At 43.6% G+C, this 144179-nt stretch overlaps 1 protein-coding gene across 1 annotated transcript; it reads right to left on the bottom strand.

The window, feature by feature from the left end:
- Positions 1 to 48033: 48033 nt before the first annotated feature.
- Positions 48034 to 115689, bottom strand: TWIST2 (twist family bHLH transcription factor 2). The gene is made up of 2 exons (XM_067549795.1): positions 115168 to 115689; positions 48034 to 48184 (listed from the first exon to the last, which is right to left on the bottom strand). Exon 1 carries the CDS (start codon positions 115687 to 115689, stop codon positions 115207 to 115209), a length of 483 nt encoding a protein of 160 aa, XP_067405896.1. The 3' UTR covers positions 48034 to 48184; positions 115168 to 115206.
- Between the last annotated feature and the right edge of the window lie 28490 nt (positions 115690 to 144179).

The following is a 144179-nucleotide window of genomic DNA, read 5'->3' as shown; positions in this document are numbered from 1 at the left end:
CAAACTTATACAAGCCCCAGTCCTGCAAAACCTGCTACACTTGCTAACTTGCTGCAGAAGAAGTCATTGGAATTAATTGTGTGTGCAAAGGGGAGTAGAAGTCTTTGCAGAATCAGGACGGAAGACACATCAAGAAACATACTTGTGTAATCTTATAGAATGGAGATAACAGATCCATTTTGAAAGGAAATTAGTAAACAAGATACTAGTGTAAACTGACCTGCTTCACCTCTGTCTACTATAGAAAGCCTATTGAAAGCCTCATTTCCCTCACTCATAACCCTAAGCCTGTCAACATGTAAAAAAAAATATATATATAATGGATCCTTATATTTACTTTGATATATTTAATTTTCCTTATTCCAGATGATTACAGTTTAAAATAGATGCCCTTAGTCCAAGGCAGCCAGCAGGATCCCAAAGTCTGTATACATTAGTAACTTCAGCTTTGAAAGTACAGCCTTTGAAATTGATTTAGGGGCTTGAGTAAAAAGAAATGGAGATCTTTTGGAGCAACAGATGATTTTTTAAAGGGAATTGAATTCTGATTAAAGCTGCCAGATTCAGAGCACCGGAGCCTGAATTTTTTCATCCATGGGGCAGCTGTAGCATGGACTGTGTGTTTTCAAACTCCATCCAGTTACCTCCAAATCATCTACATCATGTGGGACATTGTTATTTTATAAATCAAAGGAAATACATATGGTATGTGTGTATGTGCAAAATGCTCTCATCGCATTAGGTCCGGAACTGGTTTAAAAATCTGCAGCTAGGCAGTCAGCTGCAGTAAAAACACATTCAGTTTACACCTGTTATAATGAAATAAAACCTGTGCACTCCTGCTGACATAACATTAGGTTTAAACATTGCACTTTTGGAATACAATAAAGGAACTCGTATTTCCCTGGGAGATATTTACTGATTCATTCTCTTTTGAGGAAGCTAGATGCTCAAAGATATACGTATTTAAACTTTCACCCAAGGCTACAAGCCGTTGTGAAAACATAGGGCTCTGTCTCTTTCCCTGTCCTGTAGCGTGGCAGGGAAGAGAGCCTTCACATCTTGGGTGATGAATTCAGTTGTCAGTATTCTTCTAATAGACGATATCAGGAGATCCAGGCCTCTTGCAGGATTCTGCTTTTCCTTTGCAGAAATTCATCATATTCTAGCCTGATTTTCAGAAAGTTCTGGGCACTCACCTTTCTTTTCATCAGATCCCCTTAAAGTGCTCAAGCTGAGAATCCAGAGACACGACACTTTTGAAAATCCTGACCTCAGTGACTTGCCCAAGGTCACACAGGAAGCCTGTGGCACAGCAGAGCTATGAACCTTATGTATTGGGGTATTATCCTAACCACTGAGCCATCCTTCCTCTCGCTCACCGGCCAACAGCATCTTAGGGCTTGTCTACACTTAAAATGCTGCAGCTGCGCCACAGCAGCGCTTCAGCAAAGATGCTATTTGAGTGATGAAGTCCAGTTTTGGGCCCCCTGTTACAAAAAGGATGTGGAGAAGTTGGAGAGGGCAACAAAAATGATTAGGGGCTAGGTCAACAGAAGACCTAGTGCTCTCTATATGGGGACTTAAGATGACTTACCTACATCACTCAGGGGTGAGGATTTAAGTCAATCTAATTTTCTAGCCCAGTGTAAATATTTGTTTCATGCTTCTTTGTTTCATGTTTCTAGCCCAGTGTAAATATTTGTTTCATGCTGTTCTTTCCTATTCTGCTCTTAACTAAGACATTGTGTTAAAAAATTATCCTGTGAGCATTGTAAATGATTTTTTTGTTTGCAGGATTCTTGGGAAGGGGATGTCAAACTATGTGAGCCATATCAGTATTAATTAAACATTACTTCCCCTTGTGTCTGATGATGATATAAATATCCATTACACATAAAAACTAGAGCTGTTTAAAAAAGAATTGTGAGAAATTTCCAGACATTTCAAAGTTAGTTTTGTTTTGTTTTCAACATTTTCCAAAAGAAGAAATCTTTGGAGGCAGCTGAGACATATTAAAATGTTTCAAAAACCATTTTTGAACATGCCTTATTTTGGAAATGCAAAATGAAGATGTAACAAAGAAATTGAAAACAAAAAATTCCATGAAAATGTGCAAAAAATGCCTAGAAAATGTGAAGAAATATTTTTTTAATGAGAAATGTCAATGTCTGTAAAAGGGCATTTTGAAGCAAAAGCATTTTTCAGTTTAAAAATTCCACCTGGTTCTAATAATTTTGGCAAATTGAACCTCCTGCCTTTTTGGGCATCACTAATGACTGATGCAAACACCATTCCTCTGGGACACACAAATAGTTGCTGGCGCCATGAGCGAAGTGGCAGGTCTGCGCCATGTTTTGTACCATTTCTACACCACTTCTTTAGGTAGGCCCCAGTCTGGCAAAACATTTTTTTTTTATTGTGGTAACTACGGTATTGGCAGGCTGCGCTTGCCAGACCAGAACTGGACACACAGAGACTAAGCAGAGCTCTTGCAAGCACCTTAAACAGTGAGTGAATACTGATCACCACGGTAGTACCAAGATGCCCTGGCTAAGCTTGGGCCCCGTTGTACTAGACGTGCTTACTTTGAAAGCTCTTTGGGGCAGAGAATGTCTTATGTTTGTACAGCACCTAGCACAATACACATTCATTTCTTATCAGAGCAGTATGGTCTAGTCAACAGACAGCACTGGGCTTGGACTCAGGAGAACGGAGTTCCATTCCCAGCTCTGCCATTAGTCTGCAGGGTGGCCTTGGATAACAAATCACTTCACCTCCCTGTACCTCAGTTTCACCATCTGTTATATGGGGCTAATGACACTAACATCCTGCGTAAAGCACTTTGAGAGCCACTGATGAAAAGTGCTAGATAAGAGTTAGGGATTGTTAAATAGTAATAATGCATACACACAGTGAGAGACTGTGACTGCCCCAACCAGGTTAAAATCCAATTGGTCAAAGAGGATTAGGGAAACAGAAGTAAAGTCAGCTTTCTAAGGTCACACAGTAGGTCAGTGGCAGAGCCAAGTCTAGCCCTCTAGCTGTTCAAGTTGCAGTCCAGTGCTCTATTGACTAGACTTGCTACTTTCCATGTACTTAAATATAAGCACTTGCTTACATGCTTCTCTGGAACCAGGCCTTACTTTACAGACCTTTCGAGCGTACACAGAGCTCTGAAGTAACCTGAGGAGCTCCTCTCTTTCTCCAACAGAAGTAGGTCCCATGAAAGACATCACCTTCCCCACCGTGTCTCTTTACAGCAGGAAGAATTTGATCCGAAAGAATTTGATCCGGCCCGCGGGCGGGCGGGAAGTGCGCGCCGCCGAAACCCTGCCGCTGTCTGCCCATTTTCGGCGGCGGGTGGAGTCCGGAGGCGGTTACTGCCCCACAGAACCCTGCGGACACTGCAAAACCACACCGCCGAAAAGGCGGAAACGGCGGCGGCATTTCGGCGGCGGGCACCGCCCCACACGTAACTGTGCCGCCGCCGAATCCCCCCCCTGCCACCGAATCCCCGCCCGCCGCCAGGGCCACCATCAGGCCCTTGGCAACAAAAAGGTTCACCATCAGGCCCTTGGCAACAAAAAGGTTCCCCACCCCTGCTTTATAGATATTGTAGATCACTAGTGGACCAAGTGTCCAACTCAGCAAAGCTGAGTCCTAATGAGCATACTCTCAATGCCACAGATCTGATACTGCTCAAGGATTTCAGTGTTGGAGATCCTGCCCTGCCATTTGAAGTTGCAGATGGATCTTAGTTAGCGAAGGTGAAAGCCCTCCGTCTGTCTGATGTGGTGTTGGTAAAGGTCCATTTCTCAGCACCGTAGAGGTGTAGTTGAGTACAACAGCATAGTAGATTTTTATCAGACTCCACGCTCCCCCTCCAGAGGCTATAGGTCTGCCTGACAAATGCCAAACTGGCCTTTGCCAAGCGCTGAATGATCTTATCCCACGTGGCATTGCTGGAAAGTGTGTTACCCAGACAACAGAATTTCCCAACCGAGTTGAGGGGCATGTTGTCAGTTGTGACTATAGGATCCTGGTGCTCATAACACTGGTGGTCCGGTGCTGACTTGGACAAGATTCCATCTTTTTTCAGCCTGGTTGCAAAACTGAAGCATTTTGAGGCATAGACAAAGCAGTCCACAATAAACTGAACGTCCTCAAGCATGTGTGCAATGAAAGCACAGTCGTCAGCAAACAGGAGCTCTCTTAACAGCTGTTCAATTACTTTGATGTGGGCCCTGAGTTGCTGTAGATTAAATAGACCCCCATCCTGGTTTCCTGTATACCAAAAGCTGTGCTCTGCAGCCAACTGAACATGGGAACCTGCTCTAAGGGTCAACCCTTCCTTAGATATAAAGACTCCTTGAAAGTCAACTTCAAAGCGTGCAAGAGAGAATTAAAACCTGGGGACTCATTGCACTGGACAGATTCACGTGGAGTGATCTGCGCCATGAGACTGTGCCCACTTGTGAGGAGTGGCATGTGAGGTCTCTGCAGGAGAGGAGCATGTCATAGGGCCAATGCTGCAAACCCTCCCCCATTTGCAAACATCCAACTGTATTTGCAAATCCAGGATCAGATTCGCTTCCCATGTGAGAAGCCATAAAAACAAACCCAGAACTTAAGTCAACATCAGCTGAACACTTGTCTGTCAAAGCGACAGGAGATTCCAAAAACAACATGGTTGATAGTGAAGGTTTTTTCCACAGTCTAAATGCTGATTTCAGTTTTATAGTTTGAAAGGTGCTCTTTTCAGGAATAATTATGATCTTGCTATCAGTTTGTTTTAAGAACTTTTGTGATGTGTGATATAGCAAGGGCAGAGGGCAATAGGAGAGTGGTGGAAGGGAGGTATGTGAGCCCCAGAATGCTCAGGGCTCTGTTCCCTGCTGGCTAGATAAGAGCCATTGGGGGCAATTAAGAGCAGCTGGGGCCAATTAAGGACCAGCCAGGTGCTTCATAAAAACCCTTTGCTCCAAACAGACAGGGCACGAGCTGGAGGAGTAGGAGTGCTGTGCTGTGGATAGCAGTGCAGAGTTCTGTGGAGGAGCAGACCGGAGTGCAGAGTTCTGTGGAGGAGCAGACAGGAGGGGAAGGTACTAGGCTCAAGAATCCAGAAGGACTGAAAGAGGGGGAAAATTAGCCCAGGGGAAGAGATTGCAGTTGGGAACTCGGTGCCAGCAGCACATAGCTGCTTCTCATAGGGCCCCTGGGCTGGGACCCAGAGGAGAGGGTGGGCCTGGGTCCCTACCCCCTCCTTGGGAAGATGGGGTGACCAGAGATGCCCTGGCCCACTACAAGCAGCAGGAGCATGAGACCTACTGGGGTGGAGCTGGCTGTTTACCACACATGGTGTCAACAGTGGGATTTATCACGCAGTGGAATTAAACCAGGGAGGTCTTAACCCACCCTACCCCCAAGATGGGGGATGTCGTCAAAGCCCTGGTGCAGGCCACAGCTGCCCAGCAGGAAGCTACCCGGGTCAGGCAGCTGCCCAGCAGGAGGCCGAATGGATACAGCAGGAGACCAACCACCTGCTGATGAGCCAGGCTGCCCAGGACTGAGCCCTACTTTAGGAGGTGGTAGGCCAGTTGAAAGTCCTGGTGGGGCAAGGTGGCAGCCAAGATGGGGTGCGGACCGTACGGGCCAGCCACTACCTACAAAAAATGACATGGGAGGACGACGTAGAGGCATACCTCCTGGCATTTGAAAGAACAGCCCTACGGGAGGCCTGGCCCCGAGATCAATGGGCCAGTATCCTTGCCCCTTTCCTGGGAGGAGAGGCCCAGAAGGCCTATTATGATATGGCGGCAGAAGCTGCTGTGGACTACCCCCAGCTGAAGGTCGAAATCCTGGCCAGGTCTGGAGTGATGGTAGCAGTACGAGCCTGGAGGTTTCATGAATGGAGGTACAGGGAGGACAGAGCCCCACGGTCGCAGCTGTTCGACCTAATCCACCTGACCCGGAAATGGCTGTGCCCTGAGGCCTTCAGCACCGAGAGGATGTTGGAGCTCCTGGTGATGGACCGATATACGTGGGAGTTACCCTTGGACTTCCAAGCCTGGGTTGGACAGAATGATCCCTCTACCTACGATGAGTTGGTTGCCTTGGTGGAGAGGCAGCTGGCAGCCTGTGAGTTGTCCCCGACCCACCGGGAGAAGACACGGAGGACTATCGGGAGACCCAGGGGAACAGAGACCGGGTACCAGGACTCTGAGGAACAGACCGAGGACAGGAAGGGACCTGGGAGCTCGGGGGTGAGGGTTGGGGGACCCGACCAAATAGCCCAAGGCAGAGGGGGCCGCCAGCCTAAAGTACTGGTGCTATGAATGCGGGGAACTGGGTCACATAGCAGCCCAGTGCCCCAACCGGGAGGAGCCCATGTAGTGCAACCTGGGAGGTCACGGGGAGTGCTGTGGTCTCATCGGCTCAGTAGGGGTTGTTATGTCCCCGCCATGGATATTTGAGGCCAGTAAAGATGAATGGCATTGTAACCATGGCCCTGGTAGATTCTGAGAGTGCGGTCACACTGGTCTCTGGAAAATTGGTGGGGGCGAGACCACCTGACCCGGGCCAAACACATGGGGGTAACCTGCGTGCATGGGACAGTAAATTTCTACCCCTCAATCCCGGTACAGATCAAGATCCAGGGGAAGGCCACCCGGGTGACAGCAGGAGTTGTCCCTTGGCTTCCCTACCCGGTCTTGGTTGGCAGGGATTTTCCTGGGTTCGAGAACCTACTCCCCGCTGTAGAGGCCGCGGCCATCAGCAAACCCCGGGCTGAGACTGAGACAAAGGTAACCAGCGCTGCCTCTGTTTTTTCTGAATTTGCCCGGGAGCTATATTCACCCCCCCCAGAAGACACCGGAAGTCCAAGAGGGAAAGGATGGCAGACAAAAGATTAGGAAACCGAATACTGGCTGGGAACCAGAAAGTTGCCCTGGTTGGTAGGCGAACCCATTTGGGAAGCCAGAAGGCCACTCAAACTAGTGAGGACCCAGGGTCAGTCCCCAGCACTAGGACAGGCAACCCCAGGGATGAAAATGAGGTTGGGCCCCTAGACGTAGGTCAGTTAGGACCCCTATGGGGAAATTTTGGACAGGACCAGGCCCAGGACCCGTTATACATGAATGTGAGAGAGAAGGTAGAGGAGATTTTACTAACCAGGGATACGGGCAGAGGTCCAATGCTACTGCACCTCCTGCCCAGAGTGCCAGCTGCACAGCCCCCGGCCCCACTTGAGGGCCCCATTAGTGCCCCTACCCATTATCGAAGTTCCATTTGAAAGGATAGCAATGGACCTGGTAGGGCCACTAGAACGATCAGCACAGGGCCACTGAAGTGTGCTCGTCATTTTGGATTATGCCACCCGATACCCCGAAGCCATTCCACTAAGAAACCCCACATACAAGGGCATCGCGAAGGAACTGCTCCAGGTCTTCGCCAGGATGGGCATCCTAAGGATATCCTAACAGACCAAGGGACCCCTTTCATGTCCAAATTAATGAGAAAGTTATGTACCTTGCTCCGCAAACAAGCCTTGCGGACATCAGTGTATCATCCGCAAACGGACGGCCTGGTTGAGAGGTTTAATCGTACCCTCAAGAGTATGATACGGAAAGTGATGGCCCAGGATGGGAAGGATTGGGATGCCCTGCTACCCTACCTGATGTTCGCGATATGGGAAGTTCCCCAGGCGTCCACTGGGTTTTCTCCCTTCGAGTTATTGTATGGTCACCATCCACGGGGAATCTTAGATATTGCCAAAGAGGACTGGGAGGAACAGCGCAACGCAGGAAAGAACATCATTGAGCACATGGCCAGATGCGGGAGCAGATAGCCCGGGTGACCCCCATAGTACGAGAACACTTGAAGAAAGGCCAGGAGGCCCAGCGGACCTACTACAACCAATGGGCAAAGGCACGGAGGTTTCAGCCAGGAGAGTGGGTGATGGTGCTGGTACCAACTGCAGAGAGCAAGCTCCTGGCCAGTTGGCAAGGCCCGTACGAGGTGGTGGAAGCTGTTGGAGAAGTAAACTACAAGGTGAGGCAACCGGACAGCCGAAAGCTGGTGCAACTGTACCATGTCAACCTGCTGAAACCCTGGCGAGACTGAGAGGTGTACCTGGTCACCCAAGAGACACCCCCCCCCAGACAGACATCCCCCAGGGGGAGGTGGGGATATCTCCCGAGCTAACCCCAGAGCAATGGACGGAAGTCGTCGACATGATCCAACGGAACCAAGACGTATTCTCTAAACAGCCCGGACATACGACGGCAGTCGAACATCACATAGTCACCAATCCTGGGGTGCGGGTGATGATAAAGCTGTACTGCATACCCAAGGCCAAAAGAGAAGAAATTCAGACAGAAGTGAGGAGGATGTTGGAACTTGGGGTTATGGAAGAGTCCTACAGCCAGTGGTCCAGCCTGATCGTCCTAGTTCCCAAACCTGATGGCACCCTGAGGTTCTGCAATAATTTCAGGAAGTTAAAAGAGATTTCTAAATTCGATGTGTACCCAATCCTGCACATCAATGAGCTAGTGGACCAGTTGGGCAAGGCTTGATACCTGACCACCCTGGACCTGACCAAGGGCTATTGGCAAATCCCCCTCGCTAAGGATGCCAAAGAGAAGACTGCCTTCTCTATGCCCAGTGGTGGAAGGGAGGTATGTGAGCCCCAGAATGCTCAGGGCTCTGTTCCCTGCTGACTAGATAAGAGCCATTAGGAGGCAATTAAGAGCAGCTGGGGCCAATTAAGGACCAGCCAGGTGCTTCATAAAAACCCTCTACTCCAAACAAACAGGGCACGAGCTGGAGGAGTAGGGGTGTTGTGATGTGCTGTGGATAGGAGTGCAGAGTTCTGTGGAGGAGCAGACAGGAGGGGAAGGTACTAGGCTCAAGAATCCAGAAGGACTGAAGGAGGGGGAAAATTAGCCCAGGGAAGAGATTGCAGTTGGGAACACGGTGCCAGCAGCACATAGCTGCTTCTCATAGGGTCCCTGGGCTGGGACCCGGAGGAGAGGGTGGGCCTGGGTCCCTACCCCCTCCTTGGGAAGACGGGTTGATTGGAGACGCCCTGGCCCACTACAAGCAGCAGGAGCGTGAGACCCACTGGGGTGGAGCCGGCTGTTTACCACAGATGGTAAAGATGAAAACAAAAGAAGGAATCTCTTAAGTGATGGAAGAGTGGGGACAGAAAGAAAACTAATGAAACCTCTTTTGTAGCTACAAGTTGACCTCTCTCTGAGTGCTTCTGTTTAAGATCAGCTTAGACAAAATGGCCCTGAGTCATCTTGCCAGTGTAAATCAGGAGTAGCAACTTTGAAGATAATGGAATTTTATCCTAGTGTGTGTGGGAGGAGAATCAGATCCCAAATTTCAAGCTGCATTTGGGCTGATACAAGCTATATTGCCTGCCTGTTACATCCCTCAAGCAGAAAAGTGTTTTCCATCCACCCCATTTACTTACTGCTTTCATGCTTGACTATGTTTACACTTGCTGCCAAATTTGGCTTGTGTATCTCCCGTCAACTTCCTAATTTCTACTTACCGCAGTGTCTTCAGTTCACTGCACCGACGGGAAATGCCCTTCCATCAAAGCAGCGTTACTCTTTTTGCCGGGGTGGATTAGTAGCGTTGATTTCTGGGTCGATTGAGCGGAAGTGGAGATCTGCTCAATCGATCCAGATAAATCGATCTGACGGCGAATTTGCTGCTGTCAGAGTAGACATGGCCTATGTCTATCAAGAGACCACAAAAACCTTACGTTTTTACAGAAATTAGACTGTACCATATGATCTCTGGGGCAGTCTGATCAACAGTGGCTTACATCATATTTTAACAATGAGTAGAATGTGTTATACTTTTTTGAAGTTTTCAAATATTTAAAAAGATTTAAGTGAAGAAAGATGATCTTAGCAGTGTTATTGTGACGGGAAGTCTGGAATGTGAACATCTTACTGCACAATGAACTGCGCCCTGACAGATGTACAAAGGGAGTGGGAGATCTGAATTCACAGGGCCTGATTCTCATTTATGTTGAGACCCCTTTTATCCCACTCTGGCACAAAGGGGCCTTAGTGTCATGGCAAAACAGGGCCAGATTGTGACCGCCGTACACTGATGAGCAGTAGGGGTACTCCTATTGATTTCAGTGAGACTCCATATATGAGTATAAGTAAAGGGCTCACAATCTGGCCTATGGGCATTTATAATGTCAACGGGATGAACTCACATTTCTTGCAGCAGATGCTGGAGATCTGTTATATTAAGCAGCACACCATATTCCAGTACAGGGCCGTGGTTTCTCCTATCTACACACAAGTCAATACATCAAACATATCACAGTCACCCTCCTCCTCTAGAATACTTGTGGCTGATGGTATAACCTGACTCAGCAATAAACGCAAGAAAACATTGGTGTCAGTTCTCTGTTAGCCCAAACTAATTATTGGGAAATGACTGTTTGCGCTTGGACTCAATACTGTCTCATCAGTGTTCAGTCTCACAGCTGCAATAGCAAGAAGAAAAAACAGGAAAGAAGATTAAAAAGGAGGGCAGTGCAGGAGAAAATCATGTTTCTTAAAAGTGCTGAAGACTTCTCCTTTAATGGCTGGCTCCCTGAACTCACAGGTTACCGGCTGAAAGGAAAGAATCTGGCAATGCTAGATAAGTTGTTACTGGCCTTATCTACAGGCCCCATTGGGCTAGGTGCTGTACAAATATACTGTAAGAGTCCCTTCCTGAGGACCTCATAGCGTAAAGTCACCTACTTCTCCCAGTGTGTTCCAGGTGATAGGCCAATGACCTGGAACTCAGAAGACATGAGTACTAATCCCAGTTTTGCCACTGCCCACAGGAAAGTCACTTCTTTGTTTCTCTCTCACCATGTCTTGTCTGTAAAGTGCATCTGCTGTGAACATAAATTTACCAGGCGTGTAGGTCACCAGCAAATTATACTTCTGCAACTTTATCATCATAATTTGAATCCTTACGGTACAGTCATTTAGTGGTTTGCTAAATAATGCAATCAGGGGCTTGTTGTCCGTTTCAACTTCCACTGTCTATCCATAAATATACAGATTGACTCTCTCACAGCCAAACAAGATTCCTAAAAGCTCCTTCTCAATCTGTGCATATCTAGTTTCTGCATCAATCAGTGATTTGGATGAATATGCCACTTGTTGCCAGCAATCCTCATGTTTCTGTAAAATCACTGTACCCAACCTAGACTGTGATGCATTCGCTGAAATCTTAATAGGCCTTCCTGGTGCATAGAACTTCAACGCTGGTTCTTGTATCCGGTGTTGTTTTAAACCTTCCCATGATTCCTCCTGTGCAGGACCCCAACACCATTCATTTTTGTCCTCTAGGAGTTGTCTCAATGACGCTGCTTTGGCAGAAAGACTGGGTATGAATTTTCCAAGATAGTTAACCAGTCCCAGGAACCACTGGACAGCTTTCTTTGACTGGGCACGTGGCATCATTTCAATAACTGAAATCTTCCTCTTATCAGGTTTTACACCTTCATGGGAAATAGTATCCCCTACAAAAGTCAATTATCTAATTCCTAAGACACATTCGTCTCTAGTTTGAGGTTTGCAGCTCTAGTTGCATCCAGCACTTGCAGAAGTCGATGATCATGCTCTTTTTTTCATTGAGCCCCAGATGATGATGTCATCCATGGAGGTGTCCACACCGCTAATATGTTCATAGATCATGTGTATGGTTTTGTGGTACATCTCTGTGCTGAAGCTATACCAAAGGGTAAGCGTAAAAATTTATATCTTCCGAATGGAGTATTAAATGTGCATAATTTTGAGCTTTCCTCCATTAATTTTAGCTGCCAAAACCCTGAGGATGCATCCAATTTACTGAAATATTGAGCATTTGCAAACTGAGCCATAATCTCTTCTTTGGATGGTAGTTTGAAATGTTCTCTTTGTATAGCTCTGTTGATCTGGGATCTAAACATATGCATAGCTGGCCAGTGCTTTTTTCCACGATGACTAGGGAGCTCACCCATTCCGTTGGCTCCTCTACTTTTTGTATTACATGGATTGCTTCCATCCTTACAAGCTCAGCCTTGAGTTTATCACGGACTGCAAATAGCACCTTTCTATGTGGATGAATAACTGGAGGGACCTGCTCGTTTATCCAGATTGTATGTTCACCTGCAAGCAACCCAATCCCTGGACCAGGTCCAGATATTCTTGAGAGAGTGCCTCATAGCCAGGTGCAGTATTATCTTGTGAGAGCACCCTTTTTACCAGGTTGAGTTTCTCACATGGAGCTAGGCCCAAAATTGGTGTCACCTCCTGTGGCACTATAATGAAAGGGAGCCTGTACATGGTGTTTTTATGGTTAATGCTAGCGAAGGTATATACCTGCACTGGTATATTTGTTCCAGAATATCCTGTTACTTTTATGTTTGTTGGTCCCAGTTTAAGTCTTAATTTTCAGTCTCTCCTAATCTCGTGCAGATAGAATATTAACCTAAGCTCCTGTGTCCAGTTTCAGTGGAATGATTGTTCCATTCAATGTCAGAGGCAGTATCCAGTCTCTCTCATCAGGCTTGCTTGATCCTAATACGTCTACAAAACGCTCCTCAGTCACATTGTGAGGAACTAAATGCACTTGACTTTTCTGTCTTTTGGATCTGCAGCAGTTTGCAAAATGATTAAGTTGCCCACAGTTATGACAGAGTTTCCCATAGGCAAGACACTGTTTGGGGCCATGCTGTGATCTACACTTGCCACATTGACTGTCTAGACTCAGTCTTCCCTTTAGCAGGGGTTGGTTCCACATTGTGATTTGAGCCACTCTGGCTATATGCTGCTTTCCTCAGTGCATGAGTAACCCCTCCTGGTGAATTCAGCTGTTTTTGGTGGCCCAACATACCTGGAGAGCTTCATTCAAAGATAACTCCCCCTTTGTGAGTAGTCCCTCTCTTAACACATTGTCTGTAATGCCACAAATAAGTCTGTCTGTGATCAGAGACTCTGTCAAGCCACCAAAGTTATAAGTTTTACTGAGTTCCCTTAATTCTGTGACATATTGCTCTATGGTGTCATCTGGTTTTTGCATGCATGTAAAAAAATCTATGCTTCTCAAAAGTCACATTCCTTTTTGGCATGCAATATTCCTCAAATTTAGTCAGTATTGTATTTAAATTCATGCTTTCACCTTCCTGAAACTCAGTATTATAAACATCCAGTGCCTCCTCCCCAGCAACATGTAAAAATATAGATTATTTTAGGTTGTCATCTTTGTTCTGTGCTCCAATGAGAGACAAGTACAACAGAAATCACTGCTTAAACTTTATCCAATTCTCTGCAACATTGCCTGACATTTGCAGAGTGGAAAGAGGTTGTAAAACATCCATTCTTAGAGCTTTCACTTATTTGCTGAAGGCTTCCTTTGTCTTTTGTTTTCAGAGCTCCCCTGTGTTTTCACTGGCAATCGCAGGGAGTTTTCCTCCAAATCCTTGTAGTTTCCGAACTCGTTCACCACTGCTGACACCATGTAACGATCTTGAGGGTTCATTAACGACTACATTATTGAACGAGTAAGGAATAGAACTTTAACACAGACAGGAGTGATTCTCGGGTGTGCAGCTGGGAGCAGCCATGTTAGATCTGATGTAGGGCACATCTCCCAATTCACACAACGCTGTCCCATGCTAGGGAGCATCTCTAAATCACAATCTTCTACAAGCATATCTCTCTACAAAACCTCTTTCCTCCGGGCCGCCTACATATCCCCAGTAACCAACCCAAAGTTTGTAATGACAGCCACTAGAGTTAGTGGATACTGACCTCTGTCAGGTGACAGGGTATTAACCATTTGTAACCCTCACCCCTGGCTGGGGCCAGGAAATAGTGTTCAGTCCCTTACTGGTACTGCCATGTGTCAGACTCTTATTAACATTCTCACATTCACTGCCCCTACACATCCCTGGTCACCCCCAGTAGCCTATCCTGCACCCCATCTTTCTCTCAGGTTCTCTCCACTCATACTAACTCTAGATCCCTGAGGAGGCAGACTGGAAACTAGGAGATGGAGCCCAATACATCCACTGGTTGTTCTTGGAGCAGATCTTTATGTTACACTGAATAATACTGGGCCACATTGTGATACCTTCACACGTAGGCCTATGTCCTGAAAATATTTTGGCACTGAATCCCCACTGAAACCCTGATTTGTCAAAACTGAAACTCTTTGTAGTGAAGGATTGGTTTTGGCAGAATCTCCCGATTAACCAAATGTTTAAATATAGTTTTTAAAGTGTCAAACCAGGATTTTTTTTCATTTGAAATGAAAAGTCGCTTCCAACCAAACTTTTAGTTAGTGTAGACTAACAAAAGGTTATTGTTTTTATAAGGTCAAAACCAAATCCAATCATTCCAAAATTACTGAAATGAAACATTTCAACTGGCCCAATCTGAAACTTTTTTCAGATGATTGATTGATTCATGAAAAATTCGGAGATTTCAAATTTTTGTCCCAATTTGGGATGGGAAAAATGTTCAAAATCTCTAAAATTCTCCTGGGATAGGAAAACCCACCAATTTCCCATCCATCTCTACTGCTAAATGAACATGTTAGGGTAAAGTCCTGGCCCAATGACAAAAGTCTCAATGACTTCACTGAGGCCAGGATTTCACACTTAGTGACCAATATATACAATGATGGATATTAACCAAAGAAATTTTATATCAAATCTTATATGTTTATATATTCTTTTTGCAGTGCACTATATGCTGTGTAGTATAAATGCTCCCTGCCATGAGGTCCTTTTAGATGTAACATGCCAACTGGGTATAACAAACTGTTCAGGGCAATGGGTTGAAAAAGACAATTTTTACAAAAATAAAAGAGCACAGTTCCTGAGACTAAATCTTTGTGCAGGTACCAGGTTGCGATTTTATATTATGTCCTTTGCTTTTTCTTTTAAAAATGATGTAATAACTGAAATGGTATGAGTATATAGTTAACATTTGGTAGTGTTGAAATGATTCCTTTTGGGTCAGGTTGACATGAATTTCTGCATCTGCCTATCCCCTTCATGCCTCATGGGTGCTAAATTTCCAGGTTCTTCATACCCCCATTCTTCCCTATGCCCCTGCTTTCAAACCAGACTACATCTACCATGAGGCAAGGCAACAGATAAACCACAGGGAGGGACTGCAGTGCATCATGAGATATGCAGTCTGGCCAGGCAGCATTGCCAGCTCTGGTTGGATGTATTCTGGGAGGTTTCACCACATGCCGTAATGGCTTTAGGGACTGAGCTACTCTGAAACTCATTTACAGGGGTGCAAGCAATTTGTCCCCAGTGCGTGTCTCAGATTTTTCACGTGCACCCAAAGTTCAAGCACATCGCTTGAATAAACAATAATGAATAAACAATACTGAAAAATCACCAGTTGTAATAATATGGACCTTATTTTTACAAGAGTGATGGGGTCTAGGCTCCCAGGATCAGTACACCAATAAGATGACTGTGGGGAGGACAAGTGCATGTTGCCTTGATATTTCAAACACTGGCAGGATTAGAAGCATCTCCAGGAATGTATGAAACTAATAAGAAGCTGATAACAAGGTAAAGCTGTGGAAATTATGGGGGGAACACCATGGAAGGGGTGTCAGACAATAATGCTTTAATGACAATAGATGGTGAGATTCCAAAACTTAAAGCTTTCTAGCTGTTAAAACACAAATTGTCAACATCTTGTCAAAATATACAAAGTAAATAGCCTTAAATCAAACTCTATTATGTTCTCAAGCAGAATTTTTCTTTCTTTGCCTATCTGAAAATTTTGATTTTTATCACTGGAAATATTTTTGTTGGTTTGCGTGTGCATTCTGTGAAATTGATGTTCACCGACATTTACCAATTAAAAAGAAATCCTTCCCAGCCTACTTTTACAATAGTAATCAGTTTGGCAACAAGTTACCCTCTAGCTCCCCCTAGTGGGTATGTAGGAGTAGCTGATATTTGTACTTGTGTCAATGATCACAGAGGGTGGAGTGAAAATAATATCCTATTGTATAATGGCTCATTGCAATGTTAATGGTGTGAGATTGGAGTCTATTTAGTTTTGAGGTGGACACACACAGAGCGTTTTCACTGCTGCCAAGTTTGAATTTGACCTGTGACATGGTGTGGGGGAGAAGGGAAGTCACACCCCGCAGCTTCCTTTCTTACATGGTAAAGAAAACATGCCGAGAATTAGATTTGTTTAAAGAGGGAACCCAAAGAAATTAAATTGGAATTGGCCACTAGATCCTACACACACACACGCACATTAGCCGAGTCTGCATGTTTGTTGTTCTGAGAGTGACTCAATAGTTCTGACATTTAGAAGAAAGAATGGAGGAGAACAATATTGTTAATCTAATGCTGTGGCTCAGGTTTCTAATGCTCTCAGTTCCCCACGGGGTTAAAAATGACTGAGACAATACAGCCTCCTGCACTGGTGAATGAATAATACAGGATCATAGAGGTAGCTCCCTTTGTTTTCCTCCTGGAGCCCCAAGAAAAGTTTCAGAATTGGCTGTAATCTGTGTTTAACAAACCAACCGACCATTTTTGTGTGTCTCCTTCTTACTAATCTTTTGGGAGAACTGGGTAGGTGCCTGGTGGTGACGAAACTGAGAATGCTGGTTGGTGCCAGGCTTAACACAGGGTCCATGAGTGTCAATAGACAAGAGTGCCAGACCATTTCAGATGTGACTTTCATGTAACACCGTACTAGTCCAGTCTGAAGCAAGAGTCTGTAAACCATGTCCTGCAGCAACCTCTCCCGTGGTTTAATGTTTAAATTTCCATTTAGGCTTAGGTTAGGACCTACCACGCTCATTTCACTTCTGAACTGAAGAGAAGGAAGTGAGAAATGGGATTGAAAAACTCCCAGTCTCTCCCTCCCACCCAAACAATCAGCACCTCCTTGTCCCTGGGAATTAAATGCCTTCCTTGGGAATCCACTGTGCTGCATTAAGTTGCTGTAGGATCAAATCTAGGCAGTTCCATTTCTATGCAATGCAGATGTGTGGGCATTCCAGACTCAGAATTTCAAAGTCCCAATAATTTTTTCCTTTATGCACAGGGTCTGTTTAGCAGGAGGTCTGAGGCAAGCAATTGACAGTGACACCACTTATGAGCTGTTGAACTCTCCATGGCTTTCAGGCGAGTCTTTTTCAATTTGTTGTTCAGAGACCCTCCTCCTACGGGCCGCAACACTTCAATTAGTGTTGGCTTCTAAAGCTAAGCAGACCCTGTCCCATTGATAGGGCAGTGGTATGAACTGAAAATTAATCTGGTGCTGAATTAGTGGGCTGTTGCGAAGGGGTCACTCCAGACAATTCTGTACTGATGAGTTAGAGCTGGGTGAATAAGAGATTTTTTTCAGTTCACTGGCAATGCCAAAAAGGGGGGAAAAGTATCATTTTGGGTCAAACCAAAAAAGAAATTTTTCAAAACTGTCCATGAACCAAAAAGTTGAAAAGAAATTCATTTTGGATTGAGTGAAACAATAAAACAAAACCTTTCGACTTGATTTTGATCATTTTAAACTGTTTTTAAGGCCATTTAGAAATGAAAAGTCATTTAAAAAAAATCAAAACAGTTCGTTTGCAAAACACTTAAACAAACCAGTTTGTTTTTTATTCAGATTTTTGTTTTGTTTTAAACAAAATGATTCTGTGAAATCAAGATGAACTCGCAAAAACTTTCGGTCTTGCCAAATCTGCACTTTATTGGAAAAAAAAGTTTGCGTGAAAAATTTTGCCCTGCTCTATGGATGAAGACTCAGTTAGCAGAATTTTTTAAATGTAAAGTTAAACCGCATCCCCTTATTGGACGGCTAGAAACTAATCTCCATTGCAGTCTGAGTTTTCCATTGATCCTTTATCTCCTTGCCTAACAAAGCATTAAGAGACGGCAGTGGCATATGGTAACAGCACCTTCCTCTTAGCGGCATCAAATCTTGGTCAATTCACTGAGCACCTGGGTCAATTGGCTTGGGTTGGTGGGGTTGAAAATAAAAGTGTAGACATTCCTGCTCAGACTGCACCCTCACCGGGTTTCAGGGCCTAAGCCCCTGAGCCAGAGTCAACTGCCCCAGGCTCCGAGACCCCAGGCTGATGATTTTCCTTTGCATTGCTGACATCTCTAGAGGCTGAATCTAGCTGAGACGTGCTGGCTCTGCTCCAGCTAGCACAGTAAAAATAGCCACCTGGCTAGAGCCAGCTGCCCAATAATGTGCACCGGGGGTCTGGGTAGGCTTGTATTCTGCCTTCCATGCTATCCCTGGCTACACTGCTATTTTTAGCATGCTAGAGTGAACAGACCTTGCAGGTGTCTGCCTCCCTTCTCTAAGAAGCATGCTCCCAACTGTGGTGTAGATGTACGGAAAATTGCAGGTGATCAGTTGGTGGATCCCAGCCCTGTTTCACTCCCTCCCCATGCAGCATAATGGAGCAGCTGCCCCTGCAGTCTTTTCTCCCCTACACTTCCTTCAGATTTCACGGATCCCTACTTCTTCCTGTGAGCACAGGGAAGAAGACTCCTGCTGTTAGTACTGAGCCCATATCCTCGCCATAGATTCAGGGAAGAGAAATTTCCTGCTGTGCCATCTCCCCAGGCTCTCATCCAAACCTTACTGAAAACTCCCCATTGCATTCTCTGGGCTCCCTCCAGAAGGGCTCGACCATGCTCTCAAAGTCAGAGGTAAATCTCCCATCTGGCTTCAAGGGGGGATAAGGAAAAGAAGAATTTGCTGCTCCATCTGTGGCAGGGAGTGGAAGTCAGAAGGAGCCAAGCCACCCGAACATCTCTGGGGCAGGTATGGCTGTCTGTATGGCAGAAACAGTTGGCTGGTGATGCTTGGGTCCCATCCACATGCCCAATCTTTGTGTATAATCAGCTTAATTAGCTGTTCATAAGAGAAAGAAACCTACAAAGAATAAATTAAAAAACCCAGCTGACTCGATGAAAATTCTAGCCTCCTGGCCAACCCTGTGCTCTGTTTTGCCCCTGTGTGGGCCGTGCCAAGCTCCTGTTCCAGCCTTCCTTGGGAACATTTCTTTATCAAAGAGCCTCCCTTCCCCCAGCTGTGCTGATCCGGGGACATTCTCAGTTGTATGACTACTGAGATTCCTCTTTTTACGGTCGTGCTTCTTCCAGCATGAGTCACTGTCCGCCTCTTCTCATTAATTAGTGCACTGGGAGTTGTAAGGATGGCTGGTGTAGTCTACCAGAATTAATCAAAATATATCTTACACATTTAAATGCAGTAAAAGCCATCTTCCGGCCAAGTCACTCTCCACTGGCACAAGGACAATTCTAACCTCTGTCCTCTCTCTCTCTCCCTCTGCTCTCTCCCCCCCGTCTCCCCCCCCCCCAGCTCCATTTCCCACATATGTTAATAACTTCTTTTCCTCTGACTTTGGCAGATTCCTCTTCAGGCTGTGGGGGTGTGTGTGAGTGTGTGCTACACTAACTTGTACATTAATTTCTCAGTAGAATTGGGTAGAGGCTGGATTTTTCATTTTGTAGGAGAATCTGTGACTTTGAAAATGTTCCCATTCCAAAAGGGAACAAAATCAAAACAAAGCAAAAATTTAAATGTCCTCCAACGCCCCCCAAATTTTTTTTGTTATGGGTTGATCAAAATGATTAATTTCGATAACAATGAAATATTTTATTCTGCTTTTGACTTTTCTTTATTTTAGCTATTTTATACAATTTTAAAAACATTGAAATGAAAAGTTGTTTCAAAACAGAAAATCAAAACATTCAATTCCAACAGGTTGCTTTTTTTAGCTTTTCTTTCAAAATGAACTTTTGTCAAAATCAATGCATTTTCAAGAAACAGTTTGAGAAATCAGCATTTTCAGAACAATTTTCAAAACTATTCTGTTGGAAAGGTGCCTCTGCCTCTCAGTGTTCCCAGTTGTCATCAGGACTTGATAGTTGATTAGTAAACTGGTGCTGGGAGGTGAGGTGGCTGGGAAATTTACGCTGATCAGGGACAATCAAATGTCAGGAGCTCAGGAGGCAGAAAGCTGTGAAGACTCGTACTAAGAACAAATCATACCAAACCAGCTTGATTTCCTTCTTCGACAGGGTAACTGGTTTGGTGAATAGGGGAATAAAGTGGGCATAATATACCTGGACTTTAGCAAGGTTTTTGACATTCTCACATGATATTCTGATCACTAAACTAGAGAAATGTGGGCTTAGTAAAAATACCATTATGTGGATACATAACTGGTTAAACAATCATATACAAAGAGTAACTATTAATGAAATGATGTCAGATTGGAGGGAGGTCTCATGTAGAGTTTCACAAGGATTTGTTCTTGGTTCGGTGTTCTTTAACTTCTTTGTCAATGACCTGGATGTAGGAATAGAGAGCAAACCGATCAAATTTGCAGCTGACACAGGAAGGGGGAAGAGGTGTCTGCAACACTTCAGAGCTAAAATTCAAAGGGATCTTGATAAATTGGACAAATGGGCTATAGACAACAAAATGAAGTTCAACCAAGACAAATGTAAGGTGCTACACTTAGGGAAGAAAAATCAAATACACAAATACAGAATGGGGGATAACTGGCTTAGCAGCAGCCTGGGTGAGAAGGATCTGGGAGTTGTGGTGGATCACAACCTCAACATATCAACAATACGATGCAGTTGCAAAAAAATAAATAAATGCAATTTTGGGTTGTATTAACAGAGGCATAGAATAGTCATAAGAGATAATAATACGGCTCTACTCAGTGCTGGTTAAACCTCAGCTGAAATGCTGTGTCCAATTTTGGTCACCACTGTATAGAAAGGATGTCGAGAAACTGGAAAGGATCCAGAGGCGAGCGAGAAAGATGATCAAAGGAATGGAACACAAGCCATATGAGCAAAGGCTGAAGGAACTGGGTATGTTTAGTTTGGAAAAGAGGAGATTAAGGGGGGACATGATAGCGGTCTTCAAATACTTGAAAGGCTGCCATAAAAAAGATGAAGAAACGTTGTTCTTTCTTGCCATGAAGGACAGGACAAGGGGCAATGGGCTCAAACTACAGCATAGCAGATTTTTATTAAATCTCAGGAAAAACTTCCTAACTGTAAGAAGAGTAGGACAATGAAACAGACTGCCTAAGGAAGTGGTGGAAGCTCCTTCACTGGAGGTTTTCAAAAGGAGGCTGGATAGCCATCTGTCTTGGATGTTTTAGACACAACAAATCCCTGCATCTTGGCAGGGGTGAGACTAGGTGACCCTTGCGATCCCTTCTAACCCAGTGGTTCTATGACCCCATTGTGGGAGTCTGGGAGCTGGGGAGGAACCAGCAGAGAAGAGAGGGAGGTTAAGTATCTAAAGAAAGATACACAAGAAAGTGCATGACATTGTATTTCTTTCCACAGTTTCTGCCAGCTCTCCATTTGTGCTAGTTAGCTTGGACGTGGTATTCAAACTGCAGGCATTGCTTTCAGTGGCAAGATAAAGCAGTGTTCTTAATAGCTACTCTAGGTACTGTGATTTGGGGTCTGATCCAAAGTCAGGTCCTAGATTTGCTGTTGCTTTTTGTTACGTAGACAATGTAAGATAATGCTTCTAATTTCCAGCGAGCCCAAACTCTGCTTCAGCACTTCTCTAATCCGGGCACTCATAAGTGATGATGAATTCTTGTACACTCACATGGAATTGGCTCAATGTACGTATTGATACTTTCCCTTATGCTACACCCCTGACAGCCTGTTGCTGGATACTAGCCTAGACTAGGCTAACTGCTGGAGGTGCGGGGTGTAGTGTACAGGTGTACACCTTCACCAAGTTGTGCTATTATTGTTGTTGATGTGTATTAGAGTAGTGCGTAGAGTCCAACTGAAATCAGGGCCCCATTGTGCTCGGCGCTGTACAAATGCAAAGGGATGCATTGACACATTGCAATCAGGAAGCTGTGCTGCACCAGGAACAGAGCCTTGGGCAGCCACAGGCCGAGGAGGGCTCTTGCGGGCTCGGTGATATGCCCCAGCATGTGGCTTTTAAATAAAAACATGCTTCTCTTGCTTGGTCCTGGCAGGGGTCTGCTTGCAGCCACTCCAGCCAGGTTCGGCTCTCACTAGCCCTCTTGCACTGGGGCCTGGCTGTGGAGTGGGGACTCCTAGACAGTGTCCTGTGCTTTCACTGCAATCTCTGTCTTCAACCCTCGGAGGTGACTCTTAGGCCGAAGGAACCTGAGCAAAGGGGAGATGCAGATAGGGTGTCTCGGCTCTACGTGAAAAGCCGGAAAACATGCACTTTGCCTCCTTCTTAGGACATGGGCATAACTCGTGTGTTCGGTCCAGCTGCAATCACTGCCTTGTACTGAACATGTCCCTCAGGTTGCGTTTTGCTGAGTGCCTAGCGGCTATAAACAATTGCTACTTACATCTGACTCTCCATGTGGCCTAAAGGTCTAATCCAGGACCTAGCTACAACATAGCCCAGGCACAGGTCACAGAGCCCAGTGTTTTTACCTCCCTACTCTCCATAATTGTATAGGGCAGCTACTCCCCATTAAAGACCATCGGGCAGCTGGAATCCAGGCCCCATCACTGTACAGAGCAGCCAGAATCTAATGTCCTTTGCAATGTACATGCAGCTGTTCAGGTGTTCTTTGAATGGATGGCACTGACATGGCCCTGCTGTCACGAGGACAGGGTGCTTGCGTGAGGCGTGTTCTCACACTGTTACCTATTCAGGCTCCTCAGCTGCATTTACCCACAGACGGTTTCTAGGCTGCAGTGAAAAATGTGAGCCATTGACACCTGCCATCCAACGAGAGGCTGGGTGGTTTTAGTGTCAGGCCCATGGAGCTTTTTTTTAATGAAAGCCCAAGAGAAACTGACAGAACACTGCAGCCTCACCCAAAATAGCCTGGTTTCAGTCAAGGACATGAAAGAAAGCGTGGTCTGTAAATACATAGAATCCCCTCGTGGGCAACATGCTTCCCACCCACCCATTCCTGACACTTCCACAGTTACAACTGCCCTGTGTAAAGTAATGTGAGGGCAGTGTAAAAAAGGAAAGCAAGCTGTCTTTCATGAAAGGGGGGGCGAGCTGGTTTTAAAAAAAAACAGTGAAGAACTGGAAACGTTCATGTACATTGTAGGGTGGAAGGTTTTGAAAAATTGTGACCAGTTCTAGTGCTGGGTGCTGCATGGCTGCCACAGTCCATGCTGTGCCTGTGTTTATTTCCCTGAAATCTAGGATTTCATGCCAGTTCTGGGTCACCTTTTCTTTTTTATACCTGGAGCCACTACTGTTCGTCACTTCCAAATTGCTACGAGAGTCTTTTCAGACACACAGGGAATGGTCTCTACCCTCCCTGCTAAGTGAACTGGTATATTGCACATCTCATCCATTTATATATGCCTCTGCTCAGGTCCACAGCATGTGGGGAGTGAAAAATAAATGTTTTACAAAGAGATCAGAGCTGTATTTTCAGCCCATCCTTAAGGAGGCATCTCTTTTTCAAGACACAACTTTGATTCAGTTAGGCTGTGATCCAAAGCCCATTAAGGTCAATGAAAGACTTGTATGGAAAATAACAGTGAATAATATCTATCTCTTACCTAGCTCTTATCAGTAGATCCCAAAGTGCTTTATAAAGGAAGTCAGTATCATTATTCACATTTTACAGATGGGGAAACTGAGGCATGGGGCAAGGAAGGAATCTCCTGAGTCCCAGTCCAGTGCTCTATCTATCTACCTAGTGCTTAGCTAGTGATCAGACTTTCAGTTATTGAAGTACCTCATTCATGGCTGCAATCAGGTCACTCAACATCTTCCTAGGAAATTTCACCTGCAAATAATTATGAGTGGAAAAACAGAGGGTGGCGTTTGAAAATCTAGGAATTAATTAAGAGGGCAAGAAATGTCGGCCTCAATTCAGGAAAGCATCTCAATTCAGGTCAGCACTTGAGCACATGCTTAATTGTAAGCATCTGCTTAGCTATCAGCATGTGCTTAAAAGTTACCCCGAGCAGGGACAGACTTAAGCATCTGTTGAAGTGCTTTCTTGAATCCTTTTATTTTTAAGCTTCTAAAGGGTAAACAATGAAGTGTGTTTAAAGAAAGAGAAATGAAGTCATAGAGTAGTTGGCAATAATCTCTTACTTGAGAGGGATACTCATTGTATAGGTCAAAGACATATGGGAACAATGCAATGCATTTCTTAAAGGCAATGTGTGCAGCATTTGGAAATATTTACTTTGAAACAGCAAAGGCTGGTCGTTAATGAGGCTGAGTAATTCTCTGGTGCAATGGTCTGTATATTGTGAAAAAATTGTTTATACACCACTCCAACTCACTAATGGGCTACAACTTTCTGATTGTGGGAGGTAATACGGGGTGCAACGATATCTCCATTGGTTAACAAACTTGTTCCAAAATCAGTTAATCCCTTGAGGCCTGATTCAACCATCCTTGTGTTGCTAGTCTTCCCTCATGTGAATCGTCATTATTTGCAATGGGATTACTTCCATGAGAGAACGTTTGCATGAGTGGGCCTACAGACTGGAGGTCTCACTCTACTTCCTACTGGCTGTTTGTCCATGTTGTGCCTACCTTCTGGCGGTCAGGTCCCCAGAGCAGACACATTGTTGGCCCACTCTCCCCTCAGCTCATATACAGGCACAGGCAGTGCCTGGAGTACTGCCGTGTGTTCCTTATGTACCAGCTAATTCAAACCAGGGCCCATGTGACCGGCTCTTCTATTGCTCAGAAGCAGCCTCCGCTGGCAGAGCCAGAGCAGTGTTAAGCTCCCCTCAGCTGGAATTCGCTCTCTTCATATCCTGCGGGCCCCGTTACAAAGCCAGAATAAAAAAACCTTGGCAAAATAGCTTGGGAGAAGCAAAAAAGAAAAAGGGGTGGGCAGGTGGTGTGCGTGGGAAGTGCCGGAGGTCAGAATTAAGGCATAGCTGACTGAGCGGAACGCAGTGAGTTTGAACAGTGCCTGGCTTTAGTCATCCCTCCAGTCTTATGAGAACCAAAATTATCACCCTCTTAAAAGAGAGAAATGATGAGTCAGGGCAGATTCCCTTGAACACAAAGGCTGATATATTCAAAGAAACCTAATGGAGTTGCGTGCCTAACTCCCACCATCAATGGGAGGCACCTAATTCCCTCAGGCCCGCTGAGTATGGCGTGGATTGGGATTTTGAATTCACAAAGGAAACCCTAGCCTTGTGACTGGCTATTTCCCTGTTCATCATTGGGCTGCGTTTCAGATTTGGACTGTAATAAGAGAGGGGGAGGTATGTGATATTTCATAGTAAATATGAGAAGAGGCTGAGCCCATGTCCTCCACACCAGCTGACCCTGGAGTGACTGGGCCCAGCAGACTCTCTATTTTTAGAACGATGGGCTGTAAATCGTTGGTGTTAGCTGCTTTTTGGGTTTGAGACTGCATTGGAGGACGGTGTTCGCATGTGCTCCCAGCAGGGGAACAAGGGTCTGGCAGCTGAGAACTGGACCAAACTATTGACCAAAACTAACAACTGAATCTAGCCTAAGGTTAAAAAAAAGGTTCGTTAACTTTTCAAAGAATATTTTCCTGCTCAGAAACCAGGAAACACCGACTGTCCTGGGAGAGAAAGTAAGTTCCGGTGAGGTTTCCAGCCCAAAGAAACTTGGATAGTTATACAAGGATCAGAGGCTTAACTGAGCTCCTCATCTTATGTGCTTAGCTTAGCATGAGACCAAGGTCCACGTTTGATCCTGTATCCCTGCATAGGCCTCGTGTACTGTAGTGAAATGGAGGGGTAAATTCCCACTAGTGATCTGATGGTAGGTGCCTTCGTGTAGACAAAGCTTCTGACATTTCTATCACTTTTGATTAATTAAATCTGTTGGAGGAAAGAGGGAGTCTTGGCATCAAAATGGATGAAACCCAACACAGTGAATGACTGGCCAGCCCCTAAACACTGTCTATCTCTATCTCTATGTCTCTCTCTATCTTGCTTTCTCTTGCCTCTGCTGTTCCTGTTAGGTACATACGACTGACTTGGTGGTAGCATTGATGGGGAATTTTCCATGCTATTAGATGCCAGAAGAGCTGGGAACAGAATATTATTGTATAGCGTATGCAACATAAAGCTCTTGTGATTGTCTCTGGTATACTGTGATTCTAACTGTGTAACAGAGAATAAAAACAAAGCCCCTGCATTGCTAATATGAGTATGACTTTGCATCAGGTAATATATGTTTATTCCTGTGTGGAGTTTATATGTACATACAAGTTGACTTTGACGTGTTGATCATGGCACACAGAGGATTTCAGTTCACGCACTTACCTCAGAGTAAGAAAGTAAAGGCCAGTAAAAGGATGGGCAACATAGGGTACAATCTGTAGGCTGCCACCAAAGGTAAGTCTTGTGCCACTTCTTATGACTGGTTAATTGGGTGTGCCAGGCATTAAATTGTCCCTGTCAGACCATGCTGCCTCAGCGCACTCTGCCTTCAGAAGGATCCCTTGAAGAAAAGAAGGGCAGAAAGTTTGGACCTCCAGGCGTTGTCTAGAAAGGTCTCCCAGGGTCAGCAAGAAATAGCCCTCCAGTGGCTAGAAGGGGTGGGAGCAGGCAGAGGCCAATCAGAGCTCAGTTGTCCAGATAAAAAGGCCCAGATGCTTCTATCAGAGGGGCAATTCAAATTAAAGCCAGGAGTGGGGTGGAAGGAACCTCCCTCTGCCTTAGGCCAAGAAGCCACGCCTAGTGAGAGCTGAATTATGACTGCGTTTCATGTTTAGGTCAGTGAGAGATGTTTGGAGTTAGTTTGTGGAGTGTGGGGCTCAGGCAGCCCATCCTGAGTTAGATGTTAATTGGACTACTGAAATTAGGCGAGCTCGCTTGGCGAGTGATGTGACGTGTATATTTCTATTTCCTGCCTCATTAGAGTTATTATTACAACACTGTAGATTTAGCCTGGGATTTTCAGAAGAGCCAAAAGGACTTTGTTAAAAAGTAACCTGGATCAGAAATTCTCTATCCGGAGTCCTTTTTAAAGTTAATGGTTGCGTTGGTTGCTCTTGAAGCTGGAGGACTAATGAATACTGCTAAAGATGGGCCGTCTGTGAGCAGACATAGGGAAGTGGTATGCTCCCAACTTTGAGTGGGCCTCATTTTTCAACTGCCTTACTATACTAGTGCTTATAAAAACATAAATGTCAAGCAGAAGATCCATGCCTTGCTCCAGGGCTGTCTTCAGCGGAGTCTGATGACTGTGACACAGATTGGAACGTGGTTGTGTTCACCAGGGACTAAGTGGAAACTAGAAAATTCTCTTCCATTTGTGACCTCAGGCAGGGTTTGAATTCATACCTCCAGAGCTGACAGTGCACTAAGCACCGCAAAGGATCAGAATTTACAAGGGAGACCAAGGGAATTTGACTTTCAATAGGATTTGATGAGTTCCAGAGGGGTAGCCGTGTTACCCCAGTTTTTAGCAAAACGGCGATAGTCTTGTGGCACCTTAAAGACAAATAAATTTATATGGGCATAAGCTTTCATGGGCAGAAACCCACTTCGTAGGATTTGAGCATCTAACTCCCATAAACTCCTTTGGCAATCCCAACCTAAATCGCCTAAGCCAACATATGGTGAGGGCTAATTTCTTTTGCCAGGTCAAATGGCCTTTGAAATTTCCTTTTAAACAGCAGGGGGCACTACTGCCAAAGTGCCCATTTTGAATTGCTTGTCTGGAGTGTTTGAAAAGGTAGAATGCGAGAGTCCAGAAAAAAGAGTAATGCTGTGGAAATGCAGAATTACAGCAACCTTGTGTTCTGCTTCCCAGAAAGACTGTTTAGCAGTAGGTTTCTTTTCTCTCCTGGAATCACTCTTTCCAAGGGAGAATCACAGATGCATTCAGAAGCTGCACAGCATTTTAGTGGGTTTGGTTTTCAGTGATTTCTACCTACTGAGCTTTAGCTCAAACTCTTGGGTTCAGATGAGTGAAACTAGCGAAAAGTGAAACTGCTAAATCCGTTGCATTTTACCTTGTTTCTCACCAAAACATACCAATTCTAATAGCCTCAATTTTGCAACGCCCTGCAATTATGTTATAGAAACAGCTGAGGGAGAGAAGAAAATTGGACAGTCAGGAATCTCTGGGTTGCTGAGTTCCAGCTGGTTCAGCTTAAGATCATTACAGTATGTGATGGTGGGAGATCATATTGTATTTAAAACCTTTGCCACCGTTATTTTTACAGAGTTCCTCATTGACACTTTGTAAATTAAGTGCAGGAGCCAGGCACTGACAAGAGCTACACAAATACTCTAGGATTAATAAAGAAGGAATGACCTGATGGTTTCAGTGAATGAAATATCCCTTTTGTTAATATAAAGGAAAAACTAGGGGTACTAAATGAAAATTTATGTGACAGCCTCTCTGAGGGGAAGGACAGGGGGAGGTGTTGGATTTGTTTAAAAGTGAAATCATCGAGCTTGGGCCTGACCTCTGATCTCTCCCGACTTTGGTGCTAATGAAGGGGAAAGGGCCTGGTCATATAAACATGTCACGGCATGAGGCTTGGTAAGGTGAGAGCAGATTACAGCACAGCAAAGGAATACCAGGGCAGAGCTGAGAACAGTAACAGCTCCCAGTGAGGACTGAGAAACTGGTGGAGAATCAAATTCCCTTAATCATTCCTGGGGTGCTTTATCCCTAGCGGGACCTGAGAAGCCCTGGGGAGGGAATGAAATCAATAGCCGTCAGTCATGTCAGCCTCCGCTGATGGAGGTTTTGCTTTTGAAAGTCTGTCTGCCCAGTTCCGCCTACCCACCTGGAAATGCAATGTGTGTGTGAACACGTGCTCCCATGACATGCATTTCCCTTGCACACTGGGAACGCCTGATCTGCAGAGGGTCAAGCAGCCCTGTATGGATCTGGACTTGAGGAAGGAGTAGTTCCACTGGCGGCTGGGTACCTGGTGCCAGCAGCTGTGCCCCTGAACACACGCGCTGGGGAAGCAGGAGTGTTGAGACCTACTTCCAGCAACACCTAGGACTCTGCTAACAACAGCCAGGAGCAGCAACAGGGCTGAGATGCCTAGTTATGGCATCGTTCCCGCACCTCCAACCAAGACTTTAGGGAGAGGACCCCCCTCTAAGGGCACCAGTGCCCCGTGCTTCCCCTCCCCCTGCCACACAGGATGGGCAGCACAGAAGACCACCTGGAATGATGCTTGCCCCCAGGAACTCTCTTGGAAAGGGACAGAAATGGGAGTCCATTTGGGGTCCCTGACCTTCCTGGCTCCCACATCTCAGGCCTGCACAGATTACCTGGATGCCAAACTGCTATTTGCAACTTCGACAGGGGCTTTGACTTTCTGCCTGCTGATCTGTGGCTTGCCCCAGCCTCCCCTCTAGCCCACTTCCTTCCCAGTCACTCCACAGCCATCCTCACTCGCCCTGCTCCCCAGGATACTCTCCCTGCCCCACCGCTATTCAGTGTCCATGCTCTCCCACTCCCTTGCTCTTATTTACTCACCCGTCCATTTCCCCGTCTCACCCCACCATGGCCCGTATAATAAAAAAACACCAAGGAAGAAGAAATAGAGTTAACGTGGCACGCACGCACCATCATCCTGATCAGTTTCCTTGTATTCTTCATCCCTTTAGTCCGCCTTCTGTCTGTTGAGTGGCTTGACTGTAAAACTCATGGGGGCAGGAATGGTACATTTTGGTGTGTATATAAAGGGGCCCAGACACTGGGGTAACTGACTCCATAAGGCTCAGGTGTAGTATTGGGGCTGGGCCTTTGAGGGCTGAGCTTCCCAGATGGTCTGGGAGGAGCTCTGTGAAGATCTTGTTATGCACCAGCCAGCTGGAAGCAAACACACAATAAATCAGTGGTATCAGTGAGCACTACGTTGGGCAGGACTGAATTGGGTCCATTTTACCTGTTTCCTACACAACACCTGCAGGAGATAAGACTGGCAAGGAACTCTTGGCTCATGCCAGCAACCCTGGACTGTGATGTGAGTTGATATGTAATTGTTTATGAACACTACATGTTCTGTATGTTGGTCTTTTGTAAGTGGGGGCGGGAAGGATTGTAGGAATATGTAAGGCCTGTGGCCTGAAATCCTAGAGCATTGGGAGCTCAGTGCTGACACCTGTTGGTGACTACGGAGAAGAGTGCACAGAGCTGCACGAGAACCCCAGACGAGCAGAGGCTTTGTTGAGGAGGGAGATCTCTGCCGCCATCTTCTGGGGAACAAGGAGAAATGGCTGAGTGGGCCACGCCTCATTTGGCATTTTCATTAACATACAACAAAGTTTTGAGCTTCGGGGCAATAAAATGCTATTGCCCATGTTGGGAAATGCAGGGACAAGGGATTTACACCAAATGTGTCTGAGGTGAGGGGTCACTTTGACTAACACTGAAGTCAGGTACCATTGGGTAAGGGAGCCGGGGTATTCCTAAAAGAGCAATGAGGTTCCTGCTCTCTGCTAGGAATGTCTCTTGGGAAGGGCTGTAAATAGTATGGATTCTTCTCTAACAAGCTGAGCTGAGACTACTCTGAAACTGTGGCCTGTGTTGCGCTTATGTGGTTTTTGAGACAGGACAGAGCTGAGATGGCCTAGGCTGAAGCTGCAGAGAGAGCAGTAGCCTACTGAGGGACACCAGTGCAGGCTAGCCCTGCAGAGGAGTCAAAGCTGAGACCACCTCAGCTGGGTCAGGTAGTCCAGTCCCAAATGAGCCCAGGTAGCTCTGACCTACCAGAATCATTGGACTCCACCAACCCAGGGCAACAAACTGTAAGGGGGGAAACTGAGGAGGAGGGAAGTCGCTAGAATGATTCAGCTGCTCACCACAGCCAGAGAAGAACTGCAGGTGGGGCTGTTGCTAAGACATCTTGTGGTGTCTTGTGTTGCTAATTTTGCATTTTGCTAATTTATTAATTGCTGATGTTCCCAAGTTTATTCTGCACCCACCCCATTTCCCCAGTAAAGTTCACTTTGTTGTAACCCCTAGCCTCAGTGTATGTGAGTGGGAAAGTATGAATATGTAGTTTCAAGGGGGGGTGGACTCAAGCCAGTGTTTAAATTGTGAGAAGGAATCCGCAATCTGACCCAACACCACCTGGTGGAAGGGTTACAGCTACAGGGAGTTAATTCAAGAAGAGACTGACTGCACTTAAGCAGGAAAGAGGCAATGGCTTCAGATAGCTGCCCACCTACCACACTTGTGGAAGAATGCTACAAGACAATGGGAGAACAACTAGCCCCAAGGAGGATGGCTTAGCCCCCTGCAGTGCTCATCAAACAGGTGTTAAGCAACAGGTCCAAAACTCAGAGACTGAAAGACTTCTGGCAGGTTAAAAAAAACTCTCTCTGACCAGGGATCAGTGAGCTGTTGGGGGGAGAAACAGGCTGACACTCAGACTCCCACCAAGGTGTCAGAAGGAGCTAGTATTTCATAGGCTCCCTTATCTGGTGTGGTGAGTCTTCTGTCCGATAGACATGCACATATACTGTTTATTGGTTACAATACTTCTTCTCTTATTCTTTGCCTTGTTCCTACTGTTAAGATAAAACAATACTTGGGTTTAAGGTGGGTATCCTGTCACTCTGTCCACGACTGGTCACAAGCTCTCAGTGGGAAGAACCACAGATACCAGGGAGACCTGCTGGATAAGGTAGTTCCTCAGGATGCTGTTGCCTGGGGTCCAGTCTAAGGGTGGGACAATTATGGGAGTCCACCTTGGGAGGGAAGGACACAAGGCCTGACACCTGAGGGGGTCACTCAGAGAGACCGGGCGGTGGGGGGGGGTCAGAGCTACAGCCAGGCCTGTAACTTTGACAGGCTCCCTGAAAACATGTGCCAATATTCAGGGATGTTCTCAAGACTGAAAAATGTATTATGTCCTCAGCTTATACATTTCCCCACAGTGTTTGCAACAAAACCTAGAGTCTAAGCAATATTTTCAGTTGGGATAATCTGAGGTGGTGGTTGTTAGCCACAGGGAAGGGCTATTTAAAAATACACCATTCTCAGCTGGTGTAAATCAGAGTTGCTCTGTTGAAGTCAATGGAACTATGCTAATTTACCCCAGCAGAGAATTTGGCCCACGATAACCTGACTATGACTCTTCAGTATATTAAAGACGGGTCTGATGATATTACCTGTCTCATTTCTTTGTTTACCCTCCCTTCTTGATTGTAAGTTACTCTCTTTTCTTCCTCAACACCCTGTATTTTGCTCTATGCATGAGTGACAAGTGGTTCCTTTTAATGGCAATAATAGTTAGCACTCAGCTGCCACCTAATTAGTGGTACTGATTAAATAGGCAGTAGAAGAGTTATGCGAGAGAGGTGATTGACTGTCGACTTTTGTCATCTAGCCATGCCTTCTAATGGGTAGGATCATTGTTCAGTTTACCCTCCAAGCCTCCATAGCACCATTCCCTCTAGCCTTGGAGGCCATGTCACCGGAAATCCTGAGAGGTCAAAGACAGTAGGTCAGGGCAGGAATGGCCGGGAGGAGGGGGCGGGTATGGGTAGGAGTCGGGGAAGGTTAATGTCTGTATAACTTTTTCTGCCCAAGGGTCCTGGAGGTCAGTGGACCCACACTGCAAGGGATCTGGAGGGGGACCCTGCCAGTAATCAGAGCAGCTGTGCAGGCCTTGGTGCAGATAGCTCTATGCCTCCTGCAGATCCCCCAGTCTCTGTAAGGATTTTGAAGCTTTACCCGTGGTCTGTTCCTGCAAAGGTACAAGCCTCCCATCCCCAATGGGACAACAAGGATGTAGCTCAGTGAGGAGAACCTTATGTAGTTTGCCTCCCCTCTCATGAGAAGGGCAGTATTTGTGGGTTCCTTGCTCTGGGCCTACTTGTGCAGTGTTTATTGCTCAGATGAAGTAGCACCAAAGAGCTCTGGTGAGGTGTCTGTTGATTTTGGGATTTTGCCAGGGTGCTCAGCCATGTATCTGAACAGCTTACCACACATCAACCAGACAGGAAGTATTATCCCTATTGTGCAGATTGGCAGCTGAGGCCTAGATTTCAGTGAGAGTTAGGCACCTCAATACTTTTGAGGATCTGGGGCAGAGAAATTAAGACTGAAAGTCAATGGGACTTGGAAAACTAAGTCCCCGAGGCTCCTATGAAAACGTCAGCCTAGGTGACTGGCCAGAGGTCACACAGGAAGTAGAATCTGAGGCCCAATTTCTGAGTCTGTCTGAGCTGGGCCTGAAGGAGTTGGGCTTACAATCCATATCAAGGAGAGCGCCTCACATAATGAGGTTATAATGGGACCCTTACAAGAGGCAGCTTTCTTGCTGTCCTTAAAGCGGAAAACTGGAAGGTGAGGCCTCTCTGAGTTAGCTAAATCTGCACAGTCTGACTGGAGCGCTAGCTAGTGCATGAAAAATGGTTCCCCAACTACTTCCTCAGACTTAATTTATCATCTCTCTACAAAACAGATTGGAATGAGATTAATGTTCCTTCATGGCTGACATGATCAAGATGCAAGTCAGGCCCCCAAGGTTCAAGAAAATCAGATCAACCCATTATTATAAAAAGAGGGGAAAAAAGACTTTTCCAATGAGTACATTAGAGATAGGCCTTGCAGGACAAATCCTTGAGACGTTCCTGCACCGGGGGGTGGGGAGGGGGATGCAGAAAGTCTTCAGTGTGAAATTCATCTGAAGCTTCCTGGTTATTTATTGTGTTTTGCAGCAGGAGAGGAGATGAAAGCCAATTTCTCTCCCTTTCCTTGGCAGGATGCGGAATTCCAATCCTGGTTCCCAAATCCTTTAAGCATATCTTCATAGAATCATAGAATATTAGAGTTGGAAGGGACCTCAGGAGGTCATCTAGTCCAACCCCTGCTCAAAGCAGGACTAACCTCAGCTATATCATCCCAGCGAAGGCTTTGTCCAGCCTCAGCTTAAAAAGCTCTAAAGATGGAGATTCCACTACCTCTCTAGGTAACCCATTCCAGTGCTTCACCACCCTCCTAGTGAAAAACTTTTTCCTTATGTCCAACCTAGACCTCCCCAACTGCAACTTGAGACCATTGCTCCTTGTTCTGTCATCTGCCACCACCGAGAACAGCCTAGCCCCATCCTCCCTGGAACCCCCTTTCAGGTAGTTAAAGGCTGCTATCAAATCCCCCCTCATTCTTCTCTTTTGCAGACTAAACAAGCCCAGTTTCCTTAGCCTCTCCTCATAAGTCCTGTGCTCCAGCCCCCTAATCATTTTTGTTGCCCTCCGCTGTACTCTCTCCAACTTGTCTACATCCTTTTTGTAGTGGGGTGCCCAAAACTGGACACAGTACTCTAAATGCGGCCTCACCAATGCCGAATAGAGGGGAATAATCACTTCCCGCGTCCTGCTGGCAATGCCCCTTCTAATGCAGCCCAATATGCTATTAGCCTTCTTGACAACCAGGGCACACTGCTGACTCATATCCAGCTTTTTATCCACTGTTACCCCCAGGTCCTTTTCTGCAGAACTGCTGCCTAGCTCGTCGGTCCCCAGTCTATAGCTGTGCATGGGATTCTTCCTTCCTAAGTGGAGGACTCTGCACTTTTCTTTGTTGAACCTCATTAGATTTCTTTTGGCCCAATCCTCCAGTTTGTTTAGGTCCTTCTGTATCCTATACCTACCTTCCAGGGTATCTACCACTCCCCCTAGCTTAGTGTCATCTGCAAACTTGCTGAGGGTGCAATCTACCCCATCCTCCAGATCATTAATGAAGATGTTGAACAAAACCGGCCCCAGGACCGACCCCTGGGGAACTCCGCTTGTGACCGGTTGCCAGCTAGACATGGAGCCATTGATCACTACTCATTGAGCCCTATGCTCTAGCCAGTTCTCTATCCATTTTATAGTCCATTCATCCAACCCATACTTCTTTAACTTGCTGATAAGAATATTGTGAGAGACAGTATCAAAAGCTTTGCTAAAGTCAAGGTATATCACATCCACCACCTTCCCTACATCCACAGAGCCAGTCACCTCATCATAGAAAGCAATCAGGTTGGTCAGGCATGACTTTCCCTTGGTGAATCCGTGTTGGCTATTCCTGATCACCTTCCTCTCTTCCAAGTGCTTAAAATGGATTTCTTAAGGTCCTGCTCCATGATTTTTCCAGGGATTGAAGTGAGGCTGACTGGTCTGTAGTTCCCTGGATTCTCTTTCCTCCCTTTTTTGAAGATGGGCACTATATTTGCTTTTTTCCAGTCGTCAGGGACCTCCCCCTGTTGCCACGAGCTTTCAAAGATAATAGCCAATGGCTCTGAAATCACCTCAGCCTATTCCCTCAGCACCCTCGGGTGCATTGCATCCGGCCCCATGGACTTGTGTATGTCCAATCCTTCTAAATAGTCTTGGACCAGTTCCTTCAGCACTGCGGGATGTTCGCCTCCTTCCCATTCTGTGCCACCCAGTACAGTAGTCTGGGAGCTGATCTTGTCTGTGAAAACAGAGGCAAAAAAGGCATTGAGTACCTCAGCTTTCTCCACATCCCCTGTCACTAGGTTGCCTCCCTCATTCTCTAAGGGGCCCACACTTTCCCTAATCTTACTCTTGTTGGCAACATACCTGTAGAAACTCTTCTTGTTCCCCTTCATGTCCTTTGCTAGCTGCAACTCCAATTGTGCTTTGGCCTTCCTGATTTCATTCCTGCATGTTCGAGCAGTGTTTTTATAATCCTCCTTAGTCATCTGACCAAGCTTCCACTTCTTGTAAGCTTCTTTTTTGTGTTTAAGTTCGCCAAAGACTTCTTTGTTAAGCCAAGCTCTCTTGGAATCCTTTCCCCCTCATATTAGCCTCCCAGGGAATCCTGCCCATCAGTTCCCTGAGGGAGTCAAAGTCCGCTTTTCTGAAGTCCATGGTCCGTATCCTGCTGTTCTCCTTTTTTCCTTTTGTCAGGATCCTGAACTCAACTATCTCATGGTCACTGATGCCTAGGTTGCCACCCACTTCTTCTTCCCCTACCAAATCTTCCCTGTTTGTGAGCAGCAGGTCAAGAGAAGCATGGCCCCTAGTTGGTTGCTCCAGCACTTGCACCAGGAAATTGTCTGTGACACTCTCCAAAAACTTCCTGGATTGTTTGTGCTCTGCTGTATTGCTCTTCCAGCAGATGTCAGGGTGATTGAAGTCTCCCATGAGAACCAGATCCTGTGAACTGGAAACTTTCCCTAGTTGAGTAAATAAAGCCTCATCTACCTCATCCTCCTGGTCTGGTGGTCTATAACAGACACCCACCATGACATCACCTTTATTGTTCTTGCTTCTAAGCTTAACCCAGAGACACTCAACTGACTTATCTCCAGTTTCATACTGGAGCTCAGAGCAATCATAGTGCTCTCTTACGTACAGTGCAACTCCTCCACCCCTTCGCCCCTGCCTGTCCTTCCTGAACAGTTTTATATCCATCCATGACAGTGCTCCAGTCGTGTGAGTTACTCCACCAAGTCTCAGTTATTCCAATCATGTCGTAGTTTCTTGACTGTGACAGGACTTCCAGTTCCTCCTGCCTGTTTCCAGGCTTCTTGCATTTGTGTACAGGCACTTGAGATAAGTAGCCGATTGGCCTACTTTCACAGTATGAATCGGGAGGCCTCCCCTGCTGCATCCTCCTCCTTCTGCTTCCTTGTGGTGTCCCTCTTCCCCACTTACCTTCGGGCTTAGGTCTCCGTCCCCTGTCGAACCTAGTTTAAAGCCTTCCTCACTAGGTTAGCCAGCCTGTCTGCGAAGATACTCTTTCCTCTCTTCTTTAGGTGAATCCCATCTCTTCCTAGTAATCCTTCTTCCTGGAACAACATTCCATGATCGAAGAATCCAAAGTCCTCTCTTTGACACCACCTGCGTAACCATGCATTTACTTCCGCAATGTGACGGTCCCTACCTGGGCCTTTTCCCTGAACAGGGAGGATGGATGAGAACACCACTTGCGCTTCAAACTCCTTTATGGCATCCAAATCAGTGGTATTGGAGCATGCAGAAAACAGCCCACCAGGAAGACTTCCTAGTCATCTGCTTATTGGGAACCCCTGGGAGCATGCCATCCATCTCCAGCAGATGCTAATGAGCCCAAAGGAGCCTTTCAGCACAAAGTGCATCTGTTCTCCATAGGACCACTATTGCCAGGGCTGTGTGACCTCAATACTACCATGGATTTCAACAGTTCCCCTGTGTATGAGCAGAGCAAAAGCAGTGGCTGTGCTCATTTCGTGATGGAGTTGGAAGTGCTGCAGATCTGAGTCTGACTGGAGCTGTATCTAGTGCACAGGAAGCTGTGAAGAGTTTTGATCTAGGAAAGGGAAGGAAGAAACAGATAAGAGAAAAATTAGAAACAGAAACAAACAGGGAGATTGGAAGCTTCACCTCCAGTACATGCTATTGCAAAAGGATGACTCGGGGCTAGAATGTGCCTTCCAAGCATGGTGCTGAGCAAAGGATCGTGTCTAAGCGACCTCACTCTAGGAACAGGCCCAGGAGAGGCTGAACGAGACACACCATTGAATCACAATTATCGCCCTGTTTCCTCCTTGCGTTGGGGTGGATGGGGAGTAATTTGCTGCTGGCCTATACCAACCCTTCTCCACACACTCCCTGCCAGCCTCCTCCTTGTGTTTGGAGTGTGGTACAAGTCATAACCTAGCCCTATAACAGTGGCACCTGCCACTGGCTGAAATGATGCATGGCAAGAGAAGGCTGTTAAAGAGAATATGGGGCATGAGGTAAATTCATCCATATCTGATGGTCACATCTTAAACTGGGTTTCTTCAAATAACTGAGCAAACAAATCAAAGATATCACAAACTGTAATTGGGAGAGCCAGTGAAAGACCCACAGCCTCTGAAACATGAAGATTTAGTACCATACTTCTTCAATGGGCCTTTTGAGGATCAGCGCCTAAATATAGATTTAAAACTCTTAACTTTTTTTTTTAAATGTTGGCCATCACAAATGTTACTGTCTTAAAGAAATGAATCATGTTTCAGCAAATGCTTCTTGCAGAAAGATATTTGATTTTTTGTTTTGAGTCTTGGCAAATTCAGAACCTTTGGGGTTAGCAAAAGGAGTCTTTCCCACTCATAACTGGCACTTGAGTAGGAAAAGACAAAAATTAAAGTATATAGTATATTTAAGGATATACTCTACAACTGTGTCCGTCTATGAGGTCCCTACTTCAACAGGATTCACTGTTTAAAGGTGAACTACAAAGGAAACCCCAAAACTGAGCCAAGCAAGGAAGTATGGACAGAATGCTCCCACTAATGTGCATGCAATGAGTGGTCAACACAGGAATGCATCTAACTGCCCTTTTAGAACATTCACTCTGAGGCTCTGAAGTACTTCAGAAAATCATAAAAAAGGCTTAGTGCACTTTAGTATATTCAACACACATTCTGAGACTACAAGACTGAGACTGAAAGCGCACTGAAACCACAAACCGTGTTAAGATATGGCTGAAAATCTATGTAAGCTGGAATGATTGGTAAACAAACTTCTGAGCAAACAGTTGGTGCAACATGTAACTTTCTCTTTTAACGTGGCTTACAAAAACAATTGTTTCCTGCTGCGCTATAAGGTGGGAGAAATGATTACAGATGAGAGATTACAGATGGTGGCTCTTACCACCTTGAGAGGACTGCAGATGTAAACAATACAATGTACTAGTCTGGAAAAGGGTCGTTTGATAGTTTCACAGCTCACTGCACTTAACCTTTCCTCTGGCTTATCCTACCTTCTGGTAGAATTTCTCATTTCAGGCACTTGCTGAAAGCATCAGAAAGGCTTTCTTTTAAACTAGGTTTAGCTGAACACTGTGCAGCAGGAGGTCAGTTAGCATTGAAGGGATTGATTCTCCACTGAGATTCGTGGGTGTGCATCACTGCTTACGTTGGCCAATCACGTGGGGCCTAATCTGGAGTCACTAAAGTCAATGGCAACACTCCATCAGGGTGTGCCACTCTGTGTTTAATTCACAACGACCAAAAATGTAGATTGCTGCTCTGGTTTGACATTTTGAAGAGTGGTCGCCAAAGTTCAGGGAACCTAGGCCCAAATTTTTAAGTTTGGGCACTAAGTTTGGGGGCCCTGATTCAGGAGAGCCCAGCTGGAGACACTCATAGGGGAAAATGTAGGTCGGCCCTGGTGACCAGAAAAACCTCTGACACAGATTACTTCCTACTGTGTAGCAGCTCACCCCCCTAGGCCAGTGCATTGCAGGGAAAGAGTGGGGGTGAGCCTGGGCTGGATCCACTCCCCAGGATGACATCACACATCTCACTTGACAGTCATGCAGTTGGTAGGTCTGTCATATTGGCCTACTTCTCAGGGAACATGTCCAATATTTTTAAGACCATGGGAGAGCTCCTCCGTCATACAATGCCCTGTAGCCTAGGGGAGTATTCAGTGAGCATCAAGCCAAAGTGCTCTCGTCCCAGCTTCTGCGTTGATTGCTGTTAATGTCACAATGTTTATTAAGTAAGGTCTTCTCCCTTATTTTGGAGTAGGCATTCACCGACGGCTGCAGCTACAACAACTGAGAAGTTGCAGGTCGCACCGCTGTGACTGGACCCCAGGCTCTAACATGGCAGAACCATGCCTTGCCCTCACTTTGTCATGTTGCTCTGCAGAAGGCATGGGCCACAGTATGTGCCTGGCTGAGCAATCTGTAACCACTCAACCACACTTTGCTCCTAGAGCCAGGAAATCTGAAACATAATATTCCTGTGTTGTCTCACCATTTGCTGTGCAACCCACTGGCAAACTGTATGTCATTGTAATCCCTTTGGGGGTGGGGGGTTGAATACCAGCTCCTGGAGTTCCAGCCTGAGAATGTAGGGGGCCCTACCAAAAGGACTCCAATTAAGATAGCTGCCAAAGTGTCTGTCCCCCGTCCCAGCATGCTTGGAATCAGAATTGGGGACAGAAGGAACTAGAAACCCTAGAAACTGCTGGGGCTGATAAGGAGTCTTCTTCATGGTGTGATCTGGATGAACAGTCCACTGGACCAGTGATAAGCCAGGGCTGCGCAGACCCGCTTCCTGCTAGGGGATAGCCTGACTCTACACAAAGGAGAGAGAGTTTTGTTCCAGTTTTGGTTGGGAAGCTGAGAGAGAGACAGTGTGGCTCGAGGAGTTCCAACTAAATGCCTACTGCCCCCAAAAGGAGTTCTCACACTTCTCTGGGAGTTTAGCTCCTGCACTGCAGCAACTTGTATCCAGAGAAGGAGAAAGCCCCCCTAGCACCGACTACCAAGAGCCAGCCAATATCTCAGGAGGATTTGAGACAGGCAACCCAAGAGCCTGGCAAGAGTCAGGAGAGGACCCTGGCCTGAAGAGAAATAAGGTAGCTTTTGTCTGTCAGCCAATGCCACACTGCTGGAACACTCTGTCTCAGGACATGCCACCTCAACGGTGCCATCTACATCAGGAAGGGAGTTGGGGCAAGAGGAGTTTGAGAGTGTTAAGAGGTCGGAATTAACTCATTTATAGGTACTAGTTAATTATTAGTTAACTGTAACCCCTTACTTCCCCAAGTCCTGTTTTCCTGTTCCCAGTAAAGTCATTTCCTCTGTTATCCTGTTATTTTGGGTGTGTCATTCCTTTACTGGGGTTTGTTTTATTTAATTTATTGTCCCCTGTGTACTGGGCTTTGCTACAAGCTGGCAAGGAATGTATTCTCATTGATTTCTCCTGGCTAGTACCCCGGTGTATCTGGCACAGTGGGGAGACACTTTGCATGGAGGCACCAGCTGCCAAGTAAAAAGACCCCAGGACCTGCCCTGTGCAAGGAAAGGGCAGAGGCACTCCGAAGGTTGGTGATCGCAGACATCTGGGAGAGGAAAGGGAAGAGGTTTAACCAATGCCTTTGGAAGAGGGGCTATATTGTTTCCATCTATGGGGTCTTTTACAGAGTGGATAACATCCCATTTGTGCTGCCAGTGGCTACTGTACTATTGGTAGCACTGGGGTTGGGTGGGTGCCTGGTTGTTACTGTAGTTGAGGTGGAAAAAGGTCTCTCATGTGACATTAGAGGCATTGGGTTAGGAGGCTGCTGATGGGTTCCATGGCATGACACACAGAGAATGCCTATGATTGCCTCTTAAGTAAGCATGAAGTTACAATGACTGCCTGAAAGAACAGGAATTCAAACTCTCTGTTTTTAAATCAAAACTGCAATGTGATTTAAAGAATGAGCTGAGATTGAAAGTGAGTTGCGAAGTCTCTTACCTGAGTTCTCAGTGGACTGTTTATGCTCAGCAATGAGTGACACCACAACTACATTTCTCCCCCCACACACCATTGCTTGCTGATTTAAGGCTTGATCAAGCCTTTGCATTCAGTCCTGAGTAAGGGCCAGTATGTAACTGCAATGCAGAATACTTCTTAATTTTCTCCTGTTGTTGGGTTTTCATTTCAATGAACTTTCAATTCATCCAAGGCCTGAAGTTAATGGGAGTTTTACCCGTAGGCCCCGATCATGCAGCTGGCTGCCTGCAGGCGTGCCTCTTCTTCTGCATGCAGTCCTATTGAAGTCAGTGCAGCTCAACTTGTCTTTCGTTTCAGGATGAGGGCATTGGATTGCAAGCTGTTCAGACCAGATGCTTCTTCTTCCCCTGTGCCTGTGCCTGTGCCATGCTTAGTACATTATTGGTGATATCAAAATAATACTAACCCAATTGATTATTTCTATTCATGGTCAAATATTAATGGGGGTTGATTTTGTTTTTCAGAAATGTCATTTGGGTGGTCACAACAGAGCAAGGGCTAGAAGTTTATAAGTATCTCTGAGCAATTGTTGGTGCTCCTTTCCTGGTCCCTTTCAGCTATCGACATTCTCCATCTGTTTGAAAGTGAGTCAGACTAGGAAGGGGATTGGAAAATTTTACTTTTGAGAGACAGGAGAGTCTCTTTTTTTGGCGGGGGGGTTGAAGGGTTGTTTTAAGGATTTGAGCTGAGAACTTGAAATTGAAAACTCGTTTCCCTTTGGAAAAATCAGGGTTTGGTTGGCCTTTGCCTAAGTGAGGGTTGAGTAAAAACTCAATAAATCTTTGCGTAAAAGCAGCTTTTGAATAAAGGTTACTTTGTTGTTTTGTAGACTCCCAGTTCGTTACAGTGCATGTTGAATGTTTTCTGTAATCTTTCATTTGTGTGCACACAAATAGTTTGGTGATAATATTTAGACAGTCCCTAGGGGTACATGTGCGTGGTTGTGTGTGTGTGGGGGGAGGGTGGCTTGAAGGACATACTATTGTGAAAATGGATGGTCTTGCATTAAGGGATGTGGATTTGATTCCATGTTTTGTTATAGATTTTGTCTGGGGCCTTGAGCAAGTCACTTAAGCTGAGATCCTCAAAGGTATTTAGGTGTTGAACTTGTATGGATTTCAATGGAAGTTAGTTGCATAAACACTTCTGAGGATCTGGGTCTCTGTCTCCTTTCTCTGCCTTATTTTCCATTTCCTAGGGGTGTTTGTGATTGCAGCAGGTACTGTGGTAAGGCATGCCATAAAACAAATATAAATAATAATGAACACAAAATAGGTGAGTGATTAGTTGTGCATTAGGATAAAGCTGCATTGTTGGTTCAGTATTACAACTTTACTATTGCTTCTGCTTACTTGTCTTTAATCAATATTGGTGCTGATTGAATAGCTACAATTCTGAATGAACAATTTATTAGACCCATGTAGCCCCTTTTCCCTGTTAGTCAAAATAGCTGTTTTTGACGATAATTTTCAAATGTATTTGCTATTCAGAATTTTTTTACATAAACCAATTTCAGCTCGCAAACTGTCAGTACTTCTTGGGATGTTTGATCTTCATGACTCAGTATTGGGGTTCTGTGATTGGTGACTTAAATTACATGGCATTTTTCTGTTTTGTCATTGGACAACCAAACCATTAGTTTCAGGTAGAAAAAAGTTTTTATAATTTGGTTTGAATCATTACATTAATTTAGTTTCATGATTAAATAAATCTATGTTACAGGCCCCGAATGTGTTTTTCATGAATATTCATGTGAATAAATCTAAGCTTGACCAAAAATTCATGCACATTCCATGCTGATGGGTATTCGTGAGCATTTATTCTCACTATTTTCCCAGCTCTAGTTTTTAAAAGTCAGTATGTCCTACAAACAGAGAGAACTTCAATTCATCATTCAGTGTACTTGGGTACATCACTGTGAAATGAGGAATCCAGAGCATCAGGAAAAAAAATAGTGAAGCCTGTTGTTAATTTGATTTTAAAAATCTTTTCCCACCGCAGAATATAGAACCTTCCATTCTATTGGTTTCCATGGGCCACGGGCTGGGTAACATTAGCTTAAGCTAACATTAGATGGTAGTCTTAGCAGAGAGGACTGGTTTGAGGCCATGATTCAGTGAAGCATTTAAGCACGTGGTTAATAACGATGAGCTTAAGTCTCATTGAAGTCAAGCATGTGCTTGGCCGTTTGGCTGACCCGTGGCCAGATGAGCACAGAGAATGAATTACCCTCTTACTCCCAGCTTTGTTCCCTGTAGGTTGGGGTTGAGGCACTTGTGAAGATCAGGCCACTTAGCTGGGCCATGCTGTGTCTTCCACAGATAAGGCTCGCAGCCTGTTATCTAGCCATGCCCAACTCATTGAAGACCCCAGGCTAACATTTTGCTTCATTAAGATTTGGAATCAACTTTTCTTTGAGCATCATTAAAAGATGAAAACAATGAGAGTTCTGTGACACTTTAAAGATTAACAAATTTATTTGGGCATAAGCTTTCGTGGGCAGAAACCCACTTCGTCAGATGCATCTGCCCACATGGGTTTCTGCCCACGAAAGCTTATGCCCAAATAAATTTGTTAGTCTTTAAGGTGACACAGAACTCTCATTGTTTTGCTGAAAACAGACTAACACGGCTACCACTCTGGAACTCGTCAACATTAAAAGAGCAGTTGCAAAAGGAAGGGCACACAGGAAGGTGAGAGATGTATGGGTTGCAAGAACTCTAAGACCAGATACTCAGTGTGAAAATCTTCTGCCCACTGCACCATTGTGTGGCATATGCTAATTTCCCCTTCTTGAATGGTTTTTCTGGTTCTGCTGGTACCAGAAACCCAGACGGAGATGTCATTTACCTTTTGAGGCAATAAAGATTTAATTGGTTTGATTTTTTTTATTCCATGCAATTGCACTCATTTTAAAATAAACATTTGAGATTACAGTTTTAAAACCTACCAAGCAAATAATTTAATTGATGCACACGTGTACATTCTCCATCCAGTATGTTGAAACACTTCTCCCTGAAGCAAGCTGAGATGGATTCATTTTATTACTGCTTTAAATAACATGAAACATCACAGAATTAATTTTACCATAGTAAAATATCCTTTTCTATCTCTTTTGGACACACTGTGTTTGTTTGTTTCCCAGCGCTGTCTTTTTTTACGAGGCTAGCTTTTATTTCTTTGCAAAGATGAATTGATATTGCCATCACTGAGACCTGAGACTCAAAAATTGCCTTTATTAGAAATCCTTCATTTAATCAATCTAAAATAATTTCTCTCGGGCACCTGTGTCTCTGAATGCTTCAATCCAGATGCTCTCAAATAGGCACAATCAACTGGGGATGTTTTTAATCTAGCAAAGAGAGGGCGTAAGAACAAACAGTCAATTTTGATGATTAATCCCTGTTTCCAGATTCAGGATGAGTGTTTCTTAAAGGAATTCCTATGAAGAATGATTTCTTCTTCAACACATTATTTATGGCCTGGAATTTGGAACCTCTCTTTCAGAATCTGTAGCACCAACAGGTTTGACGGAGAGCCTCTGAATGATGCTAAAGGGAAGGTCAGTCTCTTTGTAAAGTAGCCTTATCTGTGGTCTATTGTTTATTATTTTGGTGCTAAGGTGAATGGGAAGACAGAGTGGATAAGCAATTCCGGCAATTACACCTTTTCCAGTCCACACAGTTTTGGTTCAACAAGGTTCTAGCTAACAGTCTTTATCTAAAGAGGAAGAGTGGTCCAGTGGTTAGGGCACTAATCTAGGAGTTGGAAGACGTAGATTCAAATCGTTACTCTGCCACAGACTTCCTGTGTGACCTTGAGCAAGTCATGTAGCCTTTATGTGCCTCAGTTTTCTAACTGTAAAATGGGATAACAGTACTTCCCTACCTTGCAGGGGGTTGCAATCAAAGATTGTGAAGTGCAAAGATACTGTGATGATGGGGGCCCTATCAGTACTTTAGATAGATAACGCAATTTGGGCTAGAAAGGCCTTTGTCCTGGGATAGAGTACATGTGGATGGATGAATGATGATTCGAAAGCCAAATTAGATGATTTTAGTGTATTTTTCCTACATACCTTTTTATTTTCAATAGGTGATGTTGAGTAGAGCTGGTTGAAATTTGATGAAAAATACCTTTTTGATCAAAGCAAAAAAAATTTGAGAAAATATTATTTTGCCCAGAATTTTTTAACTTAAAAACATTTTGAAATGAAAAATTTTGCTTTTTTTTTTTTTAAACAAAATTCAGTTTGTTTTTCTGGGGGAAAAACACTTTCATTTATTGCAGAGAAAAAAAATAAAAGGAAATGTTTTTTCCCTCCTCCTCACTGAAAGGAAACAAACTTTTCAGAGAATTTTGAATTTTTTTAAAAAAATCATGGCAAATTTCAAGCAATAAAAAATAATTTAATTTTCTTTGTGGATTTTTTGGTGTGAAATATACTTTTTTTTTTTTTTACAGGCCCTAACATGTAGTAGTAACAAGGCCCAACCTGACAGACTATGAAGTGCATTCTGTCGTCCCATCTGACAATAGAGGCTTAAATTTGTCGGAACTGTCTGTTTTTTTTACTGGGTCATATTAGACATCCCATTGAATTTAATGCAATTACCCAGTCTTTGCAGGATTGGGACATGGGTCTGCGTGCAGTAATTTAGGGCCACAATATAACTTTTCTGAAGGCCACTAACAACTGCGATCTGATGCTGAACTGGAAAATTTGTGACAGACTTGGTGAACCACAGTTCCATCTGAACAATTTAGCTTTGGAGACACGCTGCTATCTACAGAGATGATTGCAATGCTCATTAGCAAAATACCACAAGTGCCTTAGCCTTCACAAACACACACAGTCCATGAAAAGTTCAGAGGTCTGGTAGATAGCCCACTGCTCTAGCAGTTAGCAGACCTACTTTGTCTACTGATATGTTGTGTGACCCAGGGCAATTCACTTCTCTGCATGTGTTCCGTTGTAAGCTCTTTGGAGCAGGGAATTTCTCCTGCTGTGTACAGCCCCTAGCACAATGGATACTTGATCTCAATACAGTGGTGTACTGAAGGTCTTCAGCACCCGGGGGCCAAGCCTTTTGCATGCCTCAGCCTCATACATCTCCCCCACGTAGGGCAGGAGAGGTCCTAGTGCTGCCCCCCAGCAGCTCCGGGGAGGGGGGTCTGTACCTGCGGGGGGTGAGGGGACTGCAAATAGAGCCTTGGCTTCACTGCCCATTCCTCCCTGCACTTACCAACCACACGGTGCCTGCCTCTCCCACTCCAGCCCCACAGCTCGGAGCCATCTCGGAAGGGGGTGACCCCATCCTGGACCTTCACGACGCGCGGGGGAGGTGCTATGGGTGACCATCAGAGCCTCCTAGGCCTCCTGCCCATTGTGAAGGGCCGGCCTGCTGCTTACCCACCGTTCCAGTCCTGCAGCCTGGTGCCGGCTCGGATGGGGTGACCTCACCCCCTCCAGTCTGGGAAGGGGGGGGGGGGGCGCTGGGCCAACACTTCACGATGCATGCGGGGGGAGAGGTGCTATGGGGTACCCCTCAGCCTCCTGCGTCCCCCACCTCCTGCGTGTGTTAAAGGGCTGGCCCCGCGCCCCCCTCAGGCCGGTTTCCGGGGGCCTGGCCCATCCCTACTCCCTTGTCGGTACACCACTGTCTCAATGGGAGCCTCTAGGTACTACCATCATATAAATAGTACATAGTAACAAAAAAAGTGCTTGTTCTTAGAGAAAGTAATTGAGAAATAGATACATGTTTAAGTGGCATTACATTTTATTTAATAAAGACTTTAATAAAAGTTGACTAAAATCAGTTTCGTTAAACTAGTGCAAACCTCTGTGAGGACACTCTAAAAGTGATTTAAACTTGGCTTATATCCATTTAGCTTAAATCAGTCAGTAACCAAATATAAGACAGGTTAAAGTCAATTAAACTTAGAGGTTTACACTGGTTTAATTGATTCCAAGGTCAGAAGGCATCTGATCTACATAATGCAAGCTATGGAATTTCACCCTATAACCACTGTAGTGAGCCCTATAACCTGTGAAACTGATTTTAGTTACTGGGGTTGCAGTTTAAATATAGACAAGGCCAAAGTAACAAATGAAAAATGGAGTGTCCTTTTTTCTTAAGTATTGGACTGTGAAATCAGAAAGTAAATCAAATACCTCCAGTAGCTGCAGGACATCTTTATTTTTAGTGGCAAGAGAAGCAGTATACACAGCCACATTGCAGTCTCTTAGCTCGTTAAAAATATCTCAATAAATAAAACAAATAAGCAACATAGACACTGGAACAGAAAATGAAAAAATAAAAAAAAAGTTTAGCTGTAACAAATCATGGAGCAACTGGAAGAGGTGATGGGTGCGTGGAGTGCAGAATCCGTAATCCAGATTTTACTTGAAATAAATCATGCAGGATTTTGGTAGACCATGTTGTTTTTTCTGAGCACCTTGGTCCAGTTTTGATGTTACTGTACAAGAAATCATTTTGAGTTAAAATATATATATATTTAAAAAAAGAGTACAGCAAAGGGAAGATAAAATCCAACCCCAAAGATTTCTCATAAATGTATTCCTGAATTAAAATGTTCAGAAAAAACCAAAAAAGCAAACAAACCCACAAAAAAACCCCAACGACACTAAACAATCAACATTGCTTGCTTTTCTTTCCTTTTGGATCAGTCTCTTGGGGAGAGATGTTGCAAAGTTTCAGCCCATTCGCTTCGGTGCCGTTTTCCCACGCAGTCGAAGTGCTCTGAAGAGTTCAGAGCGAGGGAAGTCTAGAGGGGTCTTTTGGACCAGTATACTTGAGGTTGTTGAGGTTTCAGAAGCTATAAACTTGGATGCATCCCAATTCCACTTCAGTCTCAGACACTGGACAGTCTAGAATAAAAGAGGGGGGGGGGAAGTCACACTGGACATCTTCCTATGCATGTTCTCTGATAAGCCCTTTTCCCTTACAAATCAAGGAAATGATTCAGGAAAGCACATGCTTAAATCTGTTCTTCTTCAGGACAATACTTAAGCCTGTGCTTATGTTCATGAGCTGACACACACAGGCTCCCCATCCTTGAGTACCAGTGGTCTTCTAAGCCTCCATGCATTTTAAAAACAAGTCCATTGATTTCTACATAGGCTTAAAGTTAAATGTGCCGCAGAGTTCTCCTGAACAGAGATGCTTTCATGAATCAAGATTCAAACCTCCACAAACACCTGTGGAGGTATGGAAAGCATTCCAGATGAGAGAGATTTCCCAACATTCAGGGAGGGAAACTTTAGGATTAGTTCAGAATTATTTAGTTTAGTGATGACGCAAACAAAAGCTGATATGGTAGAAATATATGCAATAATGAATGGCATACAGAACGTTGTTCAGATGCTCCTGCTTACCTTCTCTCATCACACAACGTCCAGAGCCACCCAGTGACATGAAATAAAAATACGTTTAAAACTAATGAAAGGAAAAATGTTGGCAGGATTAGCCAGAGGAACTCCCTGCCACAAAAGATTTTGAAGGCCAAGAGCTTAGCAGGAGTCAAAAAGAGGGTTAGACGTTTCCATGAATAATGATGATATGCTACACTCAGTTGTGCTAATTAAGGTGCATTTTATGCTGGATACCAATGTGCCATCTTCAGGACATAAACCATGGGGTTATAAACACTAAGGCCCGGATCCACAGAGATATTTAGGCTCTAACTTCCACTGAAATCAATGGGGGTTAGGAGACTAAATACCTTTAGGGATCTGGGCCTAATTATCCAGAGTTAGGAAGACACTTCCCGCTTACATATGTTATCATCGGGCTGTATCAAATCCTCAGTGCTGACTAGTTCACCTGGAGCAAGCACTTCCCTTTCCTGCACATTAGGGCCAAATCCTAGCTCCATTGACTTCGCTGGGATTGCACATGTGAGTAAGGGGCGAAATGCCCCGCGTAGGCATTTTTGACGTTAACCATGTCTAGGCATTAATGTGGAGGATAGAGCAGAACAAGTGTTTACTTTTGTGGGATGCTGTGATGGGGAGTACAAGCCCCACGTTAGAAAGGAAGAGGTTAAGGAGGTACTATGGGCCCACCTGCAAACCATGTGTAGGTTGGAGGAGCCAGCTCCAAAGGAGAACAGGCCAGCTCAGTGGTGGGTGGCCAGTGGAAGTGAATATATCTGCACTTTTCGCTCTGTGACTGCAGGATAGCCTGTTGTAACTCTGCCAGACCTGCTGAGACAAGGGACTCTTGACACTCAGAAGGTCTGAGACTGACCTTTGATTTATACTGTTTAATGTCTGTACTTGATCTGTCAGGAACAGGGGGCTGGCAGGCAGCAATTCAGGGAAGCAGCTGTAACGATTCCTTGGACACAGGTGGAGTGGGTGGGTCTAGGCCCCCCTACCAGCCCTTAGGGTGTGCAGAAGGTTATGAGTGTACCCTGACAAGTCAGAATCTAGAGGGGCAAAAAGGCCCTGAGACCAAGCCCCTGAAGACCTAGACTCAGGGGAAACTTGGAGACCTCTTGACTATCCTAAGACTATCCATGGCCAGACGCCTTTGCATATCCTGAGGGGAGCAAGGCACCACGTGTCTCCGTTTTTTGTTTTCTCTTAGGGCAATGTGTTGAGCCTCTGGAATTAGTATCTCATCTTGTGAGGACTGAGCCTGATGATGGCTGGTGAATGACTAGAGGCAGACTCACCATACGGCCGTGCCCAGACGCAAGGGGGTGCCCTGGTCGTGAGTCACTTGCCACAGACACCTTTTGTAAGTGCTTTCCACAGTCACGAGTTAGAGCCCGGACTGTGATGTGCCATGGCTGTTTACAGCATACCACTGCTGGCTTCTGGATCGAAGACCCATTTAGTCGACGCCGGGAAGATCCCACCCACTAGAAGGGTGGCAGAGGGAGCATGGCTGGGGGAAAGGAAGCATGAGTGGGTTTCTCTACCATCCACTAATCACTGGCTGCTGTATCTATCCTTTGGTACATCAGTGGACCTGCCTAGCACACAGCTGGACCAAGATCAGGGGTGCACAGAGAACAGTCCTCCTGCCTCTGACCCATGCTCTGTCCTCCTCAGTCATAGTGAAGGTCTGAGCTGGGCAATGAAATTCCTTACAAGCATGGCTGTTATGGGGCATTTCCTCGACTCCCTAAGAAAAGCGCTATGGCATTTTAACATCTGCTAAGAGAAGGACAGATGGGCTTTTCAGGTCAATGCCCTTGATAATGACAGCACTCGTAAGCACTGTAGTGTGCAGCCCAATTAGCACTAGGCGTGAGCTAGGGCTGGGTGAAAGTTTTACACCAGAATCAGAAAGTCAGGTGAAACCTTCATGGCTGCGGGGTGCTGATGTGAATCTGAAGTTTATAAACCCAGGACAACCAAGCCACCTGACCTGGGTTAACTAAAACCCCAGGAACCCGAGTCAGCACGTTCCTCTCAGGTGCTGCATTCTCCCATGTTGTGGCGCAGTACTTGAACCCCCAGCCTTCTAGCTCAGAAGCAAGATTTCTGCTACCTGTGACACCAACATACATCTGTTAGGGTTTATTCCCAGGACATTGAACTCAGCTCAAATCCTTTAATTCCTTTAAAACCTTTCCCAAACGAAGAACAGCCCAGACTAGTTTTGCCTGAGACAGAGACTTAGTGACTGTACATTATTCAATTCCTATTTTAATTACATGTTGAAAGTGAGTGTCCCGTTATGTATTGCAGTATGAAATCAAACCAACGGTGCCTGTGTGTCAGTGTTACACACATAGTACCTGGCACATCATCTTTTTTTTTTTTTTTGCTGTGTGGGGTAGTCAAGGAACAGTTATTTTACTATAAAAAGGCAAAATGCCTTTGCTTTGCTTTGCTTTGCTTTGTGCTGATGGAGGGATGTTTGAAGTGTAAAATTACAGATTGAATTCGCCATGTCCCCATTCCCTCACCTGCCTGGAAACATTCAAAGCCCCAGAAACACTGTGCAGGACCTGTTAATCAAACATGAAGCTCTGATGCTCTGCTCTAGGAAGGCTGCCTATTTTATGAAGCATTTTAAAGAAAAAGAATGTAAAACTCCCTTTGACTTCCCTGGCAGTAGGGTTAGGCCAAAGCTGAGCATCCACTTGCCGTGGCTACCTGTTCTCCCTGCATGATCAAACACACGTGTACTCCCCACCTGGCGGGGTGCATTAGGCTGGGTACGTGCCAAAGGCTTCTGTGCATCTAAAAAACAAATCCACGGATTTTTATGCCGCAGCAGGATGCACAGCTTAAATCTATAGCTCTGTAATTCTACAGCCTCTCCATAAGGTATTGTCTGATGGCCGTGAAAGGGTTAAATCCATAGGTGGAAGTAATGCCTCCTCATACAGCCTGTGCAGTGCCAGGTCCCTGTATCACTTTCCTGGATCAGTGGGAAGCCACAGGGCTAGCATCATTCAAAGCCAATTGGGATCTCCCTTTAGGCAATGGGGTCTGTGGTGGAGTTAGGGGTGTGCCCCTAACCTTTGCCGTTCCAGCCAGCCAACAAATTTAAGCTAGATGTCCCTGGGAGAGTCCAAAGTTCCAGTGCTCCCCCAGGACCTTTTAAAATGTACAGATAGGCTCATCAGTTCAAACCAGCCGTAGCACTTCAGCCTAGCTCTCCGACTCCATCCAACACAGGCCTCATGCAGTGTCTCCAAAACAGCATTTAGCCTTAGGCACCACACAGGTTAAACCTCACAAAGGGGTATTGAGCTCATCTCGGCTGGGTCACCGCAAGACAACAGGGAACTTTTGTGCCAGCAGACTTCTTCCTGCTCAGGAAGAATAATGAACATGCCGTTGTAGATTTGCCCAGCCACGTTTTTTCAGACTAACGAGGCGAGCCCTGTAACCCGCTATGGCCCAGGGGACGCCCCATGTAATTTTTTGGCTTTTTGTGGAAGACACTGTATCTCCCCTCCGAGGGCTGACTCAGCTCATATATCAAAAATGATATATAATTATTTCCTCCCTCTAAGGAAAGCTTCCATTTAGCCTTTTTTTAAAAAGTTATTAATTATCTAATTACAACCACATTCTGTAGAAGAGTTCAGGACTTGACTGACTGCCCAGGGCCACTTAGAAAAGCTTAAATGTTGGGTGTGCACTGACAGAAGTGGCTTGTGTGTGTGCGTGTGCACCGGTGGATGACAGATGAGGCCTTCCTTTGCACTTGTGTTGCTACAGCCCCGTTGGTTGGGGGATGGGGGGAATAATGAAGCAAAGGAAAGAGAAAGACACCACGGGATATTCCCTTGCTTGGAGTGGGGCAAATGTTAAATGCTGCACTTCCTTAAATCCCTGGGCCACGTGTCTAGGGAAAATGCTGTAGTACTACACCTAGCTTTTATGTAGTGCTTTGCATCAGTGGGTCTCAAAGTGCTTTACAAAGGAGGCCAGTATCATTCTCATTTTACAAATGGGGAAACTGAGGCACAGGAAGGGGACGGTGGCAGGGAGCCTGAGAGTAGATAGTGGGTGCAGAAATGAAAGTGGTTCAGGCTGGTAATGGGGAGGATTAGGTGAGCTAGTCCTCATTAAACAAGAACCTTTCCTCCTCACCTCTGAAGCTCACTGCAGGCTCCAACCAGACACAAATCACGTTGAAGGTTCTCAGGTACTTGCTGACTTTTCTTCCATTATTATCGTTTTTTTAATCCTGCCCAGGACTGGGAGGGCCAGGACGTTACGAGGCAGTCTCACAGACCAGTTTTGCAGGTGCAGGGCTGTAAGCAAGATGGAACTACACCCTAGTGAATTCCTCCCATGCAAGGATAGGGTAGGGAGCCGTACATGCTCTCCTGCACTGCAGCTGGGGTAGGAGTGACTGGGGGTGTGGCCAAAACGCTCTCCATTCCAGCTAGTTTGGGCAGCAGAATTTAGCAAGATAGAGGCCCAGGGGTTGCTCTAAATTACACCAGGGGTTTAAGTCCCCATCAAACGCAGCATTAGGTGGGTGTAGAGCCACCACTGTCCCTGGTGCCCCTGCTCTGCCACTTGCAGGTTGTAGCACAGAATCCAGCCCGAGAGGCTTGGATAAACATTGGGAAAGGAAGTGAACTGCAACCTGGGGCGTCCTGGGATCTCTGCCAGCTGTCCAGAATTACAGCATTTTGCATCAGTGGTTCTCATGGCACTTTAATTGAACATTAATGAACTGAGCCTCCCGACATACTCGCAGGTAGGAAAGCATTTATCCCCGTCTCCCAGATGGGGAAACTGAGGCCCAAATAGTGGTGAAATGGGTGTGTCACAAGCTACCCTGATTGTGGATTTGGGGTGGGGGATGTGCTTCACTCACTGGCCCTTCACAGAATTGGAATGGAGTGTTGGGCCCACTAGGTGCTTCCCTCAGCAATGACTGAGGAGAGCATGCACCAGGCCTCCCCCTCAGGAGAGACGTTTGGGAGAACAGAAGCATGGAGGCTGAGGAGAAAGGATTAGGACTGAGGGGGTTAGAGCACTGGACTGGGACTCAGGATACATGGGATTCAATTCTGGGCCTGCTCACTGGCCTGCTGGGTCACCTGAGCGAAGTCATTTCCCCTCCCTGTGCCTCAGCTTCTCCATCTGTCAAATGGGGGGCCCACAATGCTGCTCTTCTTTGTAAAGCGCTTTGAGAGAGCTATGGAGGAAAAGTGTTGTCTAAGACCTAGGAACTATTACCGTGCCTCAGACCGGATGATACAACTATATCTCAAAAAGCAGAACCCCCAGACTCCACAATGTTTGAATCGGAGTAATGGGGTGTTCACCCGCCCCTGCCGTCACCCTGGTATTGATGTTTTAATTTACAAGATCTTTCCCTTAACAGTACGACTTCCAGTTGGAACAGGTGCAGAGAAGGGCTTCTAGGATGATCAGAGGAATGGAGAACCTACCTTAGGAGAGGACACTTAAGGAGCTTGGCTTGTTTAGCCTAACCAAACACAGGCTGAGGGGAAATATAAATACATCAGAGGGATAAACACCATGGAGGGAGAGGAGTTATTTAAGTTAAGGGCCAATGCTGAGACGAGAACAAATGGATATAAACTGGCCATCAACAAGTTTAGGCTTGAAATTGGATGAAGGTTTCTAACAATCAAAGGTGGACAGTTCTGGAACAGATTCCAAAGGGGAGCAGTGGGGGCAAAAACCTAATTTGTTTCAAGACTGAGCTTGCTAAGTTTATGGAGGGGATAGCATGATGAGACTGCCTATAATAGCATGTGGCCTGTCTATGACTGCCCTAGGGTGTAGAATTTGCTTTCACAGAGCACCTTAAGTGCTTAGAGTGCTCCAAAGGGCTCTGGAAAGGGATGAGAGAGAGACTGGACTGATGCGGCAGCTGCCATGTACTTAGGAACGGCTCACACACAGGCTGTGATTAGAACATCTTTGTCAGGACCACAGGAGTTGCCCCTGCTCTTTTCAGTAGGTACTGTGAGAGCTGTACTTTCACAGAGGCACCTCCGAGAGATTGCAGAAAAGGGCAGTCTCCCCTCAACTCTGCAGTGGAGCATCTGCCTTTTTGAGTATGCCAGAGTGGAACTTGAACACACGCTTTTCTGGCCCATGGCTGCTAATAGAGTCACTGTGGCCCAGATCCTGAAAAATATTTAGGTGCCTAACTCCCATGGGAGTTGAGCACCTAAATACCTTTTGAGCAGGGCTTAAATTCAGCCAAAGCTGACCGGAGCATAGCTCTGGTAAATATTTTCACTCCCCCTCGAGTGTTTAGAGCATGTTGGGGGAACTTGAGGGGGAAGGGAGAAGAAGGGGGCTCTGGGAAATGCTCTATAAGAATTTAAGCCCTGCCTGTGACACTACAGATTGAATGATATGGGTGAGAGGACTCCAAAGTAAAAGCAGGCAGTACTGGGCACAAACAAACAAACATGGGTCTTGTCATAAGGACTGGATTCACTGCTGGCATAAGGGAGAGCAGCTTAATGGAGGAGGTGGAGGTGCAGCCTTACACTAGCGTGGAATACGACTGTCTACTTGACAGCCATGTGGTCTGGCTCCTGCTAGCCCTGGTCGCTGTGGTACCTGAGCACCTGCCAATCATTAATGGACTTCACCCTCACCTCAGGTAGTGAATATCGTTCCCCATTTACAGATGGGGAGATGGAAGTACAGCGGAGATAAAATGACTTGCCCAGGGTCCCATAAAAAGTCTGTGAGTGAACCAAGAATTGAATGCATGGCTTTTGAATCCCATTCCAGTGCCTTTATATTCATGAACCTTCCTTTGCTTATAAAGCTCCATGAAATACTGGGAATTCAAGCCACTGTGGAAAGGCACACAAAACAAGGGAATTCAGCCCTCTGAGTAAAACTACAAGGTTGCTAATGATAGAATTGTGGCAACTTTCACCCCCAAACTGCTTTTTAAATTGAAACGATACCTGCTTCCTGATTCACAGATCCCTGTGGAATCTGATTTACCTTTCACTAGCATTTCAAGAAGGAAAATGTTTTAAAAAAAATAAAATGTGATCCCTCCCTCTCTCCCTCCCAGGTTTGTTGTTGGGGCAGAAATGTTTTCCACAAGAAGCACTTGGTCAGCATTAGCTACCTATTAATTCTTGCCTTGAAACTTTCCTGAGGGGTCTAATTTCAAAGGAATAGGCCAAAACCAGTGTGTCTTTCAGAAGAGAGTGCATTTTCCCATCTCTCCACTTTTATTTATTTATTTATTTTTGAGACCCAAAGATAATGAAATAGCCCAAACCGCAGGTAGCTGTATCTTATCCTCTTATATCCTAGACTAAAATGTCATTTTATCTGATGAGATGGTGATGCTTCCAGAAACAACGATCAGCACCGCAAGGGTGCAGGCATGATCGGCGTTAATAGACTCATAGGTTAACTGCAATTGTTGTTGCTTTATTCAGAGTTACCTGCAATGTTTTGGTACTGTGTGATATTTTTATTTTTTTTTGTTTGCATAGGTACAAACTCTAGGCAGTATCTAAAGGTAAGAAAATAAATCAGTCAGAAGGGGGGGGAGAGAGATTTACTAGGACTAGTTTCAGCTTCCAAAGAAAGTACGTCACAACTGACAAAAAGCATTTGTCTGTGATACATTACATGATGCAGCCATTCATTCAAAATATATTTAGTTAGTCCATCAGCAATAGTGCCATTTGAGGACTTCCAGGAATATTATAGTACCCAACTCAGTGGAGGAAGAGGCAGTGATAAACACCTGTGATAGTGCTATTCTTTTCTGTTGTACCCTCAGATGTTGGGTGCCGAACTCTTTTGAGAAGCTGGTCATCAGTATTAAAATGGGAACTGGTAGATGCTCAGCTACTTTGAAAATCTGGGAGGTGGAGACTGGGCCAAAGGGGCAGGGAGGGAGAAAGGACAACTAGGACAAAGACAGGCCAGAGGGAATGGGTAGAAGTGAACTTTGGCGGAAACAGGATCGGAAGAACCTATGGCTACTAGAGCACACTACCCTCAAGACCTGGAATGGAACCAAGATTCCTGAGTCTCGCCATTCCTCCACCATCAATAATAGGTCTGAAAACCACTGGCAAAGTGTGTGTCTCAAGCCCCTATAGCAGCTGGTCCATATAACAATAATAATACCTAGCTCTTATAGAGTGCTTTTCATTCATAGACATCAAACCACTTTACGAAACAGGTCAGTTTCATTACATAGAGGATGACAGCCTACTACTGTTGTTGGTTACTTAATTGGCTCAGGGGGCAGAGGTCTATGCTGGGATCTAAAGATTCCAACCCTTGATGACCCAAGTAGATGTTAATACTATTCCCCATGAGGGAATTTTTGTATTTTCAATTTGCTTTTTAAATTACCTAGGAAATTATACACAACAAATACATTCAAAGACCATGAATGAGCTTGCAAAATTAAGAACTGAAAAGTTAGGAAACTTTTTTTTTTATTTTTGCATGTAAGAGTCCCTTTGTGGGTATGCAGTATGATACAATATTTCATTACATGATCACATGCTATTTTTTTCTCCCTGGGACTCCTGGCTCATTCAGTGCACAGGATGGACCTGCTCAGAGGATGAATGAGGGTTTTGTAATGGCAGAGGTTATTGTCTGCCAGCCCCCAGCCTTGTGTGTTGCTGGAGTTGGAAGGTGTACAGTGAATGAGGGAGGGGATTACAGGAAAAGGAAGAATGGTCTTGTGGTCAAGGCAGTTGAGCGCTGCCCTGGAGAACTGGATTCTATCCCTGCCTCTGCCACTGAGTTACTGTGTGTTGCTGGGTAAGTTGCTTAAACCAAACTTTTCACAGGTGGCCACTAACTGTTTCTCATTTTCTGAGTATCCAACTTCAGACCCTGGGGACTTACTTGCAGATGTGCTGAGCACTCACAGCTGCAACCGAAGTTATGGGGAGCTGTGATTTGAACACACCAAGTGCTATATAATGCTAAGTACTCTGAAAAACCAGATCCTAAGTTCTCAATTCAGCATCCAAAATGAGTGGATACGTTGGACCTTACTCTCTCTGGGTATGTCTACACTGCCATTAAAAACCCACTGACTCGGAGTCACGGGTTGCAGGCTGTGGGGTTGTTTCACTGCAGTATAGACTTCTGAGCTTGGGCTGGAGTCCGGGCTCTAGGACCCTGTGGGTGGGGTGGGACCTTGCCCAAGTCAGGTGCCACAGGCCAGCCATGAGTTTTTTTTATTGCAGTGTAGACATACCCTTTGTGTCTCCATTCCCCATCTGCAAAATGGGGATCATACTAGCCCCTCATCTCCCAGGGGTGTCATGAAATAAATTCATTAATGTTTGCGAAGCATTCAGGTACTACAGTGATGAGCACAGGAAAACCCATAAAGAGAGTAATAATTCTGTCTTCAGAGCAGGGTATGAATAATGTGCTGTGAATAAGGCTGCACACTGAGCAATGTGGATAAAATAAAATATTGAATGGCTGTTTGTTCCCTGAGCACTGTCCATCTGGGTCACTAATGGAGGCAGGGGTCCTGTGGGAAAACAGTATGTAATAATGTAATTAAAGACTGCCTTCATACTGCATACACCACACTAGAGGGCTGAGTTAAGGTGGCACAGGCATCCTTAATCCTGACATTTCCTACCCTTTGAGCCCTCCACACATTTTAACAGTTTTTGTGTGAAATAGAATTATAGGATGGTACAATCTGTGAAATGCTCTTGGGCCAAATCAGCAACTCGTGAAATCGGCATTGTCTTATTGAATTCAACAGATGATTTACATCAGCCAAGATTCTAACTCTTGAGTATTTTCAGAGTTTTCTGTAGGACTTTGTTTAATTTCTATAGAATCTTACTGGCTTCATCAAGTCAGACCAAACTTTTCCATGGTGTTTTCCACACCTTTCACTTACCTTCTTAAGGTGCTGCTACACATTTATGATCCTTTTTACCCAGGAGGGACTGAGGAAGGCACTCTTCAAAGCCTGTCAATGTATTCAGTTGGTGGTTGCTCCCCTTTCTGACTGCATCAGATACACAGCTTTCCTAACTCCTACTGGCCTAGCGGGAACCAGCAGATCCTGATCTCCTGTGTGGCAGAGTAACAAGAGCAGGCTTCAACTGACCACTGTTTCAGTGTAGCTTCTCTGTAACGGCCATTTGTGTCTTACCATCAGAAACTCTGCATAGCCTGCCGCTTCATGCTGCTTACATTGTAAACCGATCCATCCCACTATTTATCTGAGGGTTTTACACTGCTGCCCATCACTGTGGTACCTGAACACCTTCCATGCAAAATCAATAGCAATAGCGAAGTCTTAATGAATGGCATGGAGTCTCTGGTGTATCTTCCTTTTCAGATTCAAAACTTTGCTTGTGGCAGGGTTTTTGGGAGCTGGGGTTGGTACGGGTTTAGGAATAGAAGGTGGATACATGGTAGTTGTGTACTTTAAATTACTAATATGTTTTAATAGAAAGATGGATGGTCTTGAGGTTAAAGCACAGAGTGGGCACTTTGCAGATCTCAGTACTCTTTGATTTCCTTTCTGATCTTGGGCAAGTTGCTTAGGCCCAGATCCTCAGAGGTACTTGGGAACCTAATTCCTTTTGCAGTAATGGGACTTAGGGGCCTAAAGGCCTTTTGAGAATCTGGGTCTTAGCACCTCTGTGCCTCAATTTCCCCATCTGCAAAATGGAGAAATATAATACTTCTCTAGCTTTCTCACGGCAATGTGGAAGGCTTAATGTTTGAAAGGCATTTTGTGGTCCTCTGATGGGAGGCACTGTAAAAGGCACCATCTGAGCGCTTAGAAAATATAATAGTTATAGAGTTGAAGACCAGGAGAGAACACTAGATCGTGCCATCTGACCTTCTGCTTAGCACAGCAGGCCACCAACATCACCAAGCATCTACCCACCGAACCCAATCAGCATATAGTATACAATTATAGCAAATCTACAGCCACAGCTTGATGCTACCAAAACCAGTTAGCTTCTCGTTATCGCTAGTAGGTTGTAGCTTGTACCACACAAGACTATTCTGAAGTTCCCCTTTCACTTGTGGCCGCTTAATACTTTGTGGTACATCAGTGGAATCTGACTTATAATGCGGCAGCAATAGCAGGGACTTGGTAAGAGGAAATTTTGCCCAAGTCCCCATGGTGCTTGCTGTGCAGGGTTAAGTTTGGTTTTGGTTGAAATCATTTTCACAACCCTGTCAGAAGTGTAAAGATAATAATGAAATGGGCAATTCTCTCCGCTATTAATGACCCGCGAAGGCACATGATGATTATGAATAGTTTAACACTGGGCTTTTTATTTCTTCAGGCAGTTCAGAAAATGCTTCGTTACTTTGTTGGAAAAATTGTAAGCCAGATCTCCAGCTGGTGCAACCTGCCTCAACAGCACTCTAATGATTTATACAAGTTTGAAGCTCTAAGCCCACATCCTCACAGGTGTCTAGCTACCTTTGAGGAGCTGGCCTTCAGCCCTTTAATGATGCCTAGTTTCTTGAGATAATTTCCCATCAAGGCTCACCCTATACTGCCCTCATTGAAGATGAGAGGAGACACCCTCCGTCAGGGAATCAGACATGAAGGAAGAGTAAATGATAGTATGGCACTGATTACAATAAACTTGCTTCTTCCACTCCTCTTCTCCTTTAGTACCTTGCCCACTGAAGTCTGAGGGACTGCTAGTGCATGGAGGTATCACTGTGCGATTAGGGTGGCAGGATCAGGCCTTTACTGAGGTGTAACTTGGTTGCATGGGACTAGATTTGTGGCAAAGCCCTGAGCACTGGGCAATGCCTTGCTGTGCCAGGAAAGAATTGTACCTCCTTGATCCAGGCAGAAGGGTTGGTAATTTGCAAGTCTATATCAGCAGCAAATTATTGCATGCAGTGTTGTTGTAGCTGTGTTGCTCCCAGGATATCAGAGAGAGAAGGTGAGTGAGGGAACATCATCTATTGGACCCATTTTTCTTGGTGAGAGACAAGCTTGTCAACTTCCACATGTCTGGGAAAGGTCTGTGATGCTCAGAGTTCCTTTCCCAGGCCTGAAGACGAGCTCCACATGGCTCGAAAGCTTGTGTCTCTCATCAAAAAACACTGGTCCAGTAGAAGATATTCCCTCACCCACCTTGTCTCTCTAGCAGCACATTACGACATTTCCCCCCATGCTGCACCGTCTGGCATGATGGGAAAGGAAGAGGATGTGTGACTGCCACCACGTTGGCTCCTGCCAGGGATTGAACCAGCCACCTCCTTAACTTAAAAAACCAAACACAACCCCACCCGTGTCTGGGTAGCCTGAGCGAAACAGGCAGGCTCTGTAACTGTGCGCTGCAATAGACTCATATCCCCTAAGGAAGGAGACCTCATAAGCCCCCCAGCCATGGGGCAGTAGTTCTCAACCTATTTACCATTGTGGGCTGCATCCAATACTACCTGGATGGCCCTGAGGATATCACATGGGCCGCAGCTGTGTGCTGCTCGGCCCCAGGTTGAGAACCAATGGGTGAGAGGGACACCAAGACTCCTGTTCTGCCCTTCTCACCCCTCTGAGAGGATAGCCGATAAGCAGCTGCCACTTATCCCCATGTTCCTGGATCTTATTCCCCCTGAATTACACTCTCGTGGCACTGTGCAGTCTAGGGAACAATCTAGCTTTTAACTTGCAAAGGCCCCGATCCTGCAAAGAGCCAGCACCCGTGGGTACATGGTTGGGAGCTAGTCTTCTCCTTCTTCCTCAGTCAGTGCTATGGATTTTGTTTTCCTAGCAGGAGCAGCTCTCTAGCCCCCTGCTGACAGCCCCTGGGAGAGGAGGGACAAGAGGCAGTGAACTGGGGCACCTCCTAACTAGTTGCTCACAACTGCAGCAGATGTTATTGATTTTTGCAGCCACCGAGACGTTGATAGGCTGTTTCCTCCCCCTGCCCTTAATTTTGGGGAAGTAAAATACTATGCAGGTCAGAGGCAGAAAACCCCTGTGCTTCACCATTGGGGAGAGAAGCCGGAGAGGCTTTTCCACTTTGTCCAGCAGCAACTTTTTGACTGGGAGCAATGGAAATCGGAGCATTTACTTTTGAGGCTATTCCGAAGGGATGTGGTTTCTGACCAAACATCCTTCATTGCCAAACTGAGTTTGACTTAAAACAATGACAGACTTCTCATGACATACATCAGAGAGCATATTTTGAACCAACCCCATCTGCTGCCAACTGTATGATCAGGGTTCACAGAAATCCACAGGTGCAGAAAATTTACAGTTCCTCAAGCTGTTCCTGTGGATTTTGCTGCATTCTGCAGAATCTAAGCTGCTTTCTTTCCTTCCTTTTTAAGTTTCCCTTCCCAGACTGCCTCTGCTCTCCTAATGCTATTCATTTTAACGGTATCTTAACTTCAAAGCTAACCTTTGAGTAACTCCGAGGTTTGGAACAGAGAGCTGTGTTTTCAGCAGCTCGCCTAACTTTTGCGTGACAGAGCTGCCTGCTGATTAGATAGGAGGTTGGCATCACGCAAAACTACCACCAAAAAATCAGTACTACTAGTTGTATGAATCTTTTCTGTTTACCTTAAAGCATCTTCCTCCGCCTGAAACGAGACACGTGTGGAAGAAATTAAAATTAAAAAATAAATGGCAAGGGGGAAAAAGAGAGAGAGCGCGCCATAATCAACCAGAATCAAATTCCCCCAGCCCAGTTCATGGAGGAAAGGTCCATCAAAGACTATTAGCTAAGACGGTCAGGGATGAAACCCCATTTCCTAAACCTCTGACTGGCTGAGGCAAAGAGGGGAAAACAGGGGTAGCTCTCTCCAACAGTGCCCTGTTCTGTACACTCCCCCCCTGTAGCTCTGGCACTGGCCACTGCTGAAGACAGGACACTGGGCTAGATGGACCATGATTCTGACCCAGTGTTTCAATGGGAGTTAGGAACCTGAATGCCTTTGAAGATCTGGGCCTTACTCTTTTTAAAAGGGTGGAAGTCTGAACTAGTCCCGTGACTCCAGGAGTCTTGGGCGCTAGCACAAGCCTATAGAGCCTATCCCTGAATCTGTTTCTGCTCCCAGGTGCTAGTGTACCCCACAGAGCACCATGTGGTGGAATGAGATGGGCCAGGGGCTGGCCCTCTCCTGCAGTAGGGTGGAGAAGAACATCGCTGCTGGAGGAGCGGGGCAGCTCCTGTCACAAGACAGCACCAGGCCCAGGAGCCATGTAAGAGCAAAGTCACATAGCACAAACCTCAGACCATTAATATCCCACCTGCTAGGGAGCAGACTGAGACTGTGTGTGACTGGGGCATGCTCCCTAGACTCTCAGTGCACCCACAGCTGCTGCGGCCCAGACCCCCACCCGGCATACTCCTCACCGCACAGCCAGCTGGCAGAGATTCCATCTGTTCCCTCCTGCTGCCCACATGGGTATTGGACACAGAGCCCCACTCCCTTTCCCACGCCTGGATGTGCAACCATGGCTGTGTGATGGCTGGGGCCATCTTGTCTTCACTGCCTGGCTGTCCAGGGCTCAGTCAGAACAGAGCTCTAAGGGATGAGGGCACAATCCTGCCTTCAGATCTACATGGCAATAACTCAGCTTTTGTAAATGGTTCTCTCTATGTGTGGAGCTCCCATCAGTCTGGTGCCTATATAATCCGTGTGTGTCACGTGTCTGAGCCACAGAGGAGCCTGGTGTGTTACTGCTGTCACCTGTGGACTGATGCTCTTCAGTTCAAGCTGTAGCGATGGCAGCTTTATCTCTGAAGGTCCCCAGTTCCTTCCCTGATGGTGGACGGCACATAAGTGGGAGGCTTCATGATTGATTCAATTCTTTCTGGGTGTCTGGCTGGTGAGTCTTGCCCACATGCTCAGGGTTTAGCTGATGGCTATATTTCAAGTCAGGAAGGAATTTTCCCTCAGGGCAGATTGGCAGAGGCTCTGGGGGTTTTTTTTTTTGCCTTCTTCTGTAGCATGGGGCATGGGTCACTTACTGGTGGATTCTCTGTATCTTGAAGTTTTTAAACCATTATTTGAGAACTTCAATAACTCAGTCACAGGTTAGGGGTCTCTTACAGGAGTGGGTGGGTGAGGTTCTGTGGCCTGTGTTGTGCAGGAGGTCAGACTAGATGATCATATTGGTCCCTTCTGATCTTAAAGTCTATGGATCTATGATTCGGTGCCTCAAATATCCTGGCTGAGCTTTCTGTGGCTAGCGGAAGTATTTAACCCAGACGCTATTTGTCTGTCCTAGCTCTCCGGTTGGCTTTTTAGCTATAGTGGCTCATGCTTTTACCTCAGGATATCCCTGGTTCAGTCCTTGGTGTGGTGGCCACGATAATGGCCATCAAACCCCGCTGCTATGGTGATGGTTGCTTTAGCTAGGCATATTATATAGTGCTGTAACAAGAATGGGTTACGAGGGTTGCATAATGGTTTCCATCGTAACTCCAGGCGTTCATCTGCTTAGTGTAGCTTTCTGAAACATGCCAGCTTTGGGCTTAAGTTTCCCATGCCTGAAGGTGATTTGTTTTTAAAGTCTCAGCAAAAACGGTCCCGCTATTTTTGAGCATGAGGAGAATGGAAAGCATACGCTCTATCCAGGGCTACAAACGTTCCTTCCAACCATGTTTTGACCATACTTTGTGCTGCCATGACTGGGAATTGAAAGCTGAAATCTGGGAAGAAAATAGCCCATGCTGAGGCGTGGGGCCTGAGCTAGTAGTGGAGGAAATTGATTTGATTTGAACTTTCCACAGTCTCCTTCTGCGTAGGCCTGGTAGCTCTTTTTCATGAAGACTATGAAGTGTGCGCCCAAGGAAGGCAGCCTGTGGAGTTATTTTGGCTCGTGTTGTATCTGAGCTGGCACTTCCTTAGCCAGTCAAATATTGCTGATGTGAATTAGAGGGGGCATCTGAGGGGGATGGGCTTCGTTAGGCCTGTAAGGTGAGCAGGGAGCTGAGGAAGGATTTCTGTGGGCAACTGCTAAGATGAGCTAGAGTGGGACTCGCTCCTTTCTACCTGGGCTGGGAGGCTCGTTCCCAGCTGCAATGTAGGCATTCCCTAAGAGTCCAAAATATGGGGACACCCGCTTTGTCTTCCTCAGCCCCAGAGCCCCTCAAGTTTTCAGGAGAAGTACGTGCACAGTCCCACTGACATCCGGGGGAATATGTAGGGGCCTAAAATCAGGCAGGTGTTTAGGGACCTTGCTGAATCACGGCTTAAATATGCCGTAAAGGGTTCCCTCCTTTAGACCTCTAAAGGGAGAGTGACTGGTGTTGTGGTGGTGTTGAGGCAAGCATATATGGACTGGAATCTCATGTACTTGCTGGGTTTTTTCACATTCAAAGGTTCCTCGCGGGATGGGAAAGCCATTCTCCCCCGCCCACCTTTATATAAAATGTTTGTATAAATACTGATACACAAACACAATATATATGTGTGTGTGCATGCTGGGATATGTACCCAATGCTACACACCCAGAACACACTTCACTTAATGCCTCAGCATTTGAGGACTGCCAGCATCATGCTTTCAGAGTTTATTTAAACAGCCCTGCAGGGGTTGTGTTCAGGTTAGTTCCGAGGAGCAGAGTTTCTTATATCTCATAAAAGAGTCAAGGTGAGTAGTATATAACAAATCCATGGGTGCAGACAACAGGCACGCTTACTATATAAATCACATGTGCATCTGAGGTCTAAAGCCATTTGTCCGTCTGCTCCCAAACCAAAGGTCCCTAAGGAGAACTCCTATATCTTGTAATAGCAGCAGCTCTGTAACCTCAATGTGGGCCAGCCACTAGAGGGCAATATCATATCTTCATGCACACAAACAAAGGCAGTGTGTTACAGTAAGAAAAAATGAAAGAGGAACAAATTTAGGGTAGCCATATGCATGCAACGCCTGGAGCATTTGAGAAAGGGAATGTCTGCCACTTGCTGGTAGCATTCTGGGTTACACACAGTATGGGGTGGAGGGTGAGAGAATGATGAGGGGCAAAAAATGGACATCTCGTTTGTGCCCTTGCACATGTCTATTTTGTTGGAAAACAGATAATTGTGTGTAAAGGCAACCTGACTGTTGTTATTTAGATTACAGTTCTATCTAAAGGCCCTATTATTCTAGGCAAACACATACTGAGAGACAGTCCCTACCTCAAAAAGCTTACTGTCTAGACAGACAAAGGGAAAAGGGGAAACTGAGGCACAGAGGGATCCTAAAGGGGAGCCCAGAATGGAATCAAGGTCTTCTGATTTGTAGGGTAGTTCCCTGTTTACTGAACCAAGGAGAGGTAATTATACATGATCCCTAGCTCCTATATAGCATTTACATCAGTAGGTCTCAAAGCGCTTTACAAAGGAGGTCAGTATCATTATCTCCATTTTACAGATGGAGAAACTGAGGCACTGGGAGGTGCAGTGACTTGCCCAAGATCACCGAGCAAACCAGTGGCTGAGATGGACATAGGTCCCAGGTCTACTTAATGGTGGCCCAGTGCTCTTTTCACTAGGTTACAGTGCTTCCCTCTATATACAGTGTGTGTATATGCAAATCATCCAATTTTCATGCCCATTTTCCCTTACTCATTTGCTCATGTGCGCATTACGTTGCAGGCGCAATTTGGGCACTTGCTTATTTAAAAACATGGCCATAGCAGGGCAGAAAGTAGCTCCACAGCAGCAACTAAAGCAGAACCATGTTCTCTGCACTTGTGTGAAGGCCTAGAGTTTGTCTGTGAGTTTTCAGGTGTGAGGAAGCGAGTGGAGAAAAGAATTCAGATAATCATAAAAAGAAAAGAAAAGGCCAAATCAGATCCGTTGCTGTGAGTGAGGATAGACTGAAAACAGATACCCCTTGCTCATGTTTTTCTGCCTCCACTGGTATGAACTCTTATCGACCATCCACTCCTAAAGTCTTGCAGATGAAAAAAGAAAGCCACAGTTATGTGCCTCTTACAGCTGGGAAAGCATTAAACAACGCATCCCTTACAGCTTCTCATTCCTGAACAGCAATCCCTTTGCACTATCACCAAACTCAGATCTTGGAGGATTTATCTGCGCCGGTTCAGAGGCAATGGAAAATCTCCTCAGTGTGTGTCATCAAGCTCTCCTGCAGGCTGCACTCCCGTTAGTGATTCCAGATAATGTGCAATTCAAAGGCATGAGAGAGAGAGCAGCCCACTTCCAAATCCCATGGTTCTCTTCCCCCCGACCTGCTTCCGCTCTTTCGTTTGTCCTGTTTAAGAAAAGCTGAGTTCAGTTAGATGGCAGGATGTGGCCTCACCCAGGCAGAACTGCCCTGGAAAAACAACACTGACAAATAGCCCTTTTAAAACCCCCAACTCCTTTGACCATGAAAAAATCATGACTTCTTCTCAGCCCATCACTCGCCATAGAGTAGTGGCTTGTGGCAGTGCTTCCTATGGGAAACAGCCATGGCCAGAAATGATGCCTTGCGTCAATTTTGTTTTTGCTAGGTCTTTTACAAGACAGCAGCGAGCATTTCCATTCACTCTTATTGAGGGTCTGTCTCCCCTGCCTTTATTACTGTTCTTTTTCTGCCTTTCTCCCATTCCTTTATCTTCTTTTCCTCTTTAACATGTTTGGTCTGATTTGCCTTTGCACCGAGGCTCCTTTGTACCCCTCTTGCAGTGTAAAGTGAGCACAGATGATACTGAGACTCACTGTAAAGTTCCTTCATGTGGTTGGAGCAGTGTAAATGGGATCTTTGTGTAAACAGGACTCAAGGCCTGAGAATCCTAAGTGTTAGTTATACATATATGGATGGAATGCCTCAGTCTGTGGCGGCTAAACACAGCTTAGCGATGGCCACGTTACCGACATGACTTTGCTGTTAGTGTGGTACGCAGGTCAGCCCTCACGAATGACGTTAATGAAAACTACTTTTCCTGCCGTTACACAACTGGATACCAAAAATAGCCAGTGGACCAAAATGGAATGAAGGAATGTTTTGCATTGATTTTGGGGGAAGGGGGAAAAGGGAGGGGATTTTCCCTGACTTAATTCATCATCATTGGAGGTGCCGTGACAGCAAAAAATGCAGGATTCTGAGCTTAAACTTTAGGGTGTTCATAGGGTTTCCCCGACACCTATTTGAATTTCCAAACACTGCCCCACTGAATGAGATTTGTTATCACCTCTGCACATAAAGTAGTCTTTGTTTTGTAATCTGAAAGTTCACACCCCATCTCCTGCAGGTCCCGGGCTGTGGATTTACATCCATGTTTTAGGTCCCTGATTCTGCAAATATTTATACGGTCAGCTTCTTGCAAGTCAGTGGTCTGCTCACAGTGCAAAAGCACTGTGTCTAAGTGACTGAATGATCAGGGCTCTAAAGATTGAAAAAGGCATGAAAGCCAAAAGAGCAAGTCTCCCGTGTGTTAAAAGCTGCCACCAAATAGAGGGACAGCTTGCCCAGTCAGCACAGCTGGGGAGAGCTCTGTTGATCTCCACTGAGGATGAGATGACCCTGAATGATGAAATGGTTTGTGTGTGTCTGATGGAGGTCTTTGGATACTGCTAGATTACTCTTGCGAGAGGGGACTTACCCTCGTGGCTAATAAAATACTTTTGCAAAGCAATTTATTTTGCCTTTAGATTGGACCACAGTGAAGCAAATATGAAAAATTCCCAGAGCAGAAGCTTCCAGATTTCCCACAATCCCTTGCCCACTCTACTTCAAATTCAAGTTGAACACTGTCATACATTAGCTATGTATTCAGTCTATTTTTCAGCCATCCCCAGAGAAGGGCCCTTAATATTTCTACTCTTAGGCACCGCCTGCCCTTATGGGTATCGGTGCAAGAAAGCCTTTTGCTTTAAATACAAAAAGAAATGAATAGTGAATTCCCCATCCCCTCCCGTCTCTGCTTGGCTGTGCACTCTGGGCCTGGGAGTGGGGGGGTGAGGGTGAGTTATCATGGGCAAAGGGAAGATATTTTAGTGGGAGCCCCTTGTTAAAATATTGACAGACATTACTAAAAGCAAGGCTAGAAATGGCCAAAAGGCGGAACCTGCTAGTGAGATGCTGGAGCAGGAAAAAGCAGGGCTGTCTCTGAATTCTAGAGGACCATCTACATTCGCTCCCCAGCTGAACCCACCCACCTTGTTCTTGAGCAGCATTCCTAAGAATCAAAACTCAAAGAACAACACCCAAGGCTGCTGGCGACAGAAACTGCTTACGATGCTAGAGGCTGTGGACAGCAAGTAAGCAGTGACTCCCTGATGCACACAAAATTGGAATAGAACAACGCAGAGTGGAGAAGGGACGGACGTTACTGTTAATGTCATTTGCAGCAAATCAGACTCCACGCAGCTGCAGCTCATCCAGGCAGTTAGATTTCTTGCTTTTTTTTATGTGCATGCTCTCTTTTTATGTATGTCTTCCTTTAAAGGCCAACTAACAGACAAACCCAACTAACAACAATGTGATCACAGCTTTGTGACGCTTTATGCAGAAGGGTGAATAAGGGTATGTAATAGTGGCGGGATGGGGGTATGAGGAAGATGGAACATAAGATTGTTTGTAATTTTGGGTAGCTACAGTAAAGCATGTAAATCAGAGCAGTAAGACTGATAGGGAAAGGTGGGTGGGAGATAAAGAGGATGGAATATATATATATATATACACACACACACAGTCATATTTGTGCATAGTTAAGGAATGACAGTGACACTAATAAGACATGTGCCAAACATGAGCTCAGTCATTTTGCTTATATGTTGCATCCATTCCTCCTTTGCTGTCTTTTTCTTTATCTACTTTTCTTTATGTTCCACATGATTCCTAAAGCAATTTGGGGCAGGCACCTGCCTTGTTTTCTGCCTGAAATGCACCCAGCACATTTTGTGGACTTAAAAACCATAATAATAGTAATTCATGGTGACGTGACATCTAAAATTAGATGAGGAGAGTTGGTATTGTCACATGTGAATCATCACTGGATTAAGCAATGCGACATGAAATACTCATCATGAAACCTGTGTGCAACTCACGTCGTTTAGTTATAGCATTGAAACTCAGACTAAGTTGTCTCGTAAGATCATAAGAATGGCCACACTGGGTCAAACCAATTGACCAATTGACAGTGGCCAATGCCAGATGCTTCAGGGGGAATCAAAGAACAGGGCAATTATTGCATGATCCACCCCCTGTCATCTAGTTCCAGCTTTTGGCAGTCAGAGATTTAGGGACATCCAGAGCATGGGGTTGCGTCCCTGACTACGTTGGTTCATAGCCATTGATGGACCTATCCTTCATCAACTTATCAAATTCTTTTTTGAACCCATTTATACATTGGCAACGAATTTCACGGTTGACTGTGTGATGTGTGAAATATTTCCTTTTGTTTGTTTTAAACCTGCTGCTTATTAATTTCATTGTGTGACCGCAGGTTTCTGTGTTATGTGACAGGGTAAATAACACTTCCATATTCACTTTCTTGAAACTATTCATGATTTTATAGACTTCTATGATATCCCCCCTTAGTTGTCTATTTTCTAAGATGAACAGCCTCAGTCTTTTTTATCTCCCCTCATATAGAAGCTGTTCCATACCCCTAATCATTTTTGTTGCCCTTCTCTGAACTTTTTCCAATTCTATCTTTTTTGAGATGCAGCAGTCAGAACTACACAGTGTTCAAGGTGTGGACATACTGCTGATTTTTATGGTGGCATTATGACATTTTCTGTCTTATTATCTGTCCTTTTCCTAATGGTTCCTAACATTCTGTTAGCTTTTTGACAGCTGTGCACTGAGTGGATGTTTTCAGAGAATTATCCATGATGACTCCAAGATCTCTTTTCTGAGTGGTAACGGCTAATTTAGACCCCAGAATTTTGTAAGTATAATTGGGATTCTGTTTCCCAATGTGCATTATCTTCCACCTATCAACAATGAATTTCATCTGCCATTTTGTTGCCCAGTCACACAGTTTAGTGAGATCCCTTTTGTAACTCTTCCCAGTCATCTTTGGACTTAACTATCTTGAGTAATTTTCCATTGTCCTATACAGTATTATTGTAGCTGTGTTGGTCCCAAAATATTAAAAGTTTACAAGAATTGAAATCCAGTGGATATAGTGTACTTGGACTTTGAGAAAGACTTTGACAAGGTCCCTCACCAAAGGCTCTGAAGCAAAGTAAGTAGACAAGGGTCAAGAGGAAAGGCTCTCTCATGAATCAGTAACTGGTTAAAAGACATCAAACAAAGGGTAGGAATAAATGGTCAATTTTCACAATGGAGAGCAATAAATAGTGGGGTCCCCCAAGGATCTGAATTGGGACCAGTGCTTTCAAAGTATTCATAAAAGATCTAGCAAAGAGGGTAAACAGTGAGGAGGCAAAATTTGCAGATGATACAAAATTACTTAAGAGACAAGATGGATGAGCTTATCGTTTATTGGATCACCTTCTGTTGGTGAGAGAGGAGGTGAAAGCACAACTTGCCCCAAAGATGGCCGATAGGAGCTCTAATAATGAGCTTAAGGCCACCTGTTGTGCCCAGGAACACTGCAAACTTTCATAGATTAAAAGATCAGAATCTATATACAATAGTTTATCTATAATCTGTGGCAATCTAGTCTGACCTCCTGTATAACACAGGCCATAGAACTTGCCCAAAGTATTTCCTAGAGCAGATCTTTAAGAAACTCCGCTACAATGGTGAAATCTTAATATGCAAAATCAGGGAATTAGCAGTGGACCAGTATGGACATCTTGGACCTGAACTTCGTATCTTTATAATGGAAAGAATCAAACTCTTGGAATCAGGAACTCCCAAAACTGGGACTTCACAATCCAGATCCAAATCCAGGCTTTTTCAAATGTCCGGGTATTCAGATTTGGCCATTTATTGAGGTAGGCTGGGACTTGGAATGTGGTTTTGGACTGGGACCATCTCTGCAGGGAAGAACATGGCCTAGATTTGTGAAATGAATGGGTACTCTGGTGCCAGTGACAGCAATAAAAATGGTGTGTGTGTCTACACCATTTCTGGTAAGTTTGATCCATTTCTCATTCACCCAGTAAGGGTGAAGACTTTGCAGGGAAACACCATGCTGCGGAAGACTTTTTCTCTGAGAAAAGACTGAAGATATTTTTCGGGATGATCTTCTGTTTTTGATTGCCTTGACCAAAAATTGCTGCTCCCTGTCTGCATTTCCCACCATTCAGCATATACAGCATATCTTTGGCATTGCTGCTGGGGGTTGAAAGTGGTAATGTTGGTTGGTGGTTTGGGTACTGGCGTGGGAATCAGGAGACTTGGGTTCTATATGGACCTTGAGTAAATAATTTCACAGCTCTGTTTCCCCTCCTGCTCTCTGTTTAGATTGTAAGCTCTTCTGGGCAGGGACTGGCTCTCTCCATGTGTATGTCCAGTGCTTAGCACAATGGGACGCCAATCTTGGTATGACCATAATACAAATAATTAATCATCTTAATTTAGTTTATACATGAACCTAAAAACTCTCCATATCGTACATCTCGGTGGATGTCACTAATGCGAGAGATGATGACTAATACAACTACATTTGGCACTGAGGGCATGTCTACACGTACAGCACTGTGCCACTGCAGCACATCTGGTAAAGATGCTCTATGCTGATGGGAGAGAGTTCTGTTGGCATAATAAAACCACCTCCACGAGCGGCAGAAGCTATGTCAGTGGGAGATGCTCTCCTGCTGACATGGCGCTGTCCACACCAGCGCTTATGTTGGCGTAACTTATGTCACTCAGAGGTTTTTTACTGAATAACGTAAGTTCTGCCAACATAAGCTGTGGTGTAGACATAGCCTGAGAAAATGGTTTGAAAACATCTGTGCATGACATCACTTTCATTTTATTTTTTGTAAGTTAAATCTAGCCCCTGGTTTACAGAAGGGCCACACATTAAAAAGCAGTGACAGTAGGCGTGGAATTTGTGGCATTTCACTCCTTCCCATCACTTTTCCACATGTGTTGGTCCCAGGACATTAAAAGAACAGAGATTCAGTGGATATAATGTACGTGGACTTTCAGAAAGCCTTTGACAAGCCTTTCCTATCAACTCTGGGTACTTTCCTACAGCTGATATTATTGCTGACCAAATAGCAGCTGAAACACCTGTATGCCAGATGTGCACAAGTCTATATATGCTGCTGATCAATCTTCAGACTACACCACTTTCCAGCTGCTTGACTTTAGAATGGGTTGGGGGGAGGGGGATTCATCAGATTGAGAGAGAGACCATCATAAAGTTAATCATTTTTTCCTTTATCTTCATCTCCTCTCCATGCATTATGACACTGTTTTTATTGCCTTAAGTCTGTGTGATGGTAAAAGTGGTGCATGTTATGGAAGAAAAGGGAATGCAACCCAGGCCTGGTCATTTTTGGGGCTAATTTATTTGAGACACCAAAACCCAGCTCACTCTTTTTTTAGGTGCCAGGCAGGTGAGACCACTAGATTACTCAGATATTTTAGTGCTCAAGCCAAATAGGTCCAATATTTCAGCAGTTTCTAGTAAGAACAAAACTGTATCTCATCCATACAGAAAGTGGGGGCTTCATGCCAAAACTGAATATATGAGAAAATAAGAGACTGAGCAAAATTCCTTTTATGTCTGTGTGATGGAATGACACTGTTGTAGAATTAGGAGTGAGGGAAAGAGTGTTGATTGGCCAGATGAGCTGTCAGTAATCCAGAGAGACAGAGGAGGGATTTCTCTGCAACTGGTTCTGGGAAGGGAAACCCTCTATGAAACTTCTTGCTTTCTAGCTGGGAATTGAAGCTGCCGGAAGAAGTATGAGCTGGTGGAAACTGGGCCTGTTGTAGTTACAATATGTAAAGTAGTCCCTTTTTTAATTACTGTTGTTATTAACATCTCGGTATTTTTTAAACTCCTGTGAACTAGGTCTTGCTGCTGTATTAGATAACCTTGCTGCTGCACTCTGACACCAGTAGCATATGAATATGAGACTGTGTTTAATTAGGGTAGTACAAAACCAACAAATTATATCATTGTGGTCATCCTCCTCTTCCTCGCTCAAACCCCCAGACACTGCAGTGTGGTTTTGACCTTCATTTGTTGTCCAGTCAGGCTTAGCTTGCATGGTATTGTAGGCAAGGCCCATGTCTATCTCTTGGCTTGTGGAAGGTGCCCAGCACATTTTATTTAGACTCTCAAAAAAGCTGTGATTATATCAATAATAATCTGTTAAAACCCATTCGAGCTGCAAATCAGCCTTAAGATCAGGATTTCTCATATTTATTTGTGTGTCAGCAACATCCAAAAGTCTTCAGTTGGGGCCCCACAGTGCTAGGTGTTGTACAAATGCCCAGGACGACGTGGTCCCTTTTCTGATAAGATTTCTGCATAGTTGAGAGTTTACTCAAAGCCCTGGTCCTGTAATGGATTCTACTCATACTGAGACTTGTACCCATAAAAAATCCCATTGAAGCCAGCAGGAGTAATAGTAATAATAACATCCAGCTCTTATACAGGGCTTTTCATCAACAGACCTTAAAGCGCTTACAAAATATCCTATCCCCATTGTCCAGATGGGGAAACTGAGGCACATAGCAGTGAAAGGACTTTTCTAAATTAGCAGGTCCAGATAACTTGCATCTGAGAGTGTAAAAAGAGCTTGCTGAGGAGCTCATTGAACTGTTAATGTTGATTTTTCCAATAAGTCTTGGAGCCCTGAAGCAATTCTAGAAGAGTGGAAGAAAAATTTACATTGTGCCAATTTTTAAAAAGAGTAAAGGGAATACCTGACTAATTATAGGCCTGTCAGTCTGACATCAGTCCCAGGCAAGATGTTGGAGTGGCTGATATAGGACTCAATTAATAAAGAACTAAAGGAGGGTAATATAATTAATGCAAATAAACATGGGTTTATGGAAAATAGTTTGACAGGATCTATCTTGATATTTTTATTTTATTACAAGTTTGATGATAAAGGTAATAGTGTTGATGAAATATATGTAGACTTCTATAAGTGTTTGACTTGATACCACACAACACTTGGATTACGAAATGACAACGGTATCAAATGAACGTGGCACACTTTAAGTAGATCGAAAACTGGCTAACTGATAGGTCTCAAAATGTAATGGTAAATGGGGGATTCATCATCAAGCAGGTTTGTTTCCAGTGAGGTCTCTTGGAATATTGGGTCCAGTTCTGGTGACCACCATTCGAGAAGGACCTTAAGAAATTGGAGAGGGCCACAAGAGTGATTAAAGGATTAGAACACATGCCTTAGAGTCAAGAAGCTCAATTTATTGGGCTTAACAAAGAGAAGGTAAGGGGTGACTTGTAGTCTATAAGTACCTACATGGGGAACAAATATTTAATAATGGGATCTTCAGTCATGCAGAGAAATACAATGGCTGGTGGTTGACAAATTCAGACTGGAAATAAGGTGTACATTTTTAACGGTGAAAATAATTAACCATTGGAACAATTTAGTTATGGTGGATTCTCCATCACTGACAATTTAAAAATCAAGATTGGATGTTTCTCTAAGAGATCTGCTCCAGGAATTATTTTGCGGAAGGTCTTTGTTATGCAGCAGGTCAGCCTGGATGATCACAGTGGTCCCTTCTGGACTTAGCATCTATGGATAAGGTTACTGGCAAAGCCAAGAACAGCACCCATGTTTTCTGATGTAAATCAGATTCTAGAGATAATGTTATTCATGGGCCCATATGATTCTGCATGGAAAGATGACTTTTCCATGGTACAGGTCAGCATCTATAATTAATACAGTCAAACAGAGAGGAAGGATAAATGAAAGACAGCAAGTGTCTCTAATGAGCACTGATATACAGCCTTGCTTAACATAAAGAGCCAAAGTCTCAGTTGGGGAAAATTAGAATAGATCCTGTGACTTTAATGGAGCAACTCCTATTTACACAGCTGAGAATCTTGTCCCAAATTATTCTTAGAATATATATGATTTACATTATTTCCCTTTCCTCTTAGGGAGTTAGAGGACCGTGATACTATGGATAACTGTTTAAAGGGACACTATCAGACCGAAAACCATATTTTATTTCTTTATCAGTGCTATTAGTAGCAACTCAGATGATAGAGAAGAAGAATTTTTAGAATGATAGAAGAGTCTAATTTGCTTCTTGTTATTTTGGCCCTTCTTTGTGTATGGTCCCTGGCAATAAACCAGCTAGCTTTCATTCTTGTTTGTAGTCCATTTCTAGCTCACTTTACTTTCCTGTTCTTATGTACTAACACAGTGCTGCAATGTTTGGGTGAAGTCAAGGCAGGGGAATGCTTAATTATCGGAAACATTGCTGTTCATCTTGTATGTTTTAGGCCAAATTTAACCCCTTCCACATCTTGCCCATCAACTCATGTACCACAAAGGACAACATTAAGGAATCCATTCTGACTAACAGCCCAATTTCTGACATGTGAAATAAGGACACACTGCTGCACAGGAAAAGGCCATTTGGCCTGATAGTTTTCTTCCCTTTTAAGATCTTTTATTACCCCTTTCCTTCTGTCTCAGTGCATCTTTCATCTCTGTCTCCCCACATCTGCTTTAAAAAGGACTAGCTGTCTCCAAAACTCATCTAAAATCAGTTGCTTTGACTGCTTATTCTTGGGGTTGACTAGTCTCTGAATGAAACAGAATGTTCTGCTTTCTCTGTTCTGTTCTAACGTTCCAATTGGCAACAGAGTGAGAAGCAACATATGTTGTGAAGACTCTCTGCTCGCGCATCAACTCTTGCGAGTTTCATAATAGTTGGTGTTCATCTTAAAGCCTCAGCTGCAGGAGTCGTGCATACATGTGAATTGCAGCCTTGATTTATTAAAAAAACAAAGTTTCTAGCTGTCATGGTTGCAGAGAAAGCATGAAAGTGTGACCCCACTGCACCCTAATGGCACGAAAACCAGAAAGTAAATGACTGCAAATTACATTTCATGATTTTAAGACAACCAAGATTTTTGAGGGGGTCTGACTTCAACATTGGGGACTGACAAGTCAGGATCTCTGCTGCTCTAAAAGTCTCCACTCTAATACTCCACTAACCAGAGGACCTATGTGTGTGTGCATAGTGTATTAGAAAGGGACCGCACAATACTGCAGCTATATATTTCAGCTTGTAGTCACTCTGCATGTTACCCCTCCACATGGAAGGTCATTACAGTCAGCCCCTGTAAAGGGTGGATTTAGGTCTGATTTTTCTCCTGCCCTATCCAATGGGTAGTCATTTCCACCTTGGCAAAGTGGGTGGATATAAAATGATACCATATCAAAATGATAGCTACATTTCAATCATTTTTCACAGGGATAATAGAAACACAAGGGCCTGGCAGTGGAGGACCAAGATGTTCTTCAGTGCCTAGTCCACATCACCATGTTCCCCCGTGAGCTACCAGCAAGCAAAAATGAAAATGCTGGGTCACCTGCACCTGAGTTCTCCTTCCCTCTTGGTACAACATACACATTTTATGAAGTTGTTCTCCTCTTCAGCAAAAAGGTGGCTTTGTTTCAATTAGCATCTGCCCCTCACTGCTGCTGGAATTCAATGACATTTACAAAGAAGGTGACTTATGTTGTCCCTGTATCCTGTCAATAAACCTCTGAATGATTCCCGGAGAAGATTGCTCAGCTTTTCCACAAGCACTTTATATGTACTTCCCTCTCCAAATTATCCATTTGATGATCACACGTTCAGAAGCTACCAAGTGTAAGAACATAAAAACATAAGAATGGCCATAGTAGGTCAGACCAATGGTCAATCCAGCTTAGTATCCTGTCTTCTGACAGTGGAAAGTGCCACGTTTCAGAGGGAATGAACAGACCAGGTAATCATCAATTGAATATCCCATTGTCCATTCCCAGCTTCTGGCAAACCACAATCCCTGACCAATAGCCACTGATGGACCTATCCTCCATGAACTTATCTATGCTGGGTCTGTGTGTCAATCTCCTCTCTCAACCAATTGGGAAAGCATGACTCACTGACTGATGATTTAGTTGGGGTTGGTCCTGCTTTTTTCAGGGGGTTGGACTAGATGACCTCCTGAGGTCCCTACCAACCCTAATCTTCTATGCTTCTTTAATTCTATGACTACTGCAGCTAACAAATGCTAGGCAATCTAGGGATATGTCACATTCTCTCAGTGGCATCAAGGATGGTGCTATGTATTTGTTGTTTCATCAGTGTTGAATTCGTGTCTACAAGCTCTTTATGGGCCTCCTTCTCATGTACATGAAATCCCTTTTAAGGGGGCCTTGAAGTGGGTATTTACTCTTATTCTTGGACCCCTTTGCACTGCCAGAGAGTGGTGTGAAGGGGTCTTAGTGCAAATGAGAATCAAGTCTTTTAATTTCAAATGGCATCACTTCACAGTAGATGGGGCTGCACTTTTTAAATACAAAATCGGAGGATGTAGCTTTGTATGATTTTGAAGAGACTTTCTTATCCATTGCAGAAAAAGGGGGAGGGCTAGGGGAAGCAATTTTTACAGGAAGTAAACATCTATGAAAAGCAGTTCTTCCAAGGAAATGCCGAAATCTTACCAGGGTTAAGTCCCTAAAAGACCTGTGGTCTAATTCTCATTGCACTTAGGCCCCTTTAAACTGAAAGACCAGTGTAAACGGACATTCATGTAAATGAGAATTGGATCCCTGACTTTTTGCCCAGATGGCTGAATGTCCCTATGCCTCTGTTTTCTTACAGATATGGGAGCCTTCCACCTTGCATCAAATTTGTGAGTCATAGCAAAAAAAGAACTGGTAGTTTGGCACAGGTCTTCTTTCCATGAGGCAACGTTTTAAGAATGTGGTCCTTCTTGACCACACCTTGCTCCATTATAACAGACATTTGACTTGTTAGGCCTAAACCAATGTGTGTGTTTCACACCAGGAGGTGTGGCCTTTTTGATAACCACCCAGCCTCTGAGTAACTCCAGTGATTCAACGGACATGTTACTCATCTCTTGGAACTTCAGAACCTCCTACCAGAGGGACAGGTGCCAGGCCCGACCTCTAGCTGGAGTCAACCTGCATAACTCCATTGGAGTCAATGGTCCAGATCCCCAAGTGTTGTAAATCAGCTTAGCTCCAATAGATCTACTACAATGTAAATCAGTTTAGAATCTAGCCTGCCGTATATCAATAATGGCCAATTCAGTTTTGCTGCCGTAAGATACACAGGGCTGCATTGTGTTACCCTTTGGCATGATGAATAAAACCTTACACAACGAATCATCCCCCTAAAGTCAACAGGATGAGCTGTGGAATAAGTTACTACTCAGTGTAAGGATAAGACCATCCAGCCCATGATAAACTGCCCAGTTCCCCTAAATTACCTCCAAATCTTCAAGTATGGTACTGTTTGTCCCACTTGGCTCTCTTTAAAATTCATATTGCGTGAGCAAAGGAACTGTAATACACTATGCAAATGATGGTTGTGACTGCATAGTTAAAGTGTACTTTAGAGACAGTTATAGTCAAATGACCTGAGGCTAGAAAACCAATTAGGACGTTTTACAGAGTATTTAGATTCATAGATCTTAAGGCCAGAATGGACCATTATGATCAAGTCTGACATCCTGCATAAAACAGGCCAAAGATCCTGTTAATTATATTCCATATGCGTATATCTGTTGCATATGCATTCTCAGCAACAGAGTATAAATGACCCAGATAAAACAATGTCTCAGGAAGTGACTAAGATTTTATAATTCATTGTGTGTATCACATGAATATTTAGACTGAAATCCAGGCTCTATTGTACTAGGCACTGTGCATGTATGTAACAGGCCCAAGAGCGAACAGTCTAAAAAGATAAGACATACTAAATATAGGAGGGGAAACGGGTGAAAAGATTTGCAAAAAGTCATGCAGCGGGTCAATGACTGAGAAAGAAATTATGTTCAGAGTTCATGAGTCTCTGGCCAGTGTCCTAGCATTATACCACACAGTTACTCAATTTGTTTAGCTAATTCAGCCTTTATTAATTTAGGCTCTGATCATATCAATAGTTATGCATGCAATTAAATTGATGCCATCACTACCCCTTTCGCATATTGCACTAAAATTCATGCATGTGAACTGATCTGTTGACCGTGTTTGTGGTCATAATTTATAAGAACTGTTTTTAAATTCATGTAACAGTGCAGATCTATACATATAATAAGGTAATAAATAGATCACATTGTATAACAAAGAAGTAAATCCATCTTGGGGTTCTAGTCACTTATAAAACATTTGATCTTTGTTCTTTATTTTTATGATGTCACCTTTATACCCCAATAGAATTATTTCCTGATAAATAACAGTAGCCATCAATTACTGCCCACATGCTGGATAACTATGAAACATAACTTTTGCAAGGATTCATAAGTAATGACCTCAATCTTTTAAGTTTGGTATTGTGATTGGCTGGCCATCCTACAGTTTTTTTCCTGGAGCTCTAAACAGGGAGGACTAGAATGGGCGAATAGTGAGAGAACAGGACGACTAAGCATATTACCCGATATATTTTGAAAAATAAACGTCTAACTTCAGATTCTCACTATGACACTCAGCCATAGTCTCTTTTTGTTTCGCATGTGCCACTCCCATTGGAGTCTTTTTTTTTTTTTTTTTTTGGGGGGGGGGGGGTGGAGGGTACAAAGACAGCATGTAGATTATAGGTCAGGATTTGCCACAAAAATAAAAAATGCTATAAACAATTATTCTTGGCCACTGCAGGCAGGACAAGAAATAATTGGCTTAGTTTGCTGCAAGGGACGTTTAGGTTAGACATTAGGAAAAACTTACAACTATAAGGGTAGTTAAGTATTGGAATATGTTATTGAGGGATGTTGTGGAATCACTGTCATTGAGGGTTTTAAAGAACAAGTTAGACAAACAGCTGTCAGGGATGGTGTAGGGATACTTAATACTTCCTCCACGCAGGGGCTAAATGACCTGTTGAGGTCATTCTCAGCCCTACATTTCTGTGATACACCAATACTATTCTCATGACAATCGTAAAGGATGTACTTTACCCTAATTTACTTTACAGGTAATATACTTTGCCCTAGACACTTAATTTTCATCAGCCTTAAAGAATTACATCTGAGCACCAAAGAGTGACTACAAAATCCTTACATTATACTCTGATTGATGTCTAGCGGCCCTCCATGAATGCCAGGCTTTAAAAGGTTCATTTTGTGGGTTTATTTTCTGAGACTAAGCTAAACTGATGACTTCTAGATTTCTTCATATTTCAGTTTTCACTATCCATCCGGAATTTAGGACATCATGAGAATTAAAAATGACTTAAAATCAATAAATGAATAAATGAATGCATCTGTATAGACTAAGGTAAATTCCACGTGAAGTTTTCAGTCTCTTGGGGAAAGCAAAACTCAAATGAAAACTTCTTTAGTAAATAGGGTCCTGGTTCAGCAAGGAACTTAAGCACATGCTTGACTCATCTCTATCCAGTTAAGCACTTAAGCATAGGGTTAATATGCCTCAAGCAAGTGCTTTGATGAATAAGGAGGGACTGCTGAATGGGAGCTTAGAAGTCCAACTTGTAACGTATGTGAAAGCTCTGGAAAATTGGTTTCCAAGTTCTTTTCCAGGCTGTCACATGGTAAACACCAGACATACATTTTCTTGCCACCGGTCTTTAGACTTTTTTGTACTGAATGAGTTAAATCTACATTTTAAACCAAATTACTATTAGGGTGACTAAGTTCAACACCAGCTGGTATGTCTTGTTTAGGATTACCATCTGCAAGCTAGACATATTACCTTTGAATCTGAATCCTGCTAAGCTGTTACTGAGCTATTCATTTGTATTGCTGACATCTATTAGTATCTCATACCTCTTCTAACCCCCCTCCCTTTTTTTTTTCCCTTCTGTCTGAATCTTCATTCTGATCCATGCAATTATTCAGTTGAGTTACAAGGACTTTCTAATGTGTTCAGACCATGTTCTTGATTAATATCTTCCTATATTTGTGTTCTTGCTGATCAGGGACTCTGCTCACGTTACTAATTGTGTTTTTCCCAGTCCTGACTGACTGACTGCATTTCTAAGAGAGGCTGAAAGAGCCTACACTGCACACAGCCTGCTCATTTTACTTGCCGTTTACACATGTAAACTATAAATGTAAACCACTTACATAAACACTGTCATTCCCCAAAGTTAAAGTTGCCACATTAAATGTTTGTGTGTATACATTACATATATGCTTGTGTGATGTGCATATATAATGTGTACACATTTCATATGCATATCTATAGCTATAGACACATGCTTAGCCAGAGCTAGCATATAAAATACACATGGTGGGTGTAATTTAATTATTTTATATTTTTTTCCAGTAAATAAAAACCAGTACCCGGTTTGAACAGGTGTTCCAGTTCTAGTTGTGGGAACTGGCAATATCTTGTGTATCAGTAAAAAGATAAAATAAAACTTTCCAATTATCCCTCTGTGAGCGTGTATTAGGGTGACCAGATGGCTTGATTTTGTAGGGACAGTCCCAATATTCAGGGCTTTTTCTTATTTAGGTGTCTATTATCCCCCACCCCCGTCCCAATTTTTCAAATTTGCTATCTTGCCATCCTAACGTGTGTAGGCACATGTCTGTACAGACGTACATGCAGACATGTTATTATATGCATACATCTGTGAGAGTGCAGACACACACATCAGTATATAGGTAATATAATACATGTCTGTCCATTTATATCTATGGGCTAAATGTTCAGCTGCTTGGGAACAGACTGTAATGCTAACAGGCAGCTCTGTGTATTTAGTGATGTGATCTCAGTGTAAGTAGTAAAATGTTTTTTATGCTGGTTCTTCACACCTGGCTGGAAGCGATCTACTCACTGGGTCCTCACTGCCCATTATCAGCTTCAAGAGAGAGTGTCCCCATAGTAGTCATGAGAGCGTCTCTCTCTTCCTTTAACGTGCCATATATCTCAGATTCAGTTAATGCGCAAATGGCACCCAAATGTTAAGCTCTCCCCCAGCCTGTGCTCTGCGGGGTGCCTGCCTCTCGAGTGAAATGGGAATAAAGCAATGGTTTTGCAAAATGCTGCTGTTAGCTCTTTCGACTGCGGTATGTAAAAACTCCATGAAAAAATAGAGATCGCCTGTCTCATCTTCTGAACTGTGGGTGAAGAGTGCTCAGGAGTGGAGAGATGCAAAGGTGTCCTTAAGTTACATTTAATTCCCCTTCCCCTGCTCCAGTGGCTGTCCTGCTGCCAGTCTATTCCTTGGGGTTAATCAGAAAAGTCTGATTTATAACAACTTATTATGCCCATAGGAGGCTGTTTTGCAGCCAAGAGTCCTAACCAGCCGCCCTTTCCGCCTGCCACACTCCCTTTGCTAATGGGGGTGTGTGTGTGGTGGTGGTGGTGGCATACAGGTCTTGACAGCAGCTCTGTTTGTTTGTTTGCAATGTAGTAGGACCTAAAGACACCAACCATGATCAAAGCCCCACCATAAGGCTGGGCCCCATATATGCAGACACAGGATGGAAGGGGGACCAGAGATGAAATGACCTGCCTGAGGTGCAGGTCAATGGTAAAGCCAGTACTAGGTATGCTGAAGCAGAGCCCAGACCCATGCCCACAGCACCAACTTTGATCACTGTAAGAGAATATGGATCCTCTGGTGGCTGAATCTGCTGGCACTATGGCAGCTTTTGCAGCAGGGACCGATGGAAAACTGCCTCTGGTGTGCTAGAAGTTCAGGGTTATACTGATTTTAGTGGATAACCTTTGCTGAACGCACAGCTGAATGGATAGAGTTGATTCTTTAGACATGCGTGTGGATCCTTAATGTCTAGCCTGCAGTCCCTGCATCATGTTCCTCCAGGGTGACCATGACAAGAAGAAATGTGTATTTGATTATGGATTGAAAATGTCCTCCCCGTGTTGTACCTTATGATATTTGAACTGAAGTGTTTCATCAGCCCCATAGCTAAGTGGGGGAGGTAGTGGGTGCTGCCTTCTCAACTGCCTCCCTCTGCTGCCCTTGTGGCTCTAGCTCTGGAGTGAGCCTGGATTTCTGCGCAGAACAGCAGCTGTTCCTTCCTTCCCTGCCACAGTTGCTCAGCAGCTTGCCCACTAGTCACCTGCTGCACTGGGGGGGGGGGAGGGGAAAGTAGTTCTGGGTGCTGCATTGCAGCCAGGCTTATGGGAGCCCTGAGAAAGCAGCAAGGCATGTGGCAAAGAATGGTTCCTCCCTCCCACACAGCCACCCGTGGCAGCACAGCAGAATGGAAGAATCAGGGAAGCTGAAAATCAGGTAGGACTCCCTTGCTCTTTGTCCAGCCCATCCTTTATGGTGCAGGTTACAGCAGCCTGGAGGTTGCTCTAACCTGCTTCAGTTGACTATGGTCCTCTTGAGGAAAGAAGCACAGCTCACTCCAGTCATTCTGTCTTCCTGTCCTACCAGGTGCCTTGCTCTCCACCCAGAAGGTGATTTGCAGGCAGTTGCTGCTCCCTTTGCACCACCTGAATGTAGTTCACAGTGTTGATTGTGGCTCCCTGACCATCTCCACTCTTTGGACAGAGAGACTTCAGAGACCACTGCTCTAGATCAAGTCCCGCTTTCCATAGCAGTGGGAGAAAGGATGGCAAGGTTTCAGTCAGACATTTCTTATGTGTTAAGTTGATTCTAACTGAGACTTAGAGACATTCAGTAGATGGAGTTGAACACTTTTTGTTGATGTTATTCCAACAGAAAATGGCTTTTTCAACACTAATTTAAATAAAAAGTTTTCGTTTTTGTCAAAAACTGAAAATGTGTAGGTGTTTGACAAATGAAAACCAACATTATCCTGTTTTAAGCCTGATATCTTTGGTGGGGAAAGAAATCATTTCCTGAACAACTCATTCAGTTATTTGCACATGCGATTAACTGCATTTATCACTTCCACACTTGAAAAGCTCCAGTAAGAGCTTGTCTACATGAGACCACTCAAGTTAATCCGTAGTAACTAACCCCTGGTCTACACTTTACCGGGCGATTCAGTGGCAGTTGACGGGAGTTACGCAAGCTTGTGTAACTCCCGTTGACTGCTTGCTTCCCTTCTTCATGGCATCTCCGCTGCACTGCGCCGATGGGAACTGTGTTCCTGTCGATGCAACATTACATCACTTGAGGGGGTAGTTTTACTGTGTTTACTTCTGGATCGATTGAGCGGGTCTTCACTGACTGCTCAGTCGATCCAGATAGGTTGATCTGACAGCGGCGACTTTGCCGCCGTCATTGTAGACATACCCTAGATGTGTGAATTTAAAGTGGATTAGTTAAACTGCATTAAATCTCTGTGGGAACTCTTATTCAGAATTAAAGTGGCCTTAATTTGCGTTAGTTTAAATCACTTTCAAAATGAATAGAAATAAACAATTGAGGCCACCTTAATTTTGAATAGGAGTATCCACATGGGGATTTAATGGGGTTTAATGTATCCACTTTAAAAGTTAACTTTTCTGAGTGCCCTGCATAGACAAACTGTGCTTCCATGGATCATTGTTCCACATAACAGCTCTCCATGTTTACAAATTACATGGGCCCTTTTGGGAACCTTCATTTAAAACAGCATCAAAATACAAGTAAGTCTTTAGTGCAGCCTGACTAACAGGAAATAGGTTCAGGCATAGGGACTGTGTTTTGGAGAAAAGACTTTCACCTCAAAGATGCAGAAATCAGTCTCTACAGCCCAGCAGAACAAAGCAGATTGTGCCTTTTCCTTTCAGTCGACACCACAGAGTTGTATTGCAGGGCTAGATTGGTGTGGTTTCAGGGCTTACTCTGTTTCATTAGATGGCTGGGCTGCTCTCTTGGAAGTCCAGCTTCCTTCTTCTCGGCCTGCTTTGAGGCTGCCCCACCTGCTCATTGACATTTATAACTTGTTTGCACACACTAGACAAAGCTTTATTTTTGTTGAACTTGATCTGGAGGGGGCAAGGAAAGCTGCATAGTATGGTTTCCTTAGAAATGTCGGTCTACAGTCTTACTATGATAAACCCTCCAAGAACTCCCCTTGGGGAACCCACCCTATCATTGAGGCTTTGCACAACAGACACTCCAGTGCCTCCAGCTGAGCAGGACTGGTGAGGACTCTGCTCAAAGATTGCCAAAGCTTCCTCTTAACTGGTCAGCAGATTCATTGTAGAGCAACACAACCCATTCTCCCAAGGGCAGGAGAGACCAGGAACAGAAATGAAATCTGGGTCTCCCCTGGCAGTATAGATGGGGCTTTGCCAGTGAGCTTACATCAAGGTTCTGTCGTCTTGATTTTTAAACTCCACTTCCAAGTCACACCATACACCATCAGGTCTGTCTATATCTGCTTATGTTGCTATACCTTATGTGCCTTATACATTGTTGGAATTACAATGTGCAAATATACTGTGATTGTGTCCGTGTGTTATAACTGCAGCACTAATGATCTTTGAGGTTGTCTAAAAAAATCTCCATTCCAGCACCTTATTTTCAGTTCCTTTTAACTTTCCAGAACTTTAACCACACAGGGTGAAATTTTCTATACATGATCTCTGCCTAAGGTGATCTGTGTGTGGAAAGACTGAGTAAAAATAGCTCAGCTACTTTTGGATTTGGGATGGGAGGAAATACATAACCTAATGCATAACCTATTCAAAATATTCTTGCCATTATAAAAAAAAAACAAAAAAACAACTCTATAGCCAAAGTAGCTGGGAGTCAAAGGTTGAAATGCTGACAGGCAGACAGCCCTCACTGTGGAGAAGTGCCTTTGATGGTTCTGGTAACAAATGGCTTTGATTTGGCTGATGTAGGAGACTTTGAAAAATCATACTTAATGCACATGGAATATGGGCCACATCTCAGAGTGTATAAGTGGGTGTTGCCCCACTGAAATCCAAAGGAGTAATGCTGATTTACACCAGTATATATATTAAAAAAACCTTATTTTTGGTTTTCAAAAACCGGTTTTGAGTGCAATTTTTCAAACACCAAAATATTTTTACCAAAGCCTGACAATTTTAATCACAAAACCCAACCTTCTTCATTTTGAGTGTTCTAGTTGATCATGGAAAAAATAGAACATTTCAACCCTGGTGAACATTTTGTTATGAACATTTTTGCTTTGGTTGAATAACCACTTTTCATTTGAAACAGTTGGATGAAAGTATTATAGCTAGCCAGCCAGGTCCACTTTGTAAACTGACGGTCCACACGCAGGAGTTGTGGATGAAGACAGATCATCTGCATCTTTTGGACCTTACATCCTCCTCTGATTTTCATCACCTTCCTTTTGCTCACATTATGCCTCAACTCAGCTCTGGCCCATATGAACAAGGATTTTGCTGGGTGTATGTCAATGAAACATTTATAGTAGCATTACTAATTGCTTTTTTAAAAATGCTCCTTCTTTTCAAAAGCTGTGAGGGTCTTCTGGAGAAATTTACCTCACTATCCCAAAGTAGTCAATATAGACTGGGATTTTTAAAGGTGTCTGTGGGAGTGAGATGCCCAAATCCAATTGGCTTCCAATGATTTTCAGTGGGAATCAGGTGTCTAATGCCCTTAGGCATCTTCACAAATCCCAGCCATGATGTCTGGTATGGGTACTGGAGGAAGGCACATCTTTCCCAAGAGCCCATCACATGTTAGGATGATCATCACCATAGTTAGGATGAATGCAGCATCCCTCTTCTGTTATGTGTATTCTGTCACCTGCAAATAGCAGGTGTGAAGTAATAGTTCAGTATGTGACCTAGAGTGAGGGACAAAACATAACCTAAACTAACGTGTAAGATACGAACACACAGACCGAGATCTGAAAAGTACCACCAGATAGGAGCGCCAATGCCAATAGACTAGACCTCCAGATTGTTGTGCCTTTGCCTCACCTCACATTGTCCCAGTAAAGAATGACCTGTGGTGTCATTATTTAGTCAGTGTTATCAACTTTCTCAATTTTATCACAAGCCTCACAATATTTAGTGTGTTTTCTTCAAGTCCCAGGTCCTGGAATCAGGTGATAATGTGAGAATTTGAACTTTCATTAAACATTTTTGTCCACCCCTCGTGATTGTGCAGAAAAGCTTGAAAATATGAACTCAAAAGATTTCAGTCCCAGAAGGCAAATGAAAAGAACCCAAAATGAATGATTTTTTTTAAAAAAATCATGAGAATATGAACTCAAAAGATTTCAGTTCCAGAAGGCAAATGAAAAGAACCCAAAATGAATGATTTTTTTTAAAAAATCATGAGAATTTGGAGCCTGACTTACGAGTTTTCAATGTGTGAGGTTGACAATAGTGCATATATAACCAGCAGAATCTATGGCATGGGATGTTAAACGTTTAAGAAAGCAGACAAGACTGAGAATGTTGTAAGACACGATATTAAAAAACAATTCCATGAGCAGGCAATGAAATGTACATTCAGAGATGTCCATTAATGGGTATCTCAAGAGTACTTGCAAATTCTGCATTTATTTGGGCACCAAACTTTGCAGTTGGCTCTTTTGCATGTTCAAGTGCCTGTTTGCCAGCTCAAAGAAATGGGGGCTTTAATAGCCATAATTTTGGCAGTCAGTTTAGGAAAATGTGATCCAAGATGTATTTTGCTAGAAGCCTGAATTATTTAAACTGACTGGTTAGGGTACTACTGCAGTGGCTGTTCGGTTTCAGATCTCAGCTGCCTATTTGTATTTCAGTCATAGCAATGAATTATTTTTAATTTCAGCCCTGATTCAGAAAGGTACTTAAGCACTTGCATAACCGCAAGCATGTGAAAAATCCTGTTAATTTGAATAGGCTTGTAGCATGATGAGTGGAACTGGAGAAAGAGGGTAAGGTTTCATGGGGGACCTAGATTGGTGTGACACCCTTTGAGTCTGGAATGTAAACTGAGGCTAAGGTATTTTTGGACAAACACAGGTCTCTTACCATGTAACGCTGACTGCTATGCATGCTGAATAAAGATCTCTTTTCTACATCTCTACCTGTTTGCTGCGTCACATATTGCCAATGAAACAGGTCTCATATTTAAATTTAACCTAAAATAATTATTTGATATTTACCTAAATATTCTCAAAGAGTATGTGTGTGTGTGTGTGTGTGTGTGTGTGTGTGTGTGTGTGTGTGTGTGTATTCTGAAATCTGTTCAGTTTAAGTGGTTCAAATATATATGCAATCACGTATTTTATGCAATGTAATGGTGTATTATATTTAGCCAATTTTAAGGGAACTTAGACTTTTTCTTCATACATTGATCTGAATGCCAATGCACAGTAAAATTGTCAGAAGTTTAAAAAAACAGCGAGAGTCCTGTGGCACCTTAAGATGAACAAATTTCTTTGGGCATAAGCTTTCGTAGGCAGAAACCCACTTTGTCGGATGCAAGCTGTTTAAAGCCCATCTAACTCTTTGGGACACTTTACAAAGGCTTTTTAGTGAAGTTCTGCTTCAGTGTGAGACCTCACATGGCTCTGGCACAAGTGACTGTCTCAAGATCGTTGCTCAATATTCTCTGGGTTGTACCCTGAGTTCTGCAGATGCTGACTTTCTTATAAACTCCCACTCCTTGACTCAGATCCCAGGGAAGCCAGGCCTTCCGTTGTTACACCCCCTGCACTTTGAAGAGAGACAGACTGAACAAACTCTCTCTTGAAATCGAGATTTGTGTATTTCAAATGTCTCCATAATTTGAAGTGGTTTTCATAACAAAGATGAGTGACATACAGAATACGCAAGCCGTGTGTGTGTGTGTGTGTGTGTGTGTGTGTGTGTGTGTGTGTAGATAGCAAGGTGTGGGTCTGTCACCTAGAGACATATACACACCTGTGGAGCCTAGCACATATGCATGTTGCAAAGTTAGTTCCTACTTTGACACTGTACATGTGTGTCATGCGCGTTAGCAATGGCACAGACACTTTTCCTGAGTTATGCCACTTATCCAGGATTCACTTTCAGACTTGTGCTTCCAGTGTGTAAAACATGTAATTGAAGTGCATTGGTAACTTATTTAGGGCTAGCTTTACCATTTGGATAGAGTTCAGAATGGAGGGGGCAGGGGTGAAACTGCAAATCCTGGGTGCGGTGAGGTGCAGCTCACCCTTCCATTTTGCAGTGGGTGTGTAAAAGGAGCAGAGCTGTCACCCCCGTCTGACCCGTTTGGATCTTCCATGCACTCCCACAATAATGAGGGCAGAGGATCCCTTGTGCTCCCCCAGGCACAGGGGCTGCAATGATGCCTGGCTCTTACATGGTCTCCATATGCAACACCCTTATGCACGTGCACAAGGGCCACTTAGCTAATGTATACTGGTTTGAAGATGCAAAGTACTATGTGTAATTGTTGTCGTTGCCAAGGCTGGGCCTATGCACTAGCATAGCAAGCCGCAGCTGGGTCCCCACTTGCTGGAGACTCTGATCTGGTTTGTGTCTGATTCAGCGGTTAATGAAACAGACACTATCAGCACATCGAGGAATTCCCCCCTCAGTGTCTATTTGTGTCACTCTGTAGCATGACCCCAGGTTTGTGAAGTGGAAATTGCACCTCCAGAGCCGGCCCCCTTGCCAGTCAGACTTTTGCTGTTGACTCCAGTGGGAGCAGGCCCAGGCTGGTATTTACTTTTGTCAATACACTGTAAATTACAAACACTTTGCCCCACTCTAATCCGTCTTCCTGTTTGTTTGGAAAGTCGTTGCTCATGCTGTTTGTTGTAGTGAGCTCGATGGATCGGTTCCCAGAGATCAGCATGGCCTACAAGCCTCATTTTCTTCACTATCTGCTTTGTTAATTTGTGTGTCTGTCATTTGCCTTTCATGTGTGCTTGGTTTTTCTCCTCTCTAGGTCACTCCTTTTGGGTCGTTTTTTTTTTTTTTTTACTAGCTGTTTTGCAGTGTTTTTCAGAGTCTTTAATTTTTTATTCAAACTTTTGCTTGTTTTAAGAGCTAGAATACAAAAAGTAAAACGGCTTTGAAACCTTCCTTTAGCATTCACAGCCCAAGTAGGTTTCTAAACCAACAATAACTCTTATTAGAGTGACTCACATTGAGCTGTTTAACCTCCTTGTTTCCTTTTGTCTCTCTCCAAATTTGCAATGCACATCTGTAACTTAGATTTATTAAATGAAATGCTGTTAAATGCATTTAAACAGATGCAGATATATGATCTGGAGACAAATACATGCAGAGCAGTTTTTTATTTGCAAACAGAGGGTCAAATCCTGATCAATCTTTAAAAAGCAATTTAAAACATTATGCAAATGTAAGTATGGCACCCAAAAAGCATAGCTAGTAGAGTGGAAGGATGGTCTTTTGGGTAAGACCTAGGCAAGCTGGGTTCAATTCTCAGCTGTGCACAGACATTCTGTGACCTTGTCACTTAATCGCTTTGTGTTTGTCTAAGACAGTTCCTACCCCAAAGATCTTACAATTTAGACAGACAAAAGATGGAAGAAAATAAATGTTATCATTTCCTCTTTTACAGATAGGGAAACTGAGGCATAGAGGTTAAGTGTCTTGACCAATTTCTTATAGGAAGGCAGTGTCCAAGTCAGGAGGGGTCACCTGTCTTTTCAGAGCAGGGCCTTATACACAATATTAACCTTCTTCGGATAACAGTACCGATTACAGAGGCTAGCTGGAAGCTGGTCCTGACCGGAAAGCAGCAGTGGGGAGTGTGCAGCACTACAGCACAAAGTAACTACCAGGTCACCAGGACAGGAGAAGCAGAAGATGGATAATATGTACAAAGGAATAGAACATTGGACACAAGCCTGCACACTACAGCTGATAACAGCTGGATGGCAAGAGCAAAGCCAGCAGGAAATCTCTAAATGGCCCTCAGGGGAATCATAAGAACAGTCATACTGGGACAGACTGATGGTGCATCTAGCCCAGTATCCAGTCTTCTGACAGTAGCCAATTCCAGGTGCTTCAGTGAGAAAGAACAGGCCAGGCAATCATCAAGTGATCCATCCTGTCACCCATTCTGAACTTCTGGCGAATAGAGGCAAGGGACATTTCAGAGCATGGTTTTGCATCCTTCCCCATCCTGGCTAATAGCCATTGATGTATCTATCCTCCATAACTCATCTAATTCTTTTCTGAACCCTGTTATAGTCTTGGCCTTCACAACATCCTTTGGCAAAATCCTCTGGCAAAAATAGAGGAGTTCTAATCATTACTAGGTGGAAACTCTCTCTTCAAATTGATAATGTGCAATGGGGTCCCTGTGAGAAGATTGTTTCCATCCAAGTGTGAAGAACCAGCATAATAAACATTTTACTGCTTACGCCTAGATCGCATCACTAAACACATCGGCCGGCCTGTTTTTTATTTTGTTTCCAATTTTGCCAGAAGATTTTCTTTCTGGTTTTGCCAAAAGATTTGCACACCCAGTTGCCATTGGTAGGGGAATCGGGCACCAAAACCACAGGCAGCTTTCAAACTCTCAGCCTTAATATGAGAACAAAAAATCCATCTAATCTCAACAACACTTGTGCAGACCTAGAAAAGGGGGCTGTGTGTTGGCTGGATTTCACTATTAGGCACTTTTCCCACTTCATGCTGAAGCTTCCACCATGCAAAGCGGATTAGCCAACCTGGCTTCCAATGGAAGCAGAATCAGATGGGAAAGAGGAGACATCCCTGAATCCCAAATGGATAATGCTTACATGGGGGGGGGGGGCGGGGAGAAATATCTACTTGACAACAAGAAACGTGTAGGGATCTCACCACCAAGGCCTGGGCAGCTGTTCCTTCTTCACTAACAAGTTCCGTGATCATTGAGATCCATTTAAAAGCAAGTAGAAGTTGACATAATTGCCTACCCCTGGGAGTCACCCTAAAGAAACAGTCACACCCTAACAGCTATGTGAGTATTAACACTTTATCCAATGAGGTCAGAAGAAAATGAAGGTTGACCTCTTAGACATTCCCCCGCCCCCAATCTCAGACATTTTAGGTCTGGTGTATAATCCGGCAGACGGGGAAAAGTAATTTACACAAGCTGTTTTTCCGCATAGGGTTGCGTTCTTTAGCAGACAGCTAACATGCTGAAATAACAGGAGCCCCATTTCGATCTTGTAACCAAGTCCCCCAACTGTGAGAACGTGCCCTCTCTGGAGGTCCTGCCCTCTTACAACAGCTCCCAAGAAGCGAGGCAAAGAATCTACAGCCGATCTCCTGGGCCCAAATTCCCTGCTGATGTAAATGGATGCAATTCCACTGACTTCAGTGATGCTTCATCAATTTATACCAGAAGAAATTTTGGCCCTTTAGTTCATTACCTCTGATGAGCCATTTTTGGTGGCTTATAAAAATGCTATAACTATTAGGGAAGAAATCAAAATTCAAACGCATAACTAAGGGGAAAGGGAGGAAGAAAGCAGAAGGAAGCCTTGAGGCGTTCAACTGGATTGTGTTCAGTGAAGGAGCAGAGCAAGAGAGAACTCTTCAAATGTTAGATGTTTGCAGTGTTGTTGTAGCCATGTCGGTCCCAGCATATTAGAGAAACAAGGTGAGTCAGATAATATCTTTTATTGAACCAACTTCCATTGGTGAAAGAGACGAACTTTCAAGAGTGAAAGCTCTGGGTAGCTCCAAATCTTGTCTCTTTCACCAACAGAAGTTGGTCCAAAAAAGATATTACCTCACCTTCTCTCTCTCTTAAATCATCAGTGTCAGTTCCAGACAATGGTTTATTAGAGCCAGCTGGGAAATGCTATTTATTTTCTGCAAACAGTTTTGAATGAAAGGAAACGTTTTTCCTTTTGTTCAAATTTTTTCATTTTTTTTGACAAAACAAAAATTGAAAATTGAAACTATTTTCAGGAAAAAACACTTGCCAGACAAACACACAACACACAGCAGAGCCAGCATTGCCTAGCAGCATGAAGCATCATAGCCAAGGCATGACAGTAGGCGCTGTAGCTATTTTCTTGACTGTCGTCTTTAAAGGTGTGCTCTCATTCTTCAACCCATGTAGAACCCTGCTTATAGTGGCCTGTGCCACACTGATATGAGTGAATTGCCTTCCCTATTAATTTGGCCAGCTAGCTACATTCATTCTTCTGATCCACTTGGCAATTTATGCCTATTGCATTATCCCACTTTTACTTTCCAGGGGGCCTGTTTTATAAAAGCTGCATTTTATAGTGTGGTTCTACTCTGAAAAGTGACTGTTAAACTGCTGGTATTGCATGGTTCTGAGCACGTCTCAGTGATTTCACAAGAAACATGATTGGATGGTCCAACAATTTTAAAGTATGTTTTCAACTCAACAAAATTTTTCATTTCCTTCCAAATTTTTTGATATTTCAACTGAAAAAAATGGAATGCATTTTTTAAATGTTCATTTTTATTGGAAAACATGTTTCCAAAGCTTTTGAATAAAATGAAAAATTTTCATTTCTTTTAAAAAAAAAAATCTCAGAAAATACTTCCCATTTTTTCAAACAGCTCTATGTTGTTTACGAGTGTAAGCATAAATTCTCTGTTTGCCAGCTCTACAAATTTTATATGGAACCAGATTCAAGTTCAGTTCTTTCCACCTCCCCCATCACTGGTAGTCAAGATTTGACAGGCTATCAAGACGGCTACGGCTGGAGATCGGATATTTGATGGGAAAGGCTGAGGCTCTGAGTTTGCACTGAGCATTTTCCCTCTTAGGTCCATGGCTGGCTGGTTCTTGCTCACATGCTTGGGGTGTGACTGATGTCATATGTGGGGTTGATAAGGAATTTTGCCAGGTCAGATTGGCAGTGACTTTGGCGATTTTTCACCTTGGTCTACAGTGTGGGATGTGGATCACTTGCTAGGATTATCTGGGTATATCTCACTTAATTAGTTCTTTGCCATTGTGGGGCCTCGGGCACTCGTGCCCCTTGGTCCCTCCTATTCTCTGCCTGTGGCATATAGTCTAGTCTCCTGTGGCCTGTCATGCTTTGGCCTCATATTGGTTGTTTAGTTCAGGAGCAGTTGCTGGGTAGCCTTAGCTCTATGAAATGCTCAGTCTCGATTCCACAGCCACTCTTGTACGCATTAAAGTGAGGGCATAATCTGAAGGCAATAAAGGCTGCAGAGATTTACCTAGAAGAGAATTTGGCCTTTAGACAGTTTCTAACAGGCGTTGAGATGTGAGAGGGAAAGAAACCCAGCTTGATTCTCAGCCCAGATTGAATTTACTGGGCTGACAGCACTGGCTGGACATAGCATTTTTTTCCTTCTGGTGAAAATTATGACAAAAGGAAAATTAATGTTGGCAAGAAATTTGAGATTCAAGCATTTTTGGCTGAAAATCAGACATTTAAATTCTAAAACAATGCTGCAGTGCCTCACGGGAGGTGTAGTTTTGGGTGTCTCATGGTCCCATTCTCCTTTATGGATGGGGCTGCCTGGCCAGGTTACATCTCCAGTGAGTGATGCACCATAATGTCCCCTCTTCGTGAGTTGCCCTGATGCATCCTGGAAGCTTGCTATTGACACCTGTTGGTGAACAGGGACAAGCAGCCTGGAGCTGCTTGAGAACTCCAGATGGGCAGGGGATTTAGCTCTGTGCTGCCATCTGTTGGTGAGCCTGGATAAATGACTGAATGGGCCAGGCCTTATTTGCATTTCTGTGATGTGACAGTTTGGGGCATTTTGGTGACAATACAATGACATTTTGAGTTCGAGGGCAATAAAATGCAGTTGACTCTGTTGGGAAATGAAGGGACGGGAGATTTGCAAAAATGCGTCATGGGTCACCCTGACTGACACTGCTTTCAGACATAGTTGGGGCAGGCAGCATGGCCTATACTTAAAAGAAAGGGAGAAGGCTATTACTGGAACTGCTTTTGTGGTGGTAGGAACTTTTTTAAGGGTCCTAGATATCATTGGCTGATACCCCACTGAGCTGAGACCATTACAAAACAGTGCGTGCTGCAGAGCTGAGATAGCTTCCAAGTGACAAATGGGGCAGAACTGAGGGGGCTTGGACTTCAGCTGCCGACAGAGCCCTAGCTTCTCTACCCTGGAATTAAAGCTGAAATTGCTTCAGCTGGGTCTTGGGGTGGAGTTCTGAGAACAGCCCGAATCCTGCAACCCCACAAACGGGGAGGCGGGAAGGGGCTGGAATGCATCAGCTACTTATATCTGCCGGAGGAAAGTTGAGGCTGGGACTACTGGGGAGGGGGAGCACTAGCTAGAATTGTTAATTTATTAATTGCTGGCTTTCTCAAGTTTATTCTGTCACCCCTCCCCCAAAAGAAGTTCTGTTTTCAATTCCTGAGCTCACTGTTTGTAAGCGGGGAAGCACTGCCTGCCATGGGCACCTGGGGAGTATATGTAGCTTCCCTGGTTTCTGGGTGAGGGATCAAGGCAGTGGTGTTTAAGTCTTTCGAAGGAACATCTAAAAAATTGATGGCAGCAGGGTTACATGTAAACTGAGCTAGTGACGTGTGGAGCCTTAAGACAGACTAAATATGGCACCGTCCAAAGCCATTTTCCCGATCTCTTTAAATGACAGCCACCTTTGTAGCCAACTTGAGGGGCTTCCAGAACTAGCTACATATGGCCCTCTGCAGCTTGAGCTGAAGAGCCAGGCTGTCAAGCTGCGAGCTGTACCCGACTCTCAACCTCTGTGGATCAGGCACAGAGAAGGACACACCCTCACTTTGAGCAGGGGGTTGTATTTCCAGAGCAGACCCACATTTCAGCATCCATCATTCACCCACACAAGTCTCAGGATTGTGATAAGAATGGATGCTGTGAGAGAATGCACTGCATTTTGTCATCTGCACCATTAAAACCTTACATGTAAGGGGCACAGAGAGTTTTCCTTCATTTTGCTTAAAAGGAATGAGGATCTGATGTCTAGGGTGGAAGAAAATCTCAGGAACAAACTACAGAGCTAAAATTCTTTCACCAGTCTGTCAGTGGACATTAAACTGTACCCTGCTACACTCCAAAGGAGCCTGAGACCTGTGAAGGTTCACTATGATAGCATAGTCTGTTTCTTGTGGTCATCTGATCTGCTTAGTTACTACAGCACATCACAAGTTCAGATATTCACAAACATGATATGTTGCTTATGTATCATCTGCATCTATGCTTTTATTTTTAATTTATATTTCATTTTTAATACCTGACCCTTTATATGCTTTTACCTTAGTCATGTTCATAGACTCAGAGACTTTAAGGTCAGAAGGGACCAATATGATCATCTAGTCTGACCTCCTGCACAACGCAGGCCACAGAACCTTGCCCACCCACTCCTGTAATAGACCCCTAATCTATGATTGAGTTACTGAAGTTCTCAAATCATGGTTTAAGGACTTCAAGGTACAGAGAATCCAATAGCAAGTGACCCGTGACCCGTGCTGCAGAGGAAGGCGAAAAACCCCCAGGGCCTCTGACAATCTGCCCTGGGGGAAAATTCCTTCCCGACCCCAAATATAGCGATAACTAAACCCTGCATAAACCGTGTGTGCAAGACTCACCAGCCAGACTTCCGGAAAACATTATCTGTAATAACTCACAACCCACCCCATCAAATGTCCCATCAAAGGCCAATGGCTTGTTTAGCACTAGTAGTCACAGATCAGTGAATTGCCAAACTAGGCTGTTCCATCATACCATCCCCTCCATAAACTTATCAAGCTCAGTTTTGAAGACAGCTAGGTTTTCTGCCCCCAGTGCTGCCCTTGGAAGGCTATTAGAGAACTTCGCTCCTCTGATGGCTAGAAACCTGTGTCTAATTTCAAGTCTAAACTTCCTGATGGCCACTTTATTATTATTAGTTCTTGTGTCCACATTGGTGCTGAACTTAAATAATTCCTCTCCCTCCCTGATATTTATCCCTCTGATGTATGTATAGAGAACAATCATATCTCCTTGCAACCTTCTTTTGGTTAGGCTAAACAAGCCAAGCTCTTTGAGTCTCCTCTCATATGGCAGGTTTTTCCATTCCGCGGATCATCCTAGTAGCCCTTCTCTTCATCTGTTCCAGTTTGAATTCATCTTTCTTAAACCTGGAAGACCAGAAATGCACACAATATTCCAGATGAGGTCTCACCAGTGCCTTGTATAATGGTACTAACACCTCCCTACTACTGCTGGAAATACCTCGTCTGATGCATGTTACATGGCTTGAAGCCATTTTTTTGTAACCCTATGTTAGTGTAATGGCATGCTTCAAAATTAAGGCACACTCTTCTTATTAGATGCTTGTTAGCCCAGTTCTCATCTTATTCCTGCCACCCTTACACTGATTTGGCATTTGGGAGAATTACTTCTGTTGTACACTGGTGTAACTTAGACCAGGAGGGCAGGCTGTAAGAATGTGTCTTAATTAAGCACCTGCACTGACTGTGATCAGAGGAAATGGTTGGGAAGGTTGCCCTCTATTGCTATAATAATAGAGGAGGATAGTCTGGTATTTTCCATTATAGATAGAACCTCATGTCTTCTATGATTTTGTAGCTGTGGCATTTACAATAGAATTCATACTTTACCATAGAATTGTGCTACTAAATCTGCATTTTTATTTCTTTTAAAACCCAAACAAATATTGTGTCTAGTCCTTCTGGCTGCAAAGAAAACCTTTGACTTGAATTATTGTCGTGCTGCCTTCCTGAATTTACAGGCAGCTTATAATCATATAGCTGGGAGGTATGAACTGCCCCCGCTCAGCTCGATGACACCATCCCCAGATAAACAACACAGGAGGCTACTGCACTGGTTGTCTCTGCTGCAGGGTGTAGGTACCTGGCTGCAGAATTTAGGTTAGGCTTGCTTTTGCAGTTAAGCAGGTCTTGATCACAGAGCTAAGGAATGTATTTCTGATGCGGGTAAGGAAGGCTTTCTTGATATACTTGCAACAAATGTGCCCTTTGCCTGTGCATAAGTAAGTCTGCCATCCACTAGGACAGTGCACTCTGCCCTCTAGTGCTAGGTGTGGCATAAAAAAGACAGCAAGAACTGAGACAGCATGAAATGTGGAGCAGCAAAGGCAGCCGGTGTGCATTTCCTGCTATTGTTTTCTGTATTCTTTTGAAGGACGAGGTGGTGGTAGGATTTTTGGCCACTTTTGAATGGTGAGCATGTGAGACTGTAGAATATTAACCTATGGGAAGATGAAGGAATATTTAATTTAATTATATTTGTGTATCAGTGGGCTGATATTCAAGAAAACCCCTTTCAGGAGACCAAGTTATCACTTATCACATAAACAGACCTGTCCAGTTCCCACTGGAGTTCTGAAGAATAAAACATCATCATAGGTAGAGCAGGTCAACAGGTATGTATTGATAGGTTTCTTTATTTTCTGGTTTTGTTTTGTCAAAAAAATGAAAAAATTTGAACAAAAGGAAAAACGTTTCCTTTCATTCAAAACTGTTTGCAGAAAATAAATAACATTTTACAACCAGCTCTAATAACCATTGTCTGGAACTGACACTGATGTTTTAAGAGAAGCAAGGTGAAGTAATATCTTTTTTGGACCAACTTCTGTTGGTGAAAGAGACAAGATTTGGAGCTACCCAGAGCTTTCACTCTTGAAAGTTCGTCTCTTTCACCAATGGAAGTTGGTTCAATAAAAGATATTATCTGACTCACCTTGTTTCTCTAATATGCTGGGACCGACATGGCTACAACAACACTGCAAACATCTAACATTTGAAGAGTTCTCTCTTGCTCTGCTCCTTCACTGAACACAATCCAGTTGAACGCCTCAAGGCTTCCTTCTGCTTTCTTCCTCCCTTTCCCCTTAGTTATGCGTTTGAATTTTGATTTCTTCCCTAATAGTTATAGCATTTTTATAAGCCACCAAAAATGGCTCATCAGAGGTAATGAACTAAAGGGCCAAAATTTCTTCTGGTATAAATTGATGAAGCATCACTGAAGTCAGTGGAATTGCATCCATTTACATCAGCAGGGAATTTGGGCCCAGGAGATCGGCTGTAGATTCTTTGCCTCGCTTCTTGGGAGCTGTTGTAAGAGGGCAGGACCTCCAGAGAGGGCGTGTTCTCACAGTTGGGAGACTTTGTTACAAGAACGAAAGGGGCTTCTGTTATTTCAATGTGTTAGCTATCTGCTAAAGAACGAAACCCTATGCGGAAAAACAGCTTGTGTAAATTACTTTTCCCCGTCTGCCGGATTAGACATCAGAGCTAAAATGTCTGAGATGGGGGGGAAGAAGATTTAAGAGGTCAACCTTCATTTTCTTCTGACCTCATTGGATAAAGTCTTAATGCTCACATAGCTGTTAGGGTGTGATTGTTTCTTTAGGGTGACTCCCAGAGGAGGACTAGCACAAGCAATGTGGCTGTTGTGGCCGCTTCTACTTGCTTTTAAATGGATCTCAATGATCACAGAACTTGTTAGTGAAGAAGGAACAGCTGCCCAGGCCTTGGTGGTGAGATCCCTACATGTTTCTTGTTGTCAAGGAGATATTCCCCCCCATCCCACCCCACCCCACCCCTTTTTTTTTTTTTTTAAATGTAAGCATTATCCATTTTGGATTCAGGGATGTCCCATCTTTCCCACCTGATTCTGCTTCCATTGGAAGCCAGGTTGGCTAATTCGCTTATCATGGTGGAAGCTTCAGCATGAAGTGGGAAAAGTGCCTCATAGTGAAATCCAGCCAACACACAGCCCCTTTTTCTACGTCTGCACAAGTATTGTTGAGGTTAGATAGAGTTTTTGTTCTCATATTAAGGCTCAGAGTTTAAATATTGCCTGTGGTTTTCAGTGCCCGATTCCCCTACCAATGGAAACTGGGTGTGCAAATCCCTTAGGTACATTTCAAGGTCTAAATAATGTAGGGACCTAAGAGTGACAGGTGTGTACTTAGTTATGTTTCCCAGTCCTTAAATGGATTCCCTTTATGGTGTGCTGTAGATACAGGTGGTTAAGTGCAATCTATGCAAGAGGTGAGCCAGCTAGGAAAGGAGAGCATGTTTTGGGGCACCTCCTCATTGCATCACACACCTCTGTTGGCCAGCAACTTGATTAAATTAACTCTCTGATTGTATTAAGTGCTGCAAAACCTTACCAGGCTGCAGTGTGTCAGGAGCTCTATCAGCAGCTGGATGTCAGGATACTACAGTGCAATAAAATTCTCTGTACAGTGTTATGTGGGACTTTCAAACCACTTCACAGATAGGAATTGCACTGCAGAGAGAGGGCAAGTGATTTGTCCAAAGACAAACAGCAAGCAAGAGGCAAACCTGGGATTAGAGAAGTAGTGGTTATGACTGCTATTCCCCATTACACACCACCACTTCTCACTAGTGGTTTAGCAGAATTCAATTGTTTTAATTTATAATTTTGATAGATAATATCAATAATTCTTTAAAAGCATTTTTTCTGATTAAATGTTCACATTTCTGGGAAATAATGAGGGTGGGGGGTGTCGGTCAACAATTATTAATGACAGTAGACATTGAGATTAAAAAATCAATGCTTTCTATAGTAATTAAAACACAAATTGTTAATATGGCAAAATATACAAAGTAAATATTCTTAAATAAAACTCTAAGTTCTTAAACAACATTTTTCTTTCTTTGCCTATCTGTAAATTTTGACTACTATTCGTGGAAATATTTTTGTGTGTGTATGTATGGCGAAATTGATGTTTGAAATGTATCGATAAAAATCTCATCCTTCCAAGCCTAAATAAGGCATACATTTTTAATGGTGATAGTAATTAGCCATTAACAATTTCCCAAGGGTCATGAAGGATTTTCCATTACTGACAATTTCTAAATCAAAATTGGATGATTTTCTAAAAGATCTGCTCTAGGAATTATTATGGGCAAGTTTTCTTGTCTGTGTTATACAAGAGGGCAGACTAGATGATTGCAATGGTTCCTTCTGGCCTTGAAACCTATGAACCGTAACCTACAAACCAAGCTGGTGTGGTCTTGAGAGGGTGAGAATGATCTTTATTCTGCCGCTCCCCCACCCCCCCTCCTCTCCCATTCTCACTAAGGAAGCCATGAAGTTTAATTGGGAGAGTGAAAAATAAAAGCAATAGGAACCCTGGCTGTGATTCTTTTGCTACTGACTGACATCTGTCTCCTTGGATCTCAATAAGCCCAGCAAGAAAATTCAATTAAAAAATAATACTTCATTAAAATAGCACATCTGAGCTAAGGGAGCTTGAGTTTACAAATTCCAAGTTGTTATTAATAATAATAAATGGTTTGCATAGTGCTGCAGACAGAGAAAAACAGACTTTTGAGGGCATGCCAATAAAGTATAGTGTAAGAAATGCTAGATAGAATGTAAGAGACTGTAGTTATTTATACTATAGAAGATCCCAGAGGTCCCCATAGTGTTAGGTACTGTACAAATATATGTGAAAATAGAATCTCTACTCTAAAGAACTTACAAGCTTATATTTGGTGGTTGTCAAACAGAATGTATTAGAATGGCATATCTGAAATAACTGAAAAGCCAATGGTTCTGAAATCTTACAGACTGACGTGCCTGTAATAAGAGGTAAAAGGGAAACCTAAAAGGGTATACTGAGTGGTGAAAAGAATTATACTGGGGGAAATAGATCTCCCCTCTAAAAAAGAAAGATGTTTTAATCAGATTTAATTAAAACTACATCACATAAAACAGTTTTTTGTGTAGTGTAGGTTAAAATGGAAGAATCTGAAAAGAGATGGAATCCGTTTGGGTAGATATAACTATATAATAGTTGAGTTGTGCTGTGAGTGAGTTTAAAATATTGGGAAATAGGCACACAACATGCAATAGCATACAAATAGGGAGGAGGCCAGCATGGACAGGGAATTACTAATTATTTTATAAATATGCCATCTGTTATACTTAATTTAAAACATGGGAAATGATTCATAAGTTTTAAACTATAAACACTGTTCATTACTAAAATTTGAAAACAATCAAACAATGCCAATAAAAGAAAAATACACTAATACCTTGTATTTTAAAAAAATCAGGCAATATTTTAGTTCTTACATAGTTTATTGTGAATTGGCAACATTTTGAAAAATGCCTGAGTCCCATTTTCAAAAGGAATTTAAGAGACTAGAGGTTATATTTCACAGCACCTAAGAGACTTAAGGCACTCTTGAAAATTTTATTCTGTCTCATTGAAAGTCTTAAGTACCTAGGCCATTTTTAAAATGGGATTTACACACCTAATTCACTTTTGAAAATTCTACCCAATGTCATTTACCCTCTATGCATAATTCTATTAAATATTTTGTCCCATTGGACAAAATGATTGTTTTGTGACACTCTGCCTTGATGTTTGCATTCCATTGCATAATGGTGTGTGGGTGTTGCCTCGCTCGGAACAAATTTGGGACCATTTCAAAATGCTGCATTGTGCAATGAATTTTCTAATAAGGATGACTGATCACTAGGAAGATATCCCTTGAACTTGCTTTCACATGTGACCTAAGCTGGTTCTTGGACCCAGGTTGTTACAGTTCAGAGACTGGTGGGTTGAACTACAGTACCACCTACCCCGCTCACCATCAAAACATAAGTGTAATTTGATTTCTCCTTTGTTTGACATGCAGTCTGAAAGTGAATACACACACACACAGGTACTCCAGTTCCTTTGAAAAATGAAACATTTTGGACACATGAAAGCTCAATGCATTATAGAAGCCCTTGTATAAATGATATTATCTTCGATTTAAATAGCCCTTGTCATTGCAAAGGATGTGAAAACTCTTTGTAAAACATTCATAAAACCCACTGATATAGTTGGGATCTCTGAGTGTAGACAGACTGCAACACTGACCCTAAAATATGCTACTCTAAAAATTAGAGGGATTAAGATGAACTGATTGTATTAGATGTTTCATTAGCTAATTAGACCAAAATAATATAAAAGGCCATCATAAAAGCTTACAACTCAAATTTACACTAACTGTATATAGTGTGATGAATGGTGTATTGAATTTGATCTGGTTTTATACTCTATTTTTGTGTTATGTACTGGAATCTTTTTGAAATTTTTTTTCATGGTTGTATATGCTGGCATCATAAATACCGGGGCTGCTGCTACAGCACTTGACCAAAATTTAAGCTCTGTAGCAATATTATTTCACTGGTCTCACCTTCATCAGTGGTTTGCTTAAGTAGCCTCCTGTGAGGAAGGCACCCTGACAAATTGTTAGGTTAATGCCGTACTGGAAGAAGTTCGGTTCTGCAGTGTGTTTAGTAGGGTGAGGATTAGAGGTGTGTGAGAACTTGCAAAGAGTGCTCAAAGGTCCTGAACTAAAGCCCAGTGAAATGAACAGAAATACGTGCAATGGCTTCTGTAGGTTTCAGACTACATCCATAATGAGTGTGTCATGGTAGGGGTGTGTGTGTGTGTGTGTCTGTGCACGTGTGTGTGAGTGAGAGAGCGAGAAGGTTAACACTATTTTAACATGCTGAAGCCTGGTGTACCCACTGTTTTTGTACTGATATAACAGTATCACCTAGGAATGTAGTTTTCTTTTTTCCCCACCGCAATAGTTATACTGGTACAATCATGAGTATGGTCACAGTCATCAGATCATTAGAAAGGTGCCTTATACTGGTATGTCTTACGTACAGAAATAGGTTATACTGGTATAAGGCACCTTCATACCATATAGCTGTGTCCACGCTGGTGTGGCTTGTACCACCCTAACTATACAGTTGTACAATTTTTGAGTGTAGAAAAGCCCCAAGAATATCAGGCAAAATGTACCTCCTGTACTGCCACTAAGCATGCCTTGATGATCATTATTATTATTTCTATTGTCATAGACCATGTCCCCGCTGTTCTGGCCACCAGACAGACAGGAGTCTGATCCTGTCATGACCTATCAAATCAAAGCATCTCTTCAAGAGGCAGCATTTATTATAGAAAATCATTGCACCTCCAGAAACAAACAGGCAGCCCTGTGGTATGGCAGTTCTCACACCACTGGAGTAAACCATACAATACAGCAGCACAGAGAACCAGCAGTGAAATGTTTAAAGGCCAGATGCTGGAAGATATGTAGGCACCTACTGGGATTTTTAAAAATACCTAGGCAAATTAGACACCTAACTGCCACAGATTTCAATAGGAGTTAGGTGCCTAATTAATTTAGGCACTATTGACATTCCCGCCAGCTGCGTCTCTGCCCCTTTAGGCACCTAAACAGCTTTAAAAATCTGACCCTAAATGATGAGTAGATAGGCAGCAGCTTCTGAATTGAAACTTTTCTTTCAGGTCCATGCCCGAGTTCAGGATACATTTTCAAACTTGCTGCTTGCTTCGATGATAGTTTTACAGCCGGTCAGGTACAACTGATTGTAAAGAACACCAGAATGCCTTGAGGCGTAATTTGTTGTTGTGAATCAGTTTATAATCTGGCTCCTGATGTAATTAGTGCACAATTTTAATCAGTGCACTGGATTTAAAACAGAATGAATGTTCTAGAAGAGTGGTTCTCAACCAGGGGTATGCGTAGCTCTGGGGGTACACAGAGGTCTTCCAGGAGGTACAATCAACTCACCTAGATATTTGCCTAGTTTTACAACAGGCTACATAAAAAGCACTAACAAAGTCAGTACAAACTAAAATTTCATACGGACAATGACTTGTTTACACTGCTCTATATACTATTCACTGAAATGTAAGTACAATATTTATAGTCCAATTGATTTCTTTTATAATTATATGGTAAAATAAGAAAGGAAGCAATTTTTCAGTAATCGTGTGCTTGTGACACTTTTGTATTTTTATGTCTGATTTTGTAAGCAAATCATTTTTAAGTGAGGTGAAACTTGGGGAAAACGCAAGACAAATCAGACTCCTGAAAGGGGTACAGTGGTCTGGAAAGGTTGAGAGCCACTGGGCTAGAAGATGGGCTGGGATCCATTAACAACGCTCCAAGTGCGAGTCTTTATACCATCATAAATATGGTGTACCATTTAGAGCCTGATTCTGCCTCTTAGAGGCTACGGCTACACTGACGGCAGCAAAGTCGCTGCCATCAGATCGATTTCTCTGGATCGACTGAGCAGTCAGTGAAGACCCACTCAGTTGATCCAGAAATCGACGTACTAAAACCACCTTCGCAAGTGGCGTAGCGCTGCGTCGACGGGAACGCAGTTCCCATCGGCGCAGTGCAGTGAAGATGGTGCGCAGAAGAGGAGCAGAGAAGTCGACAGGAGTTACGCAACTTTTTTGTGTAGCTTGCGTAACTCCCATCAGCTGCCGCTGAATCCCGGAGGTAAGTGTAGACAGGGTCTTACTGATGTTACGCAGTGTCTTGTACCTTGAGTAACCCCATTGCTTCTAGTGAGGCTGTCTGAGGACAAAGGTTCAAGGAAGAATGGCAGAACGTGCTAATATTTAGAGAGCTTAAAGACTAGTTGATGCCTGATGGTGAACATTAAACAACATTGGGTTTAGAGCGAAGTCTGCTTAGCTATCATTCAATTTTTGTATAGTCCCCTTCCCTTTTTTTTATTGCCAGGCCCACATTAATCAGAAGAGGGTTTTTGTTTTAAGAGCTTATTCTGCCCCTAAGACTCGGTATATGACATTCCAATTGGTTGCTGTGAAGAAGGTTATGATGTCACTAACCAAGGTGTATGATCACTAAGGAGAAGGCAGCAGGAGTTGATTCACTGGTAAGTGACAAAGATTTGGCTTCATTCAGATATCACTAGTGTTATGAATGAGAGGCAGGAAAAAAATGTGTCAGACAGGCAGGATATTAAAAAAAGGCAAACATTTGTGTTTCAAGGGGCAAGTCACAGATATACAGATTAGCATATCTCTCTTAAGGTTTTTTATAACCCCAATCGCCAGATGATCTAAATATTTCCTACGTGTCCAATACAGTTTATTATGCGAGTTCTTACACAGATTCAAAATGCACTATGGTTCCATTACAGTTGGGACACACACAGCAGGCATATTGGGAATGGGGACATTATTGACTTTGTGCGCAAATGCTCAGAGTTGATACAAAGGAGAGGGATGTTATTTGCACTCCACACGTTTAGAAAGGCTTGTGTTTGTAGCACTATATATACAGCTGCATAGTTGAATACGTTTTTCTTAAGTCTGGCTCATGAGTCTGCTAAGACCATGCTTCCTTTTTTAGTTGATCATGATATTTTCTAACTTGATCCGTGTGTTTTTTAACTATTCCATATTTCTCCTTTTACTTACACATCAGTGCAGGAATTTGTTTTCTGGTCTGTAATATGGTGATATCTTTCCTAGTTGCTATTTGTGCCTCGAATAAAAGCCACTTTTTGGTGGTGTGGGGGGTGAGGAAAGGGGTGTGAAAGAGAAAGAAAGAAAGAAAGAAAGAAAGAAGACTGCATCCCAGAATGTAGTGCTACACTCTGTTTGTAATCAGCAGGATGCTGAAGTTACTTGTGAGCTGTGGTAAATCCGGGATGGGAATATTTTGCTCTGGAGTTACACACAGAAAAAGTGGTTGTGTGCACGTGAGTGTGATGCATGATTTGCCCGCTCTGCAGCACAGTTTGGGAGTAGTTTGGGTACCTTTTGGTCCCAATATTCCAGGCTAATGCATGTGGGCAGAGCTTCACTGAAGTTAGCATGGCTCTGCCTGGGAGCAGTGATCCATCCCCATGGATTAGTTTGCCAGACTAGGATCTTTGTCATGTCTGGTGTGTAAAAAGCAATATGCAATAGCTTTCCATTGGCGCACACTCTCTATTACGGCAGGGAGAAGGTGGTATGTGGATCTGGATGCGGAGCACCCATGGTGTCTTCTGTGGCAGTGTGAAGCTTATCCTTTCCATTTCTCTCAATTCAATTCCCTCACACTCCAGAATTTTCCATGACAGGTCAGCTGACTTTTAACAGGGGTGCTATTAAAGACTTGATCCCTCTGTCTCTCCTGCCTATGTAGTTAGATTTGTTTACTTTTTAAATACAAACATATTATTTCTAAAATAGATCCAAACAGCTTAAAGCAAATATAAATCAGGGCACGCAGAATTTTGGTGGTCAGATTGATCAGAAACTTCATTTAATATTTTAAAGCACATGTTTGGCAAGTCTTGCATCTCTTAAGGAAATGCTAAACTTTTTCTTGGGGGTGGTGGCTATCAAGACAAAACTATCTTATTAAGAATTCAATTTAAGCTTGCACAGGCTCACTGGAACTAGTCCAGTAAATATAAATCAAACTGAACTAACAGACATCTGCCCCCTTTTATTTTCCAAGCTGCAGTTTTAAAGACTGAGAAAAGAAGGACATGGAGGTGAGGCTGTCGCTCATTTCTAGTTGTACCTATGCAAAAGCTTCAAATGGGCAATTTTATTTTTGTTTTCTGATTACTTCTGTGTGCTCTGCAAAACCAGATCTGCCTAGCTGTTGCCTTTACATAACTTGTGGAGTTAAACATGTTAGATCTCAGATGCTGCTGGCGCTGAAACTTACAAAATTAAAACAGGACATGCAAAAAGACCTCCTGTGGAAGCAGAAATGTAACTCTAAATTGTAGACTTATGTTTTCATGCTTACAAAATGACTCCCCAAAAGCAAGAACTCCAGTAACTTTTTCTTTTGAGAGCAAGAGAAATGCAGGCAAACTACCTGCTGCCCTTTCCTTTCCGCAGACTTTCAGTTAGACTAACAGGGTCATTGTGCATTGCAACTTATTTTGATCTCACATCTTTTCTACAAATAACACAGACACTGTCTATAGAGAACACTTTACCGAGCAAGGTATGAAGGCTGTGTGAAAGAAGGAAACATACCGCGACACTGTTGTGTTAAAAAAACACAGTGTCCATTTGGGGCTGATTTGCAACAGCATTTCAATAGCTACAGTCTGGCCTCTTGACTGGACTAGATGAGAATTATTAACCAAAAATATCCTTGCTCTCAGAAGCACATCTCCAAGGTTTAAAAATACAGGCTCTGACTTCTAAAGGAAAGTCAATAGTACTTAGTCATATAGCTCCCTTAAGCATCCCAGGTATCCATATATTTATAAGTAATACTTAATGGCCATATTATTATTATTATTTCATATTTGCCATTGCAGTATTGCCAAGAAGCTGCAATCAGGGATCAGAGCCCTATTTTTCTAGGTGCTGTGCACCTATTTGAAGCCATTGCCACACACAATATAACAACACTCCTTTTAGGCTCTAACCTCACTTACATGGCTGCAGATCCATTGTAAGTGTGATCACGAATGGGCTTATAAATACAAGACACAGTTCTGGAGTCAGCAGACTCTAAGCTGGCGATTTGCATGGAAGTTCAAGTAGCTTGTAATATTTTCCGAAAGAAAGCGTCAGTTCAATATAAAAGAGGAGAGGCGTACATTGAAGAGCCATTATAATTCCTCCTCACAGAAAATGAAGATAGTGGGCCAAAGGCTATTCTCTTGAATCAATGCAACTCCACTGACACCAGCTGAGTTATATGTAATACATGTATGTATATAAAGAGCACAACTTGACCCATACATTTTGTGGATATGAGTTTTCCTTCTATAGGAGTTGTCCGTCTCTGCCTTGTAGTCCTTATTCAAACCAAGCTCCCACAGAAGTCAAGTAAAGGACAGAATTCAGCCCCAAAGCAGTAGATAACCTGATGCCTGAGGGTTGAGTAAATGTGTTGCAAATGCAGGCTCCAATCCTGCAATTGTAACCCTCAAGGGAGTCCCTTGCGGAATCTCATTGAAGCCTGATTGCAGGATTGGGCCCATGATCATAATAAAGTGAGAAGCAGAGAAAATTTCACACTGAAAATGAAAAAGCCCCATTAGCATCTAATGCAGTGAAGAGTCATAAAGTTGGGCTGCCTAAAGCTGGCTCCCTGATTTGTACATTAGAGCTTTCAAAGATCCGTTTGTTCCGATCATCAGTATGATCTGACTGATCTGTTTGTTACGATCATCAATACGTTAGCCAATTTGTTTGGCAAGGTTTTTGGGGGAAAGTTGAGGGTACCTGTGTGGGGTGTGGGAATCTCGGGGACTGTTCTGTTGGGATTATTTATTGGCTGACTGAGTTAATTCATTATTTGTGGATGATTAGTTTTCACTGCTGAGTTGCCGTCACCTTCAGCTGTAAATCCAATTAATTGTTGAGGCATCTAGAGTTTTTTGGGGTGGGCTATTTTACTATTTGAATCTAGCATGATAATAAATAATAACTATGATGATGATCATCAGCTGGAGAATATCCCATTATTCCTCACTTCTAAATTTCCTTCAGAAGTAAATCATAAGTATTGGTGTATAGTACTCTCCAGTCACTTGGAGTAATCCATTGAGACATTCGGCTAAATTCTCAGGTGGTGTTTTCCAGTTATGTTGATATTTTTTCACCAGCTAAGAATCTGGTCTTGTATTCTTGGGTTTTCTTTCTAATGGCACAACTGGCTTTTTAGGATTAAATTGTGTTCTACCCTTATTTGATTCCTGCACAAAAAAAGCTATTAAAGAATCTGTACTGTCACCAAAAGGCAACTTAATTCCCTGATTGTGTGCATTGCTCTATTTGTATTCTGGGGTTCTGTAGTGTTTCATGATCCATTCCCCGACTTATCAAAATAGTCCTTCTGCTTGAACTGAGACATGCATTCTTTAAGCTTTAGATTTGGAGATTTCAAAGCCCTGCTGAACCACATGGAAATGCGTCAAAGAACTACAGGTATAAATGTTTTATTGCTAAAAGAAAAGTGACACTATGTTACCAGAAGAGATTTCAGCTGCAGTCATAGAATCCACCCTTGCCCCATTGCACAGAAGATGGTGCAGTGACCAGCAAGCATGTTTTACTATTTCATTTATTGTATTACATATATGTAATAAGCCTAACAAAAGCTAAAGGAAGGAATCCAAAGGAAGGAAGATATAGAAAAAGAATATGAGAATGATCTGCAATTCTTTGTTGTGATCTATACCTTCATTTTTTTTAAAGATAGAAGTCCGTATTCTCTAAATTGAAGCTATTCAGAACAGATGAGTACCAAATTAGGTCTACTTAGCTAAAGTGTATACATTTACATTTTTCCTTAATGACCCTTCATTGTGTCTCCTTCAGACAGGACTTTCAATGCAGAATTGACTTCAGTAGGTTTAATAAAAAAATGTTTGTCATTGTTCTAAACCACTCTTCAGTTTTAGTTCAGAATTTCTCTCCATCGTGCACAGACCTGGTATTTTCCAATTTCATATGATTGGAAATTTACATTGGGAATTATGAAGCATGAAACATGGAAGATAGAAAATGGTCTTTCATGCATGTGTCAATGTATGGGTGAATATGTGAGTATGAATGTGTATAATGTGGGTGTGAATGTATATTGTACATTGACTTCTCACATCATTTCATGCTTCAGTATTTTTTCTTGTGTTCTTTATTTGGGTGGTTTGTCTCACATTAGCGTGGGCTCGTTGAGTGCTGTTCATTTGGTTGATGTGTAGCAGATTTATTCTTTCCCAAGAAAAGACACAAACGTAAACAGACCATCTAGAATGCATTTTGCAGGGCTTTTAAATATACTAGCATGTAAAAACTAAACCTATTAATGTAAATACCAACTATAAAAACTTTCCTGTCAAATAAGTATGTTTACATTTTTTAGTGGTGCATTAAAAAAATCGAGCTTTTGAAAAAACAGGTTTAGTTATAGTATCATGATACAACCAGTTAACAACAGTTAACCAGTTCTACATTTTGAGTGGTTTCTAGAAGAAATTGTTTGTTTCTTTAAGGACAAAACAAAATAGGGATGCTAACCAATCTACTCACTTTTTCCATTGAAGAAACTCCTAAAGTCATAATCAAATCTTAATGAACTAAAAGGTTATAAAATACACCCATTTACTAAAATCTTTTTCCAAAAAGAACAAGGTTGGCAAATGCTTTCATAATGTAAGGATCAATTCATGTAATGTATACAGTCTTTTATAAAAATATAATCCCACTACAGTCCTTACTGGTGACTCAAATGTGAAAAAGTAATGCTCACAAACAGATTTTACTGACATGGTGGTTTAGAACTATATCATCATTAATTCTTCACTGATGCTTTCAAGGTTATACTCCTTTAGTTCTGGCTTTTATTCTTTACCTAACCACATTTCTGGTTAGGTGCTATATTTCAACGGCTTTTACCAAAAGAAATAATGGAAAATAATCTTTTTTTCTGAAACTGTCTACTGTTTGGAACATCTCACACATTCTAGCTTCCAAAATATAGTGGGGTGAGTGAGAATATGCAGGTACTAGGTAGTATACAGATGGAGTGATGGAGTGTGTATGTTGCCTGAATTTGTATGTTTGTTTTAAAATCCTATAGCCAGATATGCTAAGTGAAGTGAAAAGTTGTGGCTGTTTCACTGGAAATTACAGGAGTATGTTTTCTTTAATTACGTGGAACAGAACAGGAAAACCTCTGATTGCTGGATAAGTCAGCAACAGTCACCTATCTACTGGCACTCTCAAAGGTCAGGTGGCATTTCCCCAGTTCCCAGGGCTCTGATTTTCTAATCAAAAAGAGTCTCTGATTTTTCTGTGGAACAGGATCTACAACCCTTTCAAAGAGAAATCATTTCTTGTCTGTTTCTTTTCAAAAGCCAGGCAAAAACAAATAAATTGGGGTAATATAATTAGTAACAAGGACCTGAATCTTCATTCTGTGGCATATTGACAGTCCTCAGTGTTGCAGAATTCCTACAAAATATAATATCAGGCCCCATATTTATTTAGTCATTTACTATGCTTTTCTGCCAACCAAATAATGTCGCTAATTTTTTTGTGCATCAAAGTTTTCTCTGATGGACAAATACGCTCAGCATTCCATGCTGAAAGGATAAGCCATCCTTGCAAATTTCACTAAGTTTCTTGAAGTGCTTATAACTTTTGGTGGCAGAAACAATTGTTGTTGTGTATACAGGATAGACCCAGATGCCTGCTAATGCTCTTTATCAAAAACATTTTCACCAGTGCCACCACAAAAAATACGTTTTTGTTTTTTTTAATTTAAAGTGTTGGATTTTTTAATATCAAGGGAAAGAATTATTAACTCATGAAAGAAAAAATAAATAAGAAACAAAAAGACCATTTCCCACTTGCTAGGAGGCTAAGTTATGGAAAAGATACCGCATACCGTTTCAGCATGAAACAGAGGACTATGTACTTTATATGCTTAAAAGTTCTGTTTGGATATAAATAATTTTCAACTCTAGATTTAGCTATTTCATTATTATTAATGAAATCCTGAACTTCACTGTCTAATTCTTCCATATAGGGTCTATCTCCAAGTCTTCAAATTCAGAATCTTTCTCATCGGACCAATGTTTAATTCTGTTGACACTGCACTTGAAACATTGTTTTTTTTTAAAAAGAGAAAAGATGAAATACGGTTATTGCCCCTAGTGTAGTGTACAATGAACAGGGAAGTATATACAGTAGATAAAAGATTTTAAAAAATTGGCTAATGACAGCACATAATTTAGGAAACAAGAGACTAAATGCATTGTTCCATTGTAGATGTTAGTACTCAGCCAATCTAAACTCCTGAAGAAATACGTGTTTGGGACATTTTACATCTGTTTTTGACAAAGACAACAGAAGATTCCCATAAAGGAGGATTTTTCCCTCTCATCTATTTGACTCAGCCTTTTTCAAACTATATTAACAGGAGAGAAGGCAATGCATTTTATAAACCGAACTTTAGAGTTTGTTTGAAAATGCTACTTTCTTCTGTTGTTTGCAGCTGAAGCTGCAGCCAAAAGGTTAAATTGCCTGTAAGTATAGTATGGATGGACTTTTTAGATTAATAAAACTAACTTCTTTCTATGTCTTCATGAAGGGATGATAGAAACTCTATTAAAGACATTAAAATACAGGGTATTTCAAACACAAATGAATCATGAAGTTGTTAAAATGCTGTATAAAATGTTTTAAATCTACCTATCCTATATTGAGAAGTAAATCCTTTGTTTTACAATAATATTGCCTATTTCCGATTAAATGTTGCCAGTTGCATCAAGTTTGTCTGTGTCCTCATTTGTGTCCATATTTGATCAAACAAATATGGATTTGCATTAAAAAAATCTGGCTAATGGACCAAACTGAGCTTTCTTTACTCTTTTAAGGAGTTGATGCATCTGAGTAATTAACCTATTTCATTCACACTGCTGCATGTTATATACAAAATGTGAGTGTCCCCTTACTTCCATTTCCTTGTTTACCAATAAATATTTTTCATTGTATGAACTGTCTTATCTGACTTTTGTTCTATATTTTATCTTCGGATGTTCTGTACTAGGCATGCAAACAATAGGAAAGTATGTGAACTCTGTGAAATACTGCATGATTTATAGAGGACTCTGGGGTGTTTCAACATAAAGTTGGGACATCATTTAGAATAGTTTAGGGATTTTGCCTCCTATCTGAGTCCACTCCCGCCTGACCCCAAAATCCCAACCCAATTAAAAAGGAAAGATAAAACGAAGTGATTTTCTGGTAATTGAAACTGATGAGGAAGAGTTCAGTGCTCACAGTAAATAAGAAACTATGTTCAAGTCCACAAGAGTTTGACACCAGCCTTAACTTTACTGGCACTCCAGGGAAGGGAAATTAACCCAATATGAAATTGACAAAGGTTTGTGCTATCTTTGTTTGCCCTTTTATTTGTAAGGGGGAGGGAAATTGAGCACAGCCCAGCCAAACAAGCACAGACCATCTGCTGATCATACAAAAATGATACTAAATTCAGAGCAGAAATTATTCTTCACAGGATCAGTTGACCCCCCTTCCCAAAATGGCAAAATTGTAAAAACACTTAAAGCCTGTTTTCTGGATGCTGGTTCTTTTAGAGTACAGACACACACCAATCCAACCAGCAGCTGTTTCGGGTCTCGTCAGTGTGTTTTACTGGCTGTCTTTTTCCTCTCTTTTGAAATTCTTCTCTAAGAAAAGTACTTTTGCAAATTTCACACCATTGCCATTCAATATTACAGCTCCCCTCTTCGTAGCATACCTTTTAAAAGACGGCAGCACTGTACATGCACGTCGATTTTAAGTCTGAGCATATAAAATGTTTTACTTCCTAGAAGTTTCCCTTATTTTTAGATTGGGGTGAATGGAAAGAGGGAGAAAGGGGGAAACGTAATCTTGATCTTAACTCTAGTTGTTTGTGGCCTACGCAAGAGAATCCCTGGGACATTGTGAAATGTTTTCTCCCCTGTCTAGATTAACATGTGAATCCTTCCTACCTTGCTTCTGGACTGCTGTTAGATTTTCAAGTGGCTACAACAGTTTGGGCTTCCCATTTAAAACAAGATTAAGATCTATGTTATAGCATCGATGACATGAAGCTTCATCGCTCAAAACCAGGAGACCTGTGGCAGAATTAAATCAGATGCAGTTAGAGGTAAAAATAAGAACCAGGTACCTACCCCTTTTGGCAGTTGTATTTGCTTTTGACCAGGTGCTGGCTAGTGGGAGGCAGACATGGACCAAGCTCCTTCCATCCTCCACACTGAAAAGGCATAACTGAGCCGCTCATGAGCCACATAGCTGCAGCTTGTCATCTTATTGTCCATCTCATCGCTCTGCAGGACCTGGTAGAGGAAGTCTATGTACCTGGCTGCAAGTTTGAGGGTCTGGATTTTACTGAGTTTGTCAGAGGGCAAGGTGGGGATGATTTTCCTCAGAGCGGCAAAAGCTTCATTGAGGGATTGAGTCCTCTGCCTCTCTCTGACATTGGCCAAGATCCTCTGGCTTTGGAGTTCTTCGTAAGATTGGGAGCTGGGACTGGATTTTTTACCCCTCTTGCCTGGGTTGGGGCTGCCATCTTCACTGGATTTCTTACTGTATCTCCTCTTCCTGCCAAATCTCTTTGGCTGCCTTTCCAGCTCCTCTTCACTGGTCCCCAAGCTATCCACAGGGGAAACAGGAGAACTGGAACTTTCTTCCATTCTTTCTGCAAGAAGGGGAGGGGAAGGGACTTTTCCCCCCCTCCTGATGTGGTGTGTGTGTGTCTTAAATGTGTTTTAAATTCCTGAGACAGATCCTTTGGAAAAAAACAGGAGATTTTTGCTGACCAAATGTTTTCCAGGTTGCTTGAAGGGCTCTTATTTCAAGGACGGGGTTGTGCAAAAACTGAGGTCTTGGAGAGAGGAAGTTATTCTAACTTTTTTGGAAACTTTAGCTGGGCTCGGTTGCTAAATAGTTGTCAGAAGTGAGGGAGGTACAGGGCTCCTTTCTGATTGGACAGCCAGGCCAGTGGGAGGAAAGCTTTTTTCCTGCTAAACTTTCACAGTTTTATGTTACACTTAACTAAAATCTTGGGAATGCACCTCCAATAAAAGACAGTTTGCAACCACCACTCCCCTCTCCCCCTTTCGATATATATTTGCAGCTGCGGGGAGCCCTCACGTGCAAATTCAGCGTGTTTTTTGTTTGTTTGTTTGCAAACTTTGCAAAGTATCTAGATTCTGAACAGGCATGCAATGCTGTGTCATTAAAGTATCCAATGTAGCCCCCACTGATATTTGCATTAGGACAATGTCACTGCTTATTTTCAACCTGAAAGGCAAAACTTCAGGCTACATCACCAGGCTATAGGTTCTGCAAGAGATTATGACACAAACATTTTGTTGGTACCTGGAATGAGTCTTGCAAATTGGCTCTGCTTAAATACTCGTGTCAATCCTCTGATCTAAAATTTAATGAGGGGGGAATGACAGATAGACACCCCCTTACACCTACCTTCCTTTCCCCCTCCAGCTGTTTGAATGCACAAAGTAAGGGCAGCTTCTCTGCCTTCTTGCAAACCACAAAACCACCTCATTTTTTCAGTATTTAGGACTTTCATTTTGCCACTTCTTTCACAGTAACTTAGAAAAGTAGCTCACACCTTTGTACTGGGCTGACGGGTAGAAATCATTGGCTAAGTCCCAAACTATCAACTGTGATGAAGAGGGGATAAAAGTCAATAATTTTATTTTAAAGCAAAATGAGAGCAACTTCTGCAATTTACAACACAATGATCTAAAACGGTCAGGATTATTATTATTTATTATTTTTACAAAGGGATCTAATTACATCTTTGCCAGCTTAATATATAATACAATGTGGAACCAAAGTGTTGAAATTTGAAAGAAGCAATGAGTATTTTGAAAGTGTGCTAGATGCATTTTTATAGAGATGTATTACTATCCTATTAGCATTTTAAAAATACATAGCGTGCCAGTTGTTTGCTTGTTGAAAGGATGGGTGCAGATTTCATTTGTGTTGCCTTCTCTCACACATTGCCTAGGGAGATCTCTCCCATTTGTTACAGAAATATAATGGAGAAGGGGATATGTTTTAAAACTCAGAGCTTGAACTAGAAGGATTTCTGTCAAGTGGAGTTATAGATCTCTAAGTAAAATAATAGTGCAGCTTGAAAGACTGGAAACAAATTTGGTTTCCCCTTGTCTTTCCACACACAAGTCAAGTCCCGTACACAGAAATTCCATATGGAAAAGCCAAAGCCATAAGCAGAGTCCATCTTTGGGTGCAGGTTTAGCTGAGGAGTGAAAATGAGGGGGGTTGCAAGGGATGTAGACATAGGAGTGCACACGGGGTGTGCCCAGGCACACCCTAATGCAGGGGTGTCAAACATACTGTCCTTTTTGATGCGTCCTGCAGTGCCATCTGCCGCCAAAAGAGTGGAGAGTGCACGATTTTTTTGACGGACGGCAAGACAGGAGGAAGAAGGACCTGCGAGATTTTGCGGCGGATGGGAACATGCCACAATCTGCCGCCGAAATATCGTTCCTTGCTATATTTCGGGGCGGAGACTAGGACACAGCGAGAATTCCACCGGCAGGTAATTCAAATGTGGCCTGCCGGTGAAATTGAGTTTGACACCCCTGGGTGCACACCCTAATGAAATGTGCTGCGCATGCCTATGGATGTAGAGGAAAAATGGGGATGGGTAGAGGGAAATGGGGATCCTGGGGTGCAGCCTGAGGGTAATTCTGGGAGGTGGGACGAGCAGGGGGGAACTGCCAGGGTAATGGGGAAGTAATCGGGATAATTGCAGAGGACTGGAGATTGGGTGCAGGGGATTTATAGGGGACGAACAATGATGTGGCGAGAGGGGGAAGGAGTCCTAGGTATTCATAGGGGGATGGGGAGACCCAGGGACTCTGCTTTTCCCTTTGGGCCTGGGGATAGCAGCGCTTTTGTGACTGCTGGGCAGCACAGGGGGAAGTGCCCAGTACCAGAGCGCAGGCTGCTTGGCTCTCCCCATCCCTGCCGGGCAGGAGGTGGCTGCAATATAGGCCCAGGCTGGCAGGGCCATGCTGAGGCAGCCTTGAAGCAGCCTCCCCTCCCCCGCACAGCCAGTGAGAAGGGCCATCTGGAGGGGTGGGCAGTGGCTGGGGCGGCAGGGTGTGGAGACTGGAGGGCGGGCAGAGGCTGAGGGGATGGAGGAGGGAGTTGGGGCAGAGGCTGGGTGATGAGGGGGACAATTTAGAGACCAGAAGGAGTCAGGGAACGTGGGGGCTGAGTCTCAGTTAGGGGTGTTGTAGGGTGAGGGAATTCAGGGTGGAGTCAGGGCCTGGGGAAGAGCAGGGGTGGAAGCAGGGACGGAGAGAGGTACAGGGGAAAGCAGAGACCAGTGGGGGCTGAGTGGCAAGCCGGAGAGGCAGGGTGCATGGAGGAGACCTCAGGGACAGGAGCACACTCTTGGCCTGATAGTGACAGAAGGAGCATGAAAGACACTCCCAGACAAACCCCTCCCAGCCTGAAATACTGTTCACTTAAAGAGCAGGCGATGCCTTGTGGCAAATGCTGCAGAGCGCTCCTTGGAGAGACTGTACTGGTTAGATATCGTATCAGGCTGGCATTTCGCCCTGAACCCTGCTTTTTTTGTTAATACCTATGGCACTGCCCTGAAAACAGGAGCCTTGATATTTAGGAGGTTATCTGCTCCTCCAGTTTATTCCGCCCTTGAAACCATGACGCTCTGTTTGTGACTTAAAAACAACAGTAGTTGCCACAATGGTTATGATGCATTAAACAGATGAGGGAGGGCCCAATCCTCTTCTCAGTTACAGTGGCATAAATCGGGAGTATCATTGTCAGGTTTACTGGAGATAATCCAGAGTAAAGTGAGAACAGGATTTGGCCCCGTGACTTCAGTTGGAGTATAAATAGCAGGAACAGATGAATTCCCGAGCATAAAAGATCATGTTTTTAGTAATTATATTTTTTTAAAAGGAAAGAAAAAAAAACAGGAAAAAATTATATCAGAAGAATTGCTTCTGAACAAAGTTCTTTCCAGAGTTTTCCAGTAAGCGTCAACACTTATTAATGGAAAAATAATGTCTGGTTTGATTGGAACGCACTCTTTGCTGGGAGAAGGAATGCCTGGAACTCACTTGACTAGTGGTAGGTAATGTTTATAGTGGAAAAACTTCCCCAGGGAAAGCTGGTGTTTGTTTTCTGAAGGAAAGATTTTCAGGTGCAGCACAGAAGTCGGAGAACACGGTAGTTTTGCAAATAGACTTTTAATCCAGTTGAAAACCCTGTGGAGTCAAATGTGAGGGATGCTTTCTACTGCAGGTTGAATTCTAAGTCCAGGTCTGCAAAAGACTCCAGGGCCTGCTTATAAAGACTCAGCATGTGCAGACTTTCATAAGGGCTCAGCACCCAATATACCCCACTAGGCTGAACTCTTTTGAAAATCTGGCCTCACTTGCTAAATTCCATGGGAGAGCTAGACACGAAGCCAGAGCAGACGGGGACTCTTAACACTGTGCAGATCTGAGAGCAGAATTTTGCCCGTGGTTAAGGACAAATGGAGCACACATTGAGAAGTTAATAGTGACGAATTTTCTTGTGCTAGTTTATAGTTACTGTAACATTTTGGTGTCATTCTGGCATTGATCAGAAATGGAAGCCTTTGTAGAATGTAAGCTCTAGTTCAGTCACAAGTTACTGGACTCCAGGGAGGAGTCTGCGGGTGAATTTCTATGGCCTATATCTTGCAGGTGGGTGTACCACACGGGCATAATGATCACTTCAGGCCTTTAAATTGTTGAAGCCAATGGAGTTACACCAACATAAAACCCAGCTTTACTGAGACCAGAAACACTCCTGTCAGTTTTATTTATTATGTAGTTAGTGAGTTTAGAAATAATTTAGTCTCAGTGTTTGGGATGGATTTCTAAGTATAAAAAGAAACAGAATAATAGAGAATAACAGAGTGGCCTAGGGAAACCAGCAGTTAAAATTCCAAAGAAAGGCCCCTTTGTCTAACCTCTAAAAGCAAGATTAGATCAGCTCGAACAGGTTAGCACTTAATGGACCTGCTTCTTCTCTTGTTTACACCAGATTTACAGTGGTATAATCCTGTTAACCTCAGTGGATCTATTCCTGATTTGCTGGGTTGTGAAAGCAGTCGGGTCACTAAAGCAGATTAAATTGTGACAGCGGTGGGGTTAGAGTCTATGGACCACATGTATTGTCTGAATACAGAGACACACCGTGGAAAGTCTTGCAAGGACTGTTGGGAGAGGAAAGGCTGATTGTGATTTGGAATAATGCACAGGGGAGATGGGAAGACTGTGGTCAACCTGGACAATGGTTGGCATCTACAAGAAGAGGACATGGGATCCTGCTTACTGCCCTCCCAGAACAGGTTGGTGAGGAGGGATGGCGAATGGACAAATATTTATACTCCACTTTCTCCAGTCTTCTTACAACAACTGCTGGTCGATGGTTGTATTTTGACTTCTTTCCTCATGCTGAGTTGTATTTTACTTCATTGATTGAAATGGGACTACTTTCGGGTAAGGTATTGTTCATCATCGTGTATAAGGAAGGCAGAAGTTGGCTGCAAATGACTGTGTTTTCATACCAATTGCCAAATCTGCGAGGCCGCATTGCCTAGTGGATAGGGCACTGGAGTGGGTGTCAGGAGAAGGTGTTTTTATATCCGGGTCTGCCACTCACCTGCTGTGTGAGGTCTTTGGAGCAGGCACTTTCTCACTCTGTGCCTTCCTAGCAAGTGGGGCCATGATTTCACTTGGAGTCTTAAGGCATTACTGGAATATAGCTAACCAATAACAAATCCTGCTTGACTTACTCATTCAAGGGACTGTTTGCCTGAAAAACAGGCAGGATCTGGCTCTAAATGGATATTATTTTAAAAAACGTGGACTAGCATAGTGCATATCCTCTAAATTAGCCACATAATTTCCTTTTGAAGCTCTTCAGTTACACAGCAGCCTTTGTTGAGGAGATTTATGGTATAACAAGGCTGTGTGGTAGCAACCAATAGTGTAAACACATCCAGCTCTGATCAGAATCACTGTGAAGACTTAGTGTGTATGTATCCATTTGACAACCATAGAGCCTTTTAGCTGTGTTTAGTGCCAGAGTTAACAACAGTGATGACAATACTGTGAATATCTTCCCTTAGAACAGACTGAATTTCAGTTAACTGGTTCCCCGGCACTGGTGAAGAGTAATCTGGTTTCTCTTAATAATAGGGACAGGTATGCATAAGCGTGTGCAATCTTCTTCTTCGGTCTAGCTTAAAAACAGCATTGTTAGATGTCCCAGTTTAGGCTGGTGAGCTAGTTGATTGCATCAAGTGACGTGGAGTGGTTAGCAGAGATGCCACTGGGATATGATTGTTTGGGACATTGGGTGATGACACGTTCCATAGTTTGGCATTCGTTTCTGCAGTTACAAACATCATTGGGTCTAAGTCCCCTTTGATGAAGGAGGTGACACATCTGCCAGGTGAGGTGCAGATGTGGTTGAAAGGAGACCATATTTTCTGTGGGAGTGAAAAGCCACTGGCAGGGTAGGTAATCGGATCACTTGATACAGATATACCTTTGCAGCCCTGCTACTGAAAACACCTGTAAAGCACCATGGTAAAGTATGACTAGTATTTAAGGCATGATTAGAGCAAGCTATGAAATATCAACAGTGATATAAAATTAGGCAGTTTTGGTGAAAGTTTATTGTCCCTGCTTAAACAAAAACAATAATGTAATCTTAACTATGGTGTTAATTAATTGCGCCATAATTAACAGGATTTAAAAAAACATTTGATGCAAACAATTCACACCATCTTTCCTGCAGCTTCAGTGATTATTCACTGAAGTGTTTATAAAGTCTCCAACCTATAGTCTCATATTCCTCATATTAAGGTGTTTTCTATGTCTTCCACTTTCAATTTTTCTTCGTCTTGTCTCCGCTAGAGACGAAGGCCTCAATCCTGCCAACAAGGCATGCACTTAATGTTTCTACCATAAACCCTACAAACCAAAATCCTACCCTGCTTTGGAAAAAACTGGAGTTGTGGCAATCTTAGACGTGGCGTTTCACAGCACAGCAGCATGCTGGATGTGCTTGTTTGCATGCCAGCTCCCGTTTATTTTATACAGGTGCTGGGAACAGCAAAACAAATCTCTCCCAGAATGCCTAATTGCTCTGTAATGGCCAGGTCCAAAGCTGGATTCGTTCCCCTGAGTTCAGGGAGAGCTGGAGAGTGTTGTGTTAGTTCTTTATTGCTCACTTAGGAACCACTAAGCCTGATACGATATTCTTGGTGACTTTTTCACACTCTTACTTTACAAGAACAACACGCTCTCTAGTCTTGGCTCATTGATTTGATTTTATTATCATTTATATTTCGATAGCACCCAGAGGTTTCACACAGACGAGGCATTGGACAAACACCTAGAAAAGCCTGGTCCCTGCCCAGAACAGTTCACAGTCCAAAACAAGACATGATGAGTATGTGTAATGCACAATAGCAGGCAATGGGTAGGGAGGACAAAGATTACAGTAATAAGATAATTCATACAGGTGAAAACAACGAGAGTTCTGTGGCATTTTAAAGACTAACAAATTTAATTTTTGTAGGTGTAAGCTTTCGTGAGACTCAGCTCACTTCGTCAGATGGAGAGGTAGAATGATCATTCACACAGAATGGTAGATCATTCTAACTCTGCATCTGATGAAGTGAGCTGAGTCTCACGAAAGCTTACGCCTACAAAAACTAAATTTGTTAGTCTTTAAAGTGCCAGAGAACTTTCGTTGTTTTTGCTGTATACAGACTAACACGGCTACCCCTCTGGAACTGTTCACACAGGTGAGAGTTTCAAAGTCAATTGGATTTGCTAACATCAGAGTTCTCTACAGGAATGCCTGTTTCTGACATATTATCAACTGTTGCTTCTGCTCTCCCTTTCTACTATAGCAACATAAACCCCCAAAGCAGAAAGCTTGTGTATACAAATTAATCTTAAATAGTCTCTTTCTGCTTCAGCCTCTATCATGTTGCTCTGGTTGTAATGATGATAATGCAGTCAAGTTCAAGATGACAAAACAAGGGCCAAAGGAAGGATAGGTGTTTTCCTTGCCAGTTCTCTGCTGCTGTTGAGAGTCTGTGTTTGGCTTGATTGCTACTCTCCTAGCCTTGGGTGTAAAGGTTCTGGAAAGCAAAACAAGGGTATAATCATTACAAGAGAATCATGGAAATTAAACATGGACAAGCCATATTAAATCATCCAATCCATCTCCCTCCTAATGCAGAATTGTTCCTTGTAAATATATATTCTTGTGTGTGTTTTTCAACCTTTTTTCATTTACAGACCCCTAAGAAATTTTGAATGCCGGTGTGGACCTCTTTGGAAATTCAACCTCTGGTCCACAGACCCCGACCATAGAAATCTTAAACTGAAAATTGACTGAACAGAATTCAACTATAAATGTTGCATGTGCTGGGCATGGCATTTGACGCAGCATGAGAAAGGCATTAAACTGTGGGCTTCTATGGTTATGACAATATGACAACACTTCTCGGTTTTGACCTGTAGGTGGCGGTATTCACATACTTTAGATGATCAGAAAAACTGATTGCCTTTTCTGGGATCTGAAACTTTATTTTCACAGCCACCTTTCACCGACCTCTCAAACATAATCTGCAGACCCCCACAGACTGAAAACCACTGTTCAAGTGCAATGCCCAGTCTAGTTGAAGTCCTAAGTGAAGGGGTTTATATCGTTCCTAAGGAGAATATCCACATCTTAATATACATCTCATTATGAAGATTTGTCTGATACTCAGCCTAAATGCTCCCTTTCTTAGTTTAATCCCATTATTCCTGTTCTTATCCCCATAATTTATACCTCTATCTCCTATTTATAGCCCTGTATGTTGCATGATGGTTTTCTGTCCTCTCTTTGTCTCCGTCATACGAGATTGTGAAAGGTATCTTCTCACCTTGTAGATATTTACAGGAGCTCCGCTACCTGGAATGTAAACACTTTACTTGCAGAACTTCACAACAGCGGCTGCTGATTCTTCCACCTGATATTAGGAACTGGTGGCTTTAAAAACAGACCCTTTGTTTTCGTTCAGACAGATTTATTCTTTATGATCCATCTTTACCCAAAATCTTGATAGAGCAAGTAATCTGCTGAGGATATTTTCCCCTAGAATACATTTTTTTTAAAATGAAAGATTTAATAAACCATAAACATGACTTCAATTCCATCCTGAAGATACTATGATGCCCACAAGAAGTGAACCAACCCAAATGTTAGCAATTGGAAACACTCTTCTAAGGCACTCTTGATTCCTAAGATGTACCTTCTCTCTTTTTGTTTATAAACTCTTTGGGGTAGTGACTGTCTTCACTTATTTCTCTTGTACAACAGATGCCAAACATATTGTTGGCAACGTAAATAATGATATATGGAATTTGTAAATAACATTCTAAAAAGAGTATAGTCTAATCACTAAATCAGGCCCCGATTCAGTAAAGCACATATACAAGTGCGTCAAGTGAAATATCTCATTGATTCAATGGGATTTAAGCAGGTGTTTGAAGTTCAGCACATTCTGAAGTGCTGTGCTAAATCAGGGTCTAAATACATGATCCAAAGCTCACTGAAGTCAGTGGAAAGACCCATGTTGATTTCAATGGACTTTGGATCAGGCCTTAACATATCAATCCACCAGACAAAGGCCAGATCCTCAGTTGGTCTGAATTATCACAGCTGAGCTGTCAATGGAGCTATTACACTTTACACCAGCTGCAGATTTGCTTCTAGATCTGGAGGCCCATAATTCAAGTCTAGCTATCTTTTCTGGCAAGGTTAGAAATCCATATCATTCCCTATCCCAGTAACATTGGGAAGACTGTTTCTCCCTGCCACAAAGGGGCGCAATGTGAGATTGCTTCTGGAATCATAACGTATGACTTCCATTTTTAATTATTGTGCAAAACAAAAAGTATAACCAGGATTTGGGGGACAAAAAGTAGAAAAGTTCGCAATTCCAAAAATAACAGTTCTATTACAGATCATTTACCTTAGCCTACCATAAGTTGCAGATCAAAACTGAATGCCTCTCTGAAAATCCACAGGGAAGACGCTTTTTCTCCTTTTTGGCAGGTGGAATATTAATTGTGGCTGCAACATAGAGAGTACAGTAGCTAAAATCTTGGCTAGAAAAAACGAAAATATTATTTCATGAGCTGAAAAATCCAAGTATGCAAAGTATTTAGTTCTACTTCGAGTGATTGCTCATATCCATTCCAATATAGGTGAGTGCGCATCCCGTGTACTGGTTCCCGGAACTTTTTTCCCCTTAGCAGGCCCCGTAGGATCAGCTTAGGCGCCCCTCTGGAGTACCACACTCATGCCGCGGTACATAGGGCACCGCCGACCTCCTGGGCCCCCAGTTCCTTCTTTCTGCCTGCAACGGATCCTGGAACATCTGCCCTTGCTAACTAGCAAGTAGCATCCCCTTCGCATAGCTTTCTGTTAGATAAGTGACTGTTAATTAGTTGTTAAGTAGTATGGTTGTTAGCATTAAGTGTTTAGTTAAATAGATAAGATAGATAGCCCTCAGGGGCTTTAGGTTGGGCCATGCCCGGCTCAACTGGCTTCAAAGCCCGCGCAGCTTGGGGCAAGGCTTTTCCCATGAGTGACCCTCACGACCACTGCCTCCACGAGCAGCATAGAAAAGACAGATGCAAGATCTGTAAGGCCTTCAAGCTACGCACCTAAAAGGAGAGGGATGCGCTCCACTGGCACCGAAGTCAACCCGCCCAGTGCCGAAAAGGAAGAAGCGGCAGGACACAATGCGCCAGGACTCCCCCACACCGCCCGCCCGGCCTGGGGGGAGTCAGGAGATGCACCAGCCGCGTGCTGTGGAGAATTACTCCGGCACCTGCATCTCCCCGCAGGAGCCTCCCCTGAGTCCTGTGGGTGGGGGAGTGCACTTGCAAGGGCTGTTGACGCCGGAGGCGTTCGCAGTGGCACACGCCCTCATGGGAATGCCCACGCCTCTGCCCCCCCCCCCGGCCGAGGGCGCAGGGGCCAGCGTCTCAGGATAAACCCGTGCTGGGTGGCCCTGGTGAGTGGCAGAGACAGGAGTTGAAGTCTCCCCCCAGACGGTCACGGAGGGTAGAGAGTGTGAGCTCCCCTCCCAGCTCTGACACCGAGTCGTCGAGCTCCTTGACACCACGGCACCAAGGGCGGTTGAGAGGTTCAAGTGCGAGGCGACGCCGATACAGTCCCGCCTCGCGCAGGGGTCGCAGTTCCAGCTCTAGCACCCCAGCACCAAGTCCAGATCCCCGGCACGCAGCCCGACGCATATCCCAGCACCCGAAGTGACTGAACATGCTCGGCACCTGTCCAGATCCCCGGCATGCAGCCCGGCGTGGATCCTGATACCCGAGTCCCAACGCGCTCGGCACCGGTCCAGATCCCCGGCACCGGTGGGGAGTCCGGCACCAGAACAGACACCACGGTACCGGTCTTGATCCCCGGACCATAGTCCGGTGAAGATCCCAGTGCCAAAGGACTCGGCTCCGACGGCGGCAGCGGCACCACCGATCATGGTCTTTGGAGTCGGAGCCAGCACCGCTCCCAGTCCCCGAGAGGGAAGCGCCGCTGCAAGACCTCGGCGTGGAGGCGGCGGTTGTCATCCAGCTCCTCCAGCTGCTCACCCCCCCGCCGGCACCGCAAGCGTCGGCACCGATGATCCTCCACCTTGTCTTGGGGCCGATCGTCATCCAAGGCGGGCAAAGGTCGTAGATATAAGAGATCCAGCGGCTCAGGGTCCCATGCCCATAACTGGGAGGTATCCCAGTCAGCACTGATACCAGCACCAGTGTGGCCACATGGACCCTGGCAGTGGCCATATTGGGAGTCTTGGGGGACCCAGATGGGCAAAGGTACAGTGTCGGTCTACTCCTCCGTGGCCCAACCAGCACCCCCACCCCCCCTCCGAGCCAGCCAGACAAGGGCCATTCCATTCCACAGTGCCCCTCCCACAATCCTCCTCCTCCTCCCCTGACGATGCGGCCGCCAGGGACCATAGGGTGCCAGTTCCTGACTTTAGAGCATACCAGGAACTGTTAAGGTGGGTGGCCAGTAATTTGAACCTTGAGTTCAAGGAATTGTCTGAGGAGGAGGGACCCTCTGTTTGGTGTCTCCGGGTCAACAGGGCCTTCTAGAGTCGCCCTACCAGTATATGAGAGGGTCTTGAAGCTGGCCAAGGCCCTCTGGCAAACCCCTGCATCGGCTGCCCCTACATCCAAGGGCGTCGAAAAGAAATATTATGTTCCCGCGGAGGGGTTCGAGTATCTGTACACCCACCCCGCTCCGGGAACTCTCGTTGTTGATGCCGCCAATCAACGAGAGAGGCAGGGGTCCCAGGGCAATACCCTTAAGAATAAGAATCACAAAAAATAGGACCTTTTCGGCCACAAGGTCTATTCTATTGGGGCCCTGCAGATAAGGATCACCAATCATCAGGCGCTCCTTGGCAGATACAACCTGAACCTCTGGTCTTGCTTGCAGAGGCTCGTGCAGGCATTACCGCAAGACCAGGCGGGGGACTTCACTACGGTGATTGAGGAGGGTGCTGCAGTAGCAGGGGCGGCTCTGCAGTTGACCAGTGACGCAGCAGATGCTGCTAGCAGAGCAATGGCATCGGGCATCGTGATCTGCAGGTCTGCTTGGCTACAGTCTTCTGGCCTGTCACAAGAGGCTCAGCAGTCCATCCAGGACCTACCCTTTGATGCCGCTGGCCTCTTTTCAGAAAAAACAGATGAAAAACTGCATGCCCTCAAAGACTCTAGGGCTACTCTGAGGTCCGTAGGGCTTTACACACCATAGGCCTTGAGACACCACTCTCGGCCTCAAACCCAGCGCCAGCTCCAGCCTGCCCCTAGACCGCCACCCAGACCCGCTCAACCCAGGAGGGGTCGAGGCAGATACAGACCACCCCACCACCGCGACCACCAGGGCTCCTCGGCAGGCCACCCAGCAAGGCCCAACCAAAGGGAATAATAACAAGCGGCAGTTTTGAGGGTGCGCCCGAGGGTGGCACTTCTCCCGTCTCTCTGGATCAAACCATGCCTTTTGCCTACAGACTCCGGCCATTCTACGCCGAGTGGCGGAACATTACATCAGACCTCTGGGTCTTCAGTGTAGTCCGCTGGGGCTATGCCCTCCAGCTTACGGCCTTCCCCCCGGACTCTCCCCATACCCCGTCCCTCTTCAGGGACCCCTCTCACGAGCATCTCCTTACACAGGAGGTGGGTTCCCCCCTCTGTCTTGGAGCAGTGGAAGAGGTTCCTCCATGGAAAAGGAGAAAAGGGTTTTACGTTATTTTCTCATTCCCAAGGCAAAGGGGGGGGCCTGAGGCCCATATTAGACCTCCACCGTCTGAACAAGTTCATCAGACGCCTCAGGTTCCTCATGGTTTCCCTAGCCGCCATTATTCCGGCTCTAGATCCAGGGGACTGGTATGCTGCCCTCGACTTAAGGGACGCTTATTTTCATATTACTATTCTGCCCGGTCACAGACAGTTCCTCAGGTTTGTCGTAGCTGGCTCCCACTACCAATTGTCAGCTCTGCCCTTTGGCCTCTCATCTGCACCCAGGGTTTTCATGAAATGCATGGCAGTGGTAGCGGCCCACCTGCGTCAAAAAGGGGTCCAGATCTTCCCCTACCTGGACGATTGGCTGATCCGGGGCAAGTCCAGGGCCCATGTAAGGAACAGCCTGGCACTTACCTGCGTGACGTGCACCAGACTGGGGCTGCTCATAAACGAGCAGAAGTCCACCCTCACCCCGGTGCAGCGCATAGAATTCATTGGGGCCACCCTGGATGCCACCCAGGCCAGAGCCTTCCTCCCATGACCTCGCTTCGAGGCCATGACTGCCATAATCAGCGATCTCCACAGGTCCCCCACAATGACATCCAGGCACTGCCTTCAGCTGTTGGGACGTATGGCGGCCTGCACGTATGTGGTGAGGCTGGCTTGCCTCAAGCTCAGGCCTCTCCAGGCGTGGCTGGCCTCTATGTATGCACCAGCCAGGCACTTGTTGAACAGAGTGGTCACAGTTCCCCCTTGGGTACTGACCTCCCTGGATTGGTGGAGGACCCAGGGGAGGTTCTGAGGGGTGTTCCCTTCAGGGACTCGGCACCATCGATGACTCTTATTACGGACGCCTCTGATGTGGACAGGAGGGCCCACATCAGCAGCGACCGCAGCACCCAGGGGCTCTGGTCGGTATGAGAGAAGGGTCTCCACATCAACGTCCGGGAGCTTAGGGCAGTCCGACTGGCCTGCAAGGTGTTCCTCAGATTCCTGAGGGGAAGGATGGTGCAGGTCCTTACAGACAATACAGCGGCCATGTTCTATATGAACAGGCGGGGAGGGTGCGATCCTCGGCCCTTTGCCAGGAGGCCATCAGACTTTGGGACTTTGTGGTGAGGCACGACTTCCACATATCGGCCTCTCACCTCCCGGGGGTCAGGAATGACGAGGTGGACCACCTCAGCAGGTCGTTTCTACCCTGACATGACTGGTCACTACACCCGGAGGTGATAAGTTTTATCTTCCACAAGTGGTGTGTTCCCCAACTGGACCTGTTCGCGTTGTCCTGGAACAGGAAGTGCCCGCGGTTCTGCTCGCTCCGGGGTCGCGAGCCGGGCTCCATTTCCGATGCATTCCTTATAGACTGGACAGGGACCCTCATGTATGCGTTTCCCCCCATTCCACTACTTCCCAAAGTCCTCTTGAAGATCAAGACAGACAAAGCGGACATCATACTGATTGCCCCAGCCTGACCAAGGCAGCATTGGTTCAGCGTGCTGCTGGATCTATCCATCGCCCCGCCGCTGCCGCTCCCGAGGCGTTACGACCTGCTCTCCCAGGACCAGGGTCGCCTGCTGCACCCAGACCTGGACTCCCTCCACCTGACAGCATGGAGACTCTGTGACTGACAGAGGGAGAGAGAGCCTGCTCAGCGCAGGTCCATCAGGTTCTACTGGGCAGCAGAAAACCTTCCACTCAGGTGGTGTACCGGGCCAAGTGGAAGCAGTTTACCTGTTGGGTGGAGTCGCGGGGTATCCCACAGAGCTGCTCGCCCATACAGGCGATCTTGGAGTACCTGCTCCATTTGAAGCTCCAGGGTTTAACACTGGCCTCCCTGAAGGTGCACTAGGCGGCCATCTTGGCCTTCCACCAGCCCATGGAAGGGAGGTCATTATTCTCATACCTCATCTCTATCAGGTTCCTTAAAGGGGTGGAGAAGCTATATCCGCAGGTCTGTGACCCGGTGCCTCCCTGGGACCAAAACCTGGTCCTCGCCATGCTGACAGGATCCCCCTTCAAGCCCATGGATACATGCCTGCTGCTCGTCCTCTGATGGAAGGTATCCTTCCTGGTGGCCATCACTTCAGCTAGAAGGGTCTCCGAGATAAGGGCCTTGACCTCGGAGCCCCCCTATACTGTCTTTTATAAAGACAAAGTGTGACTGAGACCCCATCCGGCCTTCCTGCCTAAGGTGGTGTCCCAGTTTCATTATAACCAGGATATCTTCCTCCCTGTGTTCTTTCCTAAACCACACGGTTCGGAGGAGGAGCGGAGATGGCACTCGCTGGATGTGAGACGAGCCCTCGCCTACTACATCGAGCGAACACGGCCGTTCCGGAAGTCAACGCAACTGTTCGTGGCGGTGGCGGATCGAATGAAGGGCTCATCTATCTCCACCCAGTGCATCTCCACCTGGATCACAACCTGCATCAGGACCTGCTATGAGCGGACAAAGGTGCTGCTTCCTGGAGCTATGTCAGCGCACTCAACCAGAGCCCAAGCCTCGTCGGCAGCCTTTCTGGAGAGAGTGCCTCTGCAGGCCATCTGCAAGCAGCTACCTGGTCATCGGTCCACACCTTTGTGTCCCACTATGCCATCGTGCAGCAAGCGAGAGAGGACACGAGCTTTGGCAGGGCAGTTCTAATGAGAGCAGCTTGCTGTTGACTCCTACCCACTTCCAAGGTATGGCTATTTAATCACCTATATTGGAATGGATATGAGCAATCACTCAAAGTAGAAAACAGGGTTACTTACCAGTAACTGTTATTTTTCGAGATGTGTTGCTCATATCCATTCCACAGCCACCCTCCGTCCCCGTTGTCGGAGTCAGCAGAAAGAAGGGACTGGGGGCCCGCGGGGTCGGCAGTTCCCTATGTACCACGGCATGAGTGCGGTACTCCAGGGGGTGCCTAAGCCAACCTTACGGGGCCTGCTAAGGGGAAAAAAGTTCCGGGAACCAGTGCATGGGGCGCGCACTCACCTATATTGGAATGGATCTGAGCAACACATCTCGAAGAACAACAGTTACTGGTAAGTAACCCTGTTTTTTCCTTGATTTTTTTTTCTCATTAAAATGGGGAGGGAATACTCTGAGATGAAAGGCTGGTTTACATTAATTTTTGGATTGAAACAACCAATAAACCTCATTATTTAGTGGAAGTATAGATGAATAGGAGCACCGAAGAGCACCAAGTCATCACCTCGAGTAGCCTGCCTCTGGCCATGGTCGTCAATACTTGCTACTTCAGAAGAAGGCGATAATCCCTCCACTATGAACCTAGAACTTGCTCTTGAGACTAAACTTCTGTTGACTTTAATAGTACAAGAGCATGTAATCACCTAGATTTGGATTCAGTCAGTTTTTTGATCACACATTATAACAAAGACTGTGTGATTACAGTGTGGTTACAGTGCAATTACATTTGTAGCTCCTTTTGATGCCTGTAATTACCACTAATTCACATAACTATAAAGTTCACACAGAATAATTAGTGTGAATACAATTTAGTTAATATGACTGGATGCTAATAACATTAAGGATTAAGTAAAGTAATAAAAGGACAATAAGTAAATGATTCTTGAGGTCAGCCTTCTGGATATGTGAATTAGTAGCAATTATATATAGAAAAGCAAAAGCCCATTGCGATGGATCTTCCTGAAGTGGTGTTGAAACTGGTTTAATTGTTAGCGTAGGCAAAACTATGCTTACATTGCAGTAGCTATAAAAGTGTGACCATGCTTTCTCAAATTGTGTCACAGCTGATTCTGCCAACCTAGCAATTAAACCAGTTTCAACACCACTTCAGCATCAACAACGAGTCAATTTCTGTCTGTTTGTGGTGCATGGAGATTGTGACTGAGGGAAATGACCTGAAATATTAAGGTGCAATGTAAATAAAGTCAGGGTAAGAAGTGGCTTACTTTAATTCATTTTAATTTTTAGACTGACAGTGGTTTTGGAGTAGTTGGAAGAACATAAGTGTAGAATCTGGTACAAAATGTGTTGTAAATAGCTCTAGCAAAAAGAGCTCACCAATAATTTCACTAAAGCTAGTCAGAATTCAGATTATAAATGGAAAAAATTTGGACAAAAATGGTCTCCATTTTTCAGTCAGCTATAACTGTAATAATACATTTTCTCAAATTCAGAATTTTGAAACAATGGTGAAATTTTTTAAAATTCATGATTTCTTTTTTCACTTTGACTGTGGCTTTCTCAATGCCTGAATTAATCTTAGTCTGCAAACACTCAAGCTTTCCTTCCATCAAGTAACAACCAGCAGCATCTGCCTTCTCTTCCCACAGAACTTAATTCTCTAACCAGTTCTCCCATGGTTTAATCCATACTTGAGATCACATATCATGTTCCATTATTCTTTTAGCTGAGAAAGACTGCATAGCTCATTAGGGTTACCCATTCATTGGTCAGATGAGTCACTTCTGAGTGACAAGTCATTTATCTCATTTCCCTGGGGTAGGCGGTGTTTCCTCCAGAATGTTCCCAATTCCTATTGGCATGGTTGGTAAGAGACCATGAATAGAATCTTAGTTTCCTATACAGAAGTGAAGAGAACTACCTATGTGATAGACTACTGCAGTAACTCAAGAGATTGCCTTACATCCCCGTGTGACATGCCTCATTATTCAGACACGTAACATAGACCTCTGCATAAAAAACCTCAAGGCTATGGAGACCCATGTTACAGCTGTTCCTCTGTACTTTTGCAGGGCTTCATAGTTCAGTGGAAAAAAACATTAACATTTGTCTTCTCTTACTAGGTGCATTACAGTGAAAGAAACAGTATCTTCAAAAGCATCCTTTTTGGGAGATTCTTATGCTAACCCTTCCTTCCTCATTCATCTTTTTAACGTATTTTCTTTATTTAAAAAAAATACTTTCCCATCATATTTTCCTTTTCCTTCCTGCATTTCTCTGTCCTTGCTACACAGCTTTAAGTGTTAGTGACATCACCGGCTCTTGTGGAATAAAACAGCATTCTGGACTCAAACTTTGTTAGTTAAGTGAGGGAGAAAGTGCTGATTTTTAAATATGCTATTTTTGTTTTAAGGTGCAATCATTTGGTGTTTGTTTGGGTTTTTAAATCTATACTTTAGGACTGATACAAGCCCCACTGAAATCTGTAGAAAGACCCCCGTTTATTCAGTGGATACTGGTTCAAGCCTTTATTGATTATTATCTCAATGGAATTTTAAAACCAAATAATCTGGAGTTTACCTTTGCAAATAGTGTACTCTGATGATGAATCCGTGGACCTCAGCTACAAAGGAAAATCAGTGGGTAGGTATCCTTTCTTTGCTGCTTTTATGATGTATAAGGGAGCCTTCCTGTTCCTGAAAGAAGTATGGATGACTGGAAAACTTATGACTAGAGCTGGTCAAAAATTTCCCATCAAAACTGTTTTTGATGGAAGACTGGATTTTCACCTAAACAAATTTTGTCATGAAAAGTGCCTGCTTTCTGTCAAAAACCTGAGTATGTAGAAACCATAAAGTTTTGAGTTAGACTCAATTTATGGGCGCTGTATGTCTCCGTTCTCTACAACAGTACTCTGCATACTCCTATGATACACCACAAAATCTCAGCAAGTGGCGAGACTGTGATGCATCATGGGAGATGTAGTCCAGCAGGGAGTCCAGCACAGTAAGGAGAGTGGGAACATGAGGCACCCAAACCAAAACTCCCAGGAGGAATTTGCAAATTGAAATTTTCAGCTTTTGACCCAAAGGGATTGGAGATTTTCGGGGGTTGTTGCTTTCCTTACAGACAAAGAGGAGTCGCCGCTTGTTTGCATGCCTGTGCACCGTTACCTCAAAGAGGCCTGGTTGACTGATTTGCTCCTAAGATAAATCCTCATCCCTTCTGTTCCTGGTAGCAGCATGAGCTCAAAGAGGGAACACACTTTGTTTTTTTCTGAACCAGCCATATGATGCATTCCAGCACCTGCTCTCCTCGGCCCATTCTGCCTCATCCATGTATGATGACACAGGGACCACTCAGACCTGCCACTGCTTCTCTTCTTGACTGCCCCTTTTGAATGGCTCTGGAGAGTAAACAGGATTGTGCCCAAAGGGATGGATGTAATAATATTGTTTAATATTTATAAGGAATGTTGGTTCTGATTCAGCGAAGCACGAGTCCAAGTGCGTTGTTTAATTGTAGCCTATGTGCCTGGCCCAATTTTACAATATTAGAAGCTATGTTCTTTGTTTAGCCCATTTCTCTTTTCCGATAGAATGCAATCTGCTCTGGGGTGTAATTTATACAGGGCCAGATTCTGATGCCCTTATTCCTGGGTGAGTAATACCTTGCTCCAGGAGTAGACCGGCTGAAATCAACTCACAAGGTCATGTGTGCTGCAGATATCATTTCCTGAGGATGTGACTGTGGCTGCAGAGACCAGATGTTATCCTCTGTTTTGGAAGATGGGGCTACGCATTGCCTGGGCAGATCAGAAAGTAGCAGGCCTCAGCTTACAGCCGGCTATAGTTTCTGTGTTATGCAATGCTTGAATAGAAATGATATCCTCATTAAATACAAGCTCTTACTGCGTTAATGCAAATAATAACACAGATGGTGTTCACCAGGAATTAAGGTGGCTGAATCTGCCTGTTTGCAAGGTTTCAAATATGGGTCATTGTTACATTTTTGTGTATTAATACTTTGAGTTCTTTTAGCTCTTCTATTTAATTGTTCAAACAGAAGGGCTAAAATACACTTGTTCTCAGCCTGAACCCCATATTTTTCTTACTGATTGAATTTAATGATTGAGCAACATTTCTGCTGCTATTTCATTTGCTTAACTTTATCTTAGATAAAAGGGAAAAGAGAACTATCACTTTGCCATCAGTTTCACTATGCTGATAAGTTTATGAACGGCATTATATGACGGTTGCCTGCGGGAGCAGGGAAATGGCCTTGATAACCCAGTCCTATGCCCCATGCTACTACCTTCCTCTATCAGATGACTAATTCTTTCTATCCATTCAAAGCCTAGTGAAATCAATAGGAGTCTTTCCATTGATCTCAATGAGCTTTGGATCAGGACTTTAATCTTACACTTGCATGGGGACACAAGGAAGGATCTAAGAGGCCTTTTTCATGTCTAAGCATCAAGCTCCTAAAGGACCAATTAATTTTGCAATTTGCTTTTAGACCTCTGATCCTCTGCATTTGTTAACTCATCTCCTTGAAGACTTAATAGTGCATTATATTTAGACTTGGAAGGATTAGATTTTTATTGGTGTATGTCAGTGAATGTTGATTTTACCATACCCACACAAACCAACAAAAGAATATTTCTATCGATGACAATCGAAAATTTACAGAAAGGCAAAGAAAGAAAACTGCTACTTGAGAACTTATTGGAGTTTGATTTAAGGATTTTTACTTTGTATATTTTGATGTGATGTTGACAGTTTGTGTTTTAACAGTTTATATAGCTTTAACTTTTGGAGTCTACTGTAATTAATAATTACAGTCTGACCCTCCTACGATTTCCCACAACTGTGAAAATTTAAATAAATAAAAATTGGGAAAAATGCTTTAAAAATTGATATTATCCATTACAATTATTTAAAAAGTGGAATTCTGTCAAACCTAATTTTATCCCATTTCTATTCAATTGGATTTTTCCAGTTGCATTTCACTGGAAACAATAGATGAAGGAGATAGATATGGGAGATGCTTTGTATGAACTGGCTTAAATTTTGTATATGGGCAAGACTGATTTATCCCTTGGATGCCAGCACGTTACTCCCTCTATCTTTTATTACTTTTTCAGATATACTCTACTGTGACAAAACCATATGTTTCATTTTGATGCAGTAGAGTATATCTGAAAAAGTAATAAAAGATAGAGGGAGTAACGTGCTGGCATCCAAGGGACAAATCAGAGTCTTCAACTTTGTGTTCCATTTAGAAAAAATTAGCATTAGGAGGACACAGCCACAGAAATTGCCATTGGCTCTGGTCAGATATGTGCCTTGTGGGAATTTAGCATAGCTCCTCTCCAGCTCTATACTCACTGGAATGTCATTATTCTAGGATCAGGTAAAAAGAAAAGGGAGTTGCCTGAGATTCCACAGCTGAATGAAAGGGAAGGGAAAAACCAGTTATTTGACCATTTTCTTAAGGGGAGTAGAACTCAGAGTGGAAGACACTTAGCAAATTTCACAAGCAGTCGCTAAAGTTAAACTCTTAACTCACAGGTTTGTGCTCATCACTCTGCAAACCTTTGTGGAAGAGAGCATGGGAAGAAACCAGAATTCCATGGGAAAAAACAAGTGTGTTCTTAGACTGACTCATCAGAGACAAGATTGGCAAGATATTAAAAAGTGACAAGTGGTTTTGGGTCCCTTAATTTTGGGGTGCACAGCCTGACACACCTTAAAGGGGCTGGATTCTCAGAGGATAGGTGCTCTGTGCATTCTGAAAATCAGGTCAATTTAAGATATCTTAAGCTGGACACCCAACTATAGGGCAAACAAAAGCACTAGTTCCTACTACATACATGGACTTTTAAATTATTTTGTTTACTTAATTATTTATTGAAGATTTTCTCTTCAAACTTATGAATATGTTTAAAAATATATATTTAAAAATAGTTAATCCAGCTCCCCCCACCAACTCCAACTTCCCCAAATTTTAGTGGTTTCCTCCCATTTTTCATTCAATGTTAAAAAATAGCACACAAACCCAGATAGGAAGCTATGAAATTACAGAAAGAAATCCAGGTAACCATGGTATATTGATGGGATCAAGCCAAGAAGCAAATTTCATATATATGGACCAAATTAATGTTTGATAACCCTCCTGCTTTCCATAAAAATGATGCCAACATTGATTTTTGAAGGTAGTTAAAGGGCAACCATTTCCTTATTAAAACTATCCTATTAATATTAAAATCAGCATCACACATTTTGGGCTAAATCCTCTGATGGACCTACTCATGAGAGAAAGGGGATCAGGATTTGTCTCTGGGCTATAATGCCCCATACAGGAGTCAGAGAAACGACTGGAGGAAATCTATTTGTGCAGCCACAGCCCACGAACGACAAGTGATGCACGTGAAAGCAAATGAGACATCAGTTTACTATATTCTAGTTAGATTGAAGTCCTGCTCTATATAAAAGCTCGCTTATCCCAAGACATCAACTCAGCAAAAAAGGAAAACCAAAAAGAATAGAGAGGGAGAAATAATGTTCAACAAAACCCTGATTGAACAAAAAATCTTCCTATAATCTTCCTAAATCCATTGAAGTTCAGAGACTCCCACTGACTTCAATATGCATTGCATCAATCCCAAGATTACCAAAACCAGGCTCAGATGGATAGAAAGGATCAGGTCCCAAAGACTGAGATTGCTCTGGCACGAACTTTGAAAAGGGGAATACTCAGTATTGATAGCTGAGATGGCCCAGAGCTCCTCAGCTACTGTGGCCGCACATAAGGCAGAGGGTGATTTCTGAATCTGTGTGCGTATGTAATAGTTTACAACCGCAAATCTAAGTTTAAAGGTAAAGTTCCAATGGAATTTAATGGAATTCAGTGTAGCGGAGTTAGTGTCACATGACACATTGCATCTAAAGCCTGTCAACATTTTTCCATCAAAACATTTACTCAGCAGAAAATTGGTGTTTCTTTTTAAAACAGAAATTTTAATGAAAAAATATGTTTTTGTAAAACAAAACAAAACAAATATTTTCAGTTTTCAGCAAAACAAACAAACAAATTTTTCTTGGGAAAAAAACTGTTTTCAATGAAAGCCAGAAAAAAAATAGACAGAAGATTTAAACAAAAATGAAAAATTGTCCTCAGTTTTTCTTGGGGGCAAGGGAAAAATATTATTTCCCAACAAGCTCAGTTTGCACTATAAAATGACATGACTGGGAAGCTGACTTCACCACCATTCTGTAGTCCAACCTAGTGGATTCAACCCATTGTTGTACGCAATGTTGTTGTAGCCATGTGAGTCCCAAGGTATCAGAGAGACAAGCTCGAAAGGTAGTCTCTCTCACCAATAGAAGTTGGTCCAATAAAAGATATTGCCTCCTCCACCTTGTCTCTGTGGTGGAGTCAAGTAATTTGTCAACCCCAAATTGAGCTTTAGTGTGGCACAAAACTGGGTGAGTGTAGGTTTTTGTCTTGTGTGGAAATAGGTGGAGGGAGAATTTACTTTTTCTCAGGGGACATTGCTTGTCTGATTTGCACAGAAGGTAATCCATGGTTAAGGATTCCCCAAAGTGAGTGGATTGCAGCCCAGATACGTTTTTGTAGTTGGCCTGTCTTGTGACAGTCAGATTTCCACCATCTCAGGAGACTGGATTGTTCCATTGTCTCGCCACAATGGAAAAGCTCATGTGCTGAGCGCAGAGATCTCAGAGCATGCTGAGTGCATTATTGCTGGCAATGTCTTTTATGTCTAGTGTAATGGAAGAGGGTTAATGTCTGGTAGAGGCTGGTTCCTCACTCTTCCCTGCTTCCCCCTCTCCCCCCCCCCCCATTTAATCTGTCTTTCTAAATGTGTGCTCTAGCTCAACCACCAGATACGGATGTGATGCAGAAATTGAAATTAGATGGCCTGTGTTATGCAGGAGGTCAGACTAGATGGCCATAACTGTCGTTTTTGGCCTGAAAGTTTTTCAATCCGTGCATGCTCTGGCACATTTATTTTGCTGAGTAGCAGGAAGCAGCTATGAAGTGGTAGGAATTATACTGTGCAGGCTTTTCCTATTGCATGCCCTCCATTGGTTCCCCCACACACACTTTAGTTATGCCCATATACCTAGTTACTATGTACAAGAGAGGGGAGTAGATGGGCTGAGACTGAAATTTTCAAAAACACAAAGCATTAGCTTAACTCCGCTTCCATTACAGTCATTGGTAAATCTCCCATTGAATTCAGTGGGAGCAGTTAGAACAACACTAAGCACTTTTGAAAATTCCATTCTAAGGCTGGATTGTCCTGGTCTCTCCAGGAATTAAAGAGCGATCTTTAATTAAAGATTATGTCACGTGACAAAACCTTCAGGAATCCATCCAACCAAAATTGGCAACCCTAAGCACCAGCATAGATTAATAAAAACTACAGCACAGATGTATGGTAAAATCCTTTCCTATAGAAGGGAAAAATCCAACATGTGCTATATTTTCGTTATAATGCAATAGATGTATCAGTAACACACATGACAATATGTACACTATATTGTTATGCCATATGTTTTAAATATCAAGAAAATTGGCCCGTTTTGTAGTATATTTGATATTCTAGCTATTGTCACTAGGGATGGGCAAACCAGTTCAGCTGGAATATGAATTGGCTTTAATCTCAGCCTAATCTCTGATCCATATAGAACTTTTTTTTAAAAAATGCATTTCTAATCTGAAAAGCGACTGTAAAAATGCATTGTGCTGGATCCATATTCGTTGTCTCATTGTTGATCCATATACAACTTTCTCAGTTTAAAAAAAAAATCTGAATAGGGCTGTTCAACAAAAATTGGATGACTGTTTTTCATAAAAAATAGGGTTTAGTTGAAAATGATTTTGTAAAAAAAAAAATCATTTACATTTTTTTTTTCATTTTTAAAAAAAGTTGGTGAACTACTGAAATGTTACGAGAGTTCTGTGGCACTTTATAGACTAACAAATTTAATATTTGTAGACATAAGCTTTTGAGAGACTTAGCTCTCTTCTTCAGATGCAGTAATACAGAAAAGAGGTAACACAGAGGTATCTTATAGGTATCCAGGTGCATTGAGAACAATGGGGGAGGTGGAGTCCAGTACTTAAGACCAAATGACGACCATTGAGTAGGAGGTGAGAATGGGTGAGCAAAGTAATTTACCTTTGGTAGTGAGATAGCCATTCCAAGTCTCTGTTTAAACCCAGTTTGAATGTGTCAAGTTTGCAGATCATTTCTAATTCAACAGTTTCTCTTTGAAGTCTGTTTTTATAGTTTTTTTGGAGAAGTACAGCAACTTTCAGGTCAGAGACAGAATGCCCTGGGGAATTAAAGTGTTCTCCCACTGTATACAGACTAACACGGCTACCCCTCTAGAACTATTCTACTGAAATGTTGATATTTTTGACATGTTTGGTTAGACATTTTTGTACAGTTCTCATTTTCTCTCAGGTTCCCCTCTTCCTTTTTTCTTTTTTCCTCTGGAAAAAATGGGGAAAAGACAAAAAATTGAAAGGACCAGGGGGAAAAACATTTTTTCTTTTTTTACATTTTCCACTTGAGAATTTTAAGAAGAAGTTAAAAAAAAATTAGAGAATATTTTGAAATGTAAAACAAATCCCCCCACCCTGCACACAATTCCAGTGAGGAGAAAAAAGGGGAAGCACTTTTTCTCATTAATTTACTTCCCTTCCACACTCCGTTTCAACTGCAACAGGGAAGAAAAATAGAAAATGCAAAGAAAATTGTTTTTTTTTTTTTCCATTTCCCCCTTAATTTTTCTTCCTTTTTCACTTTGCCACCCTTTACAAAGGGGAGAAAAAAAAGGGGAATAAATAAGTGAGAAAGATGGTGGGAAAAAAACCCTAATTTAAAAAAAATATTTCTGGCAATGGAATCGCAACAAAAAATTTTGCTTAGAAACTACTATTTTAATTGAATAGTTTCAAATCAACTTTTTGTGGGAAAAAATGTTTGCTATTTTTCAACCAGCTCTATTTTTTTCCTAAATGCAAGCTGAAATTTAAACATCAGACTGTGTTCCTTTTAGTTCATTCTTGCCTCTTTGCTGGTAATCAGACCCTGGAAGCAGGACTGTGAGCCAGTCTACACTTGAAACGCTACAGCAGCATAGCTGCAGTGCTTCAGTGTAGCTATTCAGTACAGTGATGGGAAAGGTTGTCCTGTTGCCATAGTTAATTCACCTTCTCAAGAGGCAGTAGCTGGTCGTTGGAAGAATTCTTTCATTGACCTAGTGCTGTCTACACTGGGGGTTAGGTCGGCTTAACTATGTCGCTTAGGAGTATGGATTTTTCATGCCCCTTAGCAATGTAACTGGACTTTTGAGTGTAGATATGGACTTAGTTAACAATTCTTTTGATGACACATGAGCCAGAAGACAATTCAGCTCACTCTCTGAGCTGTCCTGACTGTGCAGTTCCTACAGGAGTAAAAAGCAGTAACTGCTACTTTTGTTGCTAAAGTTTCCAGATATGACTGTGGATGAACATGGGGAGCAGATAAGATGAATAAGAAGTTGCATTTTTTACGAAGACACCTTTTGATCCACAAAGTCATTGGAGAGTGCAGTTCTATTCTGCAAAAAAATTGGTGTCATCTTGATCTGTTCTTTGCTTGTATTCAGAGTTGTATCAGCTGACTTTCATTTTTACTCTTTATTCCTGTTAGAACTGCAGAATCAACAAAACTAATCCTGGGATTTTCAAAGGAGCTAATGGAGTTAAGTGCCCAAAACTGATTGAAATTCATTTGGTATTCAGTGCCCAACTCCCCTGGGCTCTTTGAAAAATCTCATCCTGACTACCAGCTAGAGTCTATTCCTTCTTCTTTACTACGTTCCATTCAGATAAATCTGTGCAAACTGATTGGCAGTAGTGTAATTGCACAATAACAAAGAGACCATATTTTGCTCTGCAGAACCTTTAGTGCTGGTGGTGATTCACAAAAGGAAAGAAAAGGAAAGAAACCACCTTGATTTTCAGGTCCTAGGCTGCATTTGTAGGAGTAGCAGGTAAAAAATACCAGTGGTTGGTCGGTTGGTGTTCTTAATACCTGTGAAGTTAATACTTCTGCTACAGTGATCGGGGATGGGCAAAATGATTCTGATGTAGGGGAAACTGAGAAACTTGGTCATCCCTCAAAAGAACTGCCTGTGTTACCCACTAATATATTCATAGATCCAGAAATTTTTAAGGCCAGAAGGACCTTTAGATCACCTAGTCTGACCGCCTGCATAACACAGGTCAGAGAATTTTATCCTGTACTGTGTTGGACTAGAGCATATTCCAGAGAGGCATCCAGTCATGATCTGAAGACCTGAAGAGATGGAGAATCCAGCAGTTCCCTTGGTAGCTTGTGCTAGTGGTTGAGCACCCTCACTCTTAAAAAATTTGCATCATATTTCCAATTTGAATTGGTCTGGCTTTAGCTTCCAGCCATTGGTTCTTGTTTTACCTTTCTCTGCTAGATTAAAGGGTGCTTTCGTACTTGGTGTTTTCTCACTATGACGGTACTTATACACTGTAATAAGTTACTTCCTGATCTTTATTTAGCTGGCTGGGTCTCTAAACGTGATACAACTTCATCACTTCCCTCTGCAAACCCAACCCACCACCATGCTGAATGTGCATTGGCTCTCAGGGACAATCAATGGGGTGTTCTCTGTCTCATGAGTCTACTTACAGAGAGAACAATAGCTAGGTGTGAGGCTTTCTCAGGGTATCCAGAACTGTAGGTCACCTGTATGACCACCTGCCTTAGGAAGAGAGAGATTTGCTGGTGCTAAACTGGGCGATGGCTCCAGTCAGCCCAGTCTGTTAGCCTCGCCAGACAAATTACTCGGGACTCTGCCAACCCTTTCTGTGTGCCTTGCAGGTTAGCACTTAGTATACCCCAGTTCCTGAACTTTCCAGAAGCATCCCTCAGTAGTGGCCAGCCCCTATCACTGGACACTCCCAGAAATTACCAAGTTCACTGTCTCCAAAGAGCCTATTTGATTCAACTAGGGAGTCGTTCTTTGCTTAATATGATAGCACTGAGACGTACTTATGATAACACCAAGAAAAGCTTATTAACAAAGATAGAGATTTAAGTGATACTGAGTGAAAATTGTGGAAACAGAATTGGTTACGAACAAAACCCAAGTACAACACCTTTCTAAGAGACTAAACATAACTTTAGCTGGCTACAATCCTTTGGCAGAAGACTTTTTTTCCTACTCTCAAAATCTGTCTGCAGAGCTTGTTGGTTTTCAGTCACAACCAGGATCCATAATGGTTGTGAATCACTCCCTTCCACTAAGAGTGTTGCTCAGTGAAATGTCTAACAAAATGTCTCTTTGCATCTCCTTATATCTCCCCAAACCTCATTGTTTGAACCCCAATGAGAAGACATCCCTTGGTTTATTTGCATGCTTATTTCACATCCCCTTTCAGCCTGGCTTTTCCTGTTGACTTACATGCAAATGTAGTTCCTATTGTGTTTAGGCTTTTGGAACACTGGATTTACATGTGAGACTAGGCAGACAGGTATATCAACATGCCTTTGTGTAGGACAAACTTGTTTATCAATCCTGCCTGGTTACATGGTTTAAGCACATTTTTAGTACATACAACTTCTTGATTATCCCCCTTACACACTTCACACAATGCTTATAGTGACCAGTCTATAAGCTTTCATGTGATACCTCACATCATTTTTTTTACAGACAAATACCAGAACATTAATGTGTTAGGTGTAGTGAGTTTGTTTGACCTGACAAGATTGTTGACACAAAATAGTGATCCATCAACAGGCTTCTGTGTCACACCTGCCCTTGGCATTCATACAGAAAGATTAACCAAGGGCTACTCTGCAGGTGTCTATTCAAAGTCCTCTGAACCCATAGCATCAGGGAATCTTTCGCCAGTGTCCATATTTTCCCCAGTGCTTGTCTCACACCCCTCTGGGTCACCCACATCAGTAAAGGCTTCTGTCACTGCAGGTGAAATCAGACACTTTACCAACCAGAGTCTTCTGTGCTCCCAGTAGAGTTTTGGCCAG

Source organism: Emydura macquarii, unplaced genomic scaffold, assembly GCF_026122565.2.
Source record: "Emydura macquarii macquarii isolate MOO-44397 ecotype Brisbane River unplaced genomic scaffold, CSIRO-AGI_Emac_v2 contig_1253, whole genome shotgun sequence".
In the NCBI taxonomy this organism is placed as follows: domain Eukaryota; kingdom Metazoa; phylum Chordata; order Testudines; family Chelidae; genus Emydura; species Emydura macquarii.
The sequence above is the reverse complement of the archived record's forward strand: the minus strand, read 5'-3'. Positions and strand labels throughout refer to the sequence as shown.

What these genes read in the sequence shown, in the direction of transcription:
- TWIST2 (XM_067549795.1), bottom strand. Translation starts at nt 115,689, where the DNA reads ATGGAAGAAAGTTCCAGTTCTCCTGTTTCCCCTGTGGATAGCTTGGGG.